At 32.2% G+C, this 144,179-nt stretch overlaps 3 protein-coding genes across 3 annotated transcripts; 1 reads left to right on the top strand and 2 right to left on the bottom strand.

Moving 5' to 3' along the window:
• Positions 1-9,983: 9,983 nt before the first annotated feature.
• LOC111026771 (zinc finger protein ZIC 5-like) lies at positions 9,984-66,763 on the bottom strand. Its single transcript, XM_022304907.1, has 5 exons — positions 65,959-66,763; positions 40,498-41,412; positions 38,465-38,831; positions 37,242-37,441; positions 9,984-10,876 (listed from the first exon to the last, which is right to left on the bottom strand). The coding sequence occupies exons 1-5, from the start codon at positions 66,347-66,349 to the stop codon at positions 10,680-10,682; spliced, it is 2,070 nt and encodes a 689-aa protein (XP_022160599.1). The 5' UTR covers positions 66,350-66,763; the 3' UTR covers positions 9,984-10,679.
• Positions 66,764-136,546: 69,783 nt separating this feature from the next.
• LOC111026772 (ecdysone-induced protein 74EF-like) lies at positions 136,547-138,759 on the bottom strand. Its single transcript, XM_022304908.1, has one exon. The coding sequence runs from the start codon at positions 138,548-138,550 to the stop codon at positions 138,323-138,325; it is 228 nt and encodes a 75-aa protein (XP_022160600.1). The 5' UTR covers positions 138,551-138,759; the 3' UTR covers positions 136,547-138,322.
• Positions 138,760-141,001: 2,242 nt separating this feature from the next.
• Positions 141,002-143,130, top strand: LOC111026780. Its single transcript, XM_022304915.1, has 2 exons — positions 141,002-141,588; positions 141,873-143,130. The coding sequence occupies exons 1-2, from the start codon at positions 141,420-141,422 to the stop codon at positions 142,763-142,765; spliced, it is 1,062 nt and encodes a 353-aa protein (XP_022160607.1). The 5' UTR covers positions 141,002-141,419; the 3' UTR covers positions 142,766-143,130.
• The last annotated feature ends 1,049 nt before the right edge of the window (positions 143,131-144,179 follow it).

The raw sequence follows: 144,179 nt of genomic DNA on the forward strand, positions 1-144,179 counted from the left end.
TTTTTAGCAGGAATATCACTCTATTATAACTTGTCGACTCAGGTGGTTATTTTAAGTACATCGCAGTTCAACGTTTTTGGCTCATAAATCATTTATGTCGTCCGCATGATTGACGTTTAACACACACACACACACACACACACACACACACACACACATAAACTGGTGTCGTATAAATTATAATGATATAACTGTAAATGGCTGTCAGCTTTTCTGTGGCTGTGGGGGAAGAAAAATAATCAAACCGTTTGGACGGTAAATGATAATAATAATAATAATAATAATAATGATATAAATAATAATATTAATATTTTTTTATTCAAATTGCCCCCTTTCTGCGGTGCGCGTGAGGAGAGAGGGGGCGTTCGGTCCTGGAATAATATCGTGATGGTGTCAGATGATCAGATCAAAATGTAATCTCGCTGAACGGTGAACGATTCCCAAGGCAACAATTTATCGTTCCGCCCGACACCAAACAACATTTAGACGTTTGCCAATAAAAGCACACTCGCACGCAGATGAATATGAATTTATGTTCCACGCAAATATTAGGTACATTATAATATTATTGTGAGGAACGGCGAAAAGCTGTACACAAAATCTAAAAATATAGAATACTATACACAATATATCTGCAGAACGTTTTATTGGTTTACACCGCAATAACTGCTGGTACCTTTTGCTTGTTTCGGTTCTGGTTGTAAATTATTATCTTTTAAAAAGGGTATAAACAGCGGTAGGGTTGTTTTTCAGTGGCAACAGATATTCGTTTCAAATAAAATTTAATTTGATTATGACTTTGAGAATACATAAAACAGACTCTTTATTCCCCGCTTATGTGTCACATACTTTTACATATTTTAAAGAAATAACTCGACATTTAGGTAATGTGGACACGACTTCAGTTTAAATGGAGGAAGTTAAAAATATTTCGATTTAAAAACTATAGACAACAGTGATAATTTATTTCAAAATACCTATGTAGTTATAATAGTTATATCTGCGATGTCGAAAAAATGTTTTTCCAGCGTGCTGGCGGAAAACCACCTCGTTTCAAAAAAAATTATTTATTTCATAACTAATATTATATTAGGTCGGGGAATGGATATTTTCATTTTTTCAGTATGATATTAGACGTGAGATTGTGAATACCTATGACAATATTATTACATTTATAATATAATATATACCTACCTGAACATTTTAGGCACTGATACACACGTAGTAAGCTGTGACGTGCACGTAATATGTTCTACGGCGTTGGTTGATTGATTACGAGAGAATACAAAAATCTGTATGCACTCGGTGTTAAATTTGGATTTCAATGAAGATTTCGTGTCTACTCCACCACACACATAATATACGCCCCGAAGGGGAGTGTATATGTGTATAATATGCTCACGAGAGCTGATTGATGATGCGAATGGTTTTCGTAGAATGATAATAATATAAATATAATAATAATGTACTCGTGCGACGGTCGTGGTGGTGAGAAATGATTCGCTACAGAATGTAGTGTACATTATTATGTATGGATACCGACAAATTTGTATTTAGAACGTGTAAAATAAAACTTATTTTTCACGGTTTGTAGTAGATAGGGTATGAACAATTAAATAAAAACAATAACGTTTAATATAATATGATGGTAACTATTATTGACCGTTAAGCTATGGTGCAGTATATATTCTTCGAATCCGTTCGATGGTTAAAAAAAGGAGGTTGGCTTAAATATTTTTTAGCGATGAAACTCCCGCAGTGTATGTATTGGTAATAAAAATATCGTTTTATATTCAAAACAAATCGTAATCATTACTCAAATTTTGCGTAAAATGTCCCCCCCATGGTATCAGATAGGCTCAGTGCGGACTTCATGTAATAATTTTACAAAATATTATTATAATGGTATTGTAATATTTGGTTTCGATTCTTTGTTGTGAAACATGAGTATGTTATAGGTATATTGTAACTATATCAAATACAATTATTAGTCGAGACATAAATGTTTTTTTTTGTTTTTTGTAATAATATTATTGTTGTAAGAATACCCACTCATATGATAGGTACTCGTAATAATATGATTTGGTATTGTTATTTGTTACAAGTCTACAACAATAATTACAAATAACAAAAAATATGTTTTATCTAATAGGTATAATATCTATTATAATACATGAAATATTATGCGAAACGCTTGGGCGTCGCGATTCGCCACCGCCAGGACGACGAGCGCGATGACTGACGGTTCGAATCGATTAAATTATTATTAAATTATCCTCGACGATGACCTCGATCGCCCTCGGCTGCAGTATATCTATCGGCGGCGACTGCGCGTCCAGCAGTGCAGAAAATCGCGGGGAGGAAAATCAACGCTCAGTTCATTTAAATTACTTCAAACGAATGACCGCCGAGATCCTTTAAATCCAGGACACGCGCTTTCCGCGACGGGTTTTTCATACACAATATTGCGAACGCTCACACACACACACTGACACATTTATAAGCGACGGCGAAGAGAGCGAAATTGAATTCACCACATTTTCGGGTCTGGCGAAAGATTCGACTACGTGTGAGTGTACATACACATGTGTAAGTGTGTGTGTGTTTATATATATATATATATACACAGTGTACGGCCAGTTTGTGTGAGACCTCATTATTGCAAGGATTTTGTTTCGGCCCAGGATTTCTCTGGGGACCGGACTCGCCGTGCCAATTGTTTCGCACAACACCGCATCGTCCCTTTATATTCTCTAGCCAGCACGCGGGAATGTCTATGGACAGATACATATATATATATATATATAAATTCGTGTGAGTTTTCGCAAAACGTTTCGGCCGTCCGGTTGAGCCGCCGTAAATCTCCTTTATGATTGGAAAAACCTGTCGATTTATATATAGATATATAAACACACACACCTATATAGGGTCCGGTCCCGCAGTTTGATTGTGTCCATTTGTCGTGTCCCGTTTCATCTTCAGAGCACATTTATCCTGCAGACCGTATAAACGCGAGAGTGATGGTATAAAATCGAAATTGCGCAGGGTGAAAAATTTCACACGTAATACTTGCGCAATAATAATATCTATAACAATAATAGTATCGTATATCTATATAATACCTATATTTTTATTACATTTTAATATTGGCCTATCGGAAGTGAACTCGACACACTATAATATTATGTTGTATGCGCAGGGGGGCGGAGTGGCCGGTCTGGAAATGAGAATTTTCCAGATGACCTGGTCACTTTATATTAGATTTAATTTACAAAATTAGTAAATGCATCGGCAATTTGTAAATAAATACTTACTATACCTAACCATTGAAACACCATTGTGTAATTACAATAATTATAAATACATACATTTTAATTATTAATATTGAGTTGAATCAAACACTATTAACTATACTAATTTTACTTCTCAAGTATAAGTGGTAGTGGTTCCTACATCAATACATTGTAAGTTAAACGAAACACCAAAATAGTGATTGGAAGGCTTTGATATTACTAAAAGCAGTAATACATTATTATAAATGAATCTAAAATATCTATTAGTTTTATGTGATTTTGTAGGTTCTGAAAATAATAAGACAAATATATAGCCAGAAAAACATTTTGGTTAAATCACCATTGGCGATTTGTGGGTGGCCCCGATAAATTAAAAATATTTCGACTCGAATTTGGTCCCCACTCCGTTCTCCCTGTGTATGAGTGTATCTGCAGTATGGTATAATACGTGTGTTATATATTTTTCGATTTCATATAATGGCGTTATTTAAATTAATTCGTACTTAAATAATTTGCTTGTGCGTTTTTCTGAAAGATTTCATAATATTATTATACGTGCCTATACAAAATATATTTTGATCACACGGTGCGCATTCAACCTCGTATGTATTCCGAAAGAGTTTGATGGAATAAAACACACACACACGCACCGGAGTCGACCGAACTTTGGCTGAATAAAATGTAAATTCGTTGCATAAACGGAGTTTCCGACGAGCTTTCTTAAAGCGTTACAATAGCGTAGTAGTGCGCAAGTAATGCAGAAACGTTAAATTACCATAATGAAATTGTATATATATACATACAAATGTATAAAAAAGTATCTAAACTTTTAGATGTTCGACTTAAAAGTAAACTGTACATGTACGGGAGGGACGACTATATACATATATATATATATATATATATATATAATAAAAGAGACGCGTGAAGCAATCGAATAAATAAACGACCGTACCTACACCGAAGCGCTCGTTAAAAATCTGAATGTAAGCCCGAACGTAATAATATGCGTGTATTACACGATGAGAATAAAACAGTTTAAAAAGTTATTATTAACTCAACTCGACTCTGCGGGGCCGTCCCTGGGGCAAGGCGAGTGCCTGGGAAATTTGTTCGACTGCTCTATGGCTGCAACTTAATGTATACAATAGTAGGTATACTACGTTATTATTTAAGGGGACGGATATTATTTTATTATTCTATTTATTCTCTACCTGTTTCAGGCGCAAAGTAAAATGGCCATAATATGCTATAATATGGGTGACTATCGCACAAAAGCTTCTCGTTTTTGTGGCGCTTGTAATGTATAATATTGTGGAAAAACCACAGAAAGGTTAGCCATGTTTACCCATTTCTTGGTACCTAATAATAACTAATAACTTTGAAATCTCGAGCACTACAGCTTACAGCAAATATCTTAACCGTCAGAATAATATTATTCCACGATATTTTAAATCGCTCGGAAAATTATATATCCTATATACATACCGTATGGCAGAAAACATGGAAAGGTTATTGCATAATATATTCCTCTTGTCGCCTTCTCAATCAGCAAATAATAATCGAGTAAATATATGAGTAGGAATTTTGAATTTGTTAGCTTTTGTCAGCGTATTTTAGGTGATAAGAAAAATTGGTACTTATGATCTGTGGCCTGTACGTTGCCATTTTCTATCTGATTACAACAATACGAGTCTATATGCAATAACCTGTATATTTTAACCGTGTACATACGTGGAATAAGGAGTCACTAGTAATAATGTGGTCCTTTCATAGTATAAAGGTAACAGTTATACTACAATTATTAATTATACCTACGTGCGGACATAACCAGTGTCGTATTTATGTAGGGAGAACTGTAGTAGTTTTCCGCCCCTCGGGGAATTCATTACATATAACTTGTATAAAGGAAAGAAAATAAGTACTTAAATTATGACGATAACAATATATCTTCTATTTATTATTTAAGAATAGGTACTTGGTATCATGATGTCGACAAAGTTTGTTGAAAAAATAAATAAATGTTACTTATGTCAAATAGTTTCAGGATCTAGTATTTCCGAAACTTTCCCAATTATTATTCGATACATTCGGGTTATTTTACTTGGGTGTTGTGGCCTTCTGTGATCATCTGCAGTGTATTTATGATATCGTGATCCCTAATTATTAATGGACCATTCGGTTACATAATATCGTGGTTACTGGTTATATCATATTATATAGCTATAGATGAAGGGATCGACGAGTTAAAATACACAGTAAGCAAAAATACATATTAGAATGTTAAAAAAATGAAAAAATAATTATATATAAACGTTAATATATCACTGGACATAATTAACCGAATCAGGGGCTGGGTGGAACCGAAATTGGGGTTTGACTTTATACTCAATCTTTGAGAGTTTCAAGGTATATTACTGTAATAATATGTCTATATCAGCAGATTATATTATAGAAGTCATCATTAAATCACAGGAGCACGGGACATAAAACGAAATACATTTGAAGAAATTCGTCGAGATTTTTCACTTTTCAATCACATGTACTCTGCCGCACTACATAATTATATGTCAAATATATATTGTAAAGCGCGTATAATAATATTTTGCTTTGTTTTTAATCATCAACTTCGCGAACAAGAACTAGAACGGGTATAATTTAATGCAATATTACGTATATATCGGAGGCGTTATATTGATTTTGAATTCATACCGAGCAGTACGTACACGGTATATTATATTATATCATATTGTCTCTATATACATAATACGTATGTGTTGAGACTGAGAGAGACCTAGTGGTAGATCCCTGGGGGGGGGGGGGGTGAAGAGAAACATTTCTCTGCGGGATCGTCCGCCCGTACGGCGTGCGAGCGGAGGCAAAATCGAGCGTAAAAAGGAAAAAAATAATGTCAGCAAAGACCGTTCAACATTCGTAAGCTCGAGGAGAAAAAAAAAGTGCACTTATGTATAGTTATATACTATGTTCGTGAAAACCTCTCGATGGGAAACCTGCACGTATATGCGTACGTTGGCGCTAGTGCCAGGGTGAGCCCCTCATGCGGTACCTACCCAGCTATATATATATATAAATATACAATATAATATAATATACGGGCACATATAAAATGATTGAAAAGGCGGAGGCGGCGGAGGTCACGTGGGATAAAATCCTTGAGCGTACGCCTAATAAAAAGGAGATAAAAGTGTATTCGACGCGTTCAAGTTTATTAAAAAAAAAAATCGTTCACTATATCATGTTATGTGATGTACATATAGTACATACAAAGTTTTTGGATCGATGTATAGATTAAAGGTGTACGTATAAGTATATCTATTGTATTTATATTTATATATTATATAGTATGGACGAGAATATCAGATACACTCCGTGCTTGAGTTACGCGCAGTCCATATTACTTTTTTTCGCGTTTTCGAGTGATCAACAATTTTCAAAATATTATTGCATTTGTATGCAAACCAGCAGCTTACCTTATCGTGTGTAAATATGATACCATATTATACGGATGCATATTGTAAACAATATCGATCCGGAGTTCGTGTCGCAGGATTAAGTAATTTCAAATATACCATAACCGATGTACGTTTTAGATTCCGAACCAGAGCAAATATTTATTTTTTCGTTTATCGCAGCCTGTCGTTTATGTGTAGTGCGTGAAACTTTATAAATTTCATTTTGACATCTCTATCAATATTGGACCTCGTCATTGTTGGTGGTACCTGGTACCTATATTATTAAACAAAACATTTTCTCTAACATTTTCGTTATTTTTAAACGATTAATAGATATTACACTTTACCGCAGTAAATAATTACCGATATTATAGCAAGATAAATATTATTATTTCTATATATCATATTTTCGTTGGGACATACTATATTTTATTTGTGTACTGTGTTATACTGTTTTTATTAAATTTTAGTTGTAACTGCATAATATAATATACATTATATAATTATATGTACTTAATACTTATATACTTATAGAGTGACTCAAAAAGAACGCTGGATCTTAAAAAGTCGCCTCTAAAAAGTTTTTTCTTATGGGGTACCTCTGCACTAAACCAAGAGTTTACCAGAACAAAGTCTGAAATTTCTAGTAACTGGATATAATGATGGACGTTATTATTTCTCAATCATGTTTATGACATGACGCCACAAATGCACTATGTGCATATTCAATTAAAAATATATTTAATATACCTTATATCTTCATTTATTATAGACACCTCATTATTTAAGCATAATTCTACCAAATCATTATCATTGTACCCGTTGTAAGCACAATATAAATACAACTATTCCTAAATAATTGAGAAATTATTTTGCACAATTTTGACCCAATTATGTATTTGTGCATTTGTGTGTGAGATTTTAAATTAACCCTCTCATAACTTTTATTATCCTAACCATTTAAAAAAAAAATTATTATCTCCATTATTAGATTAGGACAAGTTTATTTAAATACGCCAAACATGATTGGCTTATTATCAATTTTTATAGTTGTACTGCAACACTGCAGTATTATGTTCTAGAATGTTCTGTTTTCTCCCTTCATTTTGTTTACTTTATTCACTTAAATTTACTTAACCAGTATTATTATATCTTATTTGTCAATTTTAATTTATGACATTGTTATTGTTTGTTAAATGTTTATTGTTACATATCTGATATCTACTCGCATATATATCTATGACTTACTATTATTATTGATTCTACTGTATGATGAATTCTCACTTCCACGCAGCCAGTGGTTTGAAATAGTGACCAATTTCTGTAATATTTTGATTATAATATCATAATCTATTGTTAAACTATTTGTTAGAAAATAAATAAATTAATAGAATCATATTTTTTTTTTAAGTTTCATCGATACAAAAAAGAGCCAAGTTGAAAAAGTATGATACTTTATATAACTATAAAATTATATTGCTTCACGATCGAACAAATCGATGTATAGTAAATCTAAATATTACAAATTGAATAAAAAAGTAAGTATATTTTATAGCCGTTAGATTAATGAGATTATGAGATTATACATGTATATATTATTACTGGATAGTGTTAACATTATTTTTTGATGTGCAGCTTTTTATTTATTTTTTTGATCATTCAGAACTTTGACACCTATTTCATGTATAACATGATGTAGCTTAAACTAATTGCTAAAATAAAAATGTATACGCGTGGTGCATTTTGTATCAGCTATGCGTTATATTATTACGCACATTGTGTTACAAGTTACATAGTGTAACATTTAGTTTGTTTTATGAAGAATTACAATTTAACGAACATAAATCATTATATCAAATATATGACCAAGATAATCTGGTATTCAGAGGTTTCACTGTTATATTTTACGACGCAGAAACATTTCATACCTTAAGTTTCCTTTATTATTGGCCCAATTAAACCCGTTTTCATTTGAATACGAAATTCTTTAAAATTATAACAATAACTCATAAGATATATAAGAAAAACGTATTCAGAATCATTACAATACTTAGATTCCGTAATTTTTTGATACTTTTTTCTTTACTTAAAACTAATACCTACTATTTGTCTTAAGCTGCAGTTACGCATGTATATACAATAGTATTATTCAACTTTTAACTTTCCTGCGACTCAGGCTAGCTGAAAGTAATTAATGAAGGTCATTTCATTATTATTTACACCATGAATTCACTGATCTGAATCTATATTAGCTGAAAACCCGTTTTTTTAACAAAAATATGGTAATTATACCAAATGTGTATTAAAAAAATATCCATACCTATAATATGGGTACATTAAATGTTTATTATTAATATTAGGTGATATATATTGAATCTTTATACTATTATATCAATAGAATTGTATTTTTGTGATGGAAAGTTTGTTACGTTATTTCATTCACAATAAAAATTAATAACAATGAACTTGTTAGGGAATGAGTTTCCTGAAATATAAATCTCATTTAAAAACAATTCAATATTAGTATTAAAATGTTGGTTTTAGAATAAATTCGATTGTATATAAAGCTAGGGTACGCGGAGATACTAAATGCGGCGTGAGAAGGCGAATTAAATTGTTATGTACACCGTCACTAGTGCAGCGCAGTATTTTCTATTATTTTTATTTTATATTTCATTTTGCAGCAACCTATTCCACGATAAAGTTAGTTTATTCCGATTTGGATATAGTATTATTAATTTCTAGAAAATACAGTAAAATATGTTTCTACATGAATATTTAGTTAAGGTTTGCGAGCCGTAGGTTATATGGAATGTGTATTTCTATGTATATGGTAGTTGATGTACCTACAGGTAATATTATTTGTTACATTTTTTTTTAATAAAAAATATAAAAACGTTTTCTAGTCTTAGATAAAACGAAGAAAATTTGAATATGGTTTCAAAAAAGATACTACACGTTTGTTTTATTCAATTTGCCAAATGACGGTTGAAATTAATTGTGTTAAAATGATGAGTTCGTTTATTCAACAAAACAAAATTGCAATAAATTACTTAAACATCAAACGAAATACATATTATAAATACATTAAAAATTATTATTATTTAAGAAAAGCTAGACAAATACAGGTAACTATTTAGGGTAAAAAAAAAAATTATTATTATAATAATAATAATAATAATAATAATAATAATAATAATAATAATAAATACGTAAATAAATAATAAAGAAACATTTGTATGAAAACAAGAACACGGCTATTATATTATGATATATATATATACATAATAATTATTATAAGAAGCACATTCATAATGATATATGATATAACTATACTTATACTCATTGACCTTACACAGTTATACTTAGTATAAGATCTATGCATATATATTATATATTACAAATACAGTATATTAAGTATTATAATATGAATTATATAAAATTGAATTTAAGAAATACATGTCATGCATGACGTCTCGCGTCGTTGTGTGTACAATATTTTACAATATTATGATACATTTTATGAACACACAGCGACTGCGATTTATATTCAATCGATACAATATAACGACAATAATAATAATAATAATAATAATAATAATAATAATAATAGTTATGATGGTTCACCACTGATCATTGAAGGTGGAAAAACTTCGCAAACAATGTAGTTTTTTTAAAAAAAAAAAGAAACAGAAGAAACGATAAGACACTTATGTAGTATATTATTATAATATGATATACTATTATATAAGTATATATTAAATATATTTATATATAATATATTTATAACAATGTAATGTAAAAGTGGATACAGGTGCGAGTTATAATATAGTGTAGTATGCGCGGCAATAATTATAGACATTTTTTTTTAAAATTTTTTTTTTTATATGGGGGGTGGAGTGGGTGGTCCGGCTTACGTGAGACTTCCGGACCGGAAATCAGTGTGCTGCGTTTCCTTGTGCCTACGGAGATCGACTTTGCGTTGGAAAGCACGGCCGCACAAGTCACACGCAAACGGTTTGTACCCAGTATGCTTCCGGCTGTGGGTAATTAGATTCGACGACTGGCTGAACGCTTTTCCGCACACCTGACATTTGTGCGGTTTTTCGCCTGTGAACCGAAAAAAGTGATAAACATTTACATAGGTGTAATAAAACGAAAAGTTTAATAACATCGTGTGCATAATATATACGTATACAGGTAACAATAATTATACAATAACTGTCACAAATATGGGAGTATTACACTATATACCTACACGGTATTATAGGTAATGTGTATACCTGAGGTGATTTTTTTTTAATAATCTCAAACTTAAAAGTATTAGCCCGGCATCTGCAATGGTCGTTAGTTATAGTTCGATAATTTACAGCTATTTACAAGTACGAGGTAATTTTGGTTGTAGACTGAAGTGAGAGCAACGACTGCTGCAGACGCTTGTTTTTATTTGACGGTTAGATATGATTCTTGATGACATTTTATTGTTAACGCGATGAGGAATTTTATAATATATGATAATTATACAATATCGATAAAAACATTTCGCAATCAAAGTATTTATCGAAAACTTTGACTTCATCCTAAAAATGTGCGTTAAATTAACAGGAAGTGAATGCGTATGTGCCTATATAATATATAGGTACATGTAAGACTTTCAATTTACATACGAAGAATTAAATATTATTATATTATTATAATTTTAAATTATAAACTTAAATATTCTATACCACGAAATTATAAATCAACAACGTAGTTTTTATTTCTTATTAATTATACTATAATAACTATATATATCTATAACATCCTAAATATTTAAAATTAATAATAATACGATAATACGAGTATAATGATAATTAATAATTAATATTTTTTTAAATCGTTTGGATACTATGAGAGAAGCGACTTGGTGATAAATAAAACTATTAACTATACCCATAAAGGCATAAATACATTTTCTTTTGTACTTTATGCGGACTGCACAACATTTTACTCCTCTTAGCAAAACTTTAAAAGATATTTTGTGTTCGACATTATATATTCATACTTATTATTTTCTTAGAAAACTATTCTTTATCACAATATTTTAAACTATAAAACAAGACTAATATAGCCATTTAAGTGCATACAAAATTGCGATTTAGGTTTACAACGTACGTAAAATAATAGAAAACTGCACTGTACTGATAATATTTTTTAAAATAATTTTATGTATAATGTTATAACTTAAAAGTTATAAGTATATCTTTAAAATGTAATACAAAAAAATATTATATAGGTACCTACATATACATATAAAGTTATATTTTTGTGTAGTAATAAGTGCACTAAAGTATATAGTATATACAGCGTGGCACCAAAAACGATATCAGATGCAAGAATTGACTTACAGCACACGGAATGGTTGCAGGGAGAGTATTGGTTTGGTTGAGTTATTTATGTTGAAAAAGTCTAATAGAAATAGAACTTTGAACGTTTTCAAAAAGTGTAAAAAGTGAGAATAAGATATATCTTGATAATACTGGGGTTCTCCGAAATCCTCTCATATTTAATAAACCTATTAATTGTTAACTAAGTTGCCAAGTGGATCACAAATGATATAATTTTCTCCACTTTGTAGACGACATAACATTTTCCTTAAAATTGAATTTAAACTCGAAATTTTTACAACCCGGGTGGAACTTATAGAGATCTTAACCGCTTAATGTAGACAAAATGAATGCCATGCCACTTCATGAATTTCTCCTCTTGACTATTAATAAAGCTCTTACAATGGCAATGCCCCTGACCGTGATTCCTTATAAAGTTATTTTTATTAATTTTTTCCTATCATTGGACTTAAAGAATCATAAAAATACCATTGGAAATGCATCGATAGTTTTGGAATTTATAAAAAGTAGTACCGACCAGTTCACATCTACTAAGGTCCCTAATATAGTTGTGTGCGGACACTATACCTACACTTGAAGTATTAGTTCGGTCTGTACTAGATTATAAACTGATAGTATTAACATCCTTAATATATTCGGCTAAGAATGATGTAAGGCTCGAGCGTGTTCAGAATAAGATACATCATCCGGATAATTAGATCATATTAGACATGATTAGTCATTCATACAGAGTATGTAAGGAATACTGATGCCAATATCGTCTTGTCAATAAGATGCGAACGTGCATTTTATTACTTATCTCCATTTTCATCAATTGCACTTTAGCCCCATTTGATCCTTTCTTCAACATTATCTCTTATTGTTCCATTTTCTCCACATTATCTTTGTTATATACTTACCAACTCATCACTTTTGAATACTTAAAAAATCATGTCTCGATTTAAATGTGTAAATAGATTTTTATTAGTTGTAAGTAGGTGCGTATTATTTTAGCAGTATAATTTTATCTTAGTTATATATTGAGTTGTCTATTTGCTTTTTTCTCGCTGTTTGTGTATAGGTATATATTATATTTATAATGTATACATATAGTTACTTGATATTAGTTATATATTTATATATTTCCTACAGTCTGGAATTAATTAGTACATTATGTAATGTTAATTATAAATGAATAAACACTGGATGTGGCTTGGTTAGGTGTGGTACTGTGGTCAGGTAAAAATAAATTTAATTAATTTTTAACAATCTTAAAATATATTAAAATTATGTATACCTATTCAATATTAATATGCATCCTACATATTTTTATATCTTTACTTTGGCGCCACCACAGGCTGCAGACACTATAATAATATAGCTATACCTATATAATATTATATTATTATATAACGATGCGAGATGCTGTATTTAAAAATCACTCGTGGTTTTATAACAACAACATAATATTTACGACGAAAACACCCATCGAATCGTTGTATAAAACCGTAAGAAATGACATTTTCGTAAATAAAAAAAAGATTATTTTTTTTTATTTATCTATATTATTACACGGCGAGTATATAGGTATATGGCATACCATCATATACAGGCGTATATATATAATACGCGAATCATGGCGGTCGTGAATAAAAACCAAATCCATAATAATATTATATGTCCACGTGATTCACTATACAGCTATATTCTGCAGAGCATATATATAAGTATACGTGAATTTTGAAAGAAAATCATATACGTTTATTTAGTATGGATATTGCCGTGGCGTATTTATGTACTGATTGATGATTGCAGGGAAGTGCATCATTCACGGAGTATTATTAAATAGAACCATCCAGCCCTCGAGCAGAGCTTATAACATTCCTACATCGCATTCGCATACGCTCCGCCACGCCGTATATCGTATATGTACGTACTATACAGAATTAGGGGTATAATAAAATCAAAATTAAAACTTTTACTACAGTTAAAAGAAATCTCTGGGGCGCTCTATAGTAGCAGGTGATCCACCACCTTGAATCGCAAGTGGAGTATAGCAGGTGATCTATATTTAGTTGGTATTTTTTTATTTTACAGTGAAGTATATTGAAAATAAAATGATTGTGCCTCGATCATTAGGAACACAATGCACACGCCTCGTTAATTTCATAAGGCGTCGAAATCACTTAAAAATGTGTAGATTCTCAAACATCTATATCTCAAAATAATTCTTCTTAAAATGCACGAGGCAATGATAGTGATAATACAAATAATCTTTAGTGATTATCAACAGTCGAAGAAGTTAGTTATAATAATAAATTAGTTATCAAGTAGCACTAAAAAGTAAAAACTGCATAGCCGAAATTAATTCAAACTAACATATTATAGCCACATATGACACACGTAGGTTAGGTTAAGCACAGTTCGTGGTTTAGGTAACAACTCGTGGATATTAAGTTTTTACAAAATATTTTACCGATATTTTTAATCATTTAACTTGGGTTCACGTCAAGCTATTAATTATTATATTTATGATTCATCTGCGGTACAGATCCGTGTAAAATTAAGTAATATATTATACGCATTACGCATGCCTATATCTATAGTATCTATATGCACACAGCCATATAATGGCCACATCTCATCAACATTTTGGCATAAATAAGCGTATATTTATTTATGTAGACCGCGGGATGCGGTGACGACGCGCTCGCGGTCCTGCAGAGGTATTCGACTGCCCGGGGATTTTCACGTTCGCCGCACACACATAATATTATATATACGTATATCGGCGGCGGCGGCGGTGGCGGCGGCGGCGTGATTGAACGGTATATAGAAGCCCCTAATGAAGTTCTCCGCGGCGGCTGCGGCGGTTGCCGCTCCGAAACCGTTACCATGGTTACGATTGCAGACGCCTTTCCGCCGCCGCCGCAGCATCCCGCCATCTGCAGCACCGCCGCCGCCACCGCAACTACTACACCGCGCCCGCTCTCCGTTCTTTTCGCGACGCACGCCGAACACAAACGGTCCGCGCACACAAGCGCGCACATTACACGCGGATTACAAGTCGCGGCGGTTGTGTGCGCGCGCTCGAGTGTCAGTGTGTGCGTGTGTGAGCTGTTGCCCGAATGGGTGGAGTCGGTGCGCGGCCAATCACTGCACCCAACCGAGGTTTCTATTATTGCCACCGCGCTGCAGCCCGCCGCTCGCCGACCGTATCACGCCGCCCCGCCGCCGCAGCGACCGATCGACGGTCACCCACCCCGTGGAATTTCGACCCGCCGCCGATATTTCGTAATATTATAATTTAATATATTATTGTAAATTAACTATATACCATAGTATGTGAATGCAGATATAACGGCCACGGGAGAATAGTCGTTCCACATTGTAGATAATATATATTATATATATAACTCACGATAATCATATTATATATATAATATATATATATATAGGCTGCAGGTGTATAATAGAGATACCTCGAGCAGTGATGTATAAAATAATGTATGTAGGTATAGTGTGGTTGGGTGGTTGTAACTTGTAGGGTGTGCGTAGGGTGCTTTCAACAGTATTAGGTATTTCTAAGGCGAAGGCTGCAGAGACGTAGGTATATATAGTTACTGGTATCGTACACATTAGCTGCGACGACATATTGTAAGCGAATCGCGGAAAAAAAACCAATGGAAAATAAGCACAAAATTAGGAGTAGAGTATTGGTATATATTGTGTTCACATTTATATTTAATTTTTTTTCTGTGAGTTTTGTTCGTGGAATTTTTTCCGCCTATCACTGTAGGTAGCATAATATATATTATATAATATTTGATATTTTGATATGAGTAGAAACGAGTTGGAATTGAGACTAAAAAAATACCGAAAACAAAAATCAATGTATACACGCTCGTGATATGTATATGTATACAGATCATAATAACGGACAATAAAAAACACGTAAATAACTTGTGAGTATTTTAGACTGTAAATATTGTGATGTGAACTGAGAATTTTATTGGCGTAAAGATTACCACATTATAGGGGTTTATTTCTGGGTTTCCCATATTGTATACATTGTTACCAAGGGAAATAATCGTATTTATAATCATATTTATTATATAACATAATATATTATATATATTATATATATATATGTTTAGCGTATATAGGTGTATGTACCTATTTTGACTATGTGCAAAGTTGTCATTATTTAATTAATTGTCTCGTAATTTAAACAATGCCGTGCATTTTTATAAATACATTTTAATATTATATCAATGTAATTTATTATTTTTTAGAAATGTATTAATAATAAAAACTCAGGATTACATTTAACAATACCTACTAATTGAATTGGAATCGAATAAACCAATAGATTATTTGCAAATGAGAAGATTATCAGTTTATCCAATTTGAAGAATTAGTTGGAAAATATTCGTCCAAAATATGATTATTGTCATATAGTCTTCTAATTCACATCACACCCGTGTGCTTATTATGAAAATGTGATGTGATAACATATGGTTGGCCTTCGGGTGAATATTATTTTTTACATGGTGACCTGGTTACCGTTACATATAAATTCCTATATTATTATTATTATTATAAAGCGTTTTTTTAAAATAATTTATTACCAGCTATCACCTATATTATAGTGCTACAGACTATGCAGTATACAATATACATATTTAAACTTTCAGGGGATTTAGTCGATGTTATTGCAATATGCTTTTTATACACAGGAATATTATACACGTATACCTACAGTATAGTTTTACTCGTTTAAATATTCCTACGTTTTTTTTAGCAGAAATGAGCTGGTCGACTTGTATGTTAGGTGTGCCTATATCCATATAAATATAGATTTTATCATACACTGATCGTGTATGATATATTAAGTATATATAAGCTCGTATATATATACGAATTTTTGAGAGGGTGAAATTCTACAACGCTTAAATTTATCCAACAAAACTTATAAAGTTTTAAAAGTTTTTCTGGATAAATGAGAAAAGTGTTAAATTTTACTATACACTCAGTGCAAAGCGGTATAGGTAATAGTGAATAAAATAGTCGAAGTAGGTAATAGACATCAGAAAATATCGACTTTAAACAGCCCAGCTGCAAAGTGCAGGTTCACTATTATATGGGCATGTTTACTGCTATATAAATGTATAATTTATATTGACATGTATGGGCATTGTATAATGAGTATAAAGCTAAGTATAACTTAGGAGTAGTTGAGTTTCTTTCGCAACCTGCAGCATCAAACGGTAAACGCATTTTTTGTGATACTATATGTATAATTTAATTTAATATAGTATATATTATATGATTGTATCATAACAATAGTATTATATACCAGAGTTTCTATATTAGGTATGCAACAATGATATAATATACATGTTGTCACTGTAAATTAAATTTAATATACAGAAAAACAAATCAATCAACCAAGTGGTGTATAATAATAATAAATATAATATGTATAACCATGTGCATGTATTTAATACTATATGTATACAATATGCATATATGTATAATGTGCACAGAGACGGGAGTAGCTTTAGTATCGTATACTCCTATATTGTGTATATATGCAGAATCCCAAACCAAGAGCCACTTTGGAATGCGAAATTCAGTTTCCCCCGGGGCTTACAACGCGTACGATGTATTATATATAAGTGTATATTATATAAGTGTGTAGTGTGCAATTTGAGTGTGTGTGTGCGTGTAGGTCAGGCCATACTTCATAGCTATATAGGTATTATTATCAAGGAGTCGGCCACGTGTATTCGTGAAAACCGATCGTTCTACAAAAGCCTCCGGAGTGAAATTATTATAAATCGAGTCGTTTTCGTGGAAAAACGTGTTATACATTTTTTACTATGAAGCAAGCTCTATATTATATCTATATTATACGGTGCACATTATATATATGTATATAATCTAATAAATTACTCTAAAGTACTATGTATGTATTGTTACTTAATATTTATTACTCAGTACCTACTATTGTTATCTGAAAAAGGTCGCAATGAAAACACCTCATGGCGATGGCGCAGAAAATATACCTTGGCGGAACGTGATTTATATTTGTGTTAATAATAACCATATAAAACTAGGTAAATGTACTATTATAATAGATACTTACTATGTAAGAACATAATATATTATAATATGGTATTCCTATATTGATTACTAAAATAAAAAACCCATGCTCGTATATAACTATACGTCTAAATTTGTTTTCGTCATAAAAACGTTGGATATCCCAGCAGTAGTATAATAAATAACAATAATATATTATATTACATTATGTTCTCAGTGTTACTGCAGATGTACAATATACTGCACCTATTGCAGAAGTGTTACTAAAATAAACTTAGGTACGCACTAAAACACAAAATAAATATGTTTTTATGTATTCATGTGTAATGGATGTACAATACATATTATGCTCATTGTTTATATATGCCCAGTGTGCTATTGTAGACTTAACAGCTTGCACGATAAACAAAAAAAAATTATATAAATATAATATATAATACGAGCATTTTTAAGCTTTTATAAAGAATCTGTAAATAATATATTAGTTTAATGGCATATAATTAAAGGTCACTTGGCTTATGTAGAGACCAGGCTATTAATTTTAATGTAATACATTCTGCATATATATGGCAATTTTTGATTGAGCAAACTAGATACATACGTAAATTATATCATGCTTATGTGTATAATATTTTTGTATCAATTTTCAGATTTTAATTAATTATCTCTTATTCATAAAAATTAAGATAAATGATATTTGTATGAAAATGCAATACATTGTTAACGTAGGTAATGCATGATAATAACTTTATAATAATTGATGGTCAAATAATATTTCAAATCGATATTTATTAATATTATTATGTGTGTCATAGAAATTAGTGTTCGGTATATTTACCTTTGTAACCATCATTTTCCATAATCAGATTATTGACACATTTTTAATAGATTTTTGAGTAGATTAAAGTATGTACAATGTGCATAATATTATGGCAAATTATAATTTCAAAATATATTTATAAAAATATAATTTTTTTTTTCAATTTAGATTTATTTTAAAGACATATTATGTATATAATAGTATAATTAACTTTTAGTAAGCATTGCTAATTCGGATTACAATTTTGATAAAAATGTTTCAAATAAATAAATACTTAACCTAACCTATACATTCAATTTTAACATGGATATTTTGTATTACAATTATTTTAATGCAATTATCGAAGAAACTTGGTATCCAAAAGTTTAAGCTTTCTTGCATTTATTAGGTATAGGTAATTAAAAAAAATATGGTTTTATATTCTACACGACGAAGTTAAATATAATAACACGGTTGTATTGGAATAAAACAAAAGTTGAAATTCTTCCAAATACACGAATAGTCAGTATAAATACATTGCCCTGCAGATCAAAAAAAATAAGCCCTCTGGAATAATAACATTCCTTGTACAGTATACACTGCTATATAATATGGTATTATTATACGTCATAATGATAAATTGATAGAAACGTTGAATCGAGGTACACGATAGGCGGTAAAAAAAATACCACGTTGGAAATTCCCGAGTCGGATTTATAAGAAAAAAAAGCGCAAAGGTCCGGACCGAGTGAAAACGGAGTGTATAAAAACGATTGCACAGCAGTTCTAATAAAACGCTGCGAACAGAGTAAATAGTAAACATACCTATATAAAATAGACACACGTGCGTATATGGATCTATATATATATACAATATACAGGTATTTATATAATATTATAGGGGCGGTGGGCTGCTGCTGGTTAGGGTGGGTATGGCCTGTAGACGAGCGCCACGTACTCGTGTGCACACGTATATAATAATATACAGTCGGACACAAAGTAAAAAAGCACATCGTTTAAACCGGCGACGGAGGGGTGGCGATCGGGTCTAAGCCGCCAAGGCGGGAGTGGTAGGTATGTATAATATATTATAAATTAATGTGTTTGTGCGTGTGTGTGTGTGTGTGTGTGTGTTAAACGCGCGGACGTTTGATTGATTCCGAGCCAAGATTTCCATTTTACAGATCGACGAGCACGCGTTTCTCTCACCTCGTCCCCCGCCGCAGTCTCGCACTGCACCTACCCCTGATGAGGCCCTCCCCTCTCTTCACGTCCATACACGTCCATATATATATATATATATATATATATACGAATGCACGCACCCCGTCGCGACCGCCGTTCCGATTGCTTTATACATGCGTGCGTATACAGCATTCGGTCCAGTAATAAAGTCCCGGGATTTTTAAATGTGTTCATCGTCTTATCAAATTCCGTACGTGCTCGGCATTCACGCCATCTCATATCTTATTTACCAATCGGTCGTCAATATATCAACTCCCGGATTCGTCTCGCACAGCACTATATATATATATATATATATAGAGGTCTCCCGCAGGACTTATATATATATATATATAATATATTATGTAATGTAGGTACGCGCGTGCAACTATATATTATATATCCATTTGTCGATTTCTTTCCCTCGGCTTTTTCTCCTTTGAACCGCTTTCTCCGAGTGTCTTACACACACTGCACTGTCCTTCGTGTATATAATATTATTACTTTATACAGACACCTACGCATACAGTACATTATACTATGGCAGTAGTATATCGTACCAGTTCTAATGTATTATTATTATTAAACATATAGCTAGTCCCTGCGTGCGTGCACTATATAATATATGATATACCTAGCCGGTAATTGCTCCCTGACTCGGTCATTTTGGACCGTAACTGCCGGGACTTTTGGTTTCCACTAGGTCAAAAACTCTCATCCGCTACAACACTAAATCGCATTAAACAATTAATATTCTGATCGGCTACATCTTATAGGCTGCAGGGTATATTTCAATATAGATATGTTTATGAAATTATATCTTGTTTTCCCCGGTGCTAAATTAAAATATTGTGTGATTTCATTTGTGTAAAGAAGTCTATTTGATACTCGTTCTACCAATACGTACTCAAAATTATATGATTTTTATACGAGGCAAGAGAGATCAATGACGGGAAAAAACCTGAATATTCCTTTGAGGTTTAAATGCCTAAGAATTTATACATTCAAGTTTATCAATGCTAATTCAAAGATAATCTTGTTTTAAGTAATTTTTTTAAATTCAAATGAGTAAAATGTCAAATTATTTATTATATTTTTTTAAATTATTGTAAAACTTAAATTGTGTAATGAACACCGCATAAACATACGTATATAAGTAATTTTTGAAAAGAAATAGGACAAGCTACAAGGATTACCTTGTAGTTATATTATATGACGGTTATGATAATAAATATACATTAGAAGACAGTTGGTTGCTATAATTGACTATAGATGGTTTTAGACGGTTATTAAACTTAATGTTCCGAAGCAGTTAGGTTGGGTGTACAAGGCATACATAGATATTCAAATAAGTATTTTTAGTTAGGTCTATCCTAACCTATCGAAGTTAACAACCATATATAATATATATACATTATACATTACATGGATAGAAAAAACTCACAAATCACTACATAGATATAATACAATTAATACTTTGCATATTACCTATATAGTTCCTTATTATAACGTGTTCTGCACTGAGCCGAATAGGGCGTATATTTTCAATAAATAAAAAAATATTTATAATATACACGAGTAAACTATATGTATATATACAGGTCCACGGTGCAGAATCCATGCTACTCGAGGGGTTCCAGCGCCACGTTATTAACTTATCATGGGATGTATGCATACACACGTGCTTATTATAATACAATTATTATATTGTATATCATAATGTGACGTGTGCGATTTGGCAGACGTACGCTGCGCTTGTACTGCAGCGGCTGAGTGTATAATATATAATATATACGCGCAGACTTTGGAGATTTGATCGAACCCCTCAAACACTGCGAACGATATGTATTTATATAGATTATTACATATCATGTATATAGGAAGACGTATAGTCAAATTAAACTATTAAACCGCCTCCGACGCGCGAGCGGCGTTTATTATGATTTATGTGTTCCAATAAAAGTCGTCGTCGCACGCGCACACGCACGGCCACCATGCTGCGCCTGCAGACACGAAGTCGTTCCAGACCGGCACTTAACGCTCTCATCGTATTATATATATATATATATATATGTATATAATTTATATGTATGTATATGTAATACGTCTTGGGCGCGATATTATTATTATTATCATCATCTGCGGATATATACATATATAGCTCATGTATTGTGTGTACATAAACGTATATTATACGACAGGGTGCTGCACGCGAGAAGAGGGCAATAAAGCTAATATCACGGATAGCGCGAACATAGGGTCGCCGGGGCGGTCGACAATGGAACAAATTTTTTTCTCCGCCGCCAATTCCCCCGGCGCGAGGCTCCGCGAATTGCTCAGCTCGGCACCACTATTTAGGGTGCACCGGTCGTCGTCCCTGCAGGAGCAGCACACGGAATATCGTTTCGGTATTCTCTCCAAAGTCTATATATATATATATATAGAAAGTACAATAATACTTGAACATATCGCTGCACAACGTTTTTTATCGCCGTCATTACACTAAAGGCTGAAGCTGCAGTTGGCACACACGTCATCATAATATTATAATGTTATGGTGCGAGGTGGATGTGCACTGCAGTTCGTGACTGCAGTCGTACACTGTAATACTGTATACATAAGGACTGTGAGTATATATACCTAATATATTAATATTATTCTAACGCGATTTTCGTGGACTCACAAAACGGACTGCAGCGTTAATGAGCTTGCCGCGGTATTATAATTGCAGCGTGGCGTATACTATATTATGTGAATATATATATATATATATATATATGTGTACGTTGTATTATTATTATTAATAAATATGTACGTAATTCGACACCGTTTTGCGAGGTCCGCGGCTTTATAAACGGATTCCGTCGACAGTGTGGGTGCGGTGGGTCTCGGGCGTCACGTTTGACACAAACAAAATATGTACTCGCACTATTGGCTTACAGTGCGTTGTTTTCGTCGATGTTTGCCAAAGGGTATATTATACGACGTTAATATTATTCGGTGTGACATCCCGATCGGTGAATGTGTACGTGTGTGGCGGTATAAATGGCTTAACCGAAACCGCAGGACCCGCGACGTGTAATATACAATGAATATTGCATTAAGGAAACGACGAAAAATTATAAAAGCGCTTCGGAATAAGCATCGTCCCCAATGTGCCGCCGCCCAACTGCAGTGCTAGAGTGTGTATAACTGCCAGTATCCATCAATCGCAGTTGCAGATTACTAAAATGTAGTATTGTACTAAATACATGATCGCGTTTCGCTTTAAACCTCGAATAACAATAGATACATAAAATACTGAATAATTATTATTTCAGTAGCGAGTTTACATCTGGAAATCTGGAACGACTTAAAATAAAATTATCAGGCAGTTTACGAAATAAAAATTATAAAGTTTACCACGGATCAGGTTTTTAGTATAGTTCTATGGACCCGCTACTCCTGCCCCAGGAGAATAATTGTCACCGGATTTCCGTCCGGTGTTTTATTATAATATAATGTTTTAGTACACAAATTAAGATTCAAGTGAATGAAAATCTCAAATAAAAAATATTATTCGACCGACCACCGCCACTTCAACTAGAAAATTGCATTTAAATGTAATGTAAACGGTGCTGCAGACTTCAGGTATGATCAACAGCAGATGTCAAAATGTACTATTGTTACGAGACAATAATATTTGGATTTAGAATTACACTATTCACTTGAGAAATAAATTGCGACAACAGTATGACACACTTAAAATTGTATAGTGTTTTGAATCAGTATACAATTGATTTAATCTTTTTAATATATTATAAAATAAATATAAACTTCGGAATCTTTAAGTCTTTAAGATAAATCTCAGGTCTTGATATATGCAGTATCCAATTTTGAATCGGTCGTTAGATTTCGTTCAGTGTGCACACAATATACGTGGACGGTTCTAATTACATTAATAATAATTGGCCACATTAAATCGAGAATATATTTTAGAAACTAAACAAACAATTTATAGCTTGGTCCGGGTGCATCAAACGTTTGACGCACCTACTGCAGCGAACGTCTGAACCTCGTTAAAATAATACTACGATTATCTCGTAGTCGGCTGTATCGTAGTGGTCGAACCGAGACTGAATAATAATAGTATTAAATAATAATAATAATAATAATTAATAATTATACGAATGGCGATATTTTGTAATACAGTCGGAGTGCGCCCGCCGTCGTTTGACACGTGCAAGCGGGTGGCCCGGCGGTCTCTCGTTGCGTGTGTACATCATAATAATAATAATAATAATAATAATAATCATAATACTGCTGCTCTGGCGTGTATGACCCATGAATCATTGTACTTTACGCGTATTATATTATACAGGGTGAGCACATTCTATAACGAGATTATGCGATAGATCCCCGGCCTGATGGCCGTGCATACACTAGCTGCTGGCACCGGTGACTTGCGTGTTCCGGGTAGTCGGCGGCGGCACAGTTTATAATATTATATCCGTTTCGCCCCGAGGGCGGCGGCGGCGTCACTTACGTGCCCATATTATTGGATTTAATTTTGCGTACCGCCAACAATGCGAGCGTCATTACCATGCACAGGCCCCGAATTTAAGACCCACGGTGAGGTGGGGTGAGAGGGATGAAATCTGGTTATCGTCTCATTTGCTCGCGCAGTGTATACATTATACAATAAGGCCATGATATTATAGCCGGACGGGTGTCCTGTTCCAAAAATCTTGCGGTGTGGTAAAAAACTGATAACGATCAACGTACGCGTATTGAATGTCACGGGAAAATTTCCCGGGGCAATGCGAGAACGTATATTTAGGGGGTACCTCAGGCGGAGAAATTTTTTGGGGATTTATAGAAACAAGACAGCATGTATCTTATAGTTATTTTAGATTTTAGCAATCATTTTTTAAATGTTTCTGTCAGTACCTCGAAGAGATTTACTGATTTACCTAAAATATAGGTGAAACTCTGTATAACTAAGTGTTGAAATTATTTTAGTATTATTCTTAAATCGTATATTTAGTTAGGTTAAAGTGTAAGGTATATATAATTGCTGTTGGTAGGTACATTGTATTATATTTATTGTTGTAGACGACTTTCATTAGGCAATCTGATAATATTTTTTAATATTATAAAAACAATAACATATATTAAAATTAATGGCAAAATAATAAAACTAAGAGTCAAGGCTTCAAAAAAATTAAATATTTAAAATTTAAAAAATTTACTTTTTATTATTTCTTAATTTTGTAATTTATGTTCATAAATTAGCTGGTCATGAATGATCTATGTATCAAATGTTAAGCGATCGAAAAGCAAACTTTTTGCTTACAATTAACTTCCAATGAATCATTTTGTTAAATGAGTAATATGTGGGGGGGGGGAGGCATCCAAACCTTATCCAAGACGTCAAAACTCTTATTACATTTCTGGCGCAATGTATAAAATTGTGCATTCTATACATGCTTAGGAAATATGGAACTATTGAAAGTTGAAACTCCAATTCATGTTTAATTTCCTATTTTAGTTTGTTAGACACTTAATTAGTAATTATTTTGAGTAATATCGTTATAGTGTACTATATAGCGACACTGCCACAGGGTATATGTAATAGTGATGGTCGTATATATTCCTGATACATCATTATCAACTATCAAGTTAATAACAATAGTAAATACACTTGATATAATACTCATAAATCTATGTTTTCATGATTTTGAAATTTCCCAATTTCAAATACTTATCACTTTCATTCGGGTTACTACATAGTACATACTTTATTAATAATTTATTTTACATAATTTGATACATATATCTATTGCACTTTAAATGCAAATAACTGAAAGTACCTTCTACAATTGAATATTAAGACCATTGAGCATAATGAAGAATTGTCTAAGGTTATACACGAAGTTAAGTGATTACCCTCGACTCTGTTCCAAATAATGATAATAAAATATAAAACCACAAGTTTTTCAATCTTTAAATTTTTAGTTTGTTACTTATCTTTAAATATAGACTTTATATTACAACTGATATAATAATAGTTAATAGATAATAGATTCATAATTTACATAAAGATTTTTATTACTGTATAAAATTCCCGGAGTATATATTGTGATGATTTCTATATACTACCCAATTATATTAGGTATTATATAAAATTTTCATTTTCTTACTTTGACTGTTACATATTATACACATTGATATGGGGTATGGTATATATAAGTACATAAGATGTAAACAAAAAAATAAGAAAATAGAAAGCTCGCGATTGATACGGATATGCACACGATAATAGCTACGTGTTATTCGATCATACATGGGTATTAATAAATATGAATATAATGTAATTTATTATATTATTATAATTTATAAAGTATACCAGTATACCACTGTCACTGCAACCTAACAATATTCGTTCTTACTTTTTGAGTAACATAATAATAATATGACGTCGACCCAAATGTGTAATCGGAGAATGTGTATTGGTCTAAGGGCCGGCACTGCAAAAATCTTCGGTATCCTGCAGTGTTCATTCATACACATGTATGTATTTCCTGCACATATATTGCTGTATTATGTGTCATTTTTGTATTCAGTGTGCGTGCATTTAAGTAACACCATCATGCGTCGAATCATATTATTTTAACCTATAAGCGTGGGCGAGATATATTATGCTAAATTGCAGTTGTTTGGTTTTTTTTTTTTTACTGAAAACTTCTTGTTGAGGGTGTATAATATTAAAGTGTATGGTAACTATATATTATAGGTAGTGGCAGTTTCTTGTAACGAACGGGATTACATATACATGAATACATTTGAATAATATTTTTCCTTTCTGGAAAATTATGCAAAAACAAATCGGGGGAGGGGAGTCATGCTCGTCGTATTCTTTAAAGGCGTGATCTTATACGCAAGTAATCATTTCTATAACGTCCAATGTCTCGTGTGCAATGTCGGTACCAGTCCAACCAGATAATAAAATAACCTATCTAGATAAAGACAAATAATATAGCTGAGCTAAAATGCAAGTGCGTTAAGATAAAGGTATAAATACATTTTCAGGATTTTCTAGATATAAATAACAAATAAATGTTGTTTTAATTTTAATTTCGAAAAATGTCATAGTTATATTTATAAGTTATGTCGAAAACAGAATGCAATCTAAAAAATTATTCAGACATTTTCAAATCATCACTCTATAGTATTGATAAACGAAATAACATGTGTAAACGATAAATAGCATCAGGTAGATCGTTACCTGTATGAGGTAAAAAGAGTGAGCTGAATTTTTTGATTTTATTACGCCCATCCGCTGTGCGAGCAAGTGCGGGGAGGAAATAAACAGACACGCACGCACGCACAGATATGTCAATATAATATACGTAGGTATAGTGTATGGTGAAATACTCACACGCTAGATGTATAATCGTAGTCATGATGATTATGAATATTATGGATATTATGATGTATACATATAACACACGTCCCTCCGGCTGCGTATGGCCCTCGACGTAGTCAAATCCCCTGTGCGATAAAGACCCGAGCGCTAATAATTAACGCGATTGGGTCAGAGCTCCCGAGGGATGTTTAGCACAATGTATATATAGTTTCACGCCATTCACTGGGACTGCAATATGTATCCTGGGCAAAACGTCACGCGGCGGTCGCCGTTCGTGTCCTTGTTTTTTTAGTTTTTTTTTTTATATTTATTATCAATTTCCACATCTCTCTCTTTCTCTCTTTCCATCTCTTTTCACTTCCTACCATTCCGCACCATTCACCCTGCTCGTGGGTGCTCTATTTTTATTTCCACTCTGACTTGCTCCTAACCCTTGTAATAATATAGTATTAATATTGCACAACGAACCGACCAACTATACGCTTTTTTTAAAAAAAAAAAAAAATCCCTCGACAAATTAATGTAATAATATATAATCTACACCTATATTTACGCTTAGGTAGGAACGTATATTTGTTTTATGTTGTTATTTCATCGGAATTTGGTCCAGGCCGTTTAAGAAAACATTACATAAAAAAAACCACAGCAGTAATTTTTGCACCACCATTGCGGTACAAAAAGTTTGGAGATTTTTCGCGTTAACGTATATAATATGCGTACACGCTGTAAATTACCTAAATAATATATTATTATTGTACAATGTTTACACAACGTAGTACAAAGTCGATTGTTTACCGACCGATGGTGCCGCATATTATTATTATATTCTAGCAGTTGTATAGTCATGCAAAATATATTGTGTTTTTTTTGTCACTACCATTATTGTATTTTGTAATCTAAAACTCCAACTGCGGAAAATTGACAAAACGTGTAGAATAAACACATTCTCGGCATATATAGGGTCGATATATAATCCACTTGATGCGATTCTGTTATTTCGTATAAAACGACGATGACTATATTATATACATATGTATACCCGGTATGGGTACTTGACGTTATTATTGTAATTTGTAATATAATATTATAATCAAGCTGACGCTTCTTCAGCGGGCGCTTTGAGAGTCGATCGATAATACTCGTGTACGATAATATTAGTATAACTTCTGTAAACGATTTTCTCATTATTTTCATAATGTTCGTACGTTGTATTATTAATTAAGGCCAAAATTCAAAGACGACAGTGCCACAATCGACGCAGAAACAGCTAGCAAAGGAGAGAATGATGGAGACGTGAAGTAGTTGAGCTTCAGCAGGAGAGAGACGAAATGAAAAATAACCGATATAGGTACGGCGCGTGAAAACCGATATATTGTTTTGTTACCACAGCGGTAAAACGAGAACAGGGAGCGCGAGTGGGTGCAGTGGGTGAGTGGGACCCCGTTGGGGAGGGGCGGAGAGAGGGCGAAAACGAAGTGAGACATCGAGATTGCCGTTCGACAGATGGGACAAGTGTATTTGCCGTATATATGTATATATATATAACAGAAGCGTATAGCCAATTCCAGTCGAGTGTTATTGTTAACGTTGGCACGGCGGCGAAAAACAGAGAGAGATCGACGACCGAGTACGCACGCGCACACGGTCACAGTAATACGAATAAAACAACTGCGAGGGTGGGCGGGCGGGTGTGTGTGCGTGGAAGAGCGGTAGGTGGGGAGGACGATTGCCATGCGGGGTGGCGGTGAAAAGGCGCGGCTGCCACTTGCGAGGACGGCTATGTATAAGACGACGACGACGACGACGACGACCGTGGGATGATGAGCGGGAGGAAGGAGCGCGAGTGGAGAGGCGGGCTTGAGTTTGCCACTTCGTCGCAGTGGCGACGGTAGCGTGCCCTTATAATAATAAATAATAACAATATAATAATAATAATAATAATATACTTGTCGTTTTTTTACTGGCGTGGCTGTCGATTGTCCCTCTCACAAACACTATATACGCGACAGTGAGTAATAAAAATAATAATATAATGTTGTATTATGTTATATTATATTATTGTTGTTGTTATATTATACGCGTAGGTCGCCGTATAATGATCGCGTTTTATTTTTTTATTGAACCGACATTTTACTCACACTGTTACCACGGGCCATGTGTTAGTATTAAGCCGGGTTCACAGCTACGTCATCTGTCGTGTTCTGTGGCATTAAGCGTATTCTGATTGGTCAGGTATCGATCTCTAACCATGATCTACCAGGGCATTTTTAGAGTTGGGTCAAGTTCAACTTTTGGACACGACTGACGAAGTAGCAGTGAACCTGTCTTTATACATAATATTATGATTGGTAAATCGATTCTGGGGTTTTATATTTTTTATAATAAACACGTCATATTTCACCACTACGTCTGTTGTAGTGATTTTTACATAATTTCCTGGTCAATTATGATCATATAATATTAAATTATTAAGTGGACGTGCAAATTCGAGATGTAAACCTATTACCTGCACTATTAATCAATTTTATCATTAATAATCATGATAAGTAATCGTATGACAACAGTTTGAATGTAAAAAATGATATACATTTTGATGTATTGCCCTAGGATATAATATGTGTATTAATAATTTGTAATGTGATAGAGAACTGTTAGCACCTTCTTTGGTGCATATAACAAATATAAAATCTGCATGTTTCATTGCATTAGGAGAGATGTCCTCATTACGGATATGGCCGAGGAAACGTACGGTTACTCAACTTATAAAACTATAAAAAATATTTATCGTATGGACACTATTATTATTATTATTATTATTATTATTCCTACAACCCTAAATATTATTAAATATATTATGTAATATATTGAACTGAAATTGAAATATCTATAATAAAGTTAATATATTGCATAACAATCGTACATCCAGCAGGAGAATAGAATACATTTTCAATGTTTTAAAACTTATTTGCATATAACGTTGCATATACACCCTTCTTTTTTTTTTTATCATTATTCTGAGAATCGCGGCCATTGCGATTCTCGGGGCCCTTACACACGTTCGTAGGATAAAAACAAAACAAAATAATAATAAAAATGAACGTCGGAATAAAACCTGCAGCTGCACAACAAAGTCAGGACGTCACCCCAAAATCGACGCAGTAGAAAGTCGGGTCCCCGCATATACATGTATAATATGTGCGCGCGCGCACGTGTGTGTATGTGTGTGTGTGTGTGTGTGTGTGTGTTGAATCGCATCGTAATAGCGTATATATATGGCTACGTTGAACGGCGTCGGTTAAAGTGAGATTGTTATCGGTAACGAGATTTTGCCGGGCGGCCGAAAAAAAGAACGTAAAAGGAACGATAAAAAAAAAAAAAAGGAAATGTGAGAAATACGGTGGACAGAGAAGGGGGGGCGAAAAAGGGGGAGGAGTGGCCGGGAGGAGTTGCGGGGCGATGGGCACCGAAGCCGACGGTGAATAAAAAGAGCTCGCGGCGGCGGCGGCACGCGCAATACCTATATATACGCGTAGGACGCGGGAAACCGCGCGCGGCGGCGTCAGGTGGGCCGAGTTTGCCGCGCCGGCAGTATACGGCGGCGGTGGACGGCGGGAGGACGAGAGGAGAGATACGCCCCAAAAGTATATACGCGCACGGGTCGTCGTAATTTGATTAGCAGGTACTGACTGGCGGCGCGTGATGTGAGTTCGTGCGCGCGCGCCCGTCGCGGAGCGGAGAGCGGGAGGTTAAAGTTTGGCAGAAGGTTTACTAAAATCAATCTACTCGCCGCCGCTTTCGCGAAGTGTTTTCCGGCGGCTGTTATGTACCGACGGCAGTGCAGGCTCTCCAAAGACCCGGCGAGCGCACACTCACGCGTGTTTATGTATGGCGGCGGTTTACGGGTGCGGCGGCGACGAGAGGTTTTCGAGGGACGCGATGAGGTTCGTCTGCGTGTATACGGCGCAAGGGATTATATATTAAAGTGGCCGCCTACTCCCCCGCCGCTCGCCACTCGAGCAAAGCTGCTTACGAAAATATTATTTCAGTTCACTCTAAATGGATTCGGACAGACTCTCTACTGCAACTGTTACGTACCGCCGCCGCCGCATCATATATATGTATAGGTACCTCTACTGGTGGTAGACGCTCACACAAACGCACACGTTATTTCTCTACCCACACTCCCACCCATACACCACCCGTGGCATAACACACTTCTTCACCCGATCTCTTGACAGAACCTTTCGTTTCGGTTTATTATACGCGTATTATATTTACTCTGCAAAACCACGACCAACCACCGCCAACCGCAGTACATATATCTACTTCCTTGAGTTTTCCACAGCAGGTATACACATATAGTACCTTCCCTCAACCACTCGAAACGTTTTGTCATCGTCGGTAGTGTTTATATATATATATATATTAGTACAAGTGCAGACCGGCGTGGTGAAGTTTCGACGACTTTCCTCGAGACCTTATAATATTGCATCGTATATATATTATTGTCGACGCACGAAAACATTTTCATTAGAACTCAATGTACGGATATAAGACAAACAACGAGAGCAAGTGCACACGGAGTTGCTTTTCGATTAAAACTATACGATTGTTTTTTTGGTTTTATGTACATAATACATCGTACGACATGCCAATATGATCAATTTTCGTTTTCATCGCATTAAAAGTTTGTGTGGAAACGCGATATAATACTATTACTGATATTATTATTATTTTTCCAATTTCGTATGAACAAACCGGGTTTCTATACAGCAAGCGCACCTCTCACCCATGTCATATTATATCATCCTAATCGATTAGGATTATTATACCGTATTACACCCTATAATATAATATAATTATTTAAAGAACAATAATATATAAGTTTATGAATTGGGTTTTTTACACCAAGTAGCGAGAACCAGAGATCGGTTTACCCAGATTATAATTGGGTACCATATATTCTTTTTGTGACGGTGATTTTCGCAAGTTTTTCTATAAGCATTTGCCCGTATTCAATTTGTCACATTATCACATTATCAGGTAACATATTGTACTTAATATTAACAAAAAATTAAACAAAATTTATATTAATTATATGTGAATCGAATTAGAATACATTTGCTTGCATATTTTCCAGTATAGATAATAGGTATACTAGAAAGACGCAGAAACTATCTTTGAAATTATCTTAAAACGTTAATAGCTAGATCATATAAAATACAATGTCATACTTGGCGGAAAACCAGATTCATAAAGGTATGTCGGGGAATATCATTAGATTGTATCACAGCGTATTTGTTTAAATTTCGACGGTATTACACGGTTTAATATGGGAAATTGGATATAAATACGCTATCGCGGTACTGCCGTCCGCAGATCCCCGCCACCACACGGCGCTTATATATAATAACATATAATCCCCGGGAATGAATTTCAAGGATAATCCCGGCCAACAAACTTCCCCGCGGCAGTGGTTTAACACCAACACGCGAGCACAGCGTGTGTACGTGTACGCGGCCCGACTGCAGTGTTATGGTACCACACCGATTACAGTGATAATACTTGGCTTTACTTCTAAACTGCTTGATACCGTATAATATACTTAAACGATCGTTAAACGTACGCCTATGCCGTTTAGCACCGTTAGCCGCACTAAACGTTCATCACGCCGACTCGGGCTTTTTTCTCACTCGGCGCCACCGGAAAGAGCAAATTTATTTATCGGCCTACGCACCATACGTGTGTGATACGTACGGCGTGTCACACAAAATAAAAATCCTTATAGGACATTTCAAATCTGAATTGAATTCGAAATCGATCGTAAAAAATCTACAGGTATCATAAATAGGAGTATCTGTTGGAAAATTGTAAGTTCATTGAGTTAAGATTTGAAACTTTTCCAAGACTAATGTGTCACCTTGAATTAGTTAAGCTAGTTGAATTAGTATTTACTTCTAAAATTTCTAAGAATTATAAAAATTAGTATAAATAATAATGAAAAAATAACTCAAGTCTCGCTGTAGCCTGTAATAATTTCTTGTTTATATATTTATGTAGAGCTATAGTTCTTTTGGTCTTTAGCCAATAGTGGTTGGATAACGTAAATTGTATCGGCTGCTATAAAATATATAACTCTTCTAAATATATCACTTGAATAGGTAGCTGATTGGCTGAAGTCTAAAAAGTTGTCATTAGCTAAAATCCACTGTTAAATTTAATATCAGTCAGGCGTCGGACATTATCTATGAGAAACTTAATTATATATACCTACGGAAATACGGAATACTATGATACCTTTATCGACCATAGGAACTATCAAGTTTATAAAAACCGAATGCGACGTACTCTCAAAGTCTAAATCGATCGAGCGACAGTCGTTTTTAGTAAGTTTATTTTAACTCGATAAAAAAAGACAAATGGTGCATTAAAATACAATCGTCCATTGGAAAGTAATCGCAGATTCGATTTGGGGCAATTGTACGATAAATTATAGAGGCCAGATGAAATCTCGAGTAGATGTGGCCATGTGGGATATATATAAGCTAGCAGTTATGCGTGCGCATGTGCCATGTGTCATATTGTGAGGTTGAGAAAAATCCAATCAAATCAATTTTGTTGGTCTATTTATTGTATTATCTTTAAAATAATTCATTATTGGCGTGCCATATAAATGAGTACCTTTATAGTCATATAGGTAGCGGCACGTCGAGGGCTGACGACTTGGTGTTTTCAACCAGTTTTTTTTATTTTCTTTGACCCAAAAATAAATTTGTATTCTTCTTAATTCATTTTTTAATCAACTGAATTTGTATAAGGAGTAAGGACCCACTTTCAGGAAATTAAAAAGGAAAAAAATTCCGACCCGAACACGCGTCGGTCAAGTGCGAGAGAACTTTTTTTCCGGAATTACCGGAGATTTGCCCTCTTGTTTAATTTCCTTTATTTTTTTTCACGTTCCCCTCAGAGAGTATACATATACCTATACATATATATTTTTTTAATTCTAGCAGTTTTTTTCCGTCTCGTTTTAATTGGATGTGTAAAGAGAACCCTCGTGACAGTAAAATGCGAACACTCCAATAAAAATAAAAACAAAAAATAAATGTATACATATTCTTTTAAACATTAAATTAATAAATTACTTTTTGAGCAAGAAAAAATCTATGATCTTTGATACATTTATTGTTCGACCTATTCATACCGAATTCCATTAATTGAATTATTTTTTAGGTATTGTTCTGTCTAGTAATATATAACTATATTCATTTTATTTTAGTTTCACTCATTACAATAACCTTACACCCAAGAAATTAAAAAATTCTCAAAAATTAAAAAAAAAACCATTTCATTTTTGAAATTTATTGAACATACATAATTTATTATTCAACCGCAAAATAAAAATACCTATATCATAATATTAGTACCTATATGTATACTCATTTGGAAGATTAGATGATTAAGTTGAATAGTTAATGTTAGTTTATAGTTATATCATAGTAGGAAAATGACATACTATGCATAAACATGTGATAAATAATCTGATTATAATATTAAACTCATACCTGTATCTAATCTACAAACAAAATCATCGGAGGATTGTAAAAACTGAACGTATTTTTGTATGAACTATTGCTTTAGGTAAACCTACATTAAAATAATTGTTATTGGTTATTATTAATCCTATAAAAACACAATTATATAAGACGGTTGAAACATTTGTACCTAAATACCTACTTATTTTTATTTAAAACTAATTAAAAATAAATAATGATAGAAATGTTGCTGTAGGTACTCACTTACAATATTATATAAAACGACATGTAAAAACATTGATGTAATTTTAAATTATTATTTATAGTTGTTAAAATATTCAGAGGTCGAGTCCGTGTTTCACAAGCCTTTATAACTTCTTTATGTTGTTCGTGTTCGTATACAACAAGGGTCAATCGGAATATCCTTAAGAGTTGTTATTATTATTATTTTTTTATTATATAGATTATTGAAATGTTTACTTATATTTCTGTATAGAAACATAATATTCTAGGTTGTTAAATGCCCTGAAAGGTCGTCTTTGCATATCATAATAATAATTTAATATCCTACCTACGTATTACCAGCTTACAAATGAACGATATCATAATATATCATTGCGTGTACCGTGTAGGGATAATATTATATACCAACGTAGAAACACGCTTGGATGTTTTTTAAATAATGTCAGTCGATGTAGTATACATAATACATATGTATATAATTTGGGGTATTTGTTTGCTTATGCACAATGTAAACACACACACTATGATTGTTCATACACAGGGCATAAATTATATATCTATTTCGTCTATGAAACGGAGATAAATAATTTTTTTTAAAGAAACATAAAATAATAACTAATTTTTATCCTTTTATTATATTTAGTTTTTTCATAATTTTTGCACATATAATTATATTGGGTCGATATTTTTTCATTGTTGTCTACAGTCGTAATTATTATTTTTAAGGCTTTTAAAGAACATGCAAAAATGAGGGCAATATAATATGTATTTCTTTTATAAAATAAAAAAACGATCCATTTAAAACAAGCCTACTGCAATATTCCACCGAAATTCTCAACGATTATTATTGTTACTATTTACTGTTAAACGTCAGGCGACCTCTTAACGAGTAATTAGCAGAATAATTCACCTGGACAAGGGACGCCGGTGATGCGGAACAGTTTACGCGGAGGGTACTGCATGTCGGCATGGTGCGGTGTGGTGCGAGCGGTTTAGCGGTACTCGGGGGGGGGGGTAACAATTAATAGCGTCCGGACGATCTTTTCCGCAAGACTTATGCCCCGACAGCAGCCGTCTTGTTTAGCAATTAATCAGTATAAGTATCAACCCTCCGGTATGCCGTTTTATATATAATATAAAGCAGAGACGTTATTCTCTCTCGACCGTGCGTTTATCTCCATCACTCCTTCTCCGCCGTCCTATAAATATACGGCACAACTATAATAGCTAGCTGCAGTGCGTCGCGCCCACCACCATTACGTAATTGTTTCCAATTTACAACTCCGCCCGGTCGTCGTTTGACCGGTGACACCGCCAAGGACTTGAAGAGAGGACGCAACTTTGTCGTCGGTGTATACACATTTATGCACGGATAGGGAACAGAGAGAAAGAGAGAGAGAGCGACCAACAGAGCGCGAGTGAAGAAAGATAGAGCAAGTGAGAGGTTTTCAAATATTAAAGTGCGAGGGGGGCGACAACATGTTAAAACACGAAACGAGCGACGGCGGAGAGGAAAATTGGAACGCAGCCGTCGTCTTGGCTTGTTGATCTAATTGACTCGTTTTAATGGCTGTCAAAGGAAAAGGATTACAGTGACGGGCCTTTAAGGAACCCTCCGTTTTCTCGACAAATTAGTTGGCCAAAGTTATCCCATCAAAAACGAACCCTCGCGTTGATGCGTTCAATAATACTTTATACACTTTATAGTTTTTTATAGCCATTAAACACGGCAGACCTAACCTATATATTATACGACATCAATCTTAATGCCTTAAAAAAAAAACGCCCTTACCTGTGTGAATGTAAGTGTGCTTCTTCATGTCGGATTTCTGATGAAACCGTTTTCCGCAAAACTGACATGGATATGGTCGGGTGTCTGAGTGGATCAGCAAGTGCGTAGAAAGAGTGGACGATCTTTTGAACGTTTTACCACACTGTTTGCATTCAAACAGTTTTTCTACGTTATGCGCCGATCGACGACAACAGAGCCATCTGAAAAAGACGGCAACCGAGTACAGTATGATAAAATAATGAAGCAATAATATTTTTTAAGTTGACGTTATAATTGTTAACAAGTGTATATAGAGAATCAGAACAAACGAGATTTATCTAAACTCGAAAAGTATATTTGTCGACATATTATAGGCAAAGGTGCGTTAGTATACAAGCAGTGTTTTGGGCTTGTGATTGAACGTCAATAATTATATCCACAACACTGCAATACGGCGCAAATGTCTATTTTCAAACAATTAATAATAAATCAACGAAATTCGGTGACTTGATTAATATTGAAGTAGTTATGTTTTATTGTCAAGAGAAGAAATTAAATAGAATTAAATTTATTGGTGTGTTTGTTATACGTATAATATATTAATACGAGTATTATCATGTGAACAGTATGCTTATTATTTTTTTTTCAAATTTCTCATTAAAATACAACTATAATATACATTACTTTTTTATTTGATCAACAAAATATAAACATTTATAAGACATGGATTTAATGATTTATCATGCTGAAATTCTAATTAAATACATTTCTTTCATCTCACGGACATGCTTTTCATATAGGTACGTCTTTAATTTACAAAATCTAAATTGTTGAAGGCAAATTTACAAATTATTGAGGACATTAAATATTTTTAATTCTTCATATATTTTAGGTTCCTATGTTTGTTGTTTTATACTTTCAAATATTATTAATACCTATCACATGGCTATAGTAATTAATATTGATTAAACATTTATTATTGATAAAAAACTCATAATTGGAAGACTTAAGCTCAAATAATTGTGATGAATAAAAAATTGTTTGCTGTAGATAAATCCATGTAAAGTTTTCATTGCTCAATAATATTTATTTAAAATAAAAGTCGGTGGCTGTGTCATAAAATCTTATATTTTATAGGGCGATATTGATGATTATGGAGACAGTCTGGTTGAAATGTAGAACACAATATTTTATAATTATTACAAAATATGATAACGATATAGAACGGGTCGGACACGACTAACCGGTGTTGGTTCAGGCTTATCTCGGCACCGAACGATTTGTTGCACAGCTCGCACGAGAACGGCCTCTTGCCATTGTGCGACCTCCGGGAGTGCACCTCCAGACCGTGGGACGTCGGGAACATTTTGTCACACTTGATGCACGAGTACACGTCGCCGAAGACGGAGCCTCGCATCAACATGTGGTGGTGTCGCATGTGGCCGCCGGGGTCAGTCGGTGGCGCTGCGGCCAGCGGCTGATTGGCGCCGGGCGCGAACTGCTGACGCAACTTCATCATGTCCTCGGCCGACGGGTGCGGCACCACCACACCGCCGGAAGTCTGCTGTTGGCCAGACGAGTGGAACGGATTGGCCGCCGGTGAACTCATGCCTACAACATGACACACGCACGATCATAATGTTTAACACACTTCTCATGATGATGATGTTAGGTTGAGGTAACAAAGGGGGCATATTTTGTCTCAGCTTTGGCGAAAGAGTATCACATGAATTAATAATTAAATTATGATTTATGGATAAAAAAAAGAAAAATGTTGACAGTTGTTGTTAGTGAACTATTTCAATCGATCAATGTATGGTTGGATATTAGAGTATAGTCTAGCATAGACAATAGTCTTGGCATAGTTTGAAAAAAAAAGGTTTTGAACTAAGGTACGTCTTGTCAGCCTCCAAATGTGAAGGGAGAATTATTTAGTTATAAATTCATAATAATTTAAGGTTGGGTATGGATTAGATGTACGAAAAACGGAAAATTATATGAAATACGTCAACCTGCGTTAATTGTAAACATCGTGAACTACCTATAATATATTATTATGTAATGGAAGGAAAATAATTTAATTATTTTTCTACTCAAAACTGAAATGTTGACCAATAAATAATATAAACTTACAATAAATATATTGTGTATTGTTCCTAATTTGAACATACATATATATACATATAAATACGCAAATATGGAATCGAAAATGGTTCGGTAAAAAAATAACTTCCTGAGTAAAATGTATTGACTATAGGTTAAATTGTTACTTTCATTGTATGGTATAGGCATATTTTTTGATATTTAATAAAATGTATTTTTTAAAGTGCAGTATGATGTATTCAATTATTCCATTGATTTGGAAACTTTCTAATAGTACAAATATGTTCTGCAATTAAACTATATTGTGACTATTCAATTTACAAGTGAACACATTGTGGCGCCAAGGTCATTTCCTAGAACCCTTCCCTCTATTTCCTAATCAACGACCACGATAATACGTCAGCAACCCTCATACTAATAAGTAATAACTAATCACACACATAAATTATGGATAATGACATATTAGAGGTACATCGTACAAACAATTTCAAACATTTCATTGGAGCAATAATAATTTCTATCTATTTATTTATAATTGCTTATAGCTATAATATTCTCTTAATTGATACCTAATAAACCAAAAAATTACTACCAATCGAAGCAATATAGACAAAAACTACAATTACAATTTTTTATTTTAACTGTTAACTACGGAGTGAATGAGACACATTTAATCAAAGAAGGTGTATATAGTTTATGGTTCTCTTCATATAAAACAATATGTAATTACAGTGTTTTCGTTATTTTATAACAACTGTTTCTTCAACTCATAACTTTGAATAAATTTAGTTTTCATATAAACATTTGTATTAAACAATTCAAATTATAAAAAATTTAAAACCATGAAAGTTTGACAGTTGGGTACTTTTGTGAGAATACCAATGATCGCCTCTATTCAATATTATTTGTATTTTATTCCTTTTTGAATTATGAAACAAAAATACATCTATCATATTCCCGTTTACTGTCGGTAACTTTTGTTTGTTTTTCCCATTTTTTAAGAAAAGCATTGAGCATTTTCTACTTTTAATTGAATGCACTAACGATGGAAAAAAATATTTCTAACCGTCACAAACGCACGGAACACTATGTAGGCCCTATAGTACAGGGATTAAGAAATACAATTATGTAGAGAATTTGTAATTGAGTTATTATAATTATATCGTTGACTTACCCGTTGAGGACAGAGGATGGACAAAAGCAGCGGCGGCCGCTGCCTGGACAGCGCCCAGACTCAGATACAACGAGCTGGTGAGCAAGTTGTGATTGTTATCGGTGTGAGGGTCACCACTGCCGCCACTGCAGCCGCCGTTGCCGCCGTGCTCAGGTGAACCGCTGGACGGGTTCAACATGTTGGCGGCCGAATAGAAGTGCGGGTGAAAGCTGAAACCGGAAAAGTGTTTCTGCAGCAGAGTGTTGGCTGCGGACGGGTGCAGGTGCACTTCCTTCCGGGTGTCTTTGATCAGGTCCGGGAACTGGACGGCAGGGTACAGCAGTGATCTCGTTACCGATATGGTATCCACGGCTGTTATAGCTGGCGACTGCTGCTGCTGATGGTGGTGCTGTTGGTGGTGCTGTTGATGGTGTTGTTGCTGCTGGTTATGGTGGTGGTGATGGTGGTTGAACGGATGTCTAATAGTGCGGGGCGCGTCTGGCTTGAGCAGCGCACTGACACTGAACGCCTCAGAGTTCTTGGCGGTTACCGGCGGCTTGCGGGCAGTCACCTGCACCATAGATACGATGGGCTGAGGGGGCTGCTCTGGTGGAGGAGGGGTGGTACCGCATTTGGTCACGTCGATGTCCGGTGACGCCAACCGGCTCTCCACGTCTAGTTCGGACGATGAGGACGGCGATGGCGAACTCCTCACCGGTGACCATATCTTCCGGGATGACTCCCTAGCGCATCGGCCGCTCTTCACTTCCCGTTCGTCGTCGTCATCGTCACCAGGTCCCCGACGGTTATCGATATCCGGTACATTGAGGCTTTTGGTGATGTTGTTGTTGTTGTTCGCAGCGTACGATGTGTCGTAAGCCGAACGGCTGTCGTTGAACTTTTCCACCAGGCGACTGATGCCGAACTTTATGCAATCTGGAAACGGAATAAAATATAGATCTTTATTAAAATAACTAGCTGACCCAGCAAAAAAATGTTGTATTGCCAAGTAATAATTTTTTTTAGAAGTACTTAACTAAACCAAAAATCAACGAGAACACCAACTAAAATTAATAGTAACCGTATGTACGTAAATATGGTTTCGATAAGATTTGTGGTTTCTGAGATTACGGATTACTAACAATCGCACACAATAATTTTATATTTACTGTATAAAAACACTTATAGATAGACAAAACATATGATGGTTTTTATGGTTTTTATGGAATTATCTAAGTATGTTTATTTGGTTTAAAATGTGAATATTGATATAAGTTACAAAAACAATCTTTTAAAAAAAAATTATGATATGCATAGCCAATTACTCAATGCATTATTAGTTACTTATTATACAAAGAAAAATTGATCGAAACACCAGTCATCACTACCCTTACACAGTAGGACTTGTATTATATATTATACTACATAGGTATCTTTATAAATTATAATTTTCAGATTGTTTTATAATATATGAGTATATAGTGTACCTACAATCTACATGAATAAATGTACAAACGGGTTTATTTAATTTCATAAAAGCTAATTTGTGTATGTAGTACTTGTAAATCGTAATCAACTGTATCTCTCACCTTAAAGTTTGTCCCTGCAGACAAAAAATTGTTTTCTAGTCAACATTTTTAAAACATGATTTCGTACAATATGATGCCGTATAGAAAGCCATGACATTATCATGGTTCATATTTGGCAAGAGGTAGTTAATGAAACTATTTGTTTTCACGTTTCAAAAATCTGAGATGATCTAATTATATAGAGCTCTATTATACATTTATAAAGCTAATGATTACGCAAACATTTTGAAAGTATAAAACCTATGGGAACTAATATCCATTCAAATATTTATGTGAGTCCCGAAGCCCATCATACAGGAGATGGGCGGCTCTGCATAACGCATAATATTATATAGTTGGCGAACGGGTGTACGATACCAAACACTGTCTGTAATATACACGCACAACGCATAATATAACAAAATACAAAATATACAGGTACGCATAGACGAACGAAGCAATCGTTAACGTTGTTTAGATTGCCGTATATTACAGCCATCTCGCGGTGCCCCTCATGCCAATATTTACTCGACGTGTGGTCTGGGCGGCGGTCCCTAAGTCCCCGATACGCCGCACGAACTACACGAGAAGGGTTGGGAAAAAATGAAAATAAAAATTATACCCGCACCGAATTATATACGATTGCACTCATACACACACACACACACACACACACACACACACACACATAAATTATCATAACGTCGCAGCAGTGCATATACCTGGAGCGGGCACTAAGCGTATAAATAATATATCTATTTATATATGAATATAAATATTGCGTTATATACAGCCTGTCGCAGTGTCGCATGACGTTCTGCGTGTTGTAGATATATGTATAGCTCGCTAAGCAAACACATCACGTCTACGACACACTCCGGGGCCGCGACTGTCGGTTGCCGTGCGCGCCAGGATAAACAAACCGTCAATTTTTATCAGTAATAATAATATATATACAACAATATATATACACACACATACACGTGGTTTTATTATTTACGACGCGTGCAATAAACCGTATATAATATTATAGATGACTGTCGTGTGTTATTTGTCTTCGTTGCACTCTCCCCTTCACAAACTACCCGCACCACCACCCACCTCCAATGACCAACCGGTATTTAAATTATAATAAATTCGATACCACAACGCGTGCGATATATTATATCCGTCCGATATAGGTACCTCATTCCCGCTATGAAGCTCTTTCGATTGTTTTTACCGTCCATCCAGAAACGCAGGAACGTGAGGAACACGTGTAAGTGGGACGAGGATTCGTCACTAAAACCCCGTGTGGGCAGCCATCCGGGAACTAGCGACGTTGGCCGAAGTTTGACCACGGAGCCAGTTTGTCACTGAGGCCAACCACCGAGCCCCACCAGGCTCCAATATTTTTTATGTTTTTATTACCATCGTTACCTACTTACGACTTACATATCCATATTATCATGTTATGTCTAGTTCTGGCAGAGGCGCATCGTAACCTTTCGTTCGCACAGTGGAAACGATTTATCACAGCTACTATACTATGATTTTTATCTATAATAATATTTGTATTATAATATAAAAAAGACGAAAAGAAATAGATATCTATCTCTTTTCACCTTTGTGGGACTTAGTACCAGGGTGGCAGGGCATCATTTGACTTTCTATTATGTCTCAAAATCTCCAATCAACGAAAAGTTACAGTTCCTACAAAAACACTATATTTAAATCATCGTATGTGTAGTCTAAGTCACAATACACAGACATCACACACTTTCATCCGTTTCAATATCGTAAATGAAGAATCTAAGCCAAAATAATTGTTCAAAATATGTTTAATTGAAAAAAAAAAACAGATTTTGATGCTTTTATAAATTTGATTACTCGTGTACAGTTGTATTTGATATATTTAGAACTAATATATAATATTTATTTCAACAAATTGTTTGCACCCTTAAAGATAAATTATTGTAAAAACCCATCCAAGGGTGACTACACATATAAAAGAAAATTCGTCACACCGTCATGGTTCTTCATAACATAATAACTATTAATTGATAGAGAAAAAAAGTTGTTGCTTTTAAAGTTGACAATAACAACTGTTACGAGATAATAATACAATAACAAATAAAATTAATAATATTGATTCCAATTTCACTAAAACACATGTCATGCTTATACAATTCTACAAAAATTGGGTTATAAACCTATATATGATTCAGTTGCACAAACCAGCATTAGGTATTTAGGTAGGCACTGCGCTTGTAATATACGACTAGTGTGAAACACGATTCATTTTTAAACTTCAAAATGGCATAATTTACAAAAATAATAAATGTTCACAATATTATCGACCATCAACTCCTCCACTCACCATAAAAAACCTAGCTGAAATCACACGATCATTCGATGATAATACATCATTGAATCGTTGAACTCGGTCGCGTCAAGTACAACATGTAATTTACTCAACGCATACAATATAGGTAGGTGCTACATTGTTGTGTATAATATATCCATTTGAAAAACAAATCCATGATACGATTGTTTGTACGGAAATCACCATATTGACAAACGTATAACATCATTACCAGATAGTAGTATGCTATGACAACAGTGCAATATTGGGAATGGTTAAGCCGAATAGCGATTTCTGAGTCACTGCGACGACTTTCTATGTACAGCATGTTACCGATTATGACTTGAAGATACGCGACGAGTGCCTATAGCTAAAACACAAATAATATGTACGCTATATTACTATATAATAATATAAAGTGTACACCTGTGCGCGCAATATAATGTAATAGAATAAAATAGTACAATAATGACGTTTCTTTGAAAAATTTACGTCAGAGACTCCTTTGTCGGCGGTGGCGTTCGAACACATTGATATTATTATAATATTAGTACATATTATTATTAGACGGGCACCTAGTACACCATCGGTTGCGATGCTGTTGCTCGAACCCTTCTGCCATTCAAGCCATTATAAATCGTTCCTGGGCATTTTCGATTCGCTATACCGAAAACACCATGTGAAAACACGCCGGGTACAAACTATGTAATAATAATATATTATACGAGATCCTTTCGCTTTTCTTTATTCTTTTCTATCGAGATTATTCATGAATGCTTCGTGAACGCTTTAGATATAATATTATATTTATATTCGTCGGCGCTATCGACGAGTGAACACCGGTACGAATATTATGCGCCTTGAATGATGCACACACCATAATAGGCACAAAGTATCATGAATTTAACATTTTCAACCGGAACGTCTTTATCGAGTGATTTCTCGACACTTGCTTTCGCATCCGTCTTAGATTTACGAGTGATCGGCACTATACAACGTGATCGCGTAATCCTCTATATTCTATACATGCATATTTAATCGATGTCGGTCGTATATTTTATATTTTGAACTTGTCTGTTCGTTTGTTGCAGAACGAACGTGACAAGTGTTTGCAGCTCATAATGCTATTCTGTTACACGCGTAGTATGCATTACGTTGTAAATTATTTTACGACTGTTGTCACAAATACGTTAAATATATTTATAGATGAGATTATTTTTATGACAGATGATGTGTAAACACGAACAACTACTCGATCGGATAATATTTACAGCGCAATTTGTATCATAAAACCATAAACTATAAATGATTTCTTTTACCGTTCGACTTCAAACCTGTGTCTAGTGCCTACGTATACAACAATATTATGTGTTTAGTGTTCAATGAATTCGAATATTGTTTCGGTATTTGACAGACAATTGTATACACTACCTACTGATGAATAATAACGCAGGTACAACTGTCCAACAAAATGAGTGCGATTGTTTGAAATTATTTTTTCCCGGACGTGAGAAATCCCTTGAATATTATTTCTATTATATAAACACGGAAATAACAGTGATTTTAGAGTGATTATTAATCATTTTCAAGTGATATATTTAACACATAAGTCAGCTAATGATTTATATTTAATTGCATTCGTGGTATTGATAAATCAGTGGTAAGGATTCAAATCAATTCAATTATGAAAATCAAGTGTGAAAACACTCAAGTGTCCGAATGGGATCCTTATTACATTATCTTGTAACATTCATTCAGTTAATTCCTCAGCACAAAAACCATTTGACGATTCCACTCATCGGTTCATAATATAAATCACTGTGAAAATGAATACTGTTTTTTTTTTCTATAGTTGAGCTATGGATTGGATTTAGCTTGTGCATTAATTCAAGGATAAACTTATGCAGATAAAACTTGTATAGTAATAACTATTATAATCATTATAATACCTACCTATAGTGTGAATATGAAGTGATATATTAATCCACGATCGATTGGCTACAAAAAAACGACAGTAATGTTGTTCGTTGGCTTTGAAAGAGACGCGACAATGATGTATAAACGGCAAACAATTATGCAATACGTGTAATATAACATAATAAAATGATGATGCTATCACAATATTAAATTATATTATTTGTTTCGCGATATCTACTGAGATAAGTTGTAAACGTTTGTTGCAGGCTTCTTAATTTTTTTTATAATTAAAAAAAATAAGGCCTAGCTTACATTGCAGATAATGACTTGGTCATCGTGTTATGAATATAATATTATGCACCTAATACCTATCTATAGATGGTTTTGGTGTGAACTACCAAACTGTTTTTATTTATAATTTCAATAAAATCAAAAGCGAACTACTTTATAAATGCATTCTCTACATAATATTTTATTTGTAGAATTTTCATATTTTAGAAAATATAGCCTATCTACATAATTTCTGCCCCTCAAAAAGCGATTGTTTTAGCCGCCGTCCTGTTGTTAATAATCCGAGAAACCGAAGACGACACTGGATAATACCAGCGAAGAAGATGGACTACCCGAGCGTTTAGAACACATTGTTGTTACACAATACTCATTTATCATAATAACGATGAAGTAAGTATTGTCTAATATCTCGAGTGTCGACGGCTGACCCAGTCGGGCGTTTGTCACCATGCGGTCATACGCGTCACAACCTCCGAAACCCGCGACGTCGCGATTGTCGTGAAACTATTGCTATGTATATACGTGCATAATATAATATACTTACAGACGCGGGCTATGCGAATAATTTGTAATTAGGATCTTGTCGCTTGAATCGAAATGATTAATTGCAGTTGTTTCAAACCCCATGCACGCGAACGAATCGATTCGATAACAATACAACGTTATTGCGCGCCCTCCCCGAGTCTATATACCCCCGTGCTGAAATTAGATGTATGGTGTATATATATGTATAATAAATGTGTGTATGTGTGTGTGGGTGTATGTGTATAAATGTACATAAACTGTGAATAATCTTACTCGTTGGCAATTTGTTGGGCGGCGTGCGGGGGAGAGTGAGCGAATGACCCAGAAAACATCTGTTTCGAAAATCGCGACCGTATTCATCGGTTCGCAAGCGAGTCCCTCTTTTTCTATTTTCCTTTACTCCTCCGGACCAAAAACACAAAGGCCACGGGGGCGATTTGTTGTAACAAATCCAAAAGGGTATATATATATATATATATATAGACATTATGTCGAGGGTACATAATATATAACATATACATATACAACACACGCACATGGATAATACATATATAATATATACTCAACCCAGTATTTAACCCTAGAGGTAATGATCTAGAAAGGCTTTAAACAAATTCTCCACGATATATTCTCCTGCGGCCGTTTATTATTTCTTTTCGTATACCGTTCGACGACCCTCTCGCGTTTAATGATATTTAAATGTCCTCAAATAATAATAATACACTGTGTTCGATTACGACACCCCTTTCGCAGTAATATACGACATCAAACGGTCGAAAAAGCACGCGCGTTCGAGTAGGTTAATAAATAATATATGTATATAATAATACGTGTGGTTGCCGAAATCGTCTCCCTATTGCCGTTACCGACGGCCATTAGCCGTTTGGAGGCCAAGGAGCTTTTAATTTTCGCCCTGTCGCATAATCCTTTAAACGACGTACGTAATTGGAATTCCATTGTGGTAAATCCCTATTTTATCAATTATAGATTTCATTTTTATTTCCTGCTTTTATATATAATCCTTTCGACGTCACGTATCGTCAGCAAGTCCCGAAATTCATATCAAAAAGTATAGAAATCGCACGTGGTCTTCCCTCTATCACCTCCCTCTTTTACCCTCTATCTTTCTCTCTCTTTCTCATCGTCAATCCACTTCATATAAAATATTACTCACAGTCATCGGGGGTAAGTTCGGTTTATGACTACTTCGAACGTAATATATTTTTATTTCATAATCGTATATTCTATAGGAAAGAAATTAGAGTATCATAAAATGTCTAGCCTGGTATCAAGTACGGCCATTATTACAATAAAACTAGTAATAACAACCACCATAAAAGTAATCGTAGGCTTAGCGTTGAGTTTCAAATACGTCATTGAAAACGTCACGACAATATTTCGTTGTAAGCCAAGAAGTTAAATCATTATAGTTATTATAAAAATGCTGTTTCCGTTTCACATACAATAATACAATATATGTTCCTACTATTATTTTGTTTTATTTTGATGTCAAATCTGTGAAAACCTGACGAGTGTCAATTAACGATATGGCACAGTGATCATAATATATTATGTGATTTTCGTAGTCATAACCAATAAATGACACCAATTCAACATATTGTAATACAATGTATATTATAGCCTAACCCACTACGTAACTATACTTTGATCGATTTTAATACATGTAAGAACCTAAACTTTTTGTCATCGTTTCTTACTAGAGTTAAATTTATAGGATATACCTATATACGTTATTTATATAAGTATATTATTGCCTAGATTTTTGCTTTGAAGTCAAAAAGTTTCCTCTATGTTTTTTACCTGCGATTTTACTTAACCATTAAAACCATACACCACACTACCAGAGACTCGTTTATTTTGTAGAGTGATATTCGTCAATAGATATATTATATTACATTTACTATTCTCATAATTTATGACAATTATGTAACTGCGAAATGCCAACAAATGTTGGCACCCATTTATATAGATCTATTATGACCCAAATTGTACACACCTTATTCTTACGAGTATTAGATCACAATTTAGGGGTAACTGCATCAAATAATGAAAAGTCAAAAATAAGAACCACCTTAGTATAAGTATTATAACATTATTGTTATTGCGATGAGAAATTATCGAAAAAAAAATGCGACAATATTATGAGTTATAATTTATAATATTCAAATATGAATATAAGTAGGTACAACATTAAATACAACCTAAATATTTTTAAATGTGTTATTCACTATACTATGCGTAATTATTAACCATTTTATATAACAATAATGATCTTTCTTATATTAACATGCATACATTTTGCATAAAGCAGACAATTTGGAGAAATAAATTTTAAAATGTTTTTGATCAAGGAAAAGATGGAAATCGGTGTTCCGGATTCACTGCAGGGCAGGCACGTGTAGCTGTGGATCTCTATTATAATATAACACCATACCATCTGACTTTACGACGTCCGCGCGTGTATACAATCAAAGACGTAGTCGGCAAAGTGCTCTACGAGAGAGGGAGAGAGTGAGAGAGAGAGAGAGAGAAAGAGCTAGAGAGTGGATGAGAGAAAGGAAACGTAAAACCATTTCGGGGCTAACCGTCTGATTTAATTAGTTTCAATCTGAGAATCGTAATAATTTATACATGCTTTTGCGCACAGATCCACGAGAAGGAAAGTTATACAGCTACAGCGGCGGCAGGGTATATATTAAATATGCAGATCATCAGCAGCATCAGCAACAGTACAGCAGACTATATCTCTTTCTTCTATGCTTTCTGCGTGTCTAGAATATTCTTTCAGCGTTTCTACATATATTATACATATATATATACATCAGCCAGTTCACCTTTTCTTACACTCACACACACACACAAACACATTCACACATATTTACTATGATATATAATTTATATATATATATATATATGTACTTCGGGATGAATATATTATTCTATTATACAAAATGGATTCGAAAAGGGACGAAACAGGAATCTCGGGCCCCCGAGATGGTCTATCCGCCACCGCCGCATTTATATGTATATATATACATGGCGAAAAATGGCGGAATACCCGATAGTAATTACACCACTCGGCCGTCGCGCGTGTAGTGTATAAATGAACTCGCCGGCCGCCCCTCGCCGCCCGTCCAACCACTATATCGTAGTCCGTCGGCGTTTAATTACAAATACCAGTCGCGGTTCGGCCCGGTTCAGCCTTGGCGCTTTTTCACCGGCGGTGGTATGTCATTACCAGACCCACCCCATCCATCTATATATATATATATCCAACCCTACCCTCCACTCATACCCTTATAAACGCGTTCAACTTCCCGACACTGCACTGCTGCAGAGTAAATCGTTTTTACACCTCCCGTGATCTCACTCACTCTCTGCTATGTCTCTCGCGTAATCTTTCTGTGTGTGTGTGTGTGTGTGTGTGTGTGTCTCTCTCTCTCTCTCCCTCTTTCCCTCTCTCGGACACACACACACACACACAAACAGTAGGCAACGAATACAAAATATAACCACTAAAATGGTTCCCCGATAACTGCAGGTGACCTCTTCCCCTAGCTGATATTAGGTCCACGACGTCATATTACAATATTGCATATAATATAGATAGTTCATTTCATCTGCGGCGTGATCACACACGTAAAGTAACCACCATGTTTATATCATGGTTATCATTATTATCGTAAGTTATACGGACCATGAAAATCGTCCGATCAATTATAATATGACCACTAAGGAAATTAAGAAATGCATAATTTTACCTATTCCTGTCTAGATTTGTTGGACACATATTATGTCATAACTGCGATATGTAAACGAATACAATATACACGAGAGCAACGTCAAAAACTATAAGTACCTACTATACCACTATACCAAATAACTTTGAAAGAAATAAAACTTGGAATGGCGATCTTTCAACCGCACCGATTTTACATATCAGTATGTGTCTTAAGTGGGTTTTATCAGCTTGGTGTAACGACATGGATTAGGATTTGTTATTATCTTCAAAATTGTTGATGTTTGCCTAATACAGTACAATAAAATCCAAACCAAATTTAAAATCGTTCAACTGCTTATTGGATTTCAGCAGATAACAAGAATATCTTCAAATATACGAGCATTAAGTATTTTATGATTGTTTTTTTCCCCCCATTTCATTTTATGATTCTATCGATATATGCACTGTAGTTTCGGGCTGTAATATGACGTTGACGGTGGCCGTACCGTCTGCATTTCCGTAATCCCACCAGATTAATACCATTAACTCTGTATACCTGTATACACCACATAATATGTGTGTATGTGAATGTGAATGTGTGTGTGTTTATATCACTATGACATAATACTAAATACATATTATAATACTGTACAGCCATAAAACCATTGCATCTATGTAAAATATTGTGTTTATAATGTACATCACATAGACTGCGGCACCGTTTTATTCCTCCTACATTTCACACCGTATTTTATTTACACTGGCTTAACACAATATTTGGTCTGAGCAATAACTATATGGGTTCCTATATTATACTATACTATATTAAACTATAACAGACGTCAATACGCTGATAAGAAGACGACTGCACTACACGGTACACAATCGCTCTCGTCGTGTATTTTAGCTTTGATTTAAATCGTATTGTTCTCTACAAAACTATATATTATTGTATCATGGTTATTTATCATCGTACAATCACTCATCGATGGAGAGTACAAAAATTAATATTCAACCTACACGATCTCGTCGAATTGTAACAACAGTGGGTATAATATTATAGATACGCACGCTATATATGTATTCCTGCAATGCATATGATATCCCGAAAACGTTATGGAATTTTTTTCGGATGTACTTAAAATGTGAAGTTTGTCAGACAAATCGTTCAAATGTATACATTTTTTCGTTGTTTGTTAAAAAAACATTACAATCAAACATTTAAAGACAACGATCACGTGACTGCGGCTGCGTAGCGCCGACATTATATATTAGCAGGTACATACAATATTACACTGACGACGCCGTCCCGTTTCTGTATATAATCAGTTCAACAGCGGTGGCTGTTAATATAAAACCCGGAGAATTGCATACAATTAATCTAGCCCGAGTAATTTAACGCCTACGAATAATAATAATAATCATGACAAGGTTATGTATATGCGTGTGCGCGTTGATTGACCGTTCTCGTTCGGCAGTGTATTTTTGTGAACGCGTTTATACTCTTTGTAGAGAAGGCAGTGCATAAAATTTATATTATGTGCACGACCGTATATACGATATGCGTTTTTCGAGCACTTGCAATATTATAATTTGTGTGTGTGTGTGTGTGTGTGTGTGTGTGTGTGTGTGTGTGTGTGTGTGTGTGTGTGTGTGTGTGTGTGTGTGTGTTTGTGTGTGCGTGTGTGTATAATTTGCCCTCCCCGAGGAATCTGATAATGGCCTGTTCTCCCTTCACGCAGCATCTCACCCCGCCCGACAAAGGATCGTGCATACGCTCGCGGATATTATATATCAAGACTCTTTCCATAATCACAACGGAATTTGCGGGTTATTATTATTATTCGCGCTGTATATATTATAATATTATAATATTATACGCCCTGTCCCGCCGACCTGAACTGCTTTTAACCATCCAAACACCACCCTCATCCCTTCACCCTTCCGTCCAACCGAACTCGCCAGCCGAGGACGAGCTGCGGCGAAATTATGCCGAATAGCTTTTGTTCGCGCGCGTGTATATTAAGTACACGATAATAATAATAATAATAATAATAATGACGATAATAATATTCCCGGGTGTTAATATAACAACCTCGCCGGTGAAGTGGGTACTATATATATATATATAAGTATTCATACCATATAAGTGAGGAAAGGGTGGCGGATGTAGAAGGCACATTAGCACAGAGTGGTCTCTGGTACAAGCACACCTGATGTCACCACTAAACTGTTTAAAAACTCTGATGACCGAAAAACTTTGCGCTGCGCAACTCGTCGTAGGTAGGTGCTTATACATAATTTATACATAATGGGCTAAATCTCGCGCGTACCGTATAACCTCTTTACGAGCCGGTTGCGATATTATATTATATACCTAATATATATATACGGCTATATTAAGCAACAAGCCCGGATGAATGTTAAAATTTCTATTACAGTACCACTACATACTCGCTATTAACCTATATTCACGTTACTTTTAGTCTGTACACGATATGTCCCTGCAGTGAAAGCGACGAGAATCTTGAAAAATGAAAAAATTAGATTTGCTCAGGTTCGATACTAATACAGAGTCATTTAGTGCGAAGTTTAAAAAACAGAAATTGAGAATAATCATATCGTAACCGGAATACGCCTATAATATAGCTGTGGTATTCCGCAGATATTATAAATTTGTATTAATTTTTACATTTTTTAAATAAAATGTGTTGTCAAGTGCGATGTTCGTTTTTCGGTCAGAGTACAATTAAAAGCCATTAAAAAACACAGATCTTACTCTGCAAAAGTATAACTCTTCAAATGATTCAATATTTTTTTTAGAAAATCGGCAAAGCAATGTAGGAGGATTGAGATTTGAGGATTTATAATTGAATACTAGTACAAACTTGGTTAACTGAGATCCGCTTATGTAAATTAATTTATCCGATGTAATATTTTATTGTTATATATATACACTTCGAAATAATATAATACACGCCTGTCCTATCATTCATGCATGCGCCGAGAGGGCTGTCCCCTTTTATGACTGATATAATAATACATTATGAAGTCATTTAGAATTCATACAGGTTCAGATCATTTTGAATGATTTATTTTTATGCAAATGACAATAACGGCTTGGGTTTACTTCGGAATTTTATAAAAAAATATATATACAATCTATACTAAAATACAAAAAGGACTTCATTTGATATAATTATGGTAATTAAAATAACTTGAAGTGACATGATGCCCAAGCAAAAATATCTATTGATATTACTCTGCAGGGAAAATATGAGTACATGTACTCAATTATAATATAATACAGTTACATAATAAGAATTTGTCCAAATTCAAATTTGTGCTTATCGTTTAAAACTTTAAGGGTGAGCGTGGAACATTTAAATTCGTACCAGTATTATTATAATGGTTTGGTATACAGTTGATATGTGTTTGATGTTGATACGGACATTATATATGGGATATTCTCAAGCCATTAAAAACTGAGAGAGCTTGGGTGTCCGATTCTAAGACTGACGAGAATGATTTCAAATGTTCCTTCAAAAAGGTGCGTCCAATTGGTGATAGTTTGTTTAATTTCGTTGAATTTTTTAGAATAAGATATCTATCACGTTGATGTCATATTGGTTGGCAGTTATTTTTTATTAGTCTCTGTATGTCTCTGATAGAGTTGATTTTCGTTAAGAAAAATATAGCCATAAAGGAGATTTGATTGTATTCTTAGTTGTTTCTTTTTTTTACTTTATAATATTTAAGTTAAAATGCCTCTTGACCAATTTTCTTTTTATACGATGGATAGTATTTATTAAATTAAGATAGGGTTTATTGGAAATCAGAGGTTATGAATGCATTTACTTAGGTATTTACAAACAATTTTCAAATGTCTCAACTTCCGTACAAATAAAAAGTGTAGTACAACTAGTAAATTATTCATGCCATATTCTTAACTTATATTTTAAGTATACATGAAAATCAATTAATGTAAAATGTTAATGTATTTTAAATAATATGAAGGGATTCAAACTTTTTGAATTCCGTAAATTAAGTGTAGCTTTATTCAGTTTGTCTTGGTAAAATAATTTAACGTCAAAATACAATCATGAAATAAAGATTACTTTCTTCGCCCCCTTATAATTTTGTCATCACATAATTTTCAGTATGCAACTTAAGATAATCAAACATGTTTATCATACTTCTTTTTCAAACCCTTTGCAATACCGTCATATACATATTATGCAAATTGTATTATATGTGTTTACGGGAGTGTGAACATTATTAAACACTTATAATTATGTTTATCGACATTAATATAATAGTATTAATTATTATTGTGTCTTATATACTGCATAAGACGTAATATAGGTATAACTAATTATTTTATGGTATTGTATTTAAAATTGCTTTGAAACAAATTCGTACTGTAGCCTAAAAAGTTATCTATACTACACCGGAAATGATTATTGAGTGAAAATTGAAGAACTAAAGAACTATATACTAGATTTTATTGTTATTGTTTTAGTAATAATATAAGTAACTATAGCTCATATACATTTGGCTTAAATCAAACAAAACACATATTTATTAAACTTCGTGTATTATATTATATGGTTTGTTTGACTGTGGGCACATGCACGCACGTGATTAGCTCATGCAGATCATAACTTATATTTAAGTTCAACAGACACACACACACGTCATTACGTGAATCTTATGTAGTATATTGTATGTAATAAAATTAAAATCTAAAATGCTTGATTAATATTCGTTATAAATTGTCATAGTATTCTAATTGTTATTAAGTATTGAAATCCATTATTGAATACTTTTTAGGTATTGTGGCCAAACATCAATTTTTCTATGAATAATTTTTTACATCGAAAATATTATAATACACGTTGACCAAATATATGGTAACGTATGGGTTACCAACAATTTCAAAAACAACAATATGCATAGATCAGAACTTCATCACAAAACCTCTCGAAAAAATTTAAATTCTTTAAAATGGTATAAAATTAACGAACCACGATCAATAGTGTATGAAACAAGAAATACATACAATTAAAAACTCAATTACAAAAATGTTGCTAAAAATTTAATTAATGAATAAAAAGATAAATATAATATGTTAAGTATATCAGCAGTATTTATATTTTTTTTTTCATAACCAGCCTACAATGATTACGTTATTAATGTTATGGTAACGTATTATATATAAGTGCCTATAGGTACCTATATGCTATTTAATACTTGAACCAGTTTGTAACAATAATAGTACTTACTAATTTGAATGCCCACAAAAAGTAAACACTTATAATAATTCAGTATTATTATGATTATTTAAATTTTATAGCCTATATACTACACCTATTAAACTGTGATGCAGTTTTGCTTTCTAGGATACACGATAAGTTACTTCAGTACTTACTAGAATTGAACTGGCAAAAGTAAAAAAAAAAGTCAATGCCTTAAAAAGTTATCAAATACAAATCCAATAAAAACTAAATCAAAAGCACTAAATCCCGATTTTTTTTAAGCTATGAAGTTTCGATAGTTTAAAAAATAAAAGATACTTAGGTATAGTTTTCAATTCTATAACAGAAAAATGTTTATATTTTAACATAAACGAGTTGATTTATAGGAGGTAGGTTCATTCGTACATCATCAAAGTGCAGTTGGTTAAAAACTGAATTATAACTGATTTCCAAATATATTTATTAGAATATATAATTTCGAAGGGGCTTTCAGACCTTCATATCTGAGAAGTTAGGTAGTATATTTTTAGGATTTATCATTTCTGGAATCCATGAATACTATATTATACTATATAATATTTTAGTTACAATGTTTCTCTTCATCGTCATACCTATATTACAAATACCACATCTTCCGTGAGACATGCGGCCCTCATACATACGAAAATGTCCAACGCGGAAAACATTCCAATGAGCTAGGTTAGGTCAGTGGTCGCGATGCGAGTAGTAAGGTACGCGGGGAGATGAGCCGCATGTCGCGTTTCTGTACATTTTCCCACTAATTGCGTTTGACGGAATAATTTATCGCGACCGGGCGCGACAAACAATATATTTACCGTCTGGCGACCAGCGGCAGTATCACATCGTAATAATAATAATATTTATATTTATATTATACACACACACACACACACACATATATATATATATATGCGTGCGTGATGTGCTGTGTGCGGGGTATTAAATTATAGAAAACGCGATCCGCCAGCAGCACCGGGCCCCGGGGTGGCGGCGGCGCGCAAGAGGAAGTTGGCAGTGGCGGCGGCAGTTAATTTTCATTAACTGCAGTACGTATAATATTCCGCCACCGCCGCGTAACGCCATCATCGTCGCATGCGTACATCGCAGGGCCGAGACGAGAGTTGACCCTCGACGACACTGACATCGTTTTACCGGATGACTCACGTGCAGTTACATGTTATGATATTTATATATATATATATATACATTTACGAGTATATATTTACTGGTCGCACGCGGGCGGTTCTATTAAGAACAAAATAATAATAACGGAAAAGGAGAGGAATGAGAGCGCTAAAAAACAACTGAGCAATCGTAATAAAACTCTATTAAAAAAAAAAAAAAAATAATACATTCCTCTCTCGGTTTAGAATCTAAAACCGAGATATATAATAATATATATTATTATGAAAGACGGACTGCCGCACGACTTTTACGACGACACCACAATGTTTGATGGAAGGACGAACGGAGGGAATACTTTTATGATTGTTAACCGTCTGCGAGCGCGTGTCCGTGTGTGTGATTCCAAGGTTTAATTTCTCCGCGCACAATCGTCTCCCAAAACAGAACAGTTTTACCGCTGCCCACGTCACGTGCACGCCCACCCTCATCGCCGACGACGTCACTGCAGTATTTTCCGTCTTGGGCGTTGGAGTTTTTTCTTATGTTTTTACCCCTTTCCTGTTCATTTACCTACTGCCCCTGGCCACCGTTACGAAGTTATATAATGCGACAAGTATCCCGCGAGTCCACTCCGTGCGTTATTGCTTCTTAGGCGTACAAGGTACAACTGAGCCACATGATACCATTTTCCATAAATGATACAATTTGTATAATATTTTAACCATTTTTGAACTATTAACTATAGGAAATAGAAAATCTCACTTCTTTTTGTGCTTTTTAAAATTATTGTCAGTAAATAATTTTTCACTCAGTCAAAAACTTGAAAATGTAATACAAGGTTCCTCTTATTAGTTGTATTTATATAACAAAAAAAAATTCTGGAGTAAATTCACAATTACTTTTTATGAGCATCTAAAGTTTGAATATTGACAGAATTCATTAAAATCTCAAAATTGTGCAAATGGGTTAAACTTTTATAAAATGTTCAGTTTTTATATACCTAAGGATTGAAAATTTGAAACAAGGATTCTCATAAATACTTTAAACTGTATATCAACACATTTTTTAAAGACATTTAAGTTTTCTAATTCTATTCGGAAACATTCATTTGGGTCGTTATTATGATTGAGTATAATTGATAAAGTCATCAACAAATAACAAAAAGCAATTAAAAACAACTAAAAATCATTGAAAAATAGAATGAACAATAGGGTTATAACTTATACATGATAGTCATGAAGCAATGCCTGAATTTCTTTTAAAATGTTTTGATACATTATTTCCGATTTTAATGCATTGAGTTCTTTCATCAAGGAAAGACTCAAACCATGAAAAAGAGGATCACCCACGTCTAAGCTTTATTATTTAATTATTAGTTTATCCCTGTCCATACTGCAGAGTTAAACGCTTTTTAGGATCAATTGGTACCTATATTTATTATACACCTATATAGAATCAACTTAACCGCTCTTATCGATCACTTTCAGAACATGAGTGAAAACTTAAGAAGTTTTTTATGGTTGATTTTCCCACCAAAAGATATGTTATTAATTTATTGAAATTGTATTGAGCCTATTATAAATCTTAAATGCTTAACTTTAAATGTTTCAATAATTGATGTAGAATGCTAATGTTATGATAACGGTTGATAGTAAATAGATTTCGATTTATGATTTATTTGTTTATTAAATATATAATATTTGTTATTGAAGAGTATAGAGGTACCTAATTTAAGCAAATAAAAACTAGAAGGGAGTTCAGTCCCAGCCTTTTTGCTCACTTCCCAATTTGAGCTCTGCATACTATGCTGTTTACAAGCAGCTAAATTCTTATATATATATATATATCTGTTGTGTCATGCTTTTTTATAACTTAAACAAAAAAAATTAACCATTGCACAATATATACTACAATATAATATAAGTTATAATTTTACAGTTAGTTGTCCCCATAAACATTTTCTTAAATAAAATTAAATAATGAATATCAATCCTAATATCTCAATAGTAAGGTTATGACTTGTTCTATTAATAACGAGTACTTTATACTATTGTGTAATATGTAATAGGTATAGTAATGTACTTTAATAATTAATAACATATCAATAATATATATTTTCATTTTTAAATCAATTTATATGTAATATATTGTCCGATCAATATACGTGCGCTGGAAGTTCCAAAAAAAAACAATTTCAGAACTCAAAAAAAAAAACTGTTTCGGCGAATGGAACAAAATTTGATGAAAAATAGTACACCGTGTCCATAAACGGAACGTACGAGAAAAATCCTTTTCGAGGAGAAATAAAAATAAAAATCTTGAACGTGTTTTTTCTCTAGTCTTTAAATAAGTTAGCCGCACTGCGAATCGTTTAAAATGGCAAAGGTCTGGTAATCTTGACGTGTGTGTGTGTGTGTGTGTGTACTGCGTAGGTATACATCTAGTGTGTAAAGGCGTTTCTATCATTGTACGTTCCGGGCACGTTTCAGCTACCGACAAACGTCGCGTTTTCTCAAATCGCGAGTATAAGGTACCTGTATAACAATAATATATTACTCAAATACACACACACCTTTTACATGTATATTATATATATAGACCTTGGAGGTACATTATTATTTATTATGTATTGACATCGCGTCTTGACATTAAGCCACATATAGTTCATAGAATAATATATACAAATTAGTACTAGGGTGTCAAAAAAATAAGTATAATAACATGATTTACGAGTTACGAGAAACTTTCTATCTGAACTCTGAAACTTGATAATATTTAAATTCACTCCAGGTTTAGTATTTAATAAAAATGCGCTTCATAATACAATTATAGGTATCGTATATGGCAATCGTTACAGCAAATGATTGGATAGTAACATTTTTAATAAGTATTTATTGAATGTATGTTATTTCACAGTGAAATATCGTTGATCAGCTCGAATTGCCTCTGCACAAAGTACAAACGCACCGCTACACGGGCGTAATGAAAATATTAGGATGTTTAATATTTCGATCATTCGTAATGATGTGCTCATTATGTCGCGTAGACTTATAATATTATTGTTGTTGTATTCCACGCATCCCAGCCTTCCTCTCGTCCCACGATAAGTCGAACGTAAATCAAGGTCTTAATTGTAATACTGTATATCACTTGATCCACTGTTTTATACACGCACGGATTCGACTGTCTCAACAATACTTTTTGCACTATACCCATACCCATACGACTTACAGCTATCTCGTATACTATAAGTCTATAACACCCATACGAACAATAACCATCACGTGCCGCTCTATAGAGTATCACAGTTAGGGATACCGAAATATACCAATTTAGTATAGCATATGTACCTAAGGTACAGTACCTGCTGGTAATAGCGTAAAAAATAATTTATTCTATACATGCATATATATGTGTGGAATCTAGTACTCTATGTCTATATAGGTATCTACAATGGACTACTATGTACACAGTTATTGTTATTATTAAAATCGCAGCTGGTGTGGGAGTCTTATCTAAAGCCACTATTTCTCGTCTACTTGAAAACATAATCAATAGTTGAATGCTATGCGTTTCTATGATCGTTTTATGATATTTATACCTCGACTGTCGATTGTATTCGAGGGTGTATACTGCATGGATATTGTATTTATAATAATAATAAAATGTGATTGTGTGTATTATAAGGAAAACGGTGACGACGGCGCCTAGAAACCTATAGTTGGATATTTATATATATACATACATTTTTTTATAAGGTGCCAAACTCGATTGGTTGTACATTTGTCAATAACTTAAATTATTATTATCTGTAATGTCATATGCTATGTAAACGATTCGATGAAACGACATTGTACATTTTAAAATCACGTCTCTATACATTTTATAAGCATAATACCTAGGTATATATTATATAACTAATAACTATTACACTACCTACCTGTACAGTCATGGTATTCTCAACACGTGATACAACGACTGTCTTTTTGTATTTAGTGTAAAAGATTTTTCACATTTCCGAATATCTCATTGGTTTTCATACACACATTGCACGCGTAATTAATACGATTAAAGTTGCGGTGATCAGAACAATCGCGAATCCTATCTTTAAGTTTATAATTATTAATACTCAACCAACTCAAGACCGCGAAGATGAATAACATTAAACTTTTGTTTAATACGCTTAATAATTTATTACGTAGGCAAACGTTGACATTTATGTGAAAATTTGATTTTTTTTAATTGATCATTTCCTGTTTTTACGTATTCTTGCTTTCCCGCAGTCTGGAACCGATTTAAGTGGCGTAACGTATTAAAAGGTGTTTTAATGGCGAGCCATTAATTTTTGTTTTTATCTACCCGTTAATAAATAGGACGTTAAATTGTCTAGTGGCGTATATTACGGAACATTGAACAACCATGGGTATACGGGTGTAACCCGATGCAAAATTGCTTATGGTTTTTTTTCATTAGGATTTATTAGTTTTAACTATTACAAATAACATCGCCAGCAACTATTATAACAATTAATATACCACCACCCATTATATCATTAAAAGTAGAATATTTTTTTAACGATGGAAATGCATTTTTATGATAAAAACATATTTCATTATTATTATGTACTTATGGTATGAAATTGAAAGGAGGTGTATAGTAGCTGAATTGAATAATTAATGATATTGTTTTACTGGGAGTATTTGAGATATTAATGCATTATTATTTAACACTATAAAGCAGTGTCTTAATTATATGTACAATATACAATTATTGTGGTACATAAAATATAGGTAATTAAAAACTATCACTATGCCAATGTATAATATATTCATTTATATACATATAATATATTTCTAATAGGTAGGAATTAACAAAATTAACTTCTCTTTAATTTATATTCTTTAAACTAATATATTTTTCTGAATCTTAAAAGACATTTGAGATTTTGAACAAGTGAAGCTTAGTTTTATTTACAGTTAGATATTGTTTTAATTTTTACATTTATATTTTGTGTATGGCATAGTGTATCAGAGCAGTATCTTTGTATCAATATTCAACATTGACTATTTAAGATTGTTTTACCGGTTTTGGTAGCATATGCTTTATAGAGTTAGTACTTCGGGAGTAAAAAATAGAAAAACTACATTACTTTTCTTAGCAGTTAGGAAAAACTAAAAAAAACAGGAATGCGAACGTATCACCAGGTTTTGTTAAAATCGATTTTGTTTTTTTGTTGTAATTGAGAATGAAATAGTTGTAAAGACTTGACGTTTTTATCAAATATTATTGAAACCAATGTTTTTTAGATATGGAGTTAATGTATAAATATAAATGTATAAGTACAAAATACGCCATTATGTTTTAAACGATATTATAAGTTTATAATCGATGATAGATATTGCAATACTTATTAAATTATAATATAGGACATTGGTGGCTGAAATAGTCACACATTTTTTAATTCAGTTTTTTTTTAATTTGGTACTTTCATATTAACTTTCATTATTTATGATATAATGTATATTTTATAACTTCATAACTATTAAAACTCAAAACAATTTAATAGTCAGTTATAATTGATTCAAATAATTCATAACTAATTATACCTGCAGCTTTAGGTAGCACCCAATAATTTATAATTTGGTATAAAAATGTATTTAATATAAATGAGTAGGTAATTTCAAAATTGACCCAAGTCATAATATTATCCGGTAACAGCACCTATGGCAGATACGCTATAATATTATCATTACACCTAGGATATTTTAAAGTATTATTATTTGTATTATTATTTTATATTATTGTTCATATTATAACTTGTTTATAAATAAATTATCTAACAATTTTACAATCTGGTAAATTTTAAATAGCAGTGGTATTAACGCATTTTTGAATTTTTTTGTATCGATTTGATATTTATTGTTTTAATTTATTTTTCGTGAGATAAATTTGTGAATACAAACTTGAGGTAAATTTTTACTTTTTTTAGCTGTCACCAAAAATATTAGCACATGTACATTACTTTAAATGAACAGTGTTTGCTTTATTATGTCACGAATACTAAAATAACATCATGAATGATTCATGATGTTGTTTTAGCATTATTTTAGGTAGGTATACTATACTATGTATAAGTATTACTATTATTCATACATCATATTGTTATAGAATAAACATATATTATCTTAAACTCCTTTCAGCTCACTTATTACCCATAATATTATTATAATGTACAGTTTTATTGCATACAACATATAATATATAATATATTGTATATTAATATATTAATTCCTTTACTGTATAAATAAATATTTACTATTAAATATGGAATAAGTACAACAAAAATCATTGAAACAACGATCTGTAGGTATATGACATAGATTTACTAAATCATATGTATATATTTTACAGGTATCTTATTTTGCAAAGACCAAAACATATTAAATACCTACTACTATATATACTTAATACATATATTCAATAATGTGTTAATTTTGTATTTATTATATAATCATACATTAATGTCTAATAGTTTATTAAAGATTGAAATGTAGGGACCAATGTAATATAATATATTATTATAATATTGCATTTTATTTATACATACTATATAGGTAGTAAACATTAAAACGTATTGTCGGTACTAGGTTTGTATCACTTGTAGTGAAAAAGGCCATTAACCTATATATCGTATAATATTATAATATCGTGTATAGAGTATAGCTGTATTGCAAGCAATAAATGGTGTTTTGGATATCGAACAGTATGTACACATAACTACATTATTTACATGGATAAAACATACCCTGCATGTTTATTACATTATAGTCTATAGATCGGCTTATATTATGAACTCCATCGTCCACCAGGCAACTCTTTTAGTAGTTAACTCAGAATATAAATTAACCCGAGAGAATTATATTCCACAAACAAAATAAATGCAAAAATTACTCAACACTTTAGTTATGTAATATACCAAAGTAGTATGCACATTGTCTAATTTTGATATTTAATATAGGCACCTATACTATGTAAACCATAATACTACAAGCCTAAATATTCAATTTTAAATAGATATGTAATTCGAGTATAGGTATTCAACATAGGACATCTCATATAAATTTGTGATAGATATAGATACAGAAGAATATATTATAATTTTTAAACAGTAAAATTAATGTTATTGTAATATATATAATATAGCTGTGGTATGAATTATGAGCCCAGCGTAAAGCTAAATTCCACAGGTTTCTATACTATATGCTGTACAATATGTATTATCATGAAAGGTTATTGGTTTGAGTGTTTGAACATTTATCTTTCTGTTAAGTTATTTTAAAGGCTGATGAAGGGTGAACACTGAAACACTGAATATAAGAGAGCCGTACTCATATTCCATGTTTTATACCAGTGATAGTATATGATACTATATAGAACTATAATAGTACAATGTGACACAAGAAACGCGGCCTGTTATTAGGCCTTAGCACGTTTGGGCACAAAACGATATTTTTACCTGGGATTTGGAGAACGATTAGGAACACATGGATGAGTTAAAATTTATTTTCTTAAAAACCAAAAATGAATAGGTACAACGTTTGCGGACATACATCATATTTTTTAAATAATACCACATCTGGGTACCGATGTTTGGGTACACAATTTTTTTATTTTAATTTTTAGAGCCGTTTACCTAACATCAGCACGAGGAATCTCCCAATCATATATTTTTAAGCTTAAAAATATTTGTATTGTTATATTATTATGGAAAATCATTTTGTCATTCATAATTCATTACAAGAATATTAAATCTATTAAAATTGTATTTTATTTATTTATCTAGATTTATTTTTTTCCGACAAAATGTTATCCGATATCATATAAATATTTTATTATATCATTGTCAACTTTAAGCTCATTACAACTTTTTTTTATTTATATATAATCTGAATTCTCTTATATTATAATATTTTTAACATTTCTCTTTATAGTGAATATTTTTAAAAAGTTTCTTTTTGAATTTCCATCAAGGTATTGATTATACTGATACAATTTGCTTGTACAACTTAAAATACTACCACTATAGTAGATTACGCGTATATATTATAATGCACACCCAAACGTGTCTTATATAGTTATATCTATGTGTACCCAAACATTCTCTGATTTACCTGGTAAAATCAGTTTATAAGAGTATAAAAGTGTTGGCTTTTGGGCTAATGTGCTCAAACGTTCCGCTCCCGTTACTTATCACGAAAAAAAACTAAAGCAATATTGAAATTTAAAATATGAAAATAAAACATTATCAAAACACAATTTAATATCTATAAATTAATAGTTTAAAGCCGTTGCAAGTGTTATAAGTTATAACGTATAGATACAAGCAGTTATAGTATGGCAACCGCCAAGGCCGGCCCTAGAGTCGTGACTGTCCGAAGCCTACAAGAAAACTTTCCGAAATAATCCTTCATCGAACCATACACATGAAAAATGTATGTTCCCCACATATCCTCAGGAGCAACCTCGATATTGATCATAATATTATATTGTCACACAGTGTTGCTATATTTATAGTCTACACTAATATAGTCCAACATCAACAACAATCGTTGACCAGCTGATTATAACGTCACCGTAATCGTACTACTAATAATAATTACTACTAATAATAATAATTGCACTTAAGTTTACCGTTATGTTTGGCTTTCGGGGTGACCAAGCGGAACGCGCTGTTTCCGCCGGCGCTGCTGTGGTGGTGCCCGTTCACGGCCGAGGCATTTATGACGCCGGCACCCGTGGCGTGGTGGTGATGGTGATGATGATGTTGGTGATCGTGCTGAACGAACTTTAGAAGACCTGACGGCGGTGCGGGCGAAGCGGCGGGTGAATGACGGCCGTCATTGGACTGCTGTGCGGTGGCGGCGGACGAGGTGCCGCCGCCACAACTGGTTGCAGCGGCAGCGGCGGCAGCTACGGCGGCGGCTGCGGCGGCCCCGGATGAAGGCGTCCTGACGATGGCCGTCGGTGGCGTTCTCTTGACCGACACGCTAAAGTCGATCGGCGCGGACACTGTGATCTCCATCGCAGGGGACGACGACGGGTTTGTTGTGGCCCGCGGCTGCAGCAGTGGACGCAACGGTACGGGCCCTCGGGTCGCAGAAAAAATGCGCCCGTCCGCGCTCGACTATTTCGCCGAAAATCTATGTGCGCAAATATTGTGAAATCAGTTCGCGACAAACGATTATTGTTATTACTATGGTCGTTGGTCGGTATATTACGGTACTATCAGTACGTGCGCAATGTGTGTTTGAGTACCGAATAAAGTCGTTACAAATCACGATTTGATTTCAAATGAGGAAACGATGATATTTTTAACGTCTGTTTGTATTATGGTAGTCCGACAGGCGACAGGTATGCGTCGTGGACGCACGCTGCCAGCACGGATGGTACGGTACGTGATCCGGTCGGAACTGTAATGTCGCGACGGCGGCGCCGGCCGAACGGTCGGGCACGTCGGTGGGCGGCGGCGCCCGCGGCCGCCCCGGACACACTCCTCCCACAAAACGGCTTTTGACTAACCGCAACGGGCGAGCGCGCCAGCGGTTTTACCTATACACTCGTTCACCGCTCGTCCGTCCGCTCGACGGCGCCCGCTCGAACCCGTACACCCGCCACTGCCCACGGATTGCGACGCGCCAATCCCGTCCACCCGCCGCCGCTGCAGCCGCTCACCCACCGCCACGACGACGCCGGTTTAATATTATATGTATTACAGTATTAAAGCCGCGCGAGTGTGAGTGCGGTTTTTCCGCGCTGCCCCCCCCCCCTGCCCCGCGTCTTATTGCCCTTTCCGTTCCGCGTCGCCGTCAGCCACCACCGTTCGCCTTTATATTATTATTACGAAATATAATAATAATAGTAATAATAATAACGCGCGTTGTAGACGGCCAAATCTGTGGCGGCCACACTTGCGCGCGTTGTCAGCCACTGCCGCCGCACAACACATAATATTATTAATATTTAGTGTAGTGTGCAGCGTTATAGGTATTATTATTATTATGTATACCGGCATTACGCGAGGTCGATGCGTTTGATTTTCACGATTTTCGGTCGTCGCCGGATTTCGCCATTGGTACTTACAGTGATTCATAAAATATTATGATTCAACGCAATAAACATTACACCGAAATCGGTTTCGTTCGACGAGCGTTTTGCAATGCGCACGATTTCATTGTACAAGTTATTACGCATACGAACCACCGTCACTCGATCGTCGCCGTGAGCGATATCCGTTTCCGCTGCAACAGTACCTCTCTCAATCACGCCAATACCCTTTTCCATCAAACGTGAATTTATAAACTTCGCTCTTTTCTACCCTAGTTTCTATTCAAATGTGATATTCAACGATCCCTCATATCGTTTCCATCAAAAGAATAATTCTATACTGAGTTCGACGGTAGTACCTATACCTACCTATTTGTTATAAACCGTCACAAAACTTTCAAATTAAAGACAATTATAATATCATAAATTAGAAATCTCAAAAATAACATAATATCATACAACATAGCGCAGGGGCGCTCTAGCAGAGGCCTTAGCGGCCCCGTCTCATGCCCGTATTTCTAAAAAATATCAAAAAATAACGTATTAAGATATTGAAAGTTATCTGAAATTTGCTCCCCTCCCCTCAACCCTGTCTCTGAAGTCGCCACTGATATAGTGGTAGGTCAGCTACATTCTAACCATAACGATTTCAGATATTATAGGACATTTTTACCACATGTAATAAACAGATTACACATTAGTGACCTATCCGCTTACCTTTTGTAATGATAACGCATATGATTTTAACTTTTTTTTTGAAAATCAGACGCTCGTGTAACATGTATTACGTATTGTACCTATTTACATACTACATACATCAATATGTCAATAATATTTGTCGTATGTTGTTTAATGCAATAAAAGTGAATTAATTACAAAAAACATACAATTTTAAGACTCAGTTACAAGTACAACACTAGTATATAACTATCTATAACACGCACAAAATATCGAGACACAAAGAAATACCCACCATGAATATGGAAAATATAATATTTTTACATAGCGGTCGTAGTTATACCTGCAGGTGCTGGGGTGATGCATTTTATATAGCTCGGTGACCACGAGGCAATAACGAACAAGTACCAAAAGCATACAGTAAGTTATTTTAAAATACTGTAAAAAATTTCAAAACAGTATTGTAGGTATACATAAGACATTTTGATGTAGGTATATTTATTGTTTATAAAAAGAGTATTCACATACTTTCAATAAAATTAAAATTAATTATTAATTATTATTTGTATACATTATATGTATCACATAGAAGTAGGCCAGTAGATACTCAGTAAGTGTTATAAATGTATAATAATTATTAATATAGTACCTATGTCCTAACTGTAACGTTTCCTGCCAGGGTTTACTTTAAATCCACCACTGCTTGGTGCCTGCATAATTTTTATGCAATACATTAGTTTAAAAACTTTGCAAAAAATGATTCGAATAAAAATATAAAATAAGATAGGTGAAGCAGGAACACATTGTTGTAAGATGTATACATTTGTACACTTACACGGACACTCATTGTGGGAGTAAGTTTCGTTAATTCGCATTAACTGTAGTGTACATACTAGCTATAGATATATATTATACAATAAACATAATATTATACAGATATAACAGCAGTGTTTTGAGCTACACATCCATCTTAGTTTTCAGGGAAGTATTATTCTCGTGTGGACTAAGTTGCGTTTATATGCATAGTCCGCGACACAAAGGTGACGGGACACAATATTATATGTATACCTACATTTAGACACTCGGCGAAGGTTTATACAATATATATGTATACACTATTTGCACGTGGCTGCCAAACATTGTCCAGACGCGGCTCGCACGACTTTATTAATATACGAAATAGTGGGAATTATTATAAGAAGCGCGTGGTAAAATTACACCGCCATTACCTACTAGTTGTAAATAATAAATATATGTATATATTAGTTTTCATTCTTTTTGCGTGCTTTTTTTACCGCAATATTCAATTATACTGTATGTATAATTTAACGTAAGTACCTACTTCACGTACAATTTTACATTGCAAGACTTAATATTGGTACACATTATAATGTCTAATACGGTAGTGTATATTATTATTACAGGCATATTTACAGTTAGAGGCCAACAAAGGTTCTCAAACTTTTCTTATTTACGAAGTTATCACATATTATGACACAATATAATATGGTATACTGTATTGTGATATAGTTATACCTACTACATAATGACTAAAAGCAACTATTCAAAATGATAAATCAGTAAAATATAATATAATCATTTTTTATGTACCTGTCTGTAGTTTAATTTATTTCCCGTACCAGGTGTACCACCACATAGTCTTCTATGTACCGCAGTTTAATAATCACTGTTACAAGATGGAATTATAGAACATTTATACAGGTTTAACTATGTACCTATAATGGCTAATACTTGTGTAACTTACAACTGGAAAGAGTATCAAGAACGCGATTCGAGATGAGGAATTTATGAGCTTATAGTTCATCACTTGCAGCAGACATTTTAATAAGTGTAAACAAAATGTATTGAGAACCAAATACACCACTTTAATACTATATTATATACATATATATCTACACACAAATGTATTACATCACAACTGAATAAGGCTAATTCAGTATTTAAACGTACACCATTGACTCTTCATATTAATATCTTGATTCTTGACCAAATAAGTCAAAATTATTACAATATAATATTAAATATAATTTAAATAACCTACCTCAAGATTTAAAAATGTTGGTTTCTAGTTTATAATGATAATAATATATGTACTAGTATACCGTCTCGTACCTATACAATATTTTATTAGCTTCTAGCATAAACTATTATTAGGTAAGTACTCTAATTGTAATTTGTAACTACCTACCTACCTACCTATACCTACCTATATCTACACACAATAATTTATATTCTGTTTTGTATATTTGCAACGACCTAATTTGAAACAATTTAAAATACTCTAAAATAATCTGTTTTTAGTTATACTACAAATTTGAAAATTGTACGTAAATGTTTTTCATGTAATATAATCACTTATAACGTACAATAAAATGAAACTTAAAATTAAAACTTTTAATTTTACATTAAAGACGATTTATATAGGTAAATGCAACATTGGATTCTTTATAATATATTGTGTTGAAAAAAATAAAATCAAAGATCATAAAAGAACACCTTACATCTATTAATGTATTCATGTATTAATGAAGTCTGATAAGGAATCGTGCAGAGCAAGCTCAAGACGGCTAATTTTTTTTATACGGATCCGCAATGTTAACAGATTTTCAGAGGGTAAATAATTTAGCACGTTCAGAATGGAATTAAGTGAAGGCATCAAGGGTAAAATACTACTTCATTTCAAATCAAAATTCCGCATTTACATTTCTGTTCACGTACTCTCAGTCATTAGACGTCCGAGTGTTTAATAGCAAGAAATGCAAATTGTGTAAATTCAATTGAAATAAGCTGCGATGTCCGCTTTGTTATATATATACTTACTTATAAACGCAATTAATACGAACAAATAAAATGGAAATATACAGACTTTTGTATTTTATATTAATTGCGTATTTTTCTCTTTACGAAAAACGAATTTATAGTTTCTTAAGTTTTGTTAATTAATGAAAATAACAATAAAATAGGTCAATCGAAAATCGCATATAATAGCATATTCTAACTGTTAAGGGTTTACTGATTGTGCGTTTGTACCTCCCACCGACTACTCTGCAGTTATCATTTATCACTATATAATTTCAAGTTTATAATTATAAATACTATGCGAAAGTAGCGAAACTAAAATTATTATTATTATTATTTTTTTTTTTTTATTGATCTAAAGCCCATTAACTATAGTCATCAGCTGTTTGTAGGGGAAAACGGTTGATTTTGAACACTTGTTATATATTTTATACTATATTTTGTATGTGTGGATGTGTAGCTAAAAATCCGGGTTGTCACCCATCCGAGTGTTAGCAACGACAGCCGGTATATACACTCAGAGCATTACTGCAGGTTGAGAGTATGACGGGCCTCATCAAGCTACTGAAACTAAAATATATTTATGAATAACTGAATATTATGTCTAGTTAGTTTTATAATAATATTATATAAAATGCAAACTAATAACAAAAATAAAAATAATTTAAATATACATTTTAAGTATTTTATTCTAAATATAAGACAACAACTTGAGTATTATTTTTTAAATGCTGGGGAAGTGAACGAGCATTAAATATTATCTAAATTAAAAATTTGATATTTCTTTAAGTTTTACTGTAGGTTAGGTAGGTATACACTATACACCCCTATATTGTATACATTCTGGTTTCAATAGGTTAAGTCTTTTGGTGTTTGAATATTCTATTTGCAGTGGTTTTGATATTATTTGATGTATGAACAATATTGAAAATTAAAGATACAGTGCGCAGTATAAAACCAATACATTTTATATATGCTGACATTGAGTAAGTCGGAAAAGAGTCTGAGACTATATTGTGTATAATATTTAATATTGAAGATGCCAATAAGTATGTAATGCTGTCAAGGAGTGGCATGCTGAAAGGTTATTTAGTATTTATTATGTATACAATATCCATGTAGTGTATTTAAATGAGGTGTATGATAGTAAGATACATATATTGATTTATTATAATTTATATATAAACTATCTACACATCGTAAACTACATTGTATAGGTGCAAACCCTTGGGAAAGAAGATATAGTTCTAAACATAAGTTAGTACCTTTATAATACTAAGTGATATTCAATATTCATATATATAATATAGCGAACGCTGATAACCAAATTTCTCAGTCAATTTCGGACGCTCAGGTCGCATACAGATTTGGCACGGGACTGCCGTAGGATGAAAGAATGTGAAACTGCTAACGTAAAAAAAGATATAGTGATGTGGGGGGTAGAAGGGAGATTGAGCAAAAAGTGATGTATATAATATAATATATAATATATAATATGTAAATATTATACTGAAGCACCTATATTTCTATATAAAGGAGGGGGAGAAGCGTGACGAGACGGCGATAACAAGGGGCGAAAGGCGGTTGGTTGAGAGGAGGAGTGGTGGTGGAGTATGAAGGGATACACCGAGTAAGAAATTGGATCGTCTGAAAGGAAAGGATGGTGGGGTCGCATTTAAATTCATCCAAAGAGCAGGGGTGTGAATAATGACTTCAACACTGTTGGCTATGGTTTTTCCCAGCCACGCCTTTTTCATTATTCTTAACTTATACACAATAATATTTATATTTATATGTTTATATAAAACAGGTAAGAATATAATATGTGCAGTGTTAGGTATACATCTACTCAAATGTATGTTTAATGTGTACAACACCGATAGTTGATGTCAACGCCAGATGACGACTAAGATGGTGTAATACACAATCGGTAATCGGTACAGGAGGTTAGGTAATTAAGTATTACCTATATTGGCGAGATATAACAAGGGAATAATTCATGCAACTTCACTCTATAACATGCGTACCAGCGACACTATTAGTCATTCACATAAAAATAATATATAATACAACTTACAAGAGAGAGTATCGTAAGTACCTATACATTCTACATCCGTACAGGTGTGAGAGAATACAATGTACAAGTTTTACCTTTATACAATTATAACTTAAAAGTATTATTATTTTATGCGATTGATAGGATACATTATTATTGTGATTTTACATTTTTACATACTTATTAAATATTACAACCAGATAAACCTTCCAATGGTATATTATGTATAGAGCCTGGATTTTAATGACCTAAAAACTCTAAAAAATGAATTTAAAAAATGACCAAAAATTGTGCTTAAATATTATTATTAATTATTAATTATTATTTATTTATTTTTTATACTACATACAAAAAAGGGTAAAAATATGTTTTAAGAAGTAAATTAAACAAATATATTCAAATTTGAGTTGACTTGTGAGTTTAATTAATTATATTACTTTTTCGATTCATGCCCATTGCCCCCTTTGCCGAATCCCAATTCACCAACACCTCAGTTTTCCGAAAAATATATCAGTTTTAAAATATTTTTAATATTATTTTATTAATCTAGTTTCAATTTTTTCCATTCACCGACAGGTGACCATAATTTAATTGAAAACGGATATAACAGCGATAATATTATGGTATGTTGTCGATGTACGAGTAAGTTTAAAGGTACTATTTGTATAAGGGTACCTACTATAGGTACTAATTGAGATTACCTATACAACACATATTAAAAAACCTTAAAATAAATAAAATTTAGTTTAAATACACAAATTAAACGTAATATTTGTAAAAATGCAATAAAATGCAAAAGTCACCAAAATCCTAGCTCTAATTAACTATGTATTTACAAAATTAGAGAATATGGAGATGATGGTGCTGTCACCTCGGTGGTCGAATTTTCCTTTCTCCTCTTTTTTAGGAAGATATAAGATATGTGACGTGTATAAGGTATATTATTATAATCGTCAGAGTATACTACACTTGGATAAAGTGTATGATAATATACTTTACAGTATATACACACCGCGTTCAACTCAGATATTCCATTTGCGGAACGGATCCACCCTTCCCCGATCATAAGTCCCCGCACCGTAATCGTTTTAACCTTGTAACATCGTGTGTTGACTACGAAAAATGTGTACCTAATGATAAAATACATGTCATTCAATCCACAGCTTTGTGTGCCACTGGTAAGCATATAGTATTATTGTTAGTGGTAGTAGCTTTATTATTAAATAATATGTATAGCAAATACAAAATGGAAACCACGTAAACGACAAAACGTTGTCGATTAGATTTAGTAAAGAAATTTATGTTAATTTATTTTTATTGGAGATCCTCATCGCTAACAGTGTATAATATATAGGTACCTACGTAGGAAATTGTTATCGTGATGACAACCGATTCAACAGTAAAATATATCGACATTTGTCAACGTCGCCCGCAACCGTTTTATTTCATTATTGTTTCGACAGTTTTTGCCATCACACCTTTGAACCATTTTACAGTCGAGCAGGCGGCAGTTTTTTTTCCAGCCACCCACACATCATAATTTATTTATATTGTCATACTGAATATCACATAATATCGGAGTACAGTTGACTGTGTATGACTGATTAAGATTATTTGTTGATTGCATTATTATAATGGTATAGGTACCTCGTGCAGCATTACGTGTAAGAAGTAAACATGTTTGTTTGTGGTTGGAGTTTATAGATTTGGAAAAGGCTACGGTTTATCGTAGAGCTTTAAGAAATGTTTTGTGGCTTACTAAAAGAAGGAAATGAGCGCACCGAGAGGTGAGGATATATATGAAATAAATTGAGAATATATGGTACCTATATATAAAGGGGCAATTACCAGAGTGAAGAATGTATGTGAATAAACTGAAGAATTTAGTGTAAGAGTAGGTGTGCATCAGATGTTAGCATTGAGCTTAAAATAGGAGGGGGGAAAGAGTTCTTTGGAGGTGTAGTGACCAAGGTTGGTCACCCCCATTTAATCGACAGTAAAGGTAGGAAAAAATAACTATAAGGTAAGTTCAAAACTTTTGCAGACTAATTCAAAAATTAAGAAATAAAAAAATAACATTTTTATCCATGCCAACAAAGCTTACTAGACCTAAGCCAGCGGAAAATGGAAAATGCTAAGCAAATAATTTATAAACTAATCCAGTCAGATTCTTATACTTTGTAATAATATATCCAAATAGTATCTATTCCAATATAATAATATAATATAATACCTAGCTGATTGATTATTTATTTTAGTTATATTGGTACCCATAATTATTTAAATAGTTGTACAGTGTAAAAAGGTGGTATTAAAATCGTGCATATCATATGAAATGAATAACTCATACATAAGTGTATATAGTTATTCATTATTAGTCATTACTTTTGACAAAATAAAAAGAACTGTCTACACATCCTAACCCATTCTACACAAAATTATGAATTTCATCAAGTTTTTGATTACTATAATTAGGTTGTTATAAATTACAATATGTTTACAACAATCACCATGACACCAAAGTACAATAAATAAATGTCGTGATTAAAACTTTAATAACTCGTCCATTCGACGTATGTTGCACAGTATCATTACAAACAATTAGTAAATCATTTGTTTTTGCCACGCTAGGGGAGATGTGAATAAAAGAGCTATAAAAGGAGGGGACCCGCTAAAAAACAAATACATAAAAACTACACCTCGATGGAATATTTTTATTATTTTGTTTTTTTCATTTTCGTTCCGCTTAGGGGATTGTTATATTGTTGTTATAGGGTATATAAATGAATAATATATATTTTGTCACGTTTTTTACAACTTAACTGCAAGTGATCCGTATATACACATACGTATAGGTAAATAATATGTATTGTCATTAACTATATAAACTAATAAATTATTTAGTGTCGCAGACAATCGTAAATTGAGATGTCAATGTGAACATAAACTTGGTTGTATTATACGGACAATTGTTATTATTAAAAAAAATTGTCAACCCTTCTGGTAATAATACTGCCATTGTACTATGCGATACAGCAAAACGCCATGCTATAATAATATTATATAATATAATGAAATCATAACTATTTAAAAGGACATTTACTTTATACATTGACCATACATATTATAATGTTCAAATGTACATGCAGGAACAGAATACACCTATATTATAGAAAAAATTATTTTTTTCTCCAGTCCAATTCTGAAGCCTGAAACGACTTAATGAAATATATTTTTTCAGGATAGCCGGGAGCATAAACATAAAATTATGTTATTTGAAAACGAAAAATAAATAATTGGAATCCATATATTGTATATTTTAATATACATTAGTTGCAACAGTTTAAAACAGTGGTTCTCAACTATTGTGTATATATTATATATATGACCCAAGATATCTACCTAATTTTTCACAATTAAGTTTAATTTAATTTAATTTAGCTTTCAATGTATTTTAATGTAGGTACCTATAATATTATACTCGCCGTATTCACCTATATAAATAACATGAACCCGAATGATTTATGTATCGTTCATTCAAAAGAAAACTATTTCTTTTTAGCTGAATAACTAATAATTACTCGTTTTTATACATTTTTATGTAAAATAAAAATTTCAATATAAAGATAACATGTATGCTTATTTAAATATTATTACATTTAAGTTGGATGACTTATTTATTCTTGATATTAATTATAGTTTTACTTACAAATCAATTCACGCTTCTGAGGCATTTGTTAGTGAAAAACGCATTGTGATTTACAAGTATATTTCTTAATTTGCAGGTTGTAGTAGTTGCTTATGACGATAAACATCGTATCAGATTTGGAATTTTTAATGAAAAATGCGACCCGGACGCAGTGCCGCCACTAGAGATAAAAGGGCCCAGGTGCGAGTCAAATTTTGGGGCCCCCTATTTCAACTTTTTTACAAAATTGAATAGCACCAAAAGCGCAATTAAGGGTGGGCTAAAAGGCCGGACGATGCAAATATATCTAAGGACAAGTGTAAACCCAAAGTTAATTTTTACCTTTCTCTTATGAATATTAAAATGGTTACGCAAAGTAAAAAGCGTACGAGGACAAAAAATTTCTAAAAAAAAATTTTCTAAAAATTCGGTAAATGTAAGGAAAAAAAATCAAACGTGGGAGGAAATTTCTTCTCAGTTCAACTACCATATTGAATCTGGGACAAGAACAGTTCAACAGTTAAAAACTGTGTATGATATGGCTAAAAGAAAAGCTAAAAATCTCTAAATAATGAGTAAATTTCTTTATAAATTTTCAATTTTTATTTGATTTTAACTAAATAAACTGTTATAATTATTTGGTAATAGGTATCGATTTACAAAATAACAAAGCTCATTACTCCTGAAGAACAATCTATGATCGTGGACTTAATTAACTCACACCATTCAGCACTTGTAAGTTTGATCATATAAAATTAAAATAAATGGATACATACAAATGATTTTTAGATTTATAAAAATGTTTTATATAATTAGTTTAGTGGTCAGTATTATGAAAGATATGAAGAGTGGTCAAACGTCCTAGATACATATAATTTGCATCAATCGACAGGCATTAGAACATTGGCAGACTTACAATATATTTTTGACAATTTGAACAAGGCTGCTAAAATTGAAGACAGAACAGATAAGGTATGATTAATTATAGTTTATACTATTGTTAAATTAAGATACTGAACAAGAATTGTGTATAACAATGGCATTACGAGCGTTGAATAATATCTAGCAGTGATGTTGGAGATTTACGAAAAAATACAGTAATCTATATGACTATATATCATACCCTACTACCCCGCACTACTTTGCATAAGAGTAATCGAGTAATCAAAAGGGCCCTCTATGTTGTTATGCTTTCTAGTTTCTATACACTTATCTGTAACGTCTATGGTAGAAACCCGCCTTGAACTGTGATTTAATTAAAACAAAATTCAGAGTTGTGGTTGGCTGAATCTAACGGTTGGTAGTGGTATACCACAATGTTACCATAGTATATTTCATGTACATCTTCCAGAAAGTAGTATTTCCAAGGAAGGACTTGGAGTGTATCGATAAGTACCGGATCAATTTTGAGAGTTCAAGAAGTTGTATTATACAAGCGATACGTACCGACCAACATCGGACTTATACTTCGAGGCGTACGAAGCGGTACCTACTTAATTATTCCTTATCGATACGTATTAAATTTTTCTTTTTGTAAGTTGTAGACCCAGTCCTACTCATTGCATACCATGTTAACCAGTTACCACTTACCATATTACTGCATCAATTCAAACATTTGAATCCCGTCTTTATCACCTGTAGCGACTTGCGATTGTTTATTCTTTTTATTCCGGGGACTGGGAAGACATTTTTAATTAGCTTCTACAATTATTATTAAAAGTAATAAACTATGATGGCATACAGTAACTTACTAACTACACTAATGACGTTGGCGTGGCGGCGCGGTGTGTCGGCATGTTATATTATTCATACTAAGATTATAATATTGTCGTGAACCCAGCTCCATTAAATGCCTATAATACGTGGCTTATTTTCCCCGGCCCCCTCCGTCCACCACACCACCAGCGATTACATTACATGTTACGATTGAAACTGTCGGGAGGCATTATCACTGAATCGGCGACAGCCATCTAAATTACTTAAATGTTTATATAATATTTTCATCGAAATAGCTATTTTTAAGTTTTAGATTCTGTAGCCTTCAATGATAATAAGCAAAGAAAACGATATAATATATTTTCAACTCGGACAAAAATACTTCTATACATTTTTATTTTTAGTTAATTATTATTTTCAAATAGCTGGCTTTTTTTTATAGGAGAAGCAGTCTCGAGTCTTTCCTGACGAGCTGCCTATGTTAACATATTGTTAATACCAGAAAACAAAAAATTATTCTTTTCCAGTAATCACGGTTAATGATATCTCGATTCAGAATGAAGACTGCCTGAGTAGCTAAAGTTAATTTATGTCATTGCATAGTACAATAAAGGCTATTGTGATATTTTTTTTTACTACTAAACCATATTGTGTAGAATATTTTCGCAAATGATTAAACCTTATCGCTGAATTCTAATAATTTCTTTCCACAATTAATTCTTCGAAGTTCTGATAAGGGTATTTCGGTGACAACTTTTCGGTCGCTCATACCATTGGCGAATCCAGTGAGGTTATAAGCTGATGAAGATTGTAGGTGCGTCGGTAAACAATATTGCCGAGCAGGTAACAACCATAATGTTTTCCGTCGGTCACCGGAGCGGCTGTTTTTCCGTATTTGTCACGCCATCCGATTTTTGTTCCAACCGCTTTGGTTTCGCCGTGCGCCGTTTGCGTGTGTGCTGTGTGCCTGTCGAATAGTGATTTAGATTTTAGACGATTTACTATTTAGTAGTGTGCTCTGTGCAGGATGCAGGCCGGTTTCAAATTGTTGAAACGAAATTTGTACATAATATAATAATACATGGTATTATGTATTTTGGAGACCCTCACCAATTCCAGATCGATCGTTTTATGAGAGTAGCACATCAGGCATCCAGGATCAAGGTAAGACTAATAAATAATAAGTCGTTTGGCTATAATCTCCATATGTTTCTACTTCCTAATAGGAATAGATAGTTGCCAGTTGCATACGTAGTATAAGGAATAATATTTCTTATACTATGATTTCACCTACGTCGGCCATTTCCATTATACGATAGTTATTTAAAATGTACCCCCATATGGCCATTATATCTAACCTAACCTAAACATAGGTATAACTCGACATTTGTCAATTTTTAGTTTATAGCCTGTTATAATATTATTATACCTCTCGTGTATGTACCTATACAGCGCGTGTAAGGGGGGGGGGGCATTTTTAGGGACAGTAATATTTTATCGGAGGCAAAAAAAAACGAAAATTGTGTAGTTCTTGTATCAAACAATAGTTTATATTATGAACACTTAATCATTGAAAAATATGAATATAAATCCATAAATATTTTTTTGGTGATGGAAATGTCCAGCGGCCGTGGAAATATTGTTGTTTTACGGTGGCGGTAATAATTTGGCTTTGTTGCATGCACAATTATTGTTATATACTTAAACCACTCAAGCCCCAACACTACAATATCGAGTCAGATAGATCACCATGTACCTTTGACATAAAATTAACTTGGAAAAACTGTCATAATGCTTGGCTCTTAGACCAACCCATTTCTATTTTTGTTCCTATTATTTTTGAGTATAAATATTAAATATAGCAGTAAAAATCCTAACCAAGACAATAATCGAGGGTCTTAGAACAAAAAAAATTTGAAATTTTCTTACAATATAATTTTAGTAAAAGTTTGACTTAAATCTACATTATATTTTTATGAGCATTTGAAAATCAATAATTGTAGTAATTTATGAGTAAAACAATAATTATAGTTAAATATTACATTTTTATAGTTAAAACTCAAATAAAATTATTCGTCGGGACTTAAATCTTTTTCCCAATACGCTTCTTATAATTTTCCGTGCGGCGTACATTACATTTTTTCAAAATATTTAGACCAAATCTAAGCTATCTATTAAACTTAAGCACCTACATTGCTATACATGCATGATATTTTTAATCCTCTTTTGGTTTTTTACGTATTCTTCTTATGTATGTAAATAATCAGAAGAAATTTTTGCTTTGAAGTATGAAATAAAAAAATGTATACACTGCCATTAAAAATAAAAACAAACAATTAAACATTAAAAAATAGAATTAATTGCAAAGTTATATAATATTATTACTACATTATTAAAATAAATATTAGTATTGATATATAAATCAATGAAATTAAAAAATATATAATATTTTTCTTTAAGTCTTATCTGTGTTCCACCGGTGAAGAATCGTTTGTGTAAGTTGACTTAAACTATATTGTATTAGGTATTTCATATAAATCTGGAAGCGAATTCACGTTGTATGATGATGTATACGTTATAGAATTATCAGGGTTATCGTATTTTTTTTTTTTTTTGTAAAAAATTAAAAAAATTAACTCTATTAATGGTTTTGGATGATTGTTAGAGTCTTAACATATTATTATTTTGTGAGCTGAAATTAGTGACTTTGGAGGGTACCAATAATCAATATTATGCTACTACACTTTTATAAAACAATAAGAATGTACCTATCATACAATGATACATTTTTCAATTCTTCAAGATTACGATCTATAATGTACTGCAGTGATGTATGTGAACAAATTAAATTTCATATTATTTGACCCAAATATAATGGAGGATCGTTTCCAATTTATAACGAGTGACGAAAAACGATGCCTTTTCATACCCGTGCAGTGTGAATACATAACGCTGCGTGCCGGCGTATGTACACATATATTATATTGTTACGTATAAAATATATGTTAATATGTCACGTGAAAATTGTATAAAACCAAAACGTGACCGAATCGGGCCGTATATTATTATTATTATTATTATTATTATTATTATTATTATTATGATATACGAGTGTGATTAAAATAAAACTATTGTAAGCGAGCATGCGTGCGTGCGTGAGTGCGCGAGTGTGTGCGCAAGAGAGAGAGGATAACAGTGGCGAAATCAACATAATGACGTGGCCGTATAAAAGCCATTATATATGTTATATAGACGTTATCGGGTCCCCGAGGTGAAATAATTCAAAGTGGCGATACGCGATGACCGGCGTCTTGTTCCGCCACTGCTGCCGGTGTTTACAGACGCGTGCGGGCACGGGGGGGGGGTTCGCGTTTTCGTCGTCACAGAGCCCGTCCACAGCGCAATACAGCACAAGCTTCGTGATGACGAGGAAGTAATTTGCCCTCTCCATATCTCTCTCTCTCTCTCTCTTTCGCCCCACCGGCCGTCGTCCACGTATCGTCCGACTTTCTCTCGACTTGGACGGCGGCCGCGTCGCTGTTCATTGTGCACAGTCACGCAAATCCCAAAGCACTGGCGTCGACCAAGCGCGTGGTGGTGGTGGTGGTGGTATACCTCATGTGTATATAGGTGTATACCACTGCTGCAGCCGTAATGAATAATTAAACATATAACTATACTATAATATTACGCGAGCCCGCACACACACGCACGTGTGTATAATGTGTATATATACATATATCGCAACGTATTATAATATCGTGATTACGCAGTGCTTGTGTGTGTAAATGTCCGATGTTTTGATGACCCCAACGCGGGTGTGTGTTTATTCGGATAAGTCCGTCACGAACCCGGGAATCGACATCATTTTCATGATTGTATATACATATATATATATATATATATACGTGTAAGTGAGTGTATTTAGTGTGTGTGTGTGCGTGCATATGATATACCTACATTGTATATATTATTATGTACAACTATACTATATCAAGCGCATATCTGGATATGCACTTACCATTTACTAGATAATTACTATTATATTTTACAGATATACTTAAAACCTTTAAACCACATTATCTCTACACAACCCTTTGCAGATAAAATCCGTCGCATTAATAGGAGGGGTATAGATAACCTGAAATAATGAGATCGTCCCCCACAACCCGCGTACATAGGTATATAGACGTACAATCGTGTACTCATCACTATACTCATGTACGCAGCTCAAACAATAATTAAATATTTTTATGTAGATACAATAAATAATAATACACCTAATAAAATAAGCACCTAACAACCAACATTGATTGTATGTCAAAGTTTCGATTCTTGTAGTCTACTGCAAGATAAATCACGCACCATTGGTTTTCTTTGTGCACCTGCACTCTACAGTCAACTAAAATAAGTGTCTTTTTTACTGTCCCGAAAGAGTTGTACGAAAGAAAATAAACACGCACTTTGTCGTAAAACTAATATAATATATATATACATATATATACCTAGGTATATAAAAGTATAAATCTCACTTTGCTTGGAAAGAAAAAAGGTTAAGTTTATATACCTACATACAATTTTATTTCTATTATGTTAGGTACCATCCCGCCTATACACACCAAATATTTTATAATTTTAAATTCTTCTTTATAATTGATGTCATTGGTTATAAATTCGTAAGAATTAGTTAATGATAGTGAAAGATTTGATAGTACAAATAAACACTATTTGATGTGGCGAGTATATTTATATTTTATACAAAACAATTAGGGAAGACTCTCCCAATTTATTGTATTTTTAGTTTACAAAAATGAAATTATTAATACCTCTATAGTATATAAAATATTTCTATAATATTAGGATAAATAGAAATGTATAAATATATTAATAATAACAAGGTAGTAGATTATTCAAATATTTTATTAATAAATTATAACATGCACATTTCATATAATAATTTTAGTATAATAGGTGTATTAATATTCCGTCATCATGAACTCGCTTCAATTGTTTGTTATTTATTTTCTATTAAACATAAATTGGAGTGGCGAAATAAGTACTTAGTTCATAATTTCATATTATTAATATCGACTGACTGAAATGGTCGGTGTGAATCATTGTAGTAAACCCTATACGCACTATTGTATAATCAACATCACATGAATGGTAGAGCCGATTTGTCTTCAAGTAGAAGTCCGCTATTTAATGATATAGATGTATATATAATACATAATATACTGTACATAAGCTACTGATGTAGCTATTGTTACGGCACTGGGTCGTGAAACCATGTACATTACAAAATAATACAAATTATTATTTAATTCAAGCTGCGTTATCGTTATATAGGTATGCCGTATACATATAACTACAATGCTACATATATGTATATATAAAATATATAATATTATACACGTGTACTCAGAAGTTGGTTTGACTAATCTGGTCGTGATTAACGCCACGCGTCCCGTATTAGTGTGTGTATGTGTTGTACTTCACGGTCGGACGCGGACAAAACGGAAATGCATGCGCCGACAAGTGCGTAATGAGTTTTCAGGGCTCTGCGGCGCAGCGTTTTCGTATTATTACGCGAGTACAGTGTACACGATATATTATTGTATAACGCGCGTGTGTGTGTGTGTGTGTGTGTGTGTGTGTGTGTGTGCGTGTGTGTGTGTGTGTGTGTGTGCGTGTGTGTATGTGTGTGTGTATAATATCGGAGTTGAAACCCCGTCTCCGTCCGTCGTCAAAACTCTGCGGTCGTTAGTGACTCGCGGACAACATCTATCACATACACTACTGCAGTGCGGTCGCGATGGCGGCAGTGGCACAGTGCTATAATAAATTATTCGAAACAATCCGTTGGACGACGACCCGCAGGTGAATAATACGATTCTATGTACCTAAAACTGTGTATACTGAACATATATATGCTAATATACTATATGTCTATACATACACGGTGTTCGAATAGTTTGAAAACAGCTGATGAAGGTTACCAACTAGTAATGTCTCAGAAATACGAGTCAAATATTATGGTCATTTTCGTTGTATGTTATTTTATTTTCAAACACAATCAATGAATTATGGACACTACTTATTAGGTGATCAATGATCATATTATTGCATAAATTATATTTGCACAAAATGTAATTATTGCATTAATAATAAATTCCTATTGACTACCATTGACAATTTTTATTTTTTTTAATAACATCATATCGTAGTCCCTCATTCATTAAATGTGTACCTACTCAATTATTTTCCTATAATAATAATTATTATATTTTCTCACAGACTTAATAGTTATTTTAGATTCTAAGAGGAACAATGAATGTATTGATTTTACAATGATGAGTGTTTTTTAATTTTTAATATATGTCATTGGCACTCATTGCCTTTTGGAGCAGAAAAAATACTTCGATTTCCAACAATGACAGTACTTATAGTTTTTGGTAGAAATTTGGATCTAGTTAGGAGATCAAATGTAAAAAATGTCCAGTATTTCTTAAAAAAAAATCGGATAATAAAGGAAAAAGAATCAAGGAAAAACTCAAAACCAGTTTTTGATAAATTCGATATCGTCAATTTGGCTTAACTAAACAACGAATGACTGTAGATACTAACTCGAAATTTGTTGAATGTCACGACATTCCACGAATAAAATTCAAAAATATTTACAGGGTAATGAGTGATATAGTGCACCCAGTTTCTGAAGGCATACTGTACCTATATGGGTATATCAAACATGACTTTGATTATAATACGTGATGGATTCACGCAATCATCACTACAGAAGAGACTTTTGAAGGATATAGGTAGTAGGTACACAATATCCTACGTACAATATTAATATATTATACATAAAAATATATATAATATAATATAATCATATATATTTGCCCATTTAGGTAATAAATTTGAATTTAATTTGTAAGGTCAAGTGAATAGCGGAAGCCAATGGGTATTGCGAGTAGTGGACGCAGTGTTGTAAAAACACATTTTATTTTGTTGGGACCATTTAACACGATGACTGCACGTCGTATAAGAGGACACTGAGCAGAGTTAGTAGAAGCATATCGGTCGTTGAACACACATTGTATATATATATATATATATATATATATGTGTATGTATTGTGCGTTTAATTCATTAGCTCGCGTTACTATTATTATTAAACACACACACATACATACTTATATATATATATATCAATATGTATGTATCATGCGTATCTGTCTAAATGTGTGTGTTTGTAAAAGTGGAAGAGAAAAATTCATTCGTTGTATGTTGCTCTTAATATATATATATATATACACACATATAAGTGTGTGTGTACGCATGGTGTAACCGTTTTAATCATGCGGTCCAGTGGTCAGTTGTTGTTTTTGCCGTTGGCTGTTTTCCATTGAAAGGAGGCATTGGATTTTTCCAGAAACAATTTTCCATACGAAAGCCGAATGGTTTTCTCCATGGTGGTCTGATATTGTTGGCATTTTCAATCTCGAAAAATATACGATACAGTATATCAATATTATTATTTTTTCATAATTTATCACACGCATGGTATGCATATAATATGTATATGTAAACATTGTTGTGAATACCGTTATTATTTATTATATAATATACTATATTATTATACTAATTTATTTCTTACCTTAACAGTTAACAGTTGTATTAGATTTTTGGTACATTTTAATCTACAAATGGAATTGGTGCATTACTTTGTAATACATTGTTATTTTATTATGTACAATGTTAATTTATTTTAGGGTGTTCTTCAATGTAGGATTAAACCAATATTACAGTATTGACTTCTATTTGATTATTACTCATTCAACTATGAATGACTTTCAAATAGCTTATTTTTAATACCTAAAGATGTTCTGATTAGGTACAAAACGAAATATTAAAGTAGGTACTTAATGAAAATTAAATTAATATCATTTTAATAATACATAATATGTGACTTAGTGAGGCGCGGCCGTACGCTCAATCTGCGGCAATGCTTTGAGTGTACCAATGTACCAGCCGTCGTTGCTAACACTGGGATGGGTGACCACTAGGGTTTTTAGTAACACATTCTTTCAATACACACACATACGTGTTTTAAATCAACTGTTTCCCCAGGGGAACAGCTAATGGCCCTAGTTGCCGGACTTTAGATCAATAGAAAAATATATACACATGTATATAGCCATTCAACAATTATTATAATTTATAATAGGTACCTATTTAATTTCTTTTCAACTTTGACAGTTGTGGAAAATTGATCCCTTTGGTTTTCGAGTGTCAGTGGTAAAAAAAAATAAAAACATTAAAATTCAATATCTCTATAAATAGCTAAACGATAGTCATAATATTTTGAAAATTATACCACGTCATGTTCCGACCTACAGACAATGATATGAAAACATTTTGTAAACATTTCAAGTATCTGTGATTATTTGTTTTTGAATAAATAGTAAGAAAATAACTAAATCGATTTCGCCAGAAAAAAAATTTTGAGTTATTTTTCCCAATTATTTGAGGAAGTACCTACTGATAGTTTTTGTAGATAGAAAATTAATTCAACCTACCGTTTTGTGAATAATAAAATATATTACTTATACGTTTAAGAAGCATAAATATATAATAATAAAACCTTAAAATGTAAGTGTGTAAATTACATGCAATTAATTATCATTAAATTTAAATTAAACACATTCATTGCATAAACCTACTTCAATAATAAGATGCACTCGACACCTCCTACTTCACAGCAGAGCTAGTTCCCCAATTTTTAATAAATTATAAGAATCTCTATTTCACATAATAATAATTTTTTTCCATTTTGTAAGTACATTATGTTTGTACATATTATATATTTTTATGATGTATTATTAAAATGTTTTTGACATTTATTATGCGGATTCATCTTATATTTCCCATTAGAAGGATATTTAAGTAATTAAGTAGAATATTTTCTATTTAGATTAGACGTTAAGGTTAATTACGTGCAATTGATTAATTCTATGTTAATGTAGAAAATTAAACTTCTTATATTATATGAATATTTAATAAATAATATAATACCTACTTGTTCTGCCTATATTATATATATATATCTTCATGTTCAAGGTACGCTACGTGCGTTTTAACTTTTAACATTATTATTTTCTATTTTTTGACGAGCATCCCATGCTAATTATTTACAAGTAAATATATATAACTATATACACCATAAAATATAATGACCATCATCGTAAATTGAAACCCTTTATTAAAATAAATTTAATTACCTACTCGTGATAGACTTTCTGGCGTCATTTTAATCTTTTAATCTATTTATTTTCAAGACTTTAAAGTTGGTATATAGGTACAATTCTTTCAAAAACATTATGTTTTGATAAAAAAATTCCTATCAATGAACAGTTAAATATTTCTTAAATACATTTTTTACTAATTTATTATCAATGATACTACATTGTAATCAGGGTTTAAAGTGGGAAACAATTTTAGAGGGGACTAATGTCTCCATATAGTTTTAAGCTTTCCATATTATATAATTTTATATATAATGTCTAATGTATAAAATCATAATTTGTTAAAGAGGGCGCCTTTTAACTGAGTCCTCTTTGCGTCCCCCCCTACTTTAACCCCTAATTATAATATGAATCCTAATGTTTAGGTATTGTACAATAAAGTGTAATAAATAAAAAAATATTATATTAATCTCGCCTGGCTTTATTCGTTTCACGCACTTTTCTGCAAGGGCAATAGCAATCAATTTAGTGTGACATAATAATATTATACTCGTAGTATCAACTAGGCATACCAGCTATATAGTAATAGTTTATTTTAATATATATTTAATATTTGTACACATCAAACCGTAGTATAATAACAATTAAAATACTTCTACTTATATATGTAATTGTGATAGGTAAATTTATAAAGTAGCCTATAATAATGTGAATATCTGTGAATGCATATGTGAAGAATATGATATGTTTCGTGCGGGCAGCTACTAGTGATGAGTTGAGGGGGAGGACATAGATTAGGGTTAGTCCAGCAGATGGCGGTCGGTGGTGAAGGGTAAAACCGAGGGGTGTTTGCGCGATGAATGATGACTGAGTTCGGGTCGGTGGAGTAGAGGTAGATAGAAAGCGCGGTTGTTTATATATATATAATGCTGTGTATGTCTGTGCGTGTGTGTGTTTGTATCTGTGTGGTAACGTTTCGCGTGGAAAACTATCGTGAGAACGAGTCAGCTGCAAAGGTCATCTATCGCCTATCTTGACGCGCCGGGATTACTGAATCTCCACTGCCACAACTGCCACTACCACCGCCGCCGTCTCAGGCCTTTATCCACGTATATATATTTAATGTGTGTGTGTGTGTGTGTGTGTGTGTATGTGTGGATATATGTGTTAACGGACGTGGGATGGTGAAAAATCCCATTGTTATTGCCGTGCTCTGCGATGTATATACATATTATTACATGGTCGAGTTCTGCGCCACAGCTTGCGTGGGCTTTCTCTCCGCCGCCACCAGCTCTATCAACCGCGCCCATCGAAAGCAAAATAACGGGAGAAAAAATGAATAAAACTAAAACAATAACAAAAATAGCACGAATAAACGATGTTGTATAGGAGGAGGGTTGTGAGAGACGGAAAAAAAACCCCGGACCGTAAATCCCCACCGAATCGCGTTTTTGTCCCCGCAAAGCTTTTCGCCACCGCTAAAGGCGCCAACCCGCGTATTTTTGCTCAAAGTCGCCGTCAAAATCCGCTCGCGCATATTGTATCGTCATTATAATATCATTGTTATTACCATTATAATATTATAATAAACAGTATACCATAATACGCGAAATCATCATCACCGTCATTAGGTATATATATATATATATACACACATACATCATATTATATTATGTACGAAATATAACAATGACGCGCTCCGCGTATATACCCTCGATGAATCACATTGTCCGTCGCCACAACACAATAATCAAAATAATAATAATAATATTATACGTATACAATGATAATATGTTTCATGTACACTGTCACCGCCGATCGATGTACCCGGGATAACATTATTTTACACGTCCACCGCGTGTCGTGTCAACAGAAACCACCGGTCGTCACTCGTCGTGTATGACATCGTGTGCCGTCGCGCCCACCCATGGGGCAGATTCAGTTTTCCGTTCCGTATACGACTTAGTGGTGTAAGAGCAGGGGGTTGGCGAGGCTTGTCGGTGAACGTAATTATCGTTATAGCCGTACTATATATAATAAACCGAATGGGATCAGTTTTCGCTCGAGTTATTTCATTATTATTATTATTATTATTATTATTATTATTACTATTATTATAATGTTCTTACGACGACAGCCGCGGCGCGCGTCTGGATCGGTTTCCCAGAGCACGACCCTCATTGCGTATTATTGTAATACTCCGGTGGTAGCGAAACAGACGACATTTTTTTTGAAACGATTTCTCAAGTCCAGGGGATGTCCCTGTTCTATTGTATAATAGTATACAATAAAAATCGTTTAGTTAAGGTTTATTTTAATGTACTGGAGTGTAGCGTACTGCCGACTCATGCTACCTATTCAAGAGATTAAGAATTAACTTGGTTTACCAAATAATATGTCATATGTGGCTAAACGGTATATTTTTAATAAACCAAATTTATACTACACGCACCAACTGCTCCTGTGTAAAAAATGCATTAATATTTGTAAAAAAATAAGTACTCATATTTGGCTGGTTATTAGAGCCGAAGTGGCAAGTTTAAAAGAAAATAACATTAAGTATAATACATATGCTTACAAAAAAGACTCAGAATATCATATATTATCTATAATATACTCCAAGCTTGATAATTACACTCTAAAAAAAATTTTTTATCATGAACTTGTTCGGGGTAATTTCTAGAACTACTTAACTGGTTAAAAAAAAATTTCCAATAGAAAGTTACACTATCCCAAATGTCTAAAGGCTATAATTTATCTTCTTAAGATCTTTTAAGATCACTCTAGCCTATAGATTCTTAGAAAGTCGAAAGTGTAACTTTCTGATGGAACTATTTTTTTTTAAAATCTGTTAAGTAGTTACAGAGATTACACTAAATGGCCTAAACAAACAATTTTTCCTTCTTATAATAGTAAGTATAGAAAATATAAATAAAATTATACAAATAATAAATACGTATATAGTAGCGATTATTATTAAAATAAAACACACACATTTTATGAAGATCATGCAGAGGAGTCAGGTTTTAATTTTTGACCTACTAAGATGGCCATTTTTTTACTTAAATTGTTTAGCCTTGTCGACGATTTATAAATTGGTAATAAATAAGCTTAACATATTTTTTATAGGGTTTACATGGTTATTTTTAAAACTCTGTTCTTCAACACTAATAGTTAAAGGAACGAAGGTCATGGTATTGTATCAATCTATCATACGCACTAAATTTAAGTACAGTTTAAATATATATTACTACATTAAATAGCTTCAAAGATTAATAATGTGTCTGATTATTCATTCATATAAACATACATACATATATTCATACATATTAGCTGTGTATACTATAGGTTGGTAGTGTAGGATTTAAAATAAAGAAACCATAAGTTATCTGGTTTCCTTTTCACTCGAAGAAATTGTATAAGTTTTGAATTTATTAATAATAATAATAACAATATTTTTCTATTAGTTGTATGGTAGGCGTAGGTTCCTCTAATTTTTCAAAAATATTGTATGTTTGATATTATAATAGTCAATATGTATATATAGTCAATATAATATTGCAGTTTGTGTCACACCTATACAAAAGTTTAATTTTCGATGTCGGTTGAAGTGTTTGAAAATTATCTACTTCTTTCCGTCCAGTGGACAGTAAATCATTTGTTTCCGACTGGTTGGTGGGGAAGTGGGAACCCAGTTATGTAATGTGCTGTGAAGTAGAAATCCTAGAATGTAGAAGGCGGAAAATTGGAAATACTAGAGCAGTGGTTCCCAACCACTTCTTTCCTGCACCCCCTTTATAGATTTTCAAGAGGAAGCGAGTAACAAGAGAATATACCCACTACTCAGCGGTCTTACTCTCCAAATTAGATTAAAATATACATGCAGGATACTAGCTGGTACGTGGGTTACTCCCATACTGTTCTATATGAAACAGAAATGTGACAAAAAAATAAGGCCCAAAAAAATGATTTTGTAGACCGACAACCAAAATGCAGACAAGATATTGAATTTCACTTTTAATTTATATTCTTCTTTTATAAATATGCCCATAATGTATATTAATGACTATGTTAATATAATACATATTTTTATAATATTGTATAGTAATATATAACAATAGTTATATAATGATAAAAACAGTCTTATAATAAATAGTAATGGATAATTCAATATAATTTAACTGGAAACTTACGTCATATATTTCTGAACATTTTGAAAATTGGCACATGCCTCTTTTATTTAATAAAATAAGTACAAAAAATAATGTGGTTTACACCGAAATAATCGGAGATAAGAACGTTAAATAAAAAAATTGGTCATAAAATGCATAAAATGCATAAGATTCTTAGTCCGACAAATCTTCAGCAAAAACATGAACAGCACTTGAAGACTGCTTTTAACAATCGTGAAGTTTGCCTTCACGTCTGGAGTATTTTAGAAGGATTGCTCACAAGTCACAACCTAACCAGTAACCATGTAATGTATACTCTACAATCACATACATTCGATTGCCCCTATTGGTTGATTGTCTTGTCGATATTTTAGCTGTCGTTCGATTGTCTACCTCCCCAAAAAAATGTTGTAAAGTATACCAGTAAAGTATACCAGACACAATTTTCTAACACAGAAAACCCCTTCAAGGTAAATGTTTGAAACTTTGTTACTGCTCCAAAGGTTACATCAGACATAAAATATACACACACTCATCATTGTAATATAATCACTCCGCTTATCAAATTCTAAAACATTACCATGTTTTTACGAAAATTTATATCGAGAAATATTTCAAAAAATTATATTTTTATACTTTAAAATCATTACAAAATATTGTGATACTTAAATCATAACGTAATGTTGGATATTTATTATTTTATTGACTGGTTAGTAAAAGTTTTAAATATGATGTTAGACAGTTGATCAATGAATACCTACTAAAATACCTAATTAAAATTTACTTTTTGCAAACGTATAAGGAACTGTACCTATAGTACAACTAGCTACGTATATGAATTTCTCACTAATAAAAAACTCAAATGGTTAGAAATGCTTATTATTACCTATTGGCTATTTGGTATCTGTTCTTAAATTGTAATATAAATGTATTTAAGAGATACATGTGTCCACAGGCTACTGCAAACATAATACTATGTCAATATGTGTATATACGTTAACCGGACAGTGGCTTGACCCTTCATACCGGTAGAAAAAAAACCAAAAGCAATCGATATATTTCATCCCCCGTGAATAATATATATTTAATAAGTCTCAGTATTAATGCGTATCAGTCTGGCTAAGTTAGAGCTAGAAAAATAATATGTTTCAGCCAGCAGATTCTTATACAATATTAATATAATGCCTATGTTGAATACTGTATAGTGTATGGTATTTTATGGACGACTACTATTATAAAATTAATCGATATACAAAAAGTGGTAAAATTTCATAAAAATTCGTTATAGCTCGTATTTGCATCTAATAATAATCACAATATAATATTTCTTCTCTGATAAATTTCAATTTCTATAATAAATATTTTATTTCTATTAGCATAATGCGTATAATATAGTAAAATGAGTGTTATTTGAACTCGGAATTGCCAATAGCGTTTAATAAATTATAATAAACGAATAATGAATATGTACGATGTACCTAACCAATGGTCTAATTATGTACGTGAAAAGATTATATTGTCCAACGATAGTTATTGTTGTCTAGACTGGCAATGTGAATTGTACAGCAATAAAAAATTTTACAATATTCTTGCATACAGTTATTATATTCAGTATACAAAATATGTAATGTATTTTATACTGTGACAAAAATTATCCATCAATACAAAACCATGTATGCAGTAGACAATAATTCAAAATTTAAAACAATTCCCAGCAGAACGAATCGATTAAAAATTATTAAGTAAAAACCTTATAAGACTGTTGTGATTCTAACACAATTGTACCTACACACAATATCTTGAATTATTTTGTTCTGTATGACTGTATGATTAAATAAATTAAATATTATTAATTCCCAAAGTAATTAATTCAATAGCATGTAGGCGGCACTTAAAAAAATACATAATTTATTGTCTATTAAATATACAACTTTACATCTTAGTTTATAAATCAGTTATACTTTGAAATACAATTCGGAAAAATTAATATTATTACTAAAATATGTACATCGAGCAAAAAAAAATATGCAAATATTATCCATTTATAGCCTTATTTAGTATTTATATTATACAATTTAATATGTATTCATAATGTATTACTTCAGTTCAAACGATGCAATTAAATGATGCTGCCAATATAATTTATTATTATTGAAATATACCTACTATTAGTACTTGTTAATATTAAATATATTGGTTAATGTTAATAAAATAGTCAATTTATGTCATAAGTTCATGCTTACTATTTAAAACACAAAACAAAGATATATATTTAAGATTAATATAATCATAACTTTTACCAAATTGGAAATTTAGCAATTAAAATTAGATACTGATATAGTGATATGATATAATAATGTTGCACTGTTGATAATCATAATTTGAACAAATACATTTCAAAGATAAAATAAATATTAAATGTTATATAATACATTTTACCCCCACGTTCCAGAAGTATAATATAATTAAATTATAATTTATAATATATAATTTTTAAATGGAGGAGGGTCATCCAAGTTACGAACAAGAAACTACCAATGTATAATATACTTTATAAATGTGTTTGAGTGAAAAGTAATATGATGCCTAGTTATATATCTTGTTAATTGTAAATTAACGACTACTCGTAAGATATTATTTTAGCATACTGCATACATTTTGTACTTCTGACGTAAATAGAACAATTAGATCAATATTTAAATTATTTGTATACTACAATCAGCATTTTTCCATTATTTTTTTTAAACATCAAGGTGGATGAAACAAATTAACGTTGTCGTCCATAAGGCCATTAAATGAATTCTGCAGCTAATGATTTAAATAAAAACAATAAATCAATCTTCATTGAATTTATTCTTTTTCTAGTGGATTTTAGTTAAAATAATTGTAATAAGAATCAAAATAAAGTATTAAGTGGACTTTTAGTATGATATATTTATTTAAAAAAGGTAAACTCTAACACATTTGTAATATACCTATTAAGAGTGGATTAACTACGTATTCGATGAAACATTTTGTTCAGTTGATTCGTTTTATGGTTTACTAGAACCTTATTATTCAAACATTTTCATAAATAGTAACAATAATACGTAGTATACCAGGAGATGGATTTAACGTAAGACATTTATACTGACACTTGAATAATAATATGATCTTACGTTTTAAATGCTTTATCCCGTGTATGTTGTGGGTAATCAGTTTCAACGTATACTCGGAACCTACATAAGTTCCTACTTTCTACATACTGATTCATGCGAGATTTAAACTAAAATTATTAAATGGACATAATGTGTGGACGGTGGAAACAAAAACCGACGTTGCTAACAATGAAATACTCGAAACTATATAGTATATGTGTGTACGTTTCAAGCTGTGTAAGAAGTATACTGAAAACGCCGTACATGAAACTGTCGGCTCGATCTCTTTGGTATGCAAATGTCTGAAATGAAAAAGCCCGTTGGCCAAGTAAAAGTCTATAATCTGTTGAATCGTTTTAAGCTTCCGGGCCCGGACTGACAAAAATCTACAACCCCTTTTCGGGCATGGTATGCGGTAGTTGGGGAGGGGGTGGACGTGAACATACAATATAGATATACATAATACACACCGTATACAGGACGATCCCTCTGCGGCAACATGCACCCAATTTTATTCGACATCAAAGAGTGTAACAATTTCTTCCCATCGTATCGTCCCCTCCCATCGCACATTCTACGTTTAACTGGAATAAGAAATTGACTATCAAAGGTTTAAAAATATTATTATACTGAAAACCCTTCTTTTACCCCCCCTTGTTCGTATTTTAAAACATTCCCGGTCGATTTAGTATCTAATCAGTGGTATGGATATTATATATTATACAATATACACTGCGCAACGTGTATATGTTAAACGTTGATGTTTAATATATCAAGTCCAACTTTTTGAAAAAAGGCTATTTTTTGTTTATATAGGCAAACCAAATTTGAGATGAGAAGAAAAGGAAAGTTTTCTGAACTTATAATGTATCGTTGTAAAAAAATCAATAGGTATCTCATTATACATTTAATTCCTATATGAATAAATATTCAACACTATACCTATTCATTTTTAATCAATTATACATTAAATTGCGTTTGGTTTATACTAAACTAATTAAATAACTGTAGAGTATATTATTTATTTATTAATATTAACATATGTGTTAATGGTGGAGGGAGGGGGGGGGGGTTAATCACAGTTTGCTGATCCATTTAAAATGATAAGTTTGCCCACTTAAGTTTTTTTCTGAGGGGCAACTGCCTAAATGACGCCTAGGCTAATTACAATATAATGAATACTTACCTTGTTTTGTCCAGACTACCGAACATATGTATTGGTGTTCAAATACATAGGTACGACGAATTTACATAATAATTATATTATTTTGTATATTTTTTTAAAAACCAAATGTTCATTAAAAAAATATCAATAGCGAAAATTTCAAATTTTGTTTACGAAAAAAAGGAAATAAACATTTGAATAGTTTTATAGATATTCGCTATACCCGTGCAGGCGACCACGTATTAATAATTCGACCACTAAATATTGAACTACCTTGAACAATCGAATGAGTAGTACATACCTAACTTAGGGATGGCCAACCATTTCAAATGTTCCACTGAGGTAGCACGTGAAGGCATTTTAAATGGTATGTCCAAATTGAAGGTACCAAAAATTAAAAAAATTAAAATACATAAAACGTGTTTTATCATACATGATAATATGATAAAGATCAAAACACATTTTTAAAGCTCATTTTAAATGGTTATTCAAAAATAGGTGGGAATACTAGAAATATTATACAAATTAAAACTTACAATCGTATCTTCGAAATAAGTTGGTATTATATACATAATAATATTTCGGGTAACTTAAAAAAAATGACCATAGATACATGCAACTTTCACTGAATTTTTAAATCCGTATTTTCTATGCACCATAACGTTTTCAAAATATTTCGACTCATATTTAACTATTTATAGGCATATGAAATATTCGATTATTATTAGTTTTTTTCGATTAATGTCTACAAATAAAATGTTAGATCGATCAAAAAACTTGAAAATATAATACAAAGTTCTTCATAAAATGTTTTTAGTGGAAACTTAAGAAAAATTGAGCGTAAGTCCACAATAATTTCTTATGAGAGTGGAATTTCAAATGTCGACAAAATACGTAAAAATTACGAAATTTTAAGAATTATTTTAAGTTAGATATTCATAAAAAATTTTCTTTTCATATCTAAGATTTAAAATTTTAATACAAGATTTAGTTAAAAGTTTGTCTAACTTTATCAAAAAAAAAAAAAATTCTACCGGAAAATCAAATTAAATTGTCATGAGCGTTTGAATTAGAAATTTGTATAACATTGGATATTTACTCAGTTTCTCATGGAACGATTTTCTTCTTTTGTTGTACCTCACTAAAAAACGAATAATATTAGAAATTTGAAATTTACAGAAAGTTTTAGTTTAATCATTTCCTAATTTCTCTATTTTTGATATTTTTAAAACTTTGTAAAATATTTTATGTTTTGAGCTTTTATTGACATTTTCAGTTTTCGATTTTTTTTATGCTTTAAATTGTCAATACTATTTTATTTGTTGGGTATGGAAGCTTGGAAATTTAATATAAAGTTTCTGATATATTGTTACAACAGCAGTTGAAAAATACTAAAAATATATCTGCAAGATTATTTTTAAAAGAAGCATTTAAAGTTCACATTTTGACAAAATACATCATACCTAATTCATTCATAACAGAGACTCCTTTAGACACCTACCAACTGAAAGTCTGTACAGTAGAGTTATACCCATTTTTGAATTTTATTTGTATTTACCTATATTTACGAGGTAGACATGCCCAATAAATGAGTATAATAATATGGAAATTAAATTTGATATTATTGATTGTACCTAATAATATGATCGTAATGAGTGTAATTTTTTTAATAAAAGTTGTAAAAAACGACACTTCACGGTTTTTTTTTTTTTTGAATCGGTTGTTTCATTCGATCGTTTTAGGAACGTTGCAGGGACAATGTAAAGTAATGACGGAGCTAGATTACTAAACGAATGTAACAGGATCATTTACAGTGATGACTGCTACTGCCGCCGTCGCAAACACAGGCAACTGATTGCGCCGCCACAAAAATCGAAGAAGAGTAATGACTATGACATGCGATCCTGGTACATATCCAGTGACAAGTAGCATTACCAAAAACGAAATAGTATATTTTAGTATATTTTATTATATTTTATTTTAATATTGTAGGCTGACGGCTAGTGAGGCCCAGAATCGTTGTTCGTATTAAATGATAATTGAATTCAAATATATCCATTACAATGACTTGCTCGACAGCAGAGCGGTGCCCACTTGTCCACTTGTCTTTTATTATATATATTTCCGTCTTTACTCTGTTGTTTTTAGTATTTTTATCTGATTTTTCTGAACGTCACTGAGAATTTTTACATTTAATCCACAACTAGATCTTTAAAATAGCAAATATTATGAGTATAAAAGCATATTATAATATAGTTTGTAGATTTTTATATGTAAGTATCTAATGTGTAAATGAAAAAATCATTGATTTCATTATAATATACTAATTCTATTATGTTATTTCAAATAACGATGGCAAAACCAGCTTTCGAAAAATTCAACTTTGGTTTTTAGTATCACTCCCAAAAAAATGACCATAGATACATGAAATTTTCACTGAATGTTTATATTAGCAATTTTCTATACACCATACAATTTTTAAAATATTTTGAGTCATGTTGAACTATTTATCGGAATAAGAAAATTTCGATTATTATTAGTTTTTTTCGATTAATGTAATAATGTACATAAAAAAATGTTAGCACTGTCAAAAAACTCAAATACTATATTACAAGGTTAATCATAAGTTACAATATTGGACATGCACTAGATTTCTCATGTAGCGATTAACTAATTTTTTTTAAATTCAAAAACGAATAATTGCAGACACTTAAAATTTAGATCATATGTTTATTTTGTCAGTTCTTATACTTGGTAACATTTTAAAAATATTTTGACTCGTTTTGAGCTGTTTGCTGGCATTTACAGTTTTCATATTTTTTAGTTTTTTTTTCTATAAATGTCAATAAAATATTATTGGTTGGGTTAAAAAGCACGAAAAATTTATACAAGGCTCCTGATATGTTGAAAATATTAAAAAAATTAAAAATGCATGTGCACGTTTTTGTTTTATAATCATTTAAATTTCAAATTCTGACAACATTTCTCAAATTATCAAATATTTAATGTTGCAGACATTTCAACTTCAAACGCTCATAAAATTTAATTTGACTTTCTGGAAGAAATTTTTTTTATTAGGCGGACAATCCCATAAGGAATCTTGCACTAAATTTTTAAATCTTAGATAAAAAAAGGAAATTTTTTATAAATTTCTAACTAAATAAAATTTGCTAATTTTCGTAATTTTTACGAATTTTATCAAAATTCAAGTTTAAACGCTGATAAAAAATTATTGTGGATTTACTCCTCCCCATTTTTTTTTAATTTGCACTAACAACCATTAACAAGGAAAAATGTATTAAATTTACAAGTTTTTTGACCAAGCGAAAATTTTTTTATCGGCATTAGTTTAAAAAAAATAGTGACAATTGTATGGTGTATAGAAAATTTTTACACAAATATCCAGTGAAAATGTCATGTATCCACTATTATTTTTTTTAGAGTTACACTAAAAACCAAAATCGATTTTTTCGAAAACTGGTTTTGCTTAAAAATTCCTGTTTCTCCTTAATATTTTGCTTGTTTTTCCTGTTGCTTTTGAAAACTATAAGGAATTTTAAATTTTGACCAGAATGCACCAATTAGATTCACTTTCCTACCAGAAAATTTGCTGTTGAAGAAAATCGAAGCACTTAAAAAACCATGATGACAGACACAAAAAAAAAATACACACATCATTGTAAAATCAATACATTCATCACTTCGCTCCGAATCTAATATCCTAGACTGACATACTGTCTCCGCTCAGAATCGTTTTTCGTATACAATGATATTATATAATTGAATTCAAATTTAATACCATCCGTTACAATGACCTTTTAAACACCTAATGTACTGCAGCAGAGCGCAATCCACTGATCCACTTTTTTTTTATAACACAATCTTTTTCAAACCAATTTTTTTTAACGATTTGACAGCCGCGATTAGTATTTACTTAGTCTGAAAACAGGAAAATTTATGGGAAGCTAATCTCTATAAAATAGTTTTATTTCTATTCAGTTCATAAAGAAATAACAGTAGATATCTATTTGAAATTATCTATAAATATTTATATATATTTGTTATAAAATTCTATAATTATCAAAATAGTGAATGTCTAATTATTGAGCTAGGTACTTATAACATTTGAAAATTAATTACTCAATTACTTTTTTTATTTTTATTTTTGGATTTATGTTGATAACTTTTTTTCACACTGATTTCAATTTATTGAAAATAATTAGTCAGTATTTTTTCATAAGTGTTTGAAGTTAAAGTGTTGACAGAACTTGTAAGAATTACTAGAAGTAAATAGTTCAGAATTTATAACATGTTTACTTCTAAGGATTTAAAGCTGGGGAATGTAATAAAAAATGTATCATATGTTGTTGCTTGTTCTTAGTAGGTACCTCTACCTAGTTTAAAAAAAAAATATCCCAAGTGCATTTTGCCACATTTTTTTATTAACGTTTTAAGTTCAATACCTTATGATGAAATACATAATGATTTTTCACAATCGAATTAAGTTATTTTGTTGTAATTAAAAAAAAAAACTTCAGTGACTTGAAACATAATATGAGATAAATCATATGAGATAATCTGCCAAATATCAGTGCCACCATCAGTCGATCCTGAGTAAAATTATTTACAAAAAAAAAGTTTAATATTCAATTTTTAAAACCGATTTGTGCCCTTACTTTTTAAACTGTTTGTACTAAACATATTCCTATTCAAACCATTCAAGGTACTCTTCGATGCTGACTATATACCTATTTTATGAGTTAATAACATTAATAATAATATTTAATATAAGCGATTTTTTTTTTGTCAACAATTTGTTCAATCTACCTTTTACTAATTTTAACTTTACTAAAATTAACTATAAATAATATAATATTAACATATTATAATATGCTAAAATATCCTTGAAAATAGTAACTCAATCGTAGTATATTTCATACCATCCCCGCTTATAAACGTTTTTCGTGTAGAAAGATTTATCATTGAGTTCAAATTAAATACATCCATTTCAACAACCCGTTGAATGACGATATACATTCAAACTTCTATATATAGAGAGAGAACCCGAGTCGTTTAAAATTTGTTTTTCGGCAATATGTTCATGTCTACTAATTAATAGGTAATGGCTTTGGATGTCTGTTTTTTCACAGAACAATACCTATATACTTAATATAATACAGTTATTAAATAGGTACCTATGTGTATAAAAACGAATTGAAAAAAAAAAATATTTATAATGATTTATTTTTACAAACTGCTGTGTCCTGTGACAATTTAAAAAAAGCAGCAAGTGGGTAGTGGTTTGCTCAACATAAGGTGTTTTGAGAAGTCACCGTAATAGATGTGTTAAATTTTTTTTTGTAAATTTATCAATTTACAATGATAAAAATCATTGTATACGAAAAACGATTTTGAGCAAACACGATCTGTTAGCCTATAAGTAAGTTATTACTACAGACTACGGTATAGCTTAAATTCATTTTTATCGAAAACACTGCATTTGAAAATGGAATTGTGTGTTTAAAATATAGTAATATATTTTTAAAGTTTCAAGTACCTAGGAATTTTATTTTTTTGAAGTACAATAAAACATCTATAATCTCACATCATTATAAAATCAATAACCTGGCCGATCATTCATCGCTCAATATCTAAACTTATTTTTTAATTCTAAAATGCTCAGTTTTGCAAATTTTTGGTTATTCAATACATTTTATTTTGAACACACAAGACGTGTAACAGTTTTATGGCAAATAAATTTACTTTCCTACTAATGGCTATATCATTTTACAAATTTTAATCTTCCATTTATTTTTACTTTAAAACTATTTTTAATTATTATTATGCAAACATTTATATATTGTATTATCTGTAGAAATCACATTTTATTTTACATAATATCTATTATCTGATTTCCAGTTACAGAGTATGTTGAACAAAAGAAGCATTAATAATGGTAGTACTGAATATTGCGTGTATAAATATAGTATTTGTAGATTGGTTGGTCGAGAAAATTATTTATTTATTATTTTTATTAATGGGTAATACACTGTTGTATTTTTTTCCGTATATTATATAGTATGACTTGTATTTTGATGCAGTTTTTTGTGCTTAGTCAAGTTACATAGTTTTTTCGTTAAATTTCGCAATGGGGGGGGGGGGGAGCTGTAGTGTTAAGAGGCGTGTACAGTATTCGGAAAAAGAGTTCATAAACATAATTTAATTTTAAAATGGTTCAGAGTATTTATTGGCAAAATGTGAACTGGGTGGATGGGCGTTTATTAAGTTAATAACTGTCAAAAAGAGTATATATTATACATACGCAGTGCCCTTCGTTTCTTTTAGCGTATTCTAAATGAGTTTGGTAGATTAAGCATTTTGTCATTGATCGTACCGTAATTATATTCCTGCCCCTTTTTTCGGATAAGTGGAAATGCAGAATTTTCACTTCCACTGGATAAAATCTCGTTTTAATCCCAATTATTTAATACATTTGACTTTCGGTAACTCGACCCTTAATATCTTGAATATAAACAATTTTTCTTTGAACGCCATAACATTTAATATTGGTTTATGATATAATTTGACATTTTTTTCATAACTATTTTGTACAACTAGAATTTTTGTTTTCTTTTGAAAATGATATTATCGAGTTTTAAAAATGTACAAGAAAAATTCAAATAAAATTACGGAATTCAAGAATACATGAAATAATTTTTTCTTTTTTTGTTGTTAAAATTGAATAACCTTATTGAAATTTTCATAAAAAATTTTGAATTTGACAATGTTATTTATAGACAAAATCTTTTTAAACCATTTTTTTACTCTCAAAAAAAAAAATATTTATCTTAATAAAATGTTAGTTTTAAGTGTTAGTCAAATTGCTGGTAATTTTAATAAAAGATTCCTCTTGAGTTGTTCTTACAGTAGTTAAAAATATAAATAATACATTCTAGATATTTTTGTAAACTTCTGATTATTGAAGTCAAAACTACAAAAATCTCATTTTTTTCGTGATTTAAAAATTATAAAAAGTGTTCATTTATAAGGATTCATAGTAGTTCAATATTTCTTATTAATAGTCCTTACTTTAGCGTAAATTCTCATCATTGTTATTTGTGACTTTAAAATCAAATTTTCATAGTTATTGGTAGGTATGTAATTGGATATTTATACGACGAGGTTATTTGGTTATTTTGTTGTCACTTGAAATGTGTCAGCCGTAGAAACTTGAAACTTACCACTTTTACCCACTTACTTTATCATGTTTGATGCACAAAGATATTTATGACTATTTTTTTTTCAGTTAAAATATCAAAATCACATAGGCACAATATTTTTTACAATAAATTTAAATTTTGTCAAAATTCATCAATATTACGACACTTTCAAATGAATATTGTAACATTTTAAATTGTAATAGCTATGGCTTGAAAATTACATATTATTTTTCTTTAAAGGTATTTTACCAGAAATTGAAAAATGTCTAAAATACATACCATCTATCCACCTATTTTTATGTAAATTTTTTTTATAGACATTTGAAGTTTGAATTTCATAATCTTAGTTATTTTCATGTTATTTAAAAAATATTAATCGAAATTAAATTTATTTAATTAAAAAATATTTAGCTTAATTTGTAAACTATTTATGCAGTGAATCTATTCTCACAGTCATACATTACATAGATATCACGTTTATAGAGAGGTTCCAAGAATAACCATGCTTAGTATTAATTTAAATATAAAACAAAAGTACATTACAGTAATTTACTGAATGACAAGGTACACTAGAAACTTCCTATAAAGCACAGCGACTTCTCCGTTTTGTTTATTGTATAATTTTTTGTCGGAGAGTAAATTGTACAGGAAAAAAATAGTATTTTTGAAAACATTATAACTTATATGTATAGAATATTAAAATGGCAAAATTAATAATAATTGGTATTATATAGGTAGGTACTCTCGCATATAGGAGTAATTAATGTTTTTTACTTAAGGTTATAATATTGAATCGAATTAATTTATATTGCTCAAATTAGATAGATGTTCATAATTTACATTGATAGTATGTGTTTTGAATTTGTATCTAAACAAAACACTTTCTTCTTGGTTTTGAATAAATAATAATTGTATAATCCATTTGTATTTGTTCACTTGTAGTACGCACTGTTAGCATGACGACATTTTGTAGTATTATTTTCATAGTTTGATGCCGAGGGTGAGGTCTAGTGGTAGATTAGCTAAATTAACCCTTCGGGGTGAAATCAAGTTTCACGTGTAGATGGCGCCAACAGAATAATAATAAAGACTTAAATCCCTAAAAATGTTCGATTGTTCTCAATACTTTGATTTTGTCATCAAATAAATAATAGATAGGTATGCTATAATATATTGTGCATAACATTATATAAATGGATACACGGCCAAGTTAAACTCTTACGTTATACCGGTAATATAGAAAAACCGATAATTTACTCATTTAGATATTATTTAATAATGATAATTTTAAGTAATGTCTTAAAAAATATTTCGTTTATATACGTTTAAAAGTATAAAACTTAAAGTATAAAATTGCATTCGGTATACACAGTAACATGGTGACAAATGCAAGTGTGATCTCAAAAAAAATAATCATAAGAACTAAAACAAAATTTAAGTAAGTACCTACCGTTAATTTATACAATGATATAAATGTTTTTATCTACATCCTTTTTATAAAAATATGTTTTCCTGTGTTTCAAACTGCTGTTATACAATATTACAGTTGGATAATTTATTATACGATGGTAAAACGAATATATATTAAATAACTGTAGTAAACCTACCTACAGTCAATTTTATTTCTCGAATTCTTGATGGTTTTTAACGATCAATAATTAATATTAAATACCTTTGAACCAATTAAAAAATCGATTCTTCATAATGCCACTTGTATCCTTGATGAATATTATATTATGTTTCTTAATACTTTAATACTTTCTTAATTCTTACAAAAATTAAATTATAGTTATTACAAAAACACATCGGTGTATTTTACAAAATATTCTAGGTTGAACTGAAAAGTTTGTTTTAATAACATGTGGGCTATGTCACTATTGCTTATGAGTTATTGTGACCTATGGATATTTGTGGTAGACTACCTATACAATTTGAATCTATAGTTATTATCTCCAATTGTCAATTACTAACGAATTATGTCTATACACACGATAATATTTATCTCATACTATTTAGTCGTTATAAAATATTAAATGATGTGAAGTAACATTAAACTGCTGTTTTTTTAAACAATGTATTAAATGCTTATTATTGCCACAATAATATTGTGGTATACACATAATGTTACTTATATGTAGTTACTTATAGGTACTGATTATGATGTAATTATGTCCATAAAATGACTACAAAATGAATTAAGAAAAATGTTTGAAATGAGAAATAATAATATGCTAAAATTGATATGATAATTAAAAGCCAGACAAGACGCTCTACTGTGTATTATAGTATACGTTGAGTGGTTCTCGTCAATGAGTAATATCACAGTAACAAAGTTATTACATTATTGTTAAATCATTGTCTAATCTTGAAGACAATCTGCATGTTTCTGAGGAAATTATATATAAATATAAATTATTATAGATACATTAATATATTACTTGGTCATTTATTTTTCTATTAGTAATATGAGTATACATATATATATAGGTAGTACGGTAGTTGAACCAATTTCAAACAAAAAAAAATCTAATATATTATATAAAAATAGTTTTTAAACGATTCCATTTTATTTTCATTTGTGGTAAATATAAATATTGGTTTAAATATTTTGAAAATACCAGTGTTTATCCTAACGCATGAGGAACCTTGTATTAAATTTTCAAAATTGTCGACGGAGCGTTACATTTTATTTCAATATTTTTGAAAAAAAAAACTAAAAACAAGTAGACAGTTTCAAATGTTTATAAAAGAATTGAAAAAAAAATATAATGAAAATTTTACCATGCCTATAAAATATTTGATAGTAATTTCAAGTAAGTATTACTTGAGTTACTACAGTTATTCGTTTTTGAAAAACAACAAAATATCAAAAATTGATGCTGTGTAAATATTTCGGTTTTCTCGTAAATTTTTGTTTTTGTTTCCTCGAATATTTAAAAAGTGTTTGATATTTTGCATAGGTAGGTACTTAAAAAAAAATAGCTTGCTATCGCTAACACTAAAAAAGTTCATTTTATTTGGGAAATTATATAAAATACTGTATGTACATACATTACATCTTAATAATTTTGATAGTTCCGTAATAGTTTAATAATTAGTATAGACTTAATTTCTAACTCCTAATTCGGATCCCTTGAAAAAAAAATATGCGTTTTATAATTTAAAGCTTTATTTAGTAAAAGTTGCACCATAAGACTACACAGTAATATTTATTTTAAAAGTACACAAATTATAATTCAGTCTTCAGCAAAATTATTCCCAAACATATAGGTACCTACTAAACATTTTCACTGGTATGTAATTTGAGATAAATAATAATAATAATAATTATTATTATTGGGATGTCGTCAACAAAAAACTAGTTCTAACCTATCCTGGCCGAATGTGCTCTGCCGTATATCTCTCCTGTATAATTCATGTCATTATTTATTAAGATCAAATGACAAGCCCCACACAATTTTAACTTTTAAACGATAAAGGTGAATCAGACTATAAATATTAAAATCAATTTTTTAAATAAAATGTTTATAACGTACCCACTACTCTCCAAGGACAAGTGACAACCAACGCACGATTCCCAGTTGCAGCAGAATATACGACCTAAATGTCCGTATACTAAATAATAATGTGATGCGGTGGTCTGACGAAAGTTACACCTCAAATGACGACAAAAAAACAAAAAAAAGTATTTATACGAATAATGAATACATATAAAAAAGGTGGGAAAATGGGTTTTCTAGAGTAGGTGTACCTTGAAAATTCAGCAGCTGCTATAAGATTTTAAATGTTCGCAATTGGCCAACGAAAGTAGTTACAAACGAATCGATTGGCGCTCGCCATGTCGATACATTATATATTTATCACGCTTATATTTATGCACGAAGGATATCCGAAACACGCGAAATTCGCTATTTAGTAAATTCTTCGAAACAATCAACAAAACTCCGTGTCCGGAAAATATAAATATTTCCCGAAACCAGTGCTCGAATTTGAAAAATAAAGAGAAGTGGACTCTGAGACTTGAATAAAATAAGAGTTCCTAACAATGATTAAACTCAACATGGCCCGTGATAATCTAAGTATCTAACCACCAGTATCCCCCCCCCCTCACAACATCTTCAAAAATAGCCCAGTAGTTGAAATATACTATAGCAATACTAGTAACATTTACCAACAATTGCAATAAATATTATTTCACTTGTCATTTATTAACATAAAAATTAATTGGTAACATTATGTAAACATTCTAATATTTCTAACTAATTAGGTAATTAATCATAAATTTTAATAATGAAAATTAAATAGATAAAAGACTTTTGACCACGAACTTATATCTCAATCCGTGCTTTAACCACTGGGTAAATTACTATCATAAAAAAATCATTGAATTTGAATATCTTATTGAATAGGTACAACTTCTAGGAAATAATAATTACAAAATTGCAATCTTATTTTAACAATATAAAGCATTCCGTCACCCGTTCTAATGAAAAAAATTAGAAGGGTTGCTCTCAAAATATAAAAAAATGAAGAGGAACTCCGTCCCCCTTCGCTCACAATTCGAACACTCCATACAATGGATGTAATACAAAAACGTAAACCTATCTGTACACATGCATGACCTATACGGCAATACACATTATGATGACCAAATTACCAATTAGTTCAATACAGTACGTTGAGTTATTAATAATTGTTATGAAACTACCTATAGGTCCGTATTTATTACATTGTTATTAATAAAATATTCAATTATTGATTGATAGTAGGTGTTTATACCCATTCGAGTGAGGTAACAATATTTTATAGTAGTTTCTAACACTTAAATAGAATGTATTACTGCTGTGGCTGTGGTGACTGTAACATCATAGTATCATTGTTATAATAGTTTATACTTGTGTATAATATTTATTACATAATTAATTTGTTAGTCTTATACATGAAAATATATTTTGTCAATGGTATAATACAATCGTAAAAATTAATAATTCCATCTTTTTTAAATGAGAAGGGTTGTAGTATATTTCAGTCTTGATGTGGCTCACCGAGTGCCTGGTGTGCCAGAGCTCAGTCGATCTTTATCCGGGAAAGTTATAACATTTTTTGCTATTGCTTAATTTATCATTTGGGTATCTGATACTGTGTTTTTATAGCATTAATTCATCTTTATATTAAAATGTTAGTAAATGAAAAATAAATTAAATTTTTTTTACAGTATTTTGTAAGTGTATAGTGTATAGTGTATAATATTATATTATTATTATTTACAGCTCAGCTGATATTTTATAACACAGTAAAAAGCTACCAAATTATCTTTTAAACATTAACAAATAATCGATTTAAAAATGGGTTTTCTATTATAATATATAATTCTCTTATAATTTCTTTAATAATAAAAGTAAGCAGTATAACTGACCATTTTAGATTTTTTAGTTGTCTAGTATAGCCACAACTTTAGATAACAAAACATACTGCTGCATTTAAATTGGAACAAAATTTTTTACAGCCTAAATTTGGAGTTGTGAAGTCACTATCTCAAGGAACAGTTCTAGGTTCTATTTTATTTAATATGTACGTTAACGGATTAAACTAAAAGTAAAATGTTCGTTGCGAAAATAATACCATTGAGTATAGTATAGTATAGTATAGTATATATACTCAATGATAATACTAACTTAAACTTATTAAAAATGAATCCTACTATTAACATATGTGTTATAAATAAAGGCACGAAATATATGTATTGTATGATAGTTTTATCAATTCGTTTAGATCCTTTTAATACATTTTATTTATTTGACATTTATTTCAGTAAATTAACTTTTAACTATATAATTTGTTAGCTTTATTATTCGAACTGTGCAATACCTACTCTTAATGTGTAGTTCGCCAAGGCGTAATATTTTTTTATTAGAACTTCATTTTGACACAATCTTATAGCTTTTGACAAGGACGTCACATCTTTGAGCTGTTCTTTGTCTTAAATTTTATGTGTATTATAGTATTTTATGCTCGTGGTATTGCTAATATTTTGAATATATTATGTTAATACTTCATTATCTGTTATGAATACATAGGGTACAAAAATTAAAAAATAGTAAATCATTTTATTATTCTTAATACGAAATCGCAAAATTGCTACATTTTTTGAAATTACGTAGTATTGGCTCTGAATTTGTTTTTAGTCTTTCTCTAAACCTGTATGGTAATAACATAATAATACATTTATGGCCTCCGTTGAGCTATTGAATTTATAGTTTTTGAACGAATCGGTTTGCCGCAGAGTTTACCAACGACGAAATACCATTCTAAATCAGTAACTGCTATCATTTTATCATATGCCTCGGCAACGCTTTATCTGTATCTGGTTGGGGATTTCGGGTGTTGTTTTGTAATAATATTATGTAAACACGTATTAAACATTGTGCATCATCGCTGTGCCGTCGGAAAGCCAATATTTAAATGCCATAAAATTGTGAGCACCTATTAAGTGCCTCCCGTCGCTAGCAATTTATATTCGTCGAATTGCGCAGAACTAGCAACGGCGAGGATCACACGATATCACACACATATTATTATTATTAATAATAATGCACTCGCGGTGGTTGTACACCACACAGGATGAGTTTAGCGCTTGTGCTATATAATTCGATGACGTGTGTGAGTACATTTTATTTTTATTTATAATTCAAAGCCTTTTTGCGATGTGTCGTAAAACGTCTAATCGACTCGGCGGTCCTCCGCGAAGGGCCAGGAAGGACGAGTGAGCTGTAATATTATAATACTTGTGTTTTAAATGTACATATATATATATATTATACACCGTCACACCCACAATTGGACGCCACGACAATTGACGTGGGACTATATCATACTATTATCATACACATATTGTACACCTATGCAATGTACATAATATACATGGCGCCGTACACTATTGTATTGTTTCAAAGGCATACTATTATATTATGTTGCCGCACGCAAAAAAATATTTTTGATTATATTAAGGTTTTTTTTTCGACTGACACGCTAAATTTCGACCATCACATTTATATTTGCATATTATATTTGTGAATATTTATTTATTACTAGCTTTCCTGACATAGAATAAATATTAATAGATTTCAGTCAAATAATATATAATATTTAAAATTTTAAACCGATTTGACGGTGAGCAGTTGATTGCGTCTATGTAGAACAATAACACACAAGTTCAATACTTCAATGGAAACATAATAGGTATACTTTGAGTCGGCACTTGGCATCAAATGGTACTTTTTCATTATCAATGTCTAATAGCTTTTTGTAAATGATTGAGTTGTTTATTCTCTTATTCAGATATTAACTCTTAACTATTTTCCCTAAAAACTTACAACACAATATTCCTATTACTTGATGATTAAAATCACTTTTGAAAATATCTATGAATTTCATGAAAAACTAAAAAGCACTAGAAATGTATACGTAATATTCTGTTTATAGTGAAAACGGTATTTTAGCTGTTTTTTGTATAATATAATCTCTATTATTTTCAAACATTGTAGACCCACAGTGTTCGGAAAACTCAGTTGAATATTAAATTCATTCACGCCCAGTGCAAAGAAAACCAATGCTTCAACGTATTTTTACATTCTTCAAAAAATGAACATTTAAATGGATGTATGGCTCATTTAAATTATTATTTTATAAATATTTAAATAAAACATTAAATAAGGTATAAATAATTTTAAAAATGTTTTTTTTTGTGAATAATAATTAAATCGTATAAAGTAATAATCCATACCTACAAATTACAATTATATTATATTTTATACAGTCGAACTTGGTTAACTCGAAGTTGAAAGGACCGGAGTAAAAGTTCGAGTAATCCAAAAAAAAATTTTAAAGCAGTACTGTATATTAATTCCTGTGTTTGTTATAAATACAATATGTAATGTGCAATAAAAATTAGTTAAGTACTATGTATTTATATGTATATATGTATATGTAATTTTAAAAAGGCAGGTAATGTATGTACATATAAACAAAAGTGAGGTCAAAAAATTATTTAAAAAAGGTATTTATTTTTGTTTGAGTTTTGCTGTTGATTGCAGCGTTTGTAGTGAATCGTTCTATTTTATTCAAAGTTTCGAATTAATGACTAATGACCTTTATAGATAAATGAGGGAAATTTTATACAAATACAAATGTATTAATAAAACTCAAAACTTCGAGTTATCCACGAAAATATTCGAGTTAAAAAAGATTTTTTACATTGTTTAAATAGGAAATTCTAGGGACCAGAGTAAATGTTCGAGGTATCGATGATTTCGAGTTAAAGAAGTTCGAGATAACCAAGTTCGACTGTAGTAAAATAAAATACCCTTACTTATATGTAACCAATATAATAACTGCAAGGGTGTGGCCAGTGAGATTAATAATAGTAGTAGTTAAATAAAAAAAATGTTTAGTATTTCGAATTTTATTTTTAGTGCCTTTTTTAAATTTTTTTTATTTTATCTCAGTAAAAAATTATGAAAATGTAATGAAGATTTTTCTTAATTTAGAGCGTGTTAATATTTTTAGACCTTTTCAACATTTGTTAAACTAAAAATCTAATATTTCGACAAAATAAATAGTTAAGTATGCATAATATTATATATTACACTTGATAAACTCAAAAAGTTAATTATATGAATAATTTTCCAGCAATGTTTTGCAACGCTATATTAAAATATAATATATAACATAAATATACAATACAATATTATAATATTGGTTGAGTTTGAAGGGTTTTACTTCATAGTATGTGACTTCGATTTTGAAGTTACCAATACAAAATTCAAAGTCGATAAGTTTATAACATGTTTGCCCATCCACTTTAATTTTGATTTCGCGGTTAAACCAAAAGCATGATAATTGCAGTTAGCATAGGGTTGCCATTCGTCCCGTTATCGCCTAGTCTCCCGATATTTTTCAACTTCTGGTCGGGACGTAGATATAACTATATAAGTACCGATTTCTTAAAATTAGTCCCGTGCTTGAAGAACTAAAAATAAATAACATTTCCAAAATAGCTGAGGGGCGAGGACCAATAGGTTGTAGGGTTTCTACTTTCTAGCGTATACAATTTTTAGAATTGCCGATTATTTCTCTTCAGTCTTATGACAATGTGATATACAATAAACTTTTTACTTGTTGTGAACTTCTGTTGTTCTCACATTTAAATTAAATTACTTATTGTGTCGTAATTATTTATTTTCTTTTTTTGCTATTATTATTTTAAACATTATGGCTCCAAAACGATTATGCAGCTTCACTCAGAAACTCCAAAACGAATTTCCGTTCATGAAAAAGTTAAAACCCAATAACAATGTTGATGTTCAATGTACTATGTCTCGAGTACATTTTCAGTTAGCTATTTCGGGAAAACTGATACAACTTATCTTATGAAATCTGATAATCATAAAACAGGGCAAATAGCTGCATTGACATCCAGCAAAGTAAATATTTTTTACACTATTAAAAGCTAAAGATGAATAATTGAAATTACCTGACAAAGAGTAACCTTATCTAAAAAAAATTGACTGATATTTCAGTAAATATCGAAATAAATTTAAAATACCTTTTTTATTTTATAATTATGAATAATTATAAAATAAACTTATGTACCTATCAAATAATAGGTATTATTTGGGCCTTGGCTCAAAAAAAAGTATTATTGAAAATTCCGGAGAATGTGTTGAGGGGGGGGATATTATAATTTCTAGCTTGTAATTTTTTTATAAATGGCAACCCTAAGTTAGCATGCAAATACGCATATTTATCTGTCAAAAAAATATTTTGGAAATTTTGGTGACTGAAGTTACTAAAGCATGATATTTAAAACATTAAGGGAAATATTATGATTGTATATAAATGTTGTTAATTTTAATTTAAAAAATAATGCATCTATATATTTTCAATGTTTGACTTATAATTATCAGACTAACCTTTCCCAACTTCTATTAGTTTAGACTATGAATCAAATGCATTATAAATTAATAAAATATGCATGGACTCTATATATTCTGTAAAATTTGAAAGTATACATCAAAAATTGAAAAATGTTCAAAATAATTATGATGTTCAATAAACTTAATAAAATAAATTCACAATTTGTGTGAACATTTGACCGATTTATCATGCAAAATAGGCAGCTATCTAAGGCATCAAATTTCTGAGGGTGGCTGTTTTGTATTAAAATTATATTTTAAATAACCATAGGTATTATATTCATCGTAATGATCCTAAAAAACAACTATACGTGAACCTCGGTAAGAAAATAAGTGTCAAAATAGTAGAATATTTAGTCGTAGATTTAAATTTATTATTTTATAATTTATTTTTATAAAAATCCACACGATATAGCATAACATAAATATACGCTGACTTGTATAATATACTCTGAAGTTAAATACAATGATATAAGAGTTTAAAATGGGCTTACTGTTAATTTATCTTCCCACGTGTTCATCCCTAACCTGTATTTATGTGTAATATATTAACCATATTAGATACAATGTATTTGGTACGTGGTGAAAAAGCATTAAGTCAGATTTCAACATTTTGAGGTCCCATACATTTTTATTTAAAAGAATTCACCCTTTTGAATGTTTGACTCATTACCAAATCTTCCTCAAACCTTCAAATGTCATAATCGTACTTGCCACTTTTGACCAGGCCTCAGTACAATCATTGTTTTTAATGTAAAAAAACACACGTTACGAACATACAAACGAAAAGGAAAAAAATAGCACTTCCTTGCAAAGTCTACGAAATATGCAAAATATGCACATTTAAATTTCACATTTTATATCATGGCATCGGTAAATTAATTTTTTTCACATACTATTATATATTTTGCAATAATTAACTAAAGTACGCTAATACTTATCAAGCCCCCCCCCCAAACTCTGATATTATATACTCGGAGTGTGCATTATTCTAACAATGCGGAAACGTGGACGTATGCAAATTACATATCGGTAGATACGACGATTATTATGGTAGTTAATTTACCGTAAAAACGAATTCGTTGGTACGTTTATGTATTATATTAAACGGAATCGATCGAGTAATTATTTCAGTAATATGGTATAATATTATACATAAATACACGTGTGAACGCGCACGGACTTCCGGGCTCTCAACACACGACACGTACAAAATATACGAACCTAATGTACCCCACTTATTAATTAGCTAGTGTTATTATATTGCATCGCAGCCCGACCATATATATAATATTATACGCAGCGGTGCGCGTTGTACAACATTATTACGACCACGCGGCGTCCTCGCAAAATTATAATATATTTACCACATTGCATGTACATGCCACGTATAGAATAATAAGTGTGGTATAGCTAATTTGGACGATTCCTTTCTTCGAACACCACTGCGATTCCTGCTCAGTGGCGGTCAAACAGGAGGGGTGACGAGGAGCGAGGGGGGGGAGAGATCCCCCATGACCTTTTTTTCAATGTTTTTATATCTGATAACCATAAATTATACTTTTAATAATTAAATAGTGCATGCTAAAAAATCAGTCATATCCCCCCCCCCCCTGCATGGCAAAATCATTTGACCACCACTGTTCCTGCGTAACGTATTGTAATAAATTATTATTATTCTGTTTTCATATCTCGGCACCGTCCATTTGTATATATATATATTTTGCTTGCGTCGAACGAAAAATATACCGTGCAAAAACGGATGTGTCCGTCCTGGTGTTATTATAATGATGAGAATGAGGGCCCCCTCTGTAGACACTTTGCCCCCTAACCTACGAGTTAAGACACCGTATCTGGTTAATATACATTGTGTTTCATATTATTGTAAAATATGTCCCATGCAAGTGTCGATGGACGCTCCGGCCGTCCAAGTGTGAGTGGAAGTCATTGTTATGGTAATATAATTTTTATACTCACACACTTTAACTGGATGACAGTCTTTTGGCAATGCTTGAGTTCGGATTGTATAATATATTAGGCATAATATATATATATATATGTATACATGCATGTATAATAGTATACGTCTGGGGTTTGTGACTTAATGCGCAGTATACTATTTAATATATTATAATTTGATGAACGTGCGACAGCACAGGTTAGATTAGTTTAAGAAAATTTGAGTTGCCTAAATAAAAACAAAAATCATAACAGGAAGGCATATTTTTTATTCAAATTGTATAATTACCATTTATCATCCCGTAAAATAATATAGGTTGTGTAAGGGCATGACAGGGCATTGAATTTAATGATATTATAAATTGCATTCAGAATTTTAAACAAGTGAGAGACAACTTTGATTCAATACATTATACCAAAATGACATGTTATTTTGCATATTTTAGACTAAAATATGTCCTTTAACCTTTTTTTTTATGTTTTTATTGCATACCTCAATATCTGAAAAATATCAATGGGTTTTGCTTTTTAAGTCAATATAATATAATATTATATACCTTTAAAGTAAAATCTGTATTTGTCTTTATTTCATTCTTAGGTGATTTTTTATTATACATACGTAAATATTTAACTTTTTATATAACTTTTTTTATTAAAAAAGAAAGCCTCAATAGGTGACCATTGACTTGTTTTACTGATAGGTACAATTTAATATTTTTCATAAACAATCAAAAAATGTCATCATCAAATTTTGGATTGATTCTTCGTCGGGGCCCTGTGCGTCTTGAAGGTGCTCAGGTATGTTATATTTTTGTAGGGCTCTCTTGCGCGTCTCTACATTCTGTAATGATGGTGGTTCTTTTTTTCATAAGATGGCAATGCGTGTATATGACCTATTCTGAGGCAATTAGCAACTTTTTTTTATTAACGTCAATAGTTAAAAAAAATTTTGTATAAATAAGTAATTGTATCAGGACATTTTTTTGTTCGTCTAAAAAACATATTTGAAAAAATAAACTAAAGAATAAAAGGTATAATATTACTTCAAGCGCATAAATTTGTGGGTTTTTCTTGTATGTATTTTATGTGCTATTTTATTTTGAATTATGTTACCGCCATAACTGTACGCTATTTTGTTCACTACATGATATAATAGTCGTTGTCCGTTGACAAAGTCCACATCCAACGTACATTTATATTTTTTATTTAATTTTAGGTTTTCCAACACTATAATAATATTACATACCTACTCAGCCAAAAATCAAGCTATAAGATATGATACTACCGATATAGGTATACTCTGGTAGTCGCACCCCTCTGAACGATGCGTACGGCTACGCCAACATAATCCAAAACCGATGTCCTATAATTAAAAAAAAGTTCGGTAAATATTAAAATACGACCAGACGAAATAGAGTATGATAATAAGTTGACCACTGTTATAATATATAACTTTGTGTGATTAATAATACGTTTTATAATGATGTCTGAGCGTTTAAATGTTCGGACGTCGTTATTTATTAACCACGCTTACGCCAATTTTTACTGGCAACCTATAATAATAATTATTAATAATGAAATGTCTAGTCGTCTAGACTTAGGCAATTATACGTTATGGAGTGTTACCGTGTAGACCTAGTGCAAATATACATAACACCAGTTGGCTGCCATCGATTTGATCGACTTTCGGGAATCTGTTGTCAGGGAACCGTGCGGAGTACACGGCCTACCAAATTAAACATAATAATGATATAGTATTAGGAAAGGAAGGATATTCAAAAGTTCAAGAAAATACCAACCGTTTGCTTTTCAAAATAAAAACCCGTCAAAATACTTAGGAAACCATACCCATAAACAAATGCCCTCGATAATATTCGCAATCGAAACATACTATAATAATATATAGAGACAATAAGAATGTTTATGTCGCTAATTTTCATTATTGTAAGCATCGTTGATTTGATATTTAACTGAAGTTCGTTATATAGTTAAAATCATCCAACAACATTTTAAATTAAAGTTTACCTAGTTTTGTTATGTATTAATTGCTTGTAGCACATATTCGTGTTATTCCTTGGTCATAGACTCATAGGTTGTATATTTGTTATAAAAATAAGTTTTCCTAGTTGAGCACATTTGTACTATTTACTTATATAACTCATTCCAATGTTATTTTCTAACTTTATTCTAGGTATACTTAAATTTGTAGACACATTTCGTACTTGATTTTAACTTTTGATTTTTGTTTTTTCGTTTTAGTTTTTATAAGTATAAATACGAGTACTCGTGGTGTTCGGTATGTTAATTCAGTAATTGATTCAAAGACGGCTGCAATGTTCATGCTGATTGCTAAAACGCAGACATTTGCCCCACGACCCACTTGACATTTGACCTCAACCATAATATTTAAGCACATATTATGATTTCCCCCTCTCAGAATCAATGTTATTATTAAACTCAAACCCCTATATTTGAATGTTTTTATTAAAGCTATCATATAATTGTCCTAAGCCCAAAATATTATATATTTTAAGACCTTATGATCAAAACGTAATGATTATATCATATCACACACATCATAACAACAATGGCACCGTAATAGTTCAGAAGTATAATCCAACAAGTAGATCATTACATCAAATTTGAAATTTTAGTATTATGCTTAAACTTATCCGTTTTCTATTGACGCTGATCAATAATAGGAGGCGTGCAGAATAGGCAACCCAAAATGTCTCTGAGTACTGCGTTCTTCGTCTTTGTCTCCTCGGTCCAGTTCTTCGATAGTGTTTATCTTACACCAGTCAGAGCTAATTGGGAATATGGACACGTTATTAACACTAATATTCATACACATCGTTTGTTACTTACTACGTTCATTATGAAAATAGATCGGAAATAGATTCAATTACCCATCGTATAAGGTATAGTATATTTCATGTTATGATAGAAATAAATTACTAAGTTGTTCTTCGCCACGGAATACTTAAACCCGTTTGATCATCTAGAAATTACGTCTTGTAGATTATGAGTAAACAATGAATCGTGACATTAAATAAAGAATAGGGATACTAAATGTAGTTACTGTATCTTCGTAATATATCGATTAAAAAAATAATATTTTATGTTCCATATCGTGAACAAATTACTAGTTCACTAATTATTAGCTATTAGCCATTAGCCCGAATCAAAAATAAAGTCTAGTGATTACCTGACAGGTTTTTAAAATTATATCTTTAGGTACTACATGATACATTTTTTGACAGTATACACTTGTTTTCTGCTATGGTATAATTGTGAATTGCGGTCGCAATAATATTATCAACCACGATAATATGAATAACGTGGAAATCGTCATGAAGTTGAATATTAAATGATAATAATAGTTATGATTTCAAGTACATAATCATAGAATTTAAATTATATTTGATCTAACATTTGTTTTTAGACTGGCACAATAATGATAATGAAGTGATAGTTTTCAAGTGATAGTTTTTTAAAAAATATATCAATTGAGTTTTATTCATTTTTAGTTTACTAAAAACTCGATCTCTCGAATCACTGATAGACTGATACAAACTCTAAGTCGGTTAGATAGTTACATAATATTAAACAACTATACCAGGGAATGTAAATTCAGTGAATCCGGAAATTTGTAAATAATAAATATTAAATACCAGCATCGCGGTCGTGACCAGTTCCTTTAACAATAATTTACAAAAGAAATCAATATAATAATATACATTGTTACAACTATTAAAATATAACGACTGTGAGCCATTAACAACACACTATTTATCAGTGATTGAATAGTTGTATAAGTTTATTCAATTCCGAAATGATAGCAGTACCTAGGTGAAACTTTAATAGTTAAAATATAATAGTGAAAAACGCTAATTAATAATAATTATATACCACGGTTTTGTAGTTTTGTACCTACATCCGAGTATCCGACCTTATCTATTTCTATCATCATTAATAAATTATCGGTATTGTCACAGAGCATAATATTATTAATGTTATATTCAATTAAAACCGGGATATATTTTTAATTCATTCATGGTAATTTTACATGATTTATATCGAATATCGGATCAGCTATAGATTTACCATCGTAAATATACACCGGAATATCAGATACATCGGTAAAAATTGCTATCGACTCAGCTTTAATATTTTATATATATATATAGTATATATAATATAGTATTACAAGTACAGGCTATTATGCTATAGTGTATAAAAACTGTATAGTTATCGATTATTAAATCGACTCAAGAAACGTTGATTTTCTTGAAATAGTTACGTATTGAAAATAAATTTGAAAGTAATATCATGAAAATATGTTCAGCCCCCTCCTCTGACCCGGGCATCTTATATATATATATATGGCATGGTGTTCTACAGCGCATAGAACAGCTGGCCATACCGCTACTCGTCATTACGGGAAAATATAAATACCTGTAGTAGATACCAACTACCAATATTAAAAATCGAAATCAAAATCAATTAGTTACTTCCAATAACGGGACCGCGATTACCCACTACGAATGTCAACAAACAACAATTGCAGTCGCCAGTCGAAATTATTTTCTTTAAAATTGCTATTCATCGAGTAGGTATCTACTACGCTTTTAACGAACTGGGTAACGTATAAACTGTGGCACGCTGAATGCGTTAAATGTTTTTGGAAAATAATTATCTATCCTTTTTGTTTACGTCTTTTTCCCTGGGAAGCGTCAAAATCATAATGCTTTTTTTTTAAATCTTTAATATAAGTAGACTATCAATATTGCACTACATTCATTACAATAATTTATAAACAAACGTGCGCAGACTTCATTATAGTGGCGGAGTATACAAAATGAAAAATGTATACGTTCCATCGGGAAAAAAGAAATAAAAAAGTGCTTTAATAAAATCACAAATTATCGACATTAAATTATAAAAATGATTTGTCATTTTTAAGAGATTTTTTCTGAAAAAATATTTATAGCATTATAAACTTATAAATCTTCAACTACTTTAATATCTATTTCCAAAGCCATTTTTTTTTAAACAAAATTTGTTACTATAAATATTGTGTTTGTTAAGAATAGAAGGACCTTCAAAGGGATATGGACCCATTCATGGAGTCACATACTAGGCACAGAGTATACCTACCTATACGGTATGGAAGTCGCCGCATGAACTTCTATGATTTCATGCTAAAAAAATATTTATATTTTAAACATAACACCTCTCTCTCCAGACACCGCGACTGCCCGGAGAGAAGTGCCCCCCGTGACCGAAGTCCGAACCGTTGCAACCGACGCGTTATCCGCTCAGACACTTCATCCCCCATTTATTATATTATAGGTTAATAATTATTCCAAAATATACGGTATTCTATCATACACTGATTAAATCAATTTTTTTGAATAACCATCATTTTTTGCGGTGATGCGATTCCTTTAACACTAGACAAGTTTCTTCCACCATGCATAATGATAACCTATAAGTTTTTATTTCAAATTAATTTATAACGCACTCGGCAGAACCAGAATAATAATGCGGTTTAATACTTCTATCCGAAAGAAACGTTGGTTGGCCGTTATCACACTGACATACTAATCGATCCGCAGGTGTACTTGCAGCACGTTTACTTATAATACGCATGTTTGTTGCATTGTAATTCGATTTGAATTTGAATAAATACATCATATTATTTTGACCTAATCAATTATTGGGCATTGTGTAAAACGACCTTGGCCACTTTTGAAAATCATACTGATATTTAAGTTACTGTTGCACATGTTTACATTGACTACCTATTGAGTCAGGCTTTGTAGTGCAAATCGCCCGTCGGCCTAAAAGCGTTCACATATAATCTTAATAAATATAAGTAGGTATCTAATAAAAGTATAGTAATAATAAATAAGCTCAGATCACAAAATATTACCTATAACAACCTCCTTCTGTGGTAACCATATAATATCGAGCATGACAAAAAAAAATTAATTAAAAATAATATCGATCTTTAAGTAAAATTATTGTGATTAAAAAAAAAAAAGTATGTCGTCATGGGACGCCTGGTAGATGTGGAACATCGAAATTATTTTGTACAAAAGATATGTATGAAAGTTAAAAGAGGAAATAAACATGGCATAATCAAAAACAAAATATTAAGATTTGTTTGAGAAAAATTATTTTTTATTTTAAAGGTGCATTAGATGTTTCGCGGGTGTGATACGGCACCCTGCACGCCAACAGCTGGTCTCACCCACGGCAATAGATGTTCCACATTAAAAATAATATAGACATATAGTTATAATCTTTATTCATGAAAATAAATTCCAATTTCATAAGGATTAATTAATGTTTTTGTGGACTGTTTATGATACTGTTTTAAAATCTTTAAAAAAATGTGCTTGTGGTGATCAAAAGTACCAAGTAACCTTCCCTTTCCCTAAAAATATATCTATTATTAGCTATTGAAAGTAACAATTTAACTATAAATCATAACCACAAAAATGTATACATATATATATATATATATATATATATACCTATGAGTAATTTTTTTTTGTCATCGATACAATCACAAGTTTTCAATTAAGGTGAAAAATAAGACAATAATTGTTTTGTCTTCTCAAGGTTAATGGTACTTTGAGTAATCACATATCCCAAAAAAATTAATCGGTTTGTAATAACAAGAAAAATGTATTGTTCGATTTATTTTATAGCGCCAGTGGCCAAGTGCCGAAGTCGCAGTGCATAAATACAAACATATTATAAAATGTGCACCATAAATGGAGGGACAATCATAACTATGTGGGTACATTAGAAAAATGTGATATTTAGTGGTTGAAAAAAGTTGTTATTATATAATTGCAGGCAGCTAGCCGGCCGATTGTCGGAAACCGAAAATCATCACCCTCTAGTCACTAGAGTTTAGTGGGCTGCACCCATTGACTGCATCTACGAAGTCGTTGTCTTTTTAGCTTGTTTGTGGTCCATAATATAATAATATTATGTTGTAATATATACTAATATGTACTTTCATTCCGTTCGTTTATTATGCGGGACTCATGCACTCGAATAATAATAGTTATAATAATTAACAATAATGATACTAATAAAAATAAAAAACAATCGTACGACAATAATAACAATTATTCGACTACGTTTGCGTGCAGGCCTGTACTTAGAATATTTTCTGCCAGGGGGAAGAGAAAATTGGTCGCTCCTAATTCCTAAACAATTTTACTTAAAATTCAAAGTGACTAACGGTTTTAATTGCACATACCTAATTTTACCTAAAGTTTGATCAGTAGACAGAGTGCTTCGATTATTTTCTTTATTAATGTTTGTCTTTTTCTTTTTTAATCTTAAACACTCATTGCACTATATTTCAGTGTAATAATATTAATTGATTTTTGAGTTGTATATTTTTGTAAATAACTATCCCTATTTCCTATTTGCTTACGTGGCTATCCATATTGTTGTTTTAAAAAATATATATATATTGGCATTGAAGTTGTTATAGGTACCTACTAACTTTTTAATAAATATAGAAACTTAAGTAACATGCAAAATTGAAAAAATAGGTACCTGCGATAAAGAAAATTCTTAATATACTGCAGTTATAGAGACCCTAACCCAGACCAGTCTTTGACATTAAAAACTAACATTTCTTTATCTCTCGTGCTATACTCCCAGTTTTAAGTTCGAACAGTCTCATGCATTTTCCACATACTTTTTTTTCGAAAGTCTATTTTTTTTTCGCGGGATAAATATTATTTTACTAACTGTGTAAATATTTAAAAGTAAAAATCTGTAAAATAACCAATACTTCAGCGTCATTTGATGATAAATTATATATTTTATAAATAAATCTTATCGAATAAAATTAAGACGTTGAAGTGGTGAAATTATAATTCTTATTTATTTGTAGTGAATTTTTGGTAGGTAACCCAACTAAAAATGTATAATATATTCGAGTAAATTTGTTCTACGAAAAGCGAATACCTATTTCTACACCCTGCAATATGAGCGGTATTACGAATAAAATTGTTATCCAAAAAATGTCGTTTATGACACTGCTATAGCAGCTCTCCCCCCCCCCCCCCCCCCCATTGTTTGATATATGATTTCGATTCAAGTATACACAATCAATTTTAGGTGTTATTAACTATGTATTAACATATGTTTTGGTTCAAAGTTCCGCTTCGGAATGTTGCCCTGCTGTGATGTTTGGACAAACGAATCTGCAGTATGCGTATAGGGGAACAAACGGGTAAACGTCCGGAGACTTCCTAGAATTAATGTATCAGCTGCAGACTGCCGTAGACCTAACGAGTAACGGGTAGTGGTATTTACCAAAAATACAAACCGCATATTATTATTATATACATATAGGTAGACAGGTAGGTATATATTATATATATATATATATTACACGACGACGTAGGTATATGTTATACGCCTTATAATAAGCGATAACGTCGTCGTCGTGCAGCCCGTCCGGCGGGTGAAACAAGGGCGGCGGTGGTTCTCCTCGCCGAGTCAGTGACCCGACCGTCGGCCGTCGGGGGAGGCGAAAAAAAAACTACAAAAACAAAACGAAACGAAAAAAAAAACGCAGGAAACATCCCGTGATTTCCGTCTGTTCGCGGTTCGACGTCTGCCGTGTGCCATACGCTTCGGCGGGCCAGTGCACACCAAACCACATACCATTACACCGACACGTATACCGCGGTATACTAGCACTGCGGACGTACGCTACGACGTGTCTGACGCTTAAAATGCGTATCGCGTGTAACACATATGCGTAGTTATAGGTGTTCGGTACCACGAGACTCGGCACATCACGCGGCATAATGTGACCAGACGAAGCGCTTTACCTGTGCTCGTCATCGACCGCGGATGATGGTCGGTGACGATGACGATGATAATGACGACGACGAAATTACGATGCTGTCCGTAGTAGTATAATAAACATCGACGAGTCGCGCGATGCGTGCAAGTCGGTTAAGCGTGCGACTAAATGCACACACACACACACACACACACACACACACACACACACACACACAGATATATACATAGGTAGGTACGGCACTAATGACGAGTGTTTGTTAATAAAACAGGGCAGGTATATTATATTGTGTGCGTGTGTGGGTGTGTGTGTGTGTGTATGTGTGTGTGTGTGTGTGTGTGTGTGCGGCGGCGGCGGCGGCGGAGGAGGCCAGGTGAATGCCATCTGTCGCGAGAGGCACGTGCCCCGGCGGCGGCGGCGGGGACCACCACCCAGACGCGGCTTGCTTGTATATCCCACATGACACTCGTCCGACCAGTTCACTCGCGGCGGGTTCATCACACACAGTCATTATTTATTTATTATTATTACCACTACACACACACACACACACACACACACACACACACACACACACACACACACATACATACACACACGGTCGCGCGTAAATTTGTTACCGTTTGTTTTTTTTTTTTTTTTCGGAGAGTTCTCCGTCGGTAGCTGGCTGTGGCTCGTGTGCGCTCTCCCCGAACCCCGCGCGTCGCGGTCGAGAGTACGCGTGGAGGCAGCGCCTATATATTATAATCGTTATCTTCGTTATAATTATATTAGATTGGTTATATTATAGTATACGCACACACAAGCGGACGATTTGCCAAAACACCGTTAATTTCGCTTTCTCTCGACTCTCGGCCGCCGCCGTCTGTCGCTGCACGCACACAGATACGCGTCATGTGTATTATCTGCGCACACTCTAAAACGATTTTAATGAGATGTCCGACAACTGTCGAGCCCGCACCTCCCCCGTTCCCCCCGGCCGACAACCCGATCTACCACCCCCGCAAGCGCGAGCGCCCCGTCATTTGGACCCGACCCCCTTCGCTCTCCTTTGAGCGCATATCTGTATAACCGTGACACAATGTATCATGGGTATTTTTTAACTTCCAACATTTTATACCCCGTATATATACATAACGGTTTTCCTCTGCCCGTCCCCTTTCCGGAAACTCGTCCTTCGCCGTCGTACGCTTGTTTACAGTATATATGTGTAAAATACGACGCGTCCCACTGCAGCGGTGCTTGTCGGATTCGTCCGTTATATTATTATTATTATTATTATTATTATTATTGTGTTATATAGAGGTAGATAGACCGCAGGTGGTGTGTTCAGATATGTAGGGGAAGATACAAGGGGGGGGGGGGGAGCGAATGAGCGCGAAATTTAAAGACGATTATACACTCGCTGTAGGACCGACGTCGCTTTCATATTCCTTACAGCTGGTAATTAAAGGTACGTGGCGCTGAAACTTCGAAGCAATATTTAATCCGTTTCCCGCTGCACCGGTGGCCGACTAGTGTCATCCTCACACGTTAAGTTTAAAACAGTTCAGTTATCCCTCATGACCTCAGCCACAAACGCTCTAGAATTTTTACAGGTCGAAAACACCTAAATCGACCAGGTGTAACACAACGCTATTTCCTAGGGATTTGAGTAGCTGCTTTTCACCTGAAATTTAAATATACCTCTCGACGTCGTCGTTTAAAAGTAACAATTATTTCACAACTTTTCAAAAACATATTCGGAGGGAATTTCGCTGCAGTCGCACTCATTTTATTTATATTTATTTTTGTCCTAAAAATCAAACAAAACCGCCGATTCATTCATTTTGAATCGAAATGTTCAAACGCCGTACCTACGACTGTACATTGGGTTGTAATTGTTTTCATTCGGGGTGGTATTAATTTATAGGGTTGCTTAAACGCGACGTATCTGTAACACTGCATAATATATTATTATTTCGTGTCGGACCTCCGGCGATGCGGGCCCAGGCTGAAGGACTATGGGCGGGTCTGTGATGTTAAGCTAATGTCAAAAAGCCGAATGGCACCCCCGTGGACCTCTGTCCCCGTATTAATACTCGTCTGTAGCCCCGATTCCCGCATTCGGGCTACCATATGTCTGCAGTATTCTTTTTTCTTATCCTAAAATAAGGGAAAAAAATCACGTGCAGGACCCCAATTAATTATTCACCCCGGGCATAAAATTGGAAAGGTCACCGTATATACTGTCATCGTATATTAATGGAGATTAACGGAGATTAATAAGCTACTCATAAATATCCTTACAGGTCGTCTTGAATTTTGGCAGATCTGAAAAATAAAGAAGCATAATATTTATAAATCCCAAACTTTTTAATTGTGTATACTAATTATATACAATATTTGAACTTGTATTTACATATATATAATACACTCGATGATAGTAGTTGTACCTATTATTAAATACAGAAATATTATTATTATAATTGTATTGACTGCAGAATTTTGTAATACAATAAATGTATAAAAATATTAATTTTTGGGAAATATAACAATATATATTTGCAGATTTGATAATCGGCAATAAACGTATAAAACTGCGAGTAATCCATATGCTTATCCTATATTACTTATTCTATCCTTATGTAGGGAAATGTGAAATCAGCTTTTTACTAACGGTTAATGTTATAAAACAGACCGATTTCAATAAAAGCTTATTAATATATAAATATTTATATTAATATTATATTCTTTAAGATTCAGAGCTAGAGTTTCTATAGCTTATTTTTTATTACCCTTTTGTAGATTCATATAGGGTGGCTTACAAGCCTCACACATGAATTAAATTTTGGAGCATGAAAATTAAATAATCTTTTCTATTATACATGGGGTTAGTTTTATTGGTTGCATAGATAAAAAATTGAACTTTGCTACCCTGGTGATTTGATTTACCCGTTATCGCAGAGTGAGTAGTACCTATATAGGTACATAGTATACATACGCAATATAAATAGCTGTTCATACCTAATTGGACAGAACGTGGTACGCCGGTGCCGAGCAAATTTTTTTCGCGAATTTTTTCGACACCGGTCCACTGCCGCATAGTCTGTCGCACCTGCTCATATCATATAAATATATAATCCAAGACAGACGACATGTTTTTCGCGACGATGACCGTCATCGTATACCTACGCTTTTTATATTAAATCATCATCGCGATTCCATGCCGAAGCACTTGCAAGGTTTTCGTGAGTATCCAACAAGGCACTTCGGTAGAAATGTCAAGTTCATATACCAATATAATATTGCATTAGTGTTTTTTTTCTTTTCCAGTACAATATCGGTGCCTATACTGCAGTTTCGACCCGCCGCACCAATGAAAAACAATGTTATACAGGGTCGTCCAAATATCGCGTTACGTAATAGTGGTGGGGATTATACTGTATAACTTCGTAAGCCCTTGTACGGAATCCCCTTCGAATTTTCAGTGAAGTGAAATCTGCAGGACGGTCCCCCGTGCATGTAAAATACAATATAATGTGTCGTATATGACGTGTTCCGAGCAGGCGTGACTTGGGTGCCGAACGAAGGGGAAAACGTATAGCCCCACCTTCAGTTATTATTTCGTTTACCAGCCGATGCAAAGGTGTCCGTTTTCAAAACAATAAATTCGACAGGACACGTCCTACTAGTAGAGGCTCTGCTAAAGGAGTTACTTCTTTCGAGATAGTTTCGTCCGTCATTACTCGTTTTGGGGACGGTAAATTATATCCGCTACAAATGACTACCTACCTGCACGACGACATGTTTTGATCTGGTATCAAAATAACGTGGTCTAAATATGTCCGAGTCGAAAATGTTTCGCGGTTTAAAAAAAAAAAATTAAAAGTACAAATATTCGACAAAAATGACCATCAAAAACGCCGTCAGCCTATAAGCGATTATATCTGAGCGATAATAAAGGTTGCAAACGAATCTAATCAGTTCACGATAGTTAATCACAGATATCAATTATTATTTCTATCGTGACAGAGATAGCTTGTTAAGATTTTAAGTGATTGCTCTTTTGGCCTTACCGATTTCGACAGTTCACACTTGTGGTGTATATTTATATCATGTCACTCACATGTTTTTCGTAAAAACCAAGAAGCTGGCAAATTAGGGTTTTCTTCGTAGTACAATCACACGACGATTGTACGACGCAAAATTTGTAAACTGTTGTATTGCAAAAATGTTCATGTAGGAATAGTATTAAATATACGATGGTAATAATTATCATATAGGCAAACTGTATATTATAATAAGAAACAGCTGCCTACGATATATGTCTTACAATTATTATTTATATATATATTACACACATTATTACTCGTATTAAAATAGTTTGATAGGAAGCTGGCCATCTATGAATGTGTTTGCGTTAAAGTTCGATGACCATTCGAAAGTTTTCGTTTTCAGCGAGACTATTTTAATATATATTCACGACTTGCCTTCTTTTAACTCGGCGGGTACAATAATGTGTATGCTGGAAGAATTTTTTTTATACGCCTATGTGGAGGGAGAGGGTCAGTATCGTATTCGTGTTAGGCCGTACGTCGATTCCACATTTTTTCCATCTGTTGGTGTCAAATTTAACGAAATGATTGTCATTATTGTACCTTTATATACATAGTCAAATAAAGACAAAAAATATATAATTATAGTGTAACTTGGTACTTCATAAGCTTCTCGTGACTGTTCAGTTATTTTACATTAGTTTTTATTATTGTACATTGGAAGTCTAGTTATGATGAAATTTAATTTCAGCGGCGTGTGAACTAAATGATGTCGTTTACGTTATCGGTATAACAGGTTCAACGATTAAATTGATTATTTTATTTAGTGATAATTAATAACAACAATGATGTACACAACTAGATAGCAATTCACACTAATTGGCGTAAATCATATCTTCTAACGTATGAATATTTTGCCTCTATTTGAGTCCACAATAGTATAACACTATTTGCATGTTTAAGAATGGCGTATTATGTGGGAAAATAAAAATGTCTCCAAAGTGAATCTTCATAATAGTTTTAATAATAAATAGTTGGCACTTATTCCACCACTACACTTTTAAAATTTAGGCAGTTAATAAATTAACTTGATTTTCAAAATATTTTAACAAATTATTGGTATTACACAGACATTTTTTTAGGTATTTTTATACTGTTTACATTTTCGTGTATTCATATTGACATTTTCAACTTTTTTAAGTACTTATATTATTTGTTCAGATTTCTATTTGAATAATATTTTAAATATAAAATATATTATTATTCCTGATTACAATCAATACTTTTTTAATATCAAAATAACAATTTTATATCTAATATTCTGCAACAAGTTAATGATGTGTAAATCTTGATTCGCAATCGCTGATAGTTGATAACTAAATTTTATAATAACTTATTCTATTATTGTTCTTAATATATTCATCGATTTCGCTGAGCTTTACATTTATAAAATTAGTTGGAAACGGCCATAAGTTTTGAAGTGTACGTGCATTAATATTTTTAATTAATTAATTTCAACACAATATTGAATTAAACATTAATAATTTCGACATTATGACATTCGCCTAGTCAATTTTAAAGACTAAAAAAAAAAAACATAGTGAAAAAACATAATGAATTGATATATTAAAACTATAAGTGTTTTGAATTATATAATATTACTATAAGTAGGTGTCTAAATAACAACTAGAATGACTAGAATGTCTTGGTTGTTGATGTTTCAATTGAACAAATGGTCATTTTTTAACTAATGAATGTTGTCCAAACCTAATTGTATTAGAGTGTAAATTGTATCGATAATAAAAATGTTTTACTCGGTGCTAGAAGTATTACAATATTTTTACATGGAAATTGTGATAAGCTGTGATAACAATAATCATTAATTAGATATTTGTTTTGCAGTTTTAATTAGGTAACAATTTTTGCAGCTGATAATAAAACTCAATCCACTTTATAGAACCAATGATAGTGAATATTATTATTTATAAATTATAATCAATGATAGAATATACGAGTAGGTTGTAGGTAGAGTACATACAATAGGTACTTTATGTTTTACTAGAAATTACCGTTGTAGGTACCATGTTATTATTTCATGTTTATTTCGCTATCGTTTGAACAAATTCGAACACAGTCATTTTAGTCGATAAAATATTGTATTGTATTTGTAAATATTATTTTTGTTTTCCCAGAGTTGAATATAGATAAATCCAAAACCACTGGTGTACAGTGGGGTGTACCGTAATTAGGTATTTCTAGATATTAGTATTTACCTATATACTTACACTTATCACGAAATTTAAAATCTTTCATAAGGATTATGTTACGAAATGAGTACTAACCTGTCAGTTGTCACCGGGTGTCGGGAATTGTCGTTTAGTTTAACCGAACTTCAGAACTCAACTACAAGTCCAGATATGTGTTGCCAGTTTGCAGATTATTTTTTCATTTTTATTTGTACAATATGCAGATGTATATTATTATTTAAAAATAGTTCATTTTGATTTAAAATCATAATAAAACTAAACATGGGAACTGTGGCTGATTTGCATTTTTTAAAAGAACAAACTTCAACCAATGAAAACACCAGTGTATTCTAAGAAAACTGCCAAAATATTTAATGAATATAATATGAAAACTTTGATAAATATACATTTTTTTTTCGTTAGCTTAAACAATATTTAACAATAAGTATTACTTAGGTATTAAAGTAATTAAATCATTCTCTTCATCTAGAAGCGCAATCACAATACGTGATTAATTTGTTCTAGCTTTATTTTTATTAATTATTTTAATATGAACAGTCTTGTGATTTTAATGGAATACTCGAAGTGTTTCATACAAAATTCAAAATAAGTCAATACCCATGACGTCATTACCATCCTAAATACGTTTTATATAATTACATATTTTTTGTTATCTCACCGTCAGTGGCTCAGTGCCTACAAATGCTTACAGCCGTCTTAGATTCTGAATTTATTAGTTTTTATATGGTTATTGGTTATATTAATTTTTTTGTATGTCCATCATCACGTTTTGGGGCGAAAAAGTGATTCTATATTTTCTTCGTTGAGGGTGGTTTTTTCCTTTTGGTAGGTAGCAAATAAATTGGTAGTTTTAAGTTTGAGAAATTAAAAAAATTAAAATTACAACCTAATAACTAACATAAAATATTTATTTATTTATTTATGTTCACAGAGTGGTAAAATAATTTTAAGAATATATTGACTCTTTCCAATCTATTTATATAGAAATTTAAATTTAAACTATTTTAATTAAATTTTACTTGATTAGATTTAAGTTGATATATTTATTTTTCAAATTTAAAGATTTTTAATTGTACTCGAAGTTTCTTACAGTAAAACTGATCAAAATTAAATAGTCACAATTTTTTTTTAAGTCATTGAAGTTACATTTAGCTAAATAAATTTATGAAAATTAATTAGTACATACCTATGTATTGTAGTTAAACATTCAAACCATTATGAATTTTAATAGTATTTAAAAGCATGTAGGTATATTAATTATTAAAAAGATCCTTATAAATGAAACTTTCAGCTATTTTTTATATAAACAAACGAAAATTTATGGACACATTTTTTTAATGAGTATGCTCATATTATCTGCAGTAAAGTTCAAATTTAGACTAGGTAATTTAATTTTGACGGAAAATAAAGATTTTTTATAGGTAGAAGGGATTAAGTAATTTCAGTAATTCTAAAAATCATTAGTTGCACCCGAATCATTTATTCAGGTTTCGGGTGTTCAGACACCGGAATAAAAAATGTAAACAAACGTTTAGGTGTTAATAACCGTTATTACTTAGGTTAATATTGGTTAAAACAGGTGTTCAGTAGTATAACTTTAAGGGTATACTCAAAAAACTGTTAAGCTGTAAAACAATTTTTAAAAATGATTGATGTGATTTATAATAAAATATAATTTCCTATCATGAATATGCAACATTAGTCTTAGACCAAACTCGGTTTATTAATATATCTATTACCTACAGGCTACGGTACTTACATTTTCCTAAGACTTTAAGCACTAAGTAGACCAATATAAGTTACCCTAAAATATGTAGGAAATGAAGGGCTTGAGGCTGCAGAGCAATAAAATATAAATTATGATTTTGCGATTTCGAGAAAACTCGTATTTGCGATATTTGTTACAAAATTACAATAATATCGCTTGGGAAGTATAGTTAAATAGTAGGTTGGAAAATAACACTAGGTTTTAATTTATAAGTAACTTAATAGTATTGTCACAGACTGCCAATGCGTTGTTCACTTTTGTTACGTCTATATTTTTATTATTCTTTACGTTCTATATTGCTATTGGCTATATTTGGATTAGGTTGCTATTTATACCACGAACTTATTCATTATACCAGCCAAAAGTTAAAGGAAAAAAAGTCCTGTACATACTTATATAATTATAATTAGGTAAAAGGAAACATATGAAGTGAAGCATAATCAAACTTTCAACTAGTATTAATATAAATTGTAACTAAATAATTTACACGACGAAATTACTATTGTTGTACATACATGTGTACCGGAGTTTTTTTTTCAATAGGTATATTATTTTTTTGGCGATAGTTAATTAAACTGATAAATCATAATATTAGATAAATATTATAATTATTGAATTTTTTTTTTTAAACATTGTTATACGCATACATTAATATATCATATATACCAACATTTTTTTTGTTAAGATTGTTCACCAGATACTTAATACTTAATTAAACTGAGAAATCATTATAATATATTGTGTATAAGACGGTTATGGTACCAAGTTGGTGTCTAATTGTTACGTATATATACAGGACTTATCTACTGCAGACTTTTTATGCCTACGACTTACTTTCCTTGGAAATTTTTATTCCGGACTTTTTTACCGCGATTCGCCTATTCACGCCATTATATTGAGTAGTATGGTAAGTAGGATATTGATATTTACCTAAGTTAATTATTACGATAACAAGTGGTATAATACAATTATATATATTTTTTTTTTTGACATAATAAGTTCAACTTAGTTTATTACTAAAAATAATTAAATAACTTACTTATAGCAAATGGCAATATGAATAAGTCATAAAATATCCTTAGAAATAAAAACTGACGAATAAAGGTAAGTACTTCGTTCAGAATCGTTTTTTGTATACAATGATTTATACCATATTGATATTTAACACAATCCATTTACAATGACCTACATTTAATGTTGATGCACACTCGGTTTACTATATAGCGCATAGCGAGTTCCTAGGTTTTTCAAAATTATTCTTTTCAACTATGGGGGTACTTTCGAAATCACTCAGCGGAACTACTTATCCTTTTCTTCATCATTATTATATGTTTCCATTGTTTATTTGGGGAAAAAATAGGTAAAAAAGTAAAAAAGTATTTGACAAAATTTGATAACTGTAATATTTGAATAGGATATTTTTTTAACAAAGGATGGTTTATTTTGCACTTGTTTCAAAAAATATTTATTATTATTACAATTTTTTTTTTGTTTATTACGCATTAGCACCGGTTATTCACCGTATTTATATATATATATATATATATATATGTATATCACCTACTAATTTATACTTTCTCGGAACACACATATGCACGTATACCTGCATGCCCGCTAAAAAATACTTATACGTATAGGTAGGTACTCGTATACGTGTATATAACGCACCTGGTACGACGACACCACCGCCGCCTTTGGGTAGGTATATACATACCATACATGTACATACATATATTATATAGGTGCACGCATAGGGTAAGGGGCGCGCAGGTGACTTTAGGATACCTACTCGGCGGCGGCGGCGGCGGCGGCGGCCACCGCGACAGGTGTCACTTATATACATAGACTCCGCGCACGCGTTCATACGTGTGTGTGTGTGTGTGTGTGTGTGTGTGTGTGTGAGGCTTCCAGAAGACGTTATAGACCTTAGCTCGTACATAATATTATAACGAAAACCAACGACGGCGAGACTCTGGTCGTTACGTAATTTCGGTCGAACGTTAAACGCATAATAATAATATTATAGAGAACAAAAATAAAAGGCGGACGGAACAACAACTGCGCGCAGCACCCGTTTATTGTTGTTATCGCTGTAGCTTCTGCTGCTGCTGCTGCTGCTGCTGCTGCTGCTGCTGCTGTCGCCCGATGCGTCTCGTGAGCAACAAAAAGAAATCGTACCTATTATCCGTGGAGAAATTCGTTAATTATCACATAAATTTGGTTCCGATTCGGCTGCGGTTCTCCAAGTTTCAGTGCACACGCGGTACCGATTGTTGGTAAAACTCAAATCGGGCTTTCGATTTCGCAAAGACGGACGTTGTTCGAATGAGCTTGCATCCTCCGAGTCAACAGACCTCTACCCTGTTCTTACATTATTATACTTGCCGGCAAGCGTGCCACTCGGGAGCTTTGGTGGTATTTTCAACTTTCACGTTTACTGTTTCAAAAAAATCCGCAATAATAAACTACGGCGGGTAAATGACAACTTTTATTGAGAACTAAATTTGATAAAAACGTTTATTGGGTAATTTATTTTAATATCAAAATCAAATCATCTGTGATTTTAAATGGTCAAGTGATTTTCGTTCTCATATTTATTTTTAATTTAATATTCCTTATTTTCTTTCAACTTTTAACCTTCACGTACAAGTGTAAAACCTAGATATAGGTATGCGATTTCATACATACCGCTGGTACCAAAGGTTAAGATAGAACCACTACGCCTAGAAGGATATAATCAAATATAAAAATAATTTAAATGAAATCGATACTATAAATTACCTTAAGCACAATGTAATCCTTGCACATCTTAGTATCAACATTGATATCAAAAAATCCTTAAGACAAGGACCAAACAGTGCACACTCGTATTGGTCCATGTTCTACAACCTCTTCGAATAAATTCTCTCATGACAAAATGTTATGGTATACCTTTTGTTATCCTTTTTATTGTGCAGGAAGAAAAAATTCTGATGGTATATATACAATGTACCTATATATAATATTTTGCACCTAAACTACAATCAAAAAGAATTTTTTTTCTGTTTTTGTTCTTCGGCCATTCTAACTCAGAAATAAAAACAAGAATGCATAATTAATTTAAATGTATATAATATCGTCATTATAAAAAAGTACATTACAAAATCATTGTTTATCGTCGGTTAAAATAAAATAATAATAGTTAGGTATACAATATTAGTGTGATTTTTCTCACTTGTTTTAAAAAGGGATGTGCGTGATTTTTGACAACATGCAGGGTCAAAAAAAAAAAAGTGACGACATAATTTTTGTTTCTCTTGGTGTTTATACACATTTGAAAATGACGAATACATTTTAAAAATTAATAAATTATAATATTATGAAAAGTTGATTTGCACGAAATAAAAACATATATATATATATATACGTACAATATTAAAACTGTGTCGTAACCGATAAACGCACTATTTTCGGAACGCAATACAATGATATGATTAAAAAATGAAAAACAATTATAGTAAAACAAAACTTATAAATATAAAAAAATTATAGTAAGAGGAACAAAATAATTTCTTACACAAAGTTTAATAAACACCGACCGTCGCGTATCGTGATGTAACTTACAACATCATATCATTTCATAGAAGGTATTCAAATAGATAGGAATCAATGCGTTTCCGATCTCCTCGAACCCCTTGTATGTATATATATTTGTAAATATGCTGTTGTAATTTACAATTCACTGGTATATACGGACAACGGGGCGGTATGAATATAATAATTTACATACCAATAATAAAAATGATTTAATCAAATACAATAAAATATGATTACGAACAACAACAAAATGTGTAAAATATTAAATTACTTATTGTTGTTTTTTCTTCAATTGAATTATCACTTTCTTAAAACTATCACAAAATCATTTTTAAAAATATATCATATAATATACTAGTTAATAATGATAAAAATAATAATCACAACGATAATACGTCGTGTACAAAATTTGCATAAATTTTAAATGTAACTAAATATGAAATTAAATAATCGCAATGATAATGATGAAAATGGTCACCGGAATGTGTGTCACGAAAACACAATATACGGATATAAAAAAATATAGAAATTGTCCGGCGGCGGACTTGTTAGTGTTTTCCCTTCTTATTCGGGAATTACTGCTACGGTACAGGTTTACAATGATTATGAAAAACGCGAATACTTCGGAGCTTGACTTAAAGTAATAATAATTATAATAGTAAAAATAATGATATCAGCGCCGTTCATTATGCGACGACGTTAGGACAATAATTAATAATGAACGTGCCCTGCATAGAGTGTCCGGACAGGTGCGATTAGAAAAATAAATGTAAAAAAATGACCGAAACTGTAAAATGTCTGTTGAGTTTTTTTTATTACCGTCGTAAGTGTGTGGTGTTTTTTTTCTCAACTAGGATAATAATATATAAATAATTGTTTTAGGACATAAACGCGCGCCGGTAGAAAAGTTTTTTTTTTTTAAAATTAAATTTATTAATTGTACCAATTGTACCAATCCGTTACCACGGGTATAAACTCTGCGAAAGCCCCTGGCATAATAATCATCGGTACAACGGCCAATAATACGCTGAAAATATGATTGAAATTACATTCATAATGTTTTGTGTACCTATATACCAGACGAGTAATAACAGACAAACCGTAATCAATATCTTTGGGGGTTTTTTTTCGAACACATTATTTTGTGTATGGGGTGAATGCGCAAATATAATATTATTATTAATAACAATAAAGCTGCATTCCCTAATCGCCGAGTCGCGTCGTGTTCATTATGTTCAACAATTGCGTTGAAAATACGGAACCGGGGACGCGGCTCGGCTAGTAGCGAGTGCACCTAAACGATAATGGTAATAATAGAAAAAAGAAATAGGTACCTAACACAGAGGCGTAATCATAACATCATAATATTATATAAATTACACGATTCCTGTGTGGAATCGATTGGTAAACGAGGACGGACTAGAGATGCGCTCATATCCGCTGCGACGATGTTTAATGGTTAGCACATATTATAATATAGCAGGAATCCGTGTGTGATTCGACGCCCGCCGTATGTGCGTGAACTGCTGCGGGTTACGATCGTAATGAACTATAATATTTTATGATTTATATATATATGACTCAACGTTATAATAATAATATTATACAATAATAGTAAATAAAAATATGGTCCGATGACTACAACGATATACATACTATACACGACTGTGCACGGTTAGTTCCTATCGAGGCCGATAGCTATAAATCACACGACTTATCTAGCGGCAAAAACGTATTGTACCGCCTCGGCTCACGTCAAGGCGACCACGTGTGGCTGCTCTCGTTCCTTTGCAGTAGGAGGTCTCTGGGCACGAGCGATTTTCGGTTGTTCCTCGACGGACGTGACACTATTTATGTGTGTGTATGTATATTATTATATGTTATACGCGACCCAATAATATATGATTTATAGAATTATATTAATAAATTGTACACGAAAAGCCGATTCGGTGGTCGTTGGGTGATGGCGACCATATGCTGCCGGCGCGAGTTCGACGCGTCCCGAGAGAGACCTGCAGTGCGGCGGCACGGGCATTTAATTTTTTTTTAAGTTTTGCTTCTGCGAAACTCGCGTAAAAGGGTCTAAACCCGGCGCAGACCACCCTGATCGGTCGGCAGTAATTCATAATGATGTGTGTTATATTAGGAATATTATGTACACACGACCGTCTTTACGTGTGGCGGCTTGTGTTAATAATCGTTAATTTTGTCGTGTTTTCCTACGTATTTGCGGGCGAATAAATAATACCCGGACCTCGAACGAGTATGAAAATTCGACATAATTCCGATATCCTGGCGGTGTTGTTTGGACTTCGCTGCTGACTAGTTGGATCGGCGGTGGCGGCCACGTGTACTTGAATATAATACAATGTATGATACATAATATAATATAATAGTTTTTTTTCTTTTTTTTGATATAGTCTTGGATGGGACGTCGGTTTTTGCCGTCTGCACTCGCGCGGACGTCGAATCTCCGACGAAAAAAAACGCGTCGAAAGTTCGTGCTCGTTTCGGTGTCCGAGCCAGCCGCGGTAGAGACTAGTGCGGCAATGGACTTGGACACCGGAAGGAGACCAAAGTGCCTTTCGACGCGTCATTCGGGCGGCGAGCCCATTAGCTGAACATGCCGCTACTTCCGGCCACGGCCGAGTCTATGGCCGAGGCTGTAGCGGCAGCGGCTGCCGGGGAGGCTGCAGTGACGGTGGCTGAAACTGCTGCGGCGGCGGAAGCAATAGCGGCAGCAGTGGACGGGGCATGGAGCGCGGCGTTCTGGTGGTCGGCCACCGCGGCCGTGGTGCTCGTGACGTCGTATTGCTGAGCGTCCGGAGATCCTGGGTGCATGGCCTCGCGGTGCCTGCGCGCGTCGACCTTGCGCTGGAACGTCCTGTCGCAGGAGCCGCACGGAAAGGGCCGGTAGTTGGAGTGTTTGCGCAGGTGCGTGATCAAGTTGGACGACTGGCTGAACGCCTTGTGACACACCACGCACTTGTGCGGTTTCTCACCTGAAAAACGACGGGGAAAAAAAATATAATATAACACAGCAAGACAAATGCGACACCCGTTTATACAGGTATATACATATTACCTATATGATTAAATATTATTATATATTTGTATCGTCTTTTATAATATGCATCAATATGTTGCACCCTTAAAAACAACAGCCTTACCTATACAAGTTAACACACTGCAGCAGTGCCATGCGGGGCTTTATAGTATTATTATATGTATAAGAAAATAAGAGGGGTGGTCTATTGGTGAATACATATATAATATATCAAGCTGTACATGACGAGTTATCCAAAAACAATTACCACGCTTGAATTAATTTCTTACACTTTTTCTCTCTATACACGTCCCACGCTATTTATACTCGACATGCACTAAGATGTATACATGCATCGATGTACTTATGCACAATATTTCGATAAGTAATCATTATTTATAGTAACGTGTCCCATACTACATCGGAAATAGTATCGTTTGACAATTACTATATTCAATCTGGATCTATATCTGAACAAAGGTAATTATGTCATATATCATATATACGAGACAACGCACTTGTTTGGGTCTTCATACGTTATTCCGTGTTTATACTTAAATGTATACAAGTTCAGTAAATTTTTGAAAATTGACAACTGAAAGTACAACGCACATTTGGTTTTTGTTTTTTGATGAATTGATTTTTGCTATTTCAATTTAAAATTGAATCACCTTATTGTAGACATTATAAAGCATAGATACAATATGTCTATAGAAAAAATTATAACTATAATAATGATGTAATTATGGTGAGGGGAGGGGGTGATAGGGATATAGTGCTCCCCAGAGGCTTGTTAATTTATTCTATGTACAAAATATATGTAACGACTATAACCGCTATACTTTGCTACATATGGCTATAATGCCAACAGCCATGGTTTTCATATTATTAAAAGTAAATTAAAACATACATTATTATTCATAATTATTATGTTATAAAATTAAAAGATACCATCCCCCCCCCCCCACAAGAATAAAATCCTAATCACTCCACTACACTACATCATCGGAAATACACTTATTATTAATCCTGCGACGCACGTGAATTATCGTCAAACGTTTTCAAATCAAAACTTACGAATTTCGTTCGGAAAGTAATCACTCCGTATATTTATGTGTACGTAAACATTCGACGCGCCCCCTTCTCGTCTCGCTCCGTCACGACCTCCCCCGCCGGTGACCGGACGGACCGCGCAAACTTTACACCAATCCCTGCACGTGACGTCAGTGTTTCACGCTCGGGGGGTGGTGTGCAAACGGCGCTCGGATCGGCGGGGGTGAGTCGGTGGGCAGACGGCGGTGCGGGCTCGCCGTTCCATTTAACCGCGGTCTACGAGCATCAGTAATTAGTCGAGTGGTAGGTATTATATTGTGTACCTATATACCTATACAATAATTAAAATGCGCTTACCGCGACTAATTGCATTCGCCATCGTTCCATAAATTACATGCGTTGCATATTATATTCGTGCAATGCCCATCAATGTATTATATAGCTTCGAGGGTTGAGCTTTTTCCGTGACGGTCAAAGTATATAACTACCCAGTCGAACAACTCGCGTTGCACCAGTTTGCAGATTTATTATGTACTCGGCAGTATAATGATAAAAGGTGTACACACAAATGTGTTTATAATAAAAGTGTTTGTCGAAAGTCGATACAATATTATGTTACAAGTCAACACAATATAGATTATGGGCCATAATCATTGTGGTTTCCGCGGGGCTTATATAATATATTATTATGTATACCTATACATTGTATAAGTATTCAAAAAAATATGTCCATATTTTATAATATGTATGGCTAAACCGTAGGTGCACAATACATGTTGTACTAATAAATAGGTAGGTGATATGTACCAATTTACATATTTAAAAGGGTAACATGGAGTTCTACGAACAGATATCAAATCGTTCGATCGACATTTACCTTTTTATCGGTAGGTATATGATACGCCTATATACAGTATGTCCCAAAAGTCCCGTATCACCCTTAATATCTCCATGTAAAATCACTATATTTAAACGCGGTTTTTTTTACAGTACTAAGTATGAAAATTCTGATTGAATGGCATAAAATTCATTTTTTTTTTTAAAAAATTCAAAAATTTTCAAAAAAAAATTTTACGCATTTAAGAATTTAAAATTTTTAAGATGGCCATTTTGTTGAAAATATTTTTTAAAACAGTTCAAAAAAAAAAAAAACTAAAATTAAATAAAAATTGACCAAGTTAGAGCAAGTTATGTTTTTGAATAATTGTAGTAAAAAAATCAATTATTGTTTCACATTTCAATAATGAAATATCTAATTTCAACACACGACAATACTTTTGCATTCCTTATTAAAGTTTTGATTTGAATAGAAATAAAAATAGCCGTGTTATATCGTTTGCTGAACAGTGAAACTGGTTACCTATTTTTAAGTATTTTAATTATCACGAAGTGAACCTAAAGTTACAGTATTGGACATAATCTTACAGTTATAATTAATGCGATTTATAATAATAATACCTATGCATATCGCAATTTGGTAAATTATAATTAAAATTATTATCTTGTGTTCTTTCTTTATAACTATTACTGCTATTAGTGTCATACGTACAGTACGTACTGTGTCTTTAACTATAATTTCTTATTTCTTACTTATTTAATTCAATATTTAAAATGACTCATACATTCTCAGTACATGAGTACATTGATATGGTGAAGTGTTACTTCCGAAACAACGAAAGTCATAGACAAGCTGCTTATAGTTATGGAATTGAGTATCCTGATCGTAAAAAACCATCGTACAATGTTATCAACAGATTAATGTCTCGATTTTTGGAAACAGGTAAAATTGCATGATTCTCAAATTTATAATAAAGTTGCAAATTTTGGTATTTGGATACGCCGAACCATTTCAGACGATTTAGTCTAATAAGCGACTGAACCTTATATCCATAAGTCTTATAAGTGACGTGGTGTCCACTGTACATATTTCTAAGAAATTAATTTTTTCCTACACTAAGCTAAATATCACGTAGATATTAGGTAGTGGGTGTTAAGCTGTGTATCTATTATTGAATTATTTTATTTATTTCTTAATTTTTTTAATAACTTAATTTTAACTCTTAGGTAATGTCAATGAACGAAATAGGTCAGGTAGATCTCAAAGTGTTACAAACGTAGATAATACCATCAACATTCTTGGAAGTGTAGCTGTAGCTCCAAAATTATCCGTACGTCATAGGTGCGTGGAGGCTGGACTGAGCAAATCATCCGTTCATAGAATACTCAAAAAAAATAAAATAAAAGCATATAAAACAAAATTTGTTCAACAGTTTCATGCGGGTGATGAAGAAAGGCGTTTACAATTTTGTGAATGGGCATTACACAGAATCAGTCAGGACCCACTATTTATAGATAAATTAATTTTTACTGATGAATCTACTTTTATTAGAAATGGACAAACAAGTAGACACTGGACATATCACTGGTCTGACGAAAACCCACATGAATCCATAGAATTTCATGCCCAAAATATAGAAAAAATAAATGTTTGGAGTGGAATTTGGAATAAGCAGATCATTGGACCCTTTTTTATAGAAGGTAATTTAAACGGAGAAAAGTATCGAGATTTATTAGAAGAAAGTGTGTGGCCAATAATTTCTCAGTTAATTAATACAAACAGAATAGAGCCAATTTTTATGCAAGATGGTGCACCAGCACATAATTCAAATATTGTGAGAGGTTGGCTGGATGAGCACTTCCCGGGAAGATGGATGGGAACAAGGGGTCCAGTGCTTTGGCCACCTAGGTCCCCCGATTTAACACCGATGGATTTTTTTTTATGGGGTTATTTAAAAAATTTTGTGTATCCGTCGTGTTCATTGCCTGATCTTCGTCATAAAATTGAACAAAATATTCAAAATATCTTACCCGAGACATTAGGAAATGTTAAGAACGCTTGGGTCGAAAAACTTCAACTCTGTGTTGCAAATAATGGAGGTCATTTCGAACATTTATAAAAATATAAATGTAATGAATTATTTTCATTTTTATGTAATAAAATCTTTTTTTTCTTTTAGCAATCAAGTTTAAAAATGTTATCTGAATTTTAATTTTAATCTTTCCTAAAAGCTTCACTAATAATTAGATGTTTACAGATTACCATTAAAAACAGCATACCTACATAACTATTATTACAATTATTTATAAACATACTCTACTCAACTAGCTCTATCTTTATTATAAATCGCATTAATTATAACTGTAAGATTATGTCCAATACCGTAACTTTAGGTTCACTTCATGATAATTAAAATACTTAAAAATAGGTAACCAGTTTCACTGTTCAGCAAACGATATAACACGGCTATTTTTATTTCTATTCAAATCAAAACTTTAATTAGGAATGCAAAAGTATTGTCGTGTGTTGAAATTAGATATTTCATTATTGAAATGTGAAACAATAATTGATTTTTTTACTACAATTATTCAAAAACATAACCTGCTCTAACTTGGTCAATTTTTATTTAATTTTAGTTTTTTTTTTTTTTGAACTGTTTTAAAAAATATGTTCAACAAAATGGCTATCTTAAAAATTTTAAATTCTTAAATGCGTAAAAAATTTTTTTGAAAATTTTTGAATTTTTTAAAAAAAAAAATGAATTTTATGCCATTCAATCAGAATTTTCATACTTAGTACTGTAAAAAAAACCGCGTTTAAATATAGTGATTCTACATGGAGATATTAAGGGTGATACGGGACTTTTGGGACATACTGTACAGTACATAGGTATAGTGACATAATTATGGAGTGATGGGGATAGAATAGACAAAATATGAAACCGTGTTTTATTGTTATTAATAGGGATTGGAAGTTATTTAGGAGCTAAAAAAGGCGATATATATGTATGAAAAATTGGAATAAATGTCAAATATTATGCTAAAAATGAGTAAAAATGCATAATAATTATTCAAAATTAAAAAAATAAAGGAACATCTCATCTCGTGTTGCCATTAATATGCACAAAAACAAATGGAAAATATAGAACAATAAATTTAATAAATTTATAAATTATAATATGACGGAAAATTGGTTGCCATTTTGAAATTGTATTGAACTGAAAAAATAGTTATATTTTTAGTATTTGATGAAGTTAAATACGAATGTTTGGTAATACCTATACCTGTTAAGTTATTGTATTCAACCATCAATATTTTCTATAATAATTAGCTCTATGGTGACAATAAAAATGCCTACGTTAACTAATATTAAGTTTTATATTCAATTTCATCTAAAATATACATAGGTTAAGAAAGAAAAATAATTTTTTTGGAAAATATTAAAAATGCATTACATCATACGTATGAAAATTAAGAAATATGCCAAATATATGCATTTACTCCTACAATATCTGAGCTTGGGTGATAATTATT

This window comes from Myzus persicae, unplaced genomic scaffold (assembly GCF_001856785.1).
Source record: "Myzus persicae strain clone G006 unplaced genomic scaffold, MPER_G0061.0, whole genome shotgun sequence".
Classification (NCBI taxonomy): Eukaryota; Metazoa; Arthropoda; class Insecta; order Hemiptera; family Aphididae; genus Myzus; species Myzus persicae.

What these genes read in the sequence shown, in the direction of transcription:
- LOC111026780 (XM_022304915.1), top strand. Translation starts at nt 141,420, where the DNA reads ATGACTCATACATTCTCAGTACATGAGTACATTGATATGGTGAAGTGT. An exon ending in GTCTCGATTTTTGGAAACAG is followed by an intron (nt 141,589 to 141,872) that starts GTAAAATTGCAT and finishes TTTAACTCTTAG; the next exon opens with GTAATGTCAATGAACGAAAT.
- LOC111026772 (XM_022304908.1), bottom strand. Translation starts at nt 138,550, where the DNA reads ATGCACCCAGGATCTCCGGACGCTCAGCAATACGACGTCACGAGCACC.
- LOC111026771 (XM_022304907.1), bottom strand. Translation starts at nt 66,349, where the DNA reads ATGGAGATCACAGTGTCCGCGCCGATCGACTTTAGCGTGTCGGTCAAG. An exon ending in CCATCCTCTGTCCTCAACGG is followed by an intron (nt 38,832 to 40,497) that starts GTAAGTCAACGA and finishes GTCATGTTGTAG; the next exon opens with GCATGAGTTCACCGGCGGCC. An exon ending in ATAAGCCTGAACCAACACCG is followed by an intron (nt 37,442 to 38,464) that starts GTTAGTCGTGTC and finishes CGTCTTTTTCAG; the next exon opens with ATGGCTCTGTTGTCGTCGAT.